The sequence below is a fragment of the Capra hircus genome, chromosome 15, assembly GCF_001704415.2.
Source record: "Capra hircus breed San Clemente chromosome 15, ASM170441v1, whole genome shotgun sequence".
NCBI classification, from domain to species: domain Eukaryota; kingdom Metazoa; phylum Chordata; class Mammalia; order Artiodactyla; family Bovidae; genus Capra; species Capra hircus.
The window spans coordinates 74639000-74783178 of NC_030822.1; positions in this window are offsets into that span (position 1 = coordinate 74639000).

Below are 144179 nucleotides of genomic sequence, written 5' to 3' on the forward strand. Positions count from 1 at the left end.
ACCATGAATTTAAAAGATGCTTGCTCCTTGGAAGAAAAGCTATGACCAACCTAGACAGCATATTAAAAAGCAGAGACATTACTTAGCCAACAAAGGTCTGTCTTTTCAAGGCTATGGTTTTTCCAGTGGTCATGTATAGATGACCACTTTGGAGTACAAAGAAAGTCAAGCACCAAAGAATTGATGCTTTTGAACTGGGGTGTTGGAGGAGACTCCTGAGAGTCCCTTGGACTGCAAGGAGACCGAACCAGTCCATCCTAAAGGAGATCAGTCCTTTGTTGGGTGTTCATTGGAAGGACTGAAGCTGAAGCTCCAAACTTGGGCCACCTGATTCAAAGAACTGATTCACTGGAAAAGACTTTTATGCTGGCAAGATTGAAGGGAGGAGGAGAAGGGGATGACAGAGGATGAGATGGTTGGACAGCATCACCAACTTGGAGATGAGTTTGAGCAAACTCCGGGAATTGGTGATGAACAGGGAAGCCTCACATGCTGCAACCCATGAAGTTTCAAAGAGTTGTACACAACTGAACAACTGAACTGAATGAACTGAACAGAACCCTAGAAGATGATGAGGAATTGCCTTTACAGTGACTTCCGGAAGCATGGAGAAAGCAATTGTTCATGCTAAGTGAGGTTGAAATGCCAGGTGACGTAATAAGGGATTTAAAGAATCAGGGAAGTAGGCATGTAGAGTGGATAGACTGTTTATGGCTGGAAAACTCACCAGATTAGGTTTTATTCTTTAAACCTATTATTTTATCATTATGACTGGGTTTTATTAGTTTTTTAAATTCTTGAATTTTTCATTCCCATTATTTTTTCTTGTTTATTTTTGAAATATTCAACTCATTTTTTATAGTTTCTCCTAAATTTTCAACTTCATCATTCATTTCCTTAAACATAATAGGATGCCTGTTTTATACTTCACATTTGGTAATTTCCAATGTCTAAAATCTTACTGAGTGGGAGGGGGGTTCATGTTTGGGAACACATGTATACCCGTGGAGGATTCATGTCAATGTATGGGAAAACCAATACAGTATTGTAAAGTAAAATAAAGTAAAAATAAAAATTTTAAAAAATAATAGTAAAAAAAAGAAAACAAAAAAAAACTTACTGAATGTTTTTCTATTTCTGCTGGTTCTTGCTCATGATGCCTTATTTCTTATGGTTATAATTCCTATAATCATTCATTTTCATTATTTGTGAAAATTATTTTAAGCTTAAAAGAAGGTGGATTCTTCCAAGGTGGAGCGACAGAGGATATACCATTTATTAAGGTTATATGGAATACACTTGTGGGAGGGGCACTAAGATTACTAAAAATCTGGGAGTAGATTTTCCTCTGTAGAGCAGGGCTGATGGTAGGAGAGACCATTGTACAACTAGGCTCATCAACAGCAATGGGAATGATAGGGGCCAAAACAATTGAGGCCAAATGGTAACACTTAACTTTAAGAAGCTGGTTCAATATAACTGGGGTCTTCCTTGATGGCTCAGCACAATGGGAAAGAATTCACCTGCCAACACAGGAAACCCAAGAGATGCAGTTTCAATCCCTGGGTCGGGAAGATCCCCTGGAGCAGGAAATGGGAATCTGCTCCAATATTCCTGCCTGGAAAATTACATGGACTAAGGAGCCTGGAGTGCTACAGTCCATAGGGTCACAAATAGTGGGACACAAATAAGTGACAGCTTGCACTATATGTAATATCTTTGTTCATCAGATTTCATGCTACATGGTATATAACCAATGATTTGGCAAATGTATTATCTTCTCTATATATCAGAAAAGAAAATCAGAAATAGTTTTTATTTATGAAAAGTACAAGAATATGTATTTAACAATTTTGCCTCACTTTGTCAAAATATAGTCTGAAGCTATGTGAGCTATTATCTTGACAATGTCAGTTAGTTATGCCAAGTAAACAAGAAGTACATACCACGTTGAAAGTCTGTGTAAGACACGTTCTTGAGAGGGCAGGAGACAAGCTCTATGAAGATTCAGGAGCTCACTATATCATAGAAATTCTTTGGTCTCCAGTTGTCAGAGGTGTATCAGGGCATCCATCCAAAGTAAAGGACAAATCATTTCATCTTTCAACTCCCAATACAAAGAAGAAAGACAATCTTGGTAGCCTTTTCAGGTTCTAGAAGTAGCATATTTCACAATGAGTATCTTTCTGATCCATATACTAGAAAATAAGAAAGGCTACCACTTTAATAGGGCCCGCATGGGAAAAGGGCTTTGTAACAGGTATGGGCTACAGTGTAAACAGCCCTTTTTCTGAGGGCATGACACATGAAGAATCTTATAATGTTTGAGATATCAGGATGCTATTTTGTATATGGAAAGTTGCAGTGGAAAACGGCACAGAGACTTGGGGTATATGGACAAAGGCGTATCATCATGCCTTTTGAAGAACAACTGCTAGCATGCTACCAGACCCTGGTAGATGGGGCATCTGACCCCAGTGCACTACGGCATTCAGGACTACTCATCATGACCTTGGTTTTGTCAAACCCACCAAGTCATAAGGTTGGGCCAGAAACCCCATCACACCCTGTGTAAATGAAGCTATGAGCTGTGCTGTGCAGGGCCACCAAAGATGGACAGGTCATGGTGGAGAGTTCTGACAAAAAAAAAAAAATTTCTAACAACACATGGTCCACTGGAAAAGGGAATGGCAAACCAGTATTCCTCCCTCGAGAACCCTATGAACAGTATAAAAAGGCAAAAAGATATGACACCTGAAGATGAGCCCCCCAGGTCTGTAGGTGTCCCATATGCTACTGGGGGAAAGTGGAGAAATAGCTCCAGAAGGAATGAAGAGCCTGGGCCAAAGTGGATATGATGCTCAGATTTGGATGTGTCTGAAAGTGGTGAAAGTAAAGTCCGATGCAGTAAAGAACAATATTTCATAGGAACCTGGAATGTTAGGTCCATGAATCAAGGTAAATTGGATGTAGTCAGGCAGGAAATGGCAAGAGTAAACATCAACATTTTAAGAATCAGTGAACTAAAATGAATGAGAATGGGCAAATTTAATTCAGATGACCATTATATCTACTATTGTGGGCAAGAACCCTTAGAAGAAATGGAGTAGCCATCATAGTCAACAGAGTAGGAAATGCAGCACCTGGGTGCTATCTCAAAAACAAAAGAATGATCTCAGTTCATTTTCAAGGCAAATCATTCAACGTCACAGTATTCCAAGTCAGTGACCGAACCATTGATACCAAAGAAGCTGAAGCTGACAGGTTCTATGAAGACCTACATGAATTTCTGGAAGTAATACAAAAAAAAAAAAAAAAGATGTCTTTTTCATCATAGAGGATTGGAATGCAAAAGTAGGAAGTCGAGATACCTGGAGTACAGGTAAGTTTGGCCTTGGAATACAAAACGAAGCAGGGCAAAGGCTAACAGAGTTTTGCCAAGAGAACACACTGGTCATAGCAAACACCCTCTTCCAACAACACAAGAGACAACTCTACACATGGACATCACCAGATGGTCATTACTGAAATCAGATTAGTTATATTCTTTTCAGCCAAAGATGGAGAAGCTCTATACAGTCAGCAAAAACAAGATCAGGAGCTGGCTGTGGCTTATATCATGAGCTCCTCATTGCACAATTCAGCCTTAAATTGACGACAGTTGGGAAAACCATTAGACCATTTAGATATGACCTAAATCAAATCCCTTATGATTAAACATGGAGGTGACAAATAAATTCAAGGGATTAGATTTGATAGACAGAGTGCCTGAAGAAATATGGTTGGAGGCTCATAATACTATACGAGATGCCATGACCAGAACTATCCCAAAGAAAAAGAAATGAAGGAAGGCATAGAGGTTATCTGCTGCTAAGTTGCATCAGTCATGTCCGACTCTGTGCGACCCCATAGACGTCAGCCCTCCAGGCTCCTCCGTCCCTGGGATTCTCCAGGCAAGAACACTGGAGTGGGTTGCCATTTCCTTCTCCAATGCATGAAAGTGAAAAGTGAAAGTGAAGTCGCTCAGTCATGCCTGACTCTTAGCTTAGTTACAGCCCAAGTAGAAGCACCAGAAGTACATGTATCAAATACATACACACTAAAGGCATGTAGCTAAGAGCTGATCAACACGCAGAAGTGCAAAGCCCAGGTTCCATCACATTTTGAATTGTATATCGGTGGTTGTGGAAAAGCAGCTGATCCTGTTTTTCAGGAGGTATCTAAGAAGGCATTACAAAGAACTGAGAAAGAATAGAAGTAAAAGGAAAATGAGAAAGGGAAAGATATTCCCAACTGAATGCAGAGTTCCAGAGAATAACAAGAAGAGATAAGAAAGCCTTCTTAAGTAAACAGTGCAAAGAAAGAGAGGAAAAAATAGAATGGAAAAGACTAGAGATCTCTTCAAGAAAACTGGAGATAACAAGGGAACATTTCATCCAAAAATGCGCACAATAAAGGGCAGAAATGGTAACAAACTAAGAGAAGCAGAAGAGATTAAGAAGAGGTGTCAAGAACATACAGAAGAACTAGAGAAAAGAGGTCTTAATGACCCAGATAACCATAATGGTGTGGTCCCTCACCTAGAGCCAGACATCCTGGAGTGTGAAGTCAAGAGGGCCCTAGGAAGCATTACTACAAACAAGCTAGTGGAGGTGTTGGAATTCCAGCTGAGCCTTTTAAAATCCTAAAGGATGATGCTATTAAAGTGCTACACTCAATAAGTCAGCAAATTTGGGAAACTCAGCAGCGGTCACAGGACTGAAAGATACTAGTTTTCATCGCAGTTCTAAAGAAAGAAAATACCAAAGAATGTTCAAACGATAGTGATAACACATTTGGACTCATTTCACATGCTAGCAAGGTAATGCTCACAATCCTTCAAATTAGGCTTCAACAGTACATGAACCGAGAACTTCCAGATGTACAAGCTAGAATTAGGAAAGGCAGAGGAACCAGAGATCAAATTGCCAACATCCATTGGATCATAGAAAAAGCAAGGTGATTCCATAAAAACATTTATTGCTGCTTCATTGAATATGCCAAAGCCTTTGACTGTGTGGATCACAGCAAACTGTGGAAAATTCTTAAAGAGATGGGACTACCAGACCACCTGACCTGCCTTCTGAGAAATCTGTATGTAGGTCAAGAAGCAGCAGTTAGAACTGGACAATGAAAAATGGACTAATTCCAAATTGGGAAAGGAATATATCAAGGCTCTGTATTGTCACACTGCTTTTTAAACTTCTATGCAGAGTACATCATGTGAAATGCCAGGCTGGATGAAGCATAAGCTGGAATCAATATTGTTAGGAGAAATTTCAACCTCAGATATGCAAATGATACCATGCTAATGGCAGAAAAGGAAGAGGAACTAAACAGCCTCTTGATGAGGGTGAGAAAGGAGAGTAAAAAAAACTGGTTTAAAATTCAGCACTCAAAAAACTAAGATCATGGCATCTGGTCCCATCACTTCATGGCAAATAGATGGGGAAACAATGGAAACAGTGACAGATTTTATTTTGGGGAGCTCCAAAATCACTGCAGATGGTGACTACAGCCACAAAATTAAAAGACACTTGCTCCTTGGAAGAAAAGCTATGATAAACCTAGACAGCATATTAAAAAGCAGAGACATCATTTTTCCAAAAAATGTCTGTCTTCTCAAAGCTATACTTTTTCCAGTAGTCATGTATGGATGTGAGAGTTGGACTATAAAGAAAGCTGAGTATTGAAGAATTGCTGCTTTTGAACTGTGGTGTTGGAGAAGGCTCTTGAGAGTTCCTTGGACTACATGGAGATCCAACTAGTCAACCCTAATGGTATTCAGCCCTGAATATTCATTGAAAGGACTGACGTTGAATCTGAAACTCCAATACTTTGGCCACTTGATGCAAAGAGCTGACTCATTTGAAAAAACCCAGATTCTGGGAAAGTTTGAAGGTAGGAGGAGAAGGGGACAACAGAGGATGAGATGGTTTGATGGCATCCACCAAATCAGTGGGCATAATTTTGAGCAAACCCTGGGAGATGATGAAGGACAGGGAAGCCTGCCTGGCATGCTACAATCCATGAAGTCACAAAGTGTTGGACATGCATTAGTGCCTGAACAACAACAGCAAGGTTAAACATGAACAGGATCAGGGTACACAAATAAGCTGCATAAACAAACACTCTATATCCCCTGTGTATCCGCTACTTTCACTAGCTCATCTTTATAAACTCACACCCATGAGTTGATGAAAAAGGACAATGCCTGTTCACAGATGGATCAGGTTAGTATCTGGATACAATACAGCACTATTGCCTAGCTGGGAAGATAGTTACATATAATATAATATAGGATAAATGTATTACAGAGAGAAAATACTTGTTTTGGGCAAAGAAAAACATATATGAGAAGCCCAAACTACTTTGTTGAGGGAAGACTACCAGGAAAAGTGATATCTATGCTCAGCAATGAAATATAAACAGTTCAATTGCTCAGTCATGTCCGACTCTTTGAGACCTCATAGACTGCAACACGCTGGGCCTCTCTGTTCAATGCCAACACCCAGAGCTTGCTCAAATTCAAGTCCATTGAGTCAGTGATGCCAACCAACCATCTCATCCTCTGTCGTCCTCTTCTCCTCAAGCCTTCAATCTTTCCTAGCATCAGGGTCTTTTCAAATGAGTCAGCTCTTTGCATCAGATGGCCAAAGTATTGGAGTTTCAGTGTTAGCATCAGTCCTTCCAATGAATATTCATGACTGATTTCTTTTAGGATGGACTGGTTGATCTCCTTGCAGTCCAACGGACTCTCAAGAGTCTTCTCCAACACCACAGTTCAAAAGCAGCAATTCTTCAATACTCAGCTTTCTTTATAGTCCAACTCTCACGTCCATACATGACTACTGGAAAAACCATAGCCTTGACTAGATGGATATTTGTTGGCAAAGTAATGACTCTGCTTTTGAATATGCTGTCTAGGTTGCTCATAACCTTTCTTCAAAGGAGCAAGCATCTTTGAATTTCATAGCTTCAGTCACCATCTGCAATGACTTTGGAGCCCAAGAAAATAAAGTCTGACACTGTTTCCACTGTTTCCCCTTCTATTTCCCATGAAGTGATGGGACCAGATGCCATGATCTTAGTTTTCTGAATGTTGAGTTTTAAGCCAACATTTTCATTCTCCTCTATCACTTTTATCAAGAGGCTCTTTAGTTCTTCTTAGCTTTCTGCCATAAGGGTAGTATCATCTGCATATGTGAGATTATTGATGTTTCTCCCAGCAATCTTGATTCCAGCTTGTGCTTCATCCAGCGCAGCGTTTCTCATGATGTACTCTGCATATAAGTTAAAAAAGCAGGGTGACAATATACAGCCTTGACATACTCCTTTTCCTATTTGAACTAGTCTGTTGTTCCATGTCCAGTCTAACTGTTGCTTCCTGACCTGCATACAGGTTTCTCAGGAGGCAGATCAGATGGTCTGGTATTCCCATCTCTTTCAGAATTTTCCACAGATTTTTGTGGTCCACACAGTCAAAGGCTTTGGCATAGTCAATAAAGCAGAAGTAGATGTTTTTCTGGAACTCTCTTGCTTTTTCCATGATCCAATGGATGTTGGCAATTTAATCTTCAGTTCTTCTGCTTTTTCCAAATCCAGCTTGAACATCTGGAAATTCATGATTCACATACTGTTGGAGTCTGGCTTGGAGAATATTGAGCATTACTTTACTAACGTGTGAGATGAGTGCAAGATTTGGCTAAAATATTTAAGTCCACTCTTCAACAGGCTAGCACCAGTCTTGTGCCCACTCCTTATCCTACAGCCTTCACAGAAAGCTGTGTGCAAAACTGGCCCAGCTCAGCAGTGGGCATGCAACATCCCCACAGCAGCCATATGGGATGCCTACCCTGGCCTCCAGTCGGGCTGCATCCGCTGCTTGAGGCACAACCTTATACAACTGGGTTAGGCCCAGCCTGCCTACCAGTGTACTCAGAATAGATGACCCCACCACAACAGAATAGGAGGCATAGCCCACATATGGAGAAGCCCTAGAACATATAACGTTGGTGACCAGAGAAAACTGTGCTGCTGAGCCTCACAGGATGTTTCTTACATAAGAGCACTTCTCCAAAATTGAGTAATATAACCAACCTATCACACTGAAATAAACCTATAGAGTTAAACAGAATGAGGAGATTGAGGAGTATGTTCCAAATGAAGGAACAACCCACAACAGAAAAGAACTAAATAAAGTGGAGATAAATGACCATAAAGATTCTCAGTGAATTCATGTGAAGAATAAATGCACACATTGAGAGTTTCAAAAAAAAGTAGAAAATATAAAGAACCAAACAGAGCTGAAAAATAAAATGAGTGAAATAAACAATAAACTAGAAAGAGTACGTTAGAGATACCAACAGATCAGCAATATGAAAGACAGAGCAGTAGAAATCATTGATACTGAACAGAATAAAGAAAAAAGAATTTTTAAAATTGTTAGTTTAAGAGACCTCCACAGCAAAGCAGACCTCTAGTTTCACTGAACTAGAACAAATAATACTAAAATTTAGATGGAAACATATAAAGACAAGGAATTGCCAAAGCAATCCTGAGGAAAAAGAACAAAGCAGAAGGCATAGTCCTCTCAGACTTTAGACAATACTACAAATCTAAGGGAATGGCAAACCACTTCAATATTCTTGCATTGAGAACCCCATGAACAGTATGAAAAGGCAAAATGATAGGATACTGAATAAGGAACTCCCAAGGTCAGTAGGTGCCCAATATGCTACTGGAGATCAGTGGAGAAATAACTCCAGAAAGAATGAAGGGATGGAGCCAAAGCAAAAACAATACCCAGCTGTGGATGTGACTGGTGATAGAAACAAAGTCCGATGCTGTAAAGAGCAATATTGCATAGGAACCTGGAATGTCAGGTCCATGAAACAAGGCAAATTGGAAGCGGTCAAACAAGAGATGGCAAGAGTGAACGTCAACATTCTAGGAATCAGTGAACTAAAATGGACTGGAATGGGTGAATTTAACTCAGATGACCATTATACCTACTATTGTGGGCAGGAATTCCTCAGAAGAAATGAAGTAGCCATCATGGTCAATAAAAGAGTCCAAAATGCAGTACTTGGATGCAATCTCAAAAACAACAGAATGATCTCTGTTCATTTCCAAGGCAAACCATTCAATATCACAGTAATCCAATGTATGCCCCAACAGTAATGCTGAAGAAGCTGAAGTTGAACGAGTCTATGAAGACCTACAAGACCTTGTAGAACTAACACCCCCAAAAGATGTCCTTTTCGCTATAGGGGACTGGAATGCAAAAGTAGGAAGTCAAGAAACACCTGGAGTAACAGGCAAATTTGGCCTTGGAATGCTGAATAAAGAAGAACAAAGACTAATAGAGTTTTGCCAAAAAAATGCATTGGTCATAGCAAACACCCTCTTCCAACAACACAAGAGAAGACTCTACACATGGACATCACCAGATGGTCAACACTGAAATCAGATTGATTATATTCTATGCAGCCAAAGATGGAGAAGCTCTATACAGTCAGCAAAAACAAGACTGGGAGCTTACTGTGGCTCAGATCATGGACTCTTTATTGCCAAATTCAGACTTAAATTGAAGAAAGTAGGGAAAACCGCTAGATCATTCAGGTATGACCTAAATCAAATCCCTTATGATTACACAGTGGAAGTGAGAAATAGATTTAAGGGCCTAGATCTGATAGATAGAGTGCCTGATGAACTATGGAATGAGGTTCATGACATTGTACAGCAGACAGGGACCAAGATCATCCCCGTGGAAAAGAAATGCAAAAAAGCAAAATGGCTGTCTGGGGAGGCCTTACAAATAGCTGTGAAAAGAAGAGAAGTGAAAAGCAAAGGAGAAAAGGAGACATATAACCATCTGAATGCAGAGTTCCAAAGAATAGCAAGGAAAGATAAGAAAGCCTTCCTCAGTGATCAATGCAAAGAAATAGAGGAAAAGAACAGAATGGAAAAGACTAGAGATCTCTTCATGAAAATTAGAGATACCAAGGGAACATTTCATGCAAAGATGGGGTGGATAAAGGACAGAAATGATATGGACCTAACAGAAGCAGAAGAGATTAAAGAGAGATGGCAAGAATACACAGAAGAACTGTACAAAAAAGGTCTTCACGACCTGGATAATCACGATGGTGTGACCACTAATCTAGAGCCAGACATCCTGGAATGTGAAGTCAAGTGGGCCTTAGAAAGCATCACTATATACAAAGCTAGTGGAGGTGATGGAATTCCAGTGAAGCTATTTCAAATCCTGAAAGATGATGCTGTGAAAGTGCTGCACTCAATATGCCAGCAAATTTGGAAAACTCAACAGTGGCCTCAGGACTGGAAAAGGTCAGTTTTCATTCCAATTCCAAAGAAAGGCAATGCCAAAGAATGCTCAAACTACCACACAATTGCACTCATCTCACACGCTAGTAAAATAATGGTCAAAATTCTCCAAGCCAGGCTTCAGCAATATGTGAACCATGAACTTCCTGATTTTCAAGCTGGATTTGGAAAGGCAGAGGAACCAGAGATCAAATTGCCAACATCTGCTGCATCATGGAAAAAGCAAGAGAGTTGCATAAAAACATCTACTTCTGCTTTGTTGACTATGCCAAAGCCTTTGACTTTGTGGATCACAATCAACTGTGGAAAATTCTGAGAGAGATGGGGATACCAAATCACCTGATCTGCCTCTCGAGAAATCTGTATGCAGTTCAGGAAGCAACAGTTAGAACTGGACATGGAACAACAGACTGTTTCCAAATAGGAAAAGGAGTGGTCAAGGCTGTATATTGTCACCCTGCTTATTTAACTTCTATGCAGAGTACATCATGATAAATGCTGGACTGGAAGAAACAAAAGCCGGAATCAAGATTGCCGGGAGAAACATCAATAACCTCAGATATGCAGATGACACCACCCTTATGGCAGAAAGTGAAGAGGAGCTAAAAAGCCTCTTGATGAAAGTGAAAGAATAGAGCGAAAAAGTTGGCTTAAAGCTCAACATTCAGAAAGCGAAGATCATGGCATCTGGTCCCATCACTTCATGGGAAATAGATGGGGAAATAGTGGAAACAGTGTCAGACTTTATTTTTTTGGGCTCCAAAATGACTGCAGATGGTGACTGCAGTCATGAAATGAAAAGATTCCTTGGAAGAAAAGTTATGACCAACCTAGATAGCATATTCAAAAGCAGAGACATTGCCAGCTAAGGTCCGTCTAGTCAAGGCTATGGTTTATTCCAGTAGTCATGTATGGATGTGAGAGTTGGACTGTGAAGAAGGCTGAGCGCCGAAGAATTGCTGCTTTTGAACTGTGGTGTTGGAGAAGACTCTTGAGAGTCCCTTGGACTGCAAGGAGATCCAACCAGTCCATTCTGAAGGAGATCAGCCCAGGGATTTCTTTGGAAGGAATGATGCTAAAGCTGAAACTCCAGTACTTTGCCAACCTCATGTGAAGAGTTGACTCACTGGAAAAGATTCTGATGCTGGGAGGGATTGGGCACAGGAGGAGAAGGGGACGGCAGAGGATGAGATGGCTGGATGGCATCAGTGACTCGATGGACATGAGTCTGAGTGAACTCCGGGAGTTGGTGATGGACAGGGAGGCCTGGCGTGCTGCAATTTATAGGGTCACAAAGAGTCAGACACGACTGAGCGACTGAACGGAACTTAACTGAACAAATCTAAAATAATTAAAACAGGATGATACTGGCACAAAAATAGACACATAGATCAATGAAACAGAATAGTGTCCAGAAATAATCCCATACACTTATGGTCAATTATTATTTGACAAAGAAGGGAATAACATATTGTGTTGGCTAAAAAGTTCATTCAGGTTTTTGTGTGATATGCTGCAGAATGGCCCAAATGAACATTGTGGCTGACTGAATACAATGGGGAAAAGATAGTCTCTTTAACCAGTGGTGCTGGGAAAGTTGGACAGCTGCATGCACACCAGTGAATTTAGAGCACACCCTCACACTGTATACAAAAGTAAACTCGAAATGACTTTAAGACTTAAATATAAGACACGACAACATAAAGCTCCTAGAAAAGAACATATGCAAACTATTCTCTGATATAAATCATAGTAATGTTTTGTAAGGTCACTTTCCCAAGGGAAAATAAATGAAAGTAAAAATAAACAAATAGACCTAATCTAATTTGTTAGCTTTTGCATAGCAAGGGAAACCACAAGTAAAGAGACAACTTATGATTTCCAAAATATACAAATAGCTCATACAATTTAGTAACAACAACAACAACAAAAACCCAGTCAAAAAACAGGCATAAGACCTAAATAGACATTTCTCCAAAGAAGATATACAGATGGCCAATAAGAACATGAAGAAATGCTCATCATTACTAATTGTTAGAGAATTGCAAATCAATATTACTATGTGGTACCACTTCACATGAGTTGGAATGACCATCATTAAAATATCTACCAATAACAAATGCTGTGGAGGGTGTGGAGAAAGGAATCCTTCCTATATTGTTGGTAGGAATTTAAATTGTTGCAGCCACGATGGGAAGAAAACTAAAGTGATCAGAAAGAGAAAAACAAATACCATTTGATATCATTTACATGTGAAATCTAAAATATAACAAAAATGAACATACCTATAAAACAGAAGGAGATACATAGGCTTGTAATTTCCAAAGGGAGGGAGATGGAAGGAAGAACTGGGAGTTTGGCATTAGCAGATGCAAGCTGTTATTTTTAATATAGAATGGATGGACAACAAACTTCTGTATAGCACAAGAAATATATTCTGTATCCTATGATATTTTTATCAATGGAAAAGATAAGAGAAAGAACGTATATCAATATGTATATAATAATCACTTGGCTGTACAGAAGAATTGAACACAGCATCAACTCTACTTCAAAAAGTAAATTTTGTAAAAAATTAGTTGCATAAGAACTTTAGGTAAAGTACTGAAAGGGAAAATTTTGTAATGTGGGACATTCTTCCCAGCAAGGTTATCATTTATAATTGAAGGAGCAATCAAGAACTTCTAAGACAAAACAAAAACTAAAAGAGTTCATCAACACTAAACCAACCATAAGAGTAATGTTAATGGGGCTTATCTAAGGGGAAACAAAGAGGTACAATAAGAAGAATTTATAGGAAAGGAGAATTCCCACTAGTAAAGGCAAATATATATGGAATCTATAACTATAAGAAATCATTAAGGGATAAATATGAAGATATAAAATATGACATCAAAAGCACAAAGTGAGGTGAGGAGAGTAAAAAATATATATCTTTGTACAATGTGTTTGATCTTAAATGTCTATCAGTTTAAAACAATTAGTTATAGGTCAACATGTATGGTATACCTGTTATAATTCCACCATAACCACGAATCAGAAACCTACAACAGATACACAAAAACCTAAAGAAATGAACAGAAACATACCACTAAAGAAAATTATCAAATCACAAGGGAAGAAAATAAAAGAAAAATGTGAGAACAAAGAAAAAATACAAAACAACCAGAAAATAAGGAAATGACAATAAGTACATACATATACACTTTCATTGTCAATGGACTGCGTGCATGAAAAACAGACATGGAATGGCTGATTGGATTTAAAAAATAGCAGAATTCATCTAAACGCTGCTTATAAGAAACTTACTTCAGAACTAGAGACACACACAGACTGAAAGTGAGGAGTTGGAAAAAGTTATCTCATGTAAATGCAAGCAATATTCATATCCGAGAAAGTAGACTTTAAAATAAAGTCTATAAAAAGAGAAAGGCATTAGAAAATGATAAAGATATGCATACAAGAAGAGAGAATACAACATTAATTAACATATATGCATATAATATATGTGTGTATTAGTTGCTCAGTTGTGTCTGATTCTTCACAATCCCATGAACTGTAGCCCACCAGGCGCCTCTGTTCATGGGATTTCCCAAGCAAGAATAATGGAGTGGGTAGCCAATCCCTTCTCCAAGGGATCTTCCTGGACCAAGGATCAAATCCAAGTCTCCTGCATTACAGGTAGATTCTTCAGCATCTGAGCCACCAAGTAAATTCATGCATCTAACATAAGAGTGCCTAAATGTGTAAGGTAAAGAGCAGAAGATGTTAAAGAGAGAAATTGAGAACAATACAATAAGAGTCCAACAACACAAGAGAAGACTCTACACATGGACATCACCAGATGGTCAACACTGAAATCAGACTGATTATATTCTTTGCAGCCAAAGATGGAGAAGCTCTATAGAGTCAGCAAATACAAGACCGGGAGCTGACTTTGGCTCAGATCATGATCTCCTTATTGCCGAATTCAGACTTAAATGGAAGAAAGTAGGGAAAAACACTAGACCACTCAGTTCAGTTCAGTCAGTTCAGTCGCTCAGTCATGTCCGACTCTTTGCGACCCCATGAATTACAGCACGCCAGGCCTCCCTGTCCATCACCAACTCCTGGAGTTCACTCAGACTCACGTCCATTGAGTCAGTGATGCCATCCAGCCATCTCATCATCTGTCATCACCTTCTCCTCCTGCTGCCAATCCCTCCCAACATCAGAATCTTTTCCAGTGAGTCAACTCTTCACATGAGGTGGCCAAAGTACTGGAACTTCAGTTTTAGCATCATTCCTTCCAAAGAAACCCCTGGGCTGATCTCCTTCAGAATGGACTGGTTGGATCTCCTTGCAGTCCAAGGGACTCTCAAGAGTCTTCTCCAACACCACAGTTCAAAAGCAGCATTCTTCGGTGCTCAGCCTTCTTCACAGTCCAACTCTCACATCCATACATGACTACTGGAATAAACCATAGCCTTGACTAGACGGAACTTAGTCAGCAAAGTAATGTCTCTGCTTTTGAATATGCTATCTAGGTTGGTCATAACTTTTCTTCCAAGGAGTAAGCATCTTTTAATTTCATGACTGCAGTCACCATCTGCAGTGATTTTGGAGCCCAAAATAATAAAGTCTGACACTGTTTCCATGGTTTCCACATCTATCTCCCACCAAATGATGGGACCTGATGCCATGATCTTCGTTTTCTGAATGTTGAGCTTTAAGCCAACTTTTTCACTCTCCTCTTTCACTTTCATCAAGAGGCTTTTTAGCTCCTCTTCACTTTCTGCCACAAGGGTGGTGTCATAAGGGTGGTGTCATCTGTATATCTGAGATTATTGATATTTCTCCCAGCAATCTTGATTCCAGCTTGTGTTTCTTCCAGTCCAGCGTTTCTCATGATGTACTCTGCATAGAAGTTAAATAAGCAGGGTGACAATATACAGCCTTTTCCTATTTGGAACCAGTCTGTTGTTCCATGTCCAGTTCTAACTGTTGCTTCCTGACCTGCATACAGATTTCTCAAGAGGCAGGTCAGGTGATCTGATATTCCCATCTCTCTCAGAATTTTCCACAGTTTATTGTGATCCACACAGTCAAAGGCTTTGGCATAGTCAATAAAGCAGAAATAGATGTTTTTCTGGAACTCTCTTGCTTTTTCTATGATCCAGCAAGTATGACCTAAATCAAATCCCTTATGATTATACAGTGGAAGTGAGAAATAGATTTAAGGGACTAGAGCTGATAGACAGAGTGCCTGATGAACTATGGAATGAGGTTCATGACATTGTACAGCAGACAGGGACCAAGATCATCCCCGTGGAAAAGAAATGCAAAAAAGCAAAATGGCTGTCTGGGGAGGCCTTACAAATAGCTGTGAAAAGAAGAGAAGTGAAAAGCAAAGGAGAAAAGGAGACATATAACCATCTGAATGCAGAGTTCCAAAGAATAGCAAGGAAAGATAAGAAAGCCTTCCTCAGTGATCAATGCAAAGAAATAGAAGAAAACAACAGAATGGGAGAGACTAGAGATCTCTTCATGAAAATTAGAGATACCAAGGGAACGTTTCATGCAAAGATGGGCTCAATAAAGGACAGAAATGGTATGGACCTAACAGAAGCACAAGAGATTAAGGAAAGGTGGCAAGAATACACAGAACTGTACAAAAAATATCTTCATGACCCAGATAATCACGATGGTTTGATGACTCACCTAGAGCCAAACATCCTGGAATGTGAAGTCAAGTGGGCCTCTGAAAGCATCACTATGAACAAAGCTAGTGGAGGTGATGGAATTCCAGTAGAGCTATTTCAAATCCTGAAAGATGATGCTGTGAAAGTGTTGCACTCAATATGCCAGCAAATTTGGAAAACTCAGCAGTGGCCTCAGGACTGGAAAAGGTCAGTTTTCATTCCAATCCCAAAGAAAGGCAATGCCAAAGAATTCTCAAACTACTGCACAATTGCACTCTTCTCACACGCTAGTAAAGTGATGCTCAAAATTCTCCAAGTCACGCTTCAGCAATACGTGGACTTTGAACTTCCAGATGTTCAACCTGGATTTGAAAAAGGCAGAGGAACCAGAGATCAAGTTGCCAACATCCACTGCATCATGGAAAAAGCAAGAGAGTTTCAGAAAACCATCTATTTCTGCTTTGTTGACTATGCCAAAGCCTTTGTGTGGATCACAGCAAACTTTGAAAAATTCTTTGAGTTGGAAATACCAGACCACCTGATCTGCCTCTTGAGAAACCTATATGCAGGTCATGAAGCAACAGTTAGAACTGGACATGGAACAACAGACTGGTTCCAAATAGGAAAAGGAGTACACTGAGGCTGTATATTGTCACCCCATTTATTTAACTTATATGCAGAGTCCATCATGACAAACGCTGGGCTGGAAGAAGCATAAGCTGGAATCAAGATTGCCAGGAGAAATATCAGTAACCTCAGATATGCAGGTGACATCACCCTTATGATATCACGCTTATGGCAGTAAGTGAAGAGGAACTACAAATCTTCTTGATGAAAGTTAAAGAAGAGAGTGAAAAAGTTGGCTTAAAGCTCAACATTCAGAAAACGAAGAGCATTGCATCTGGTCCTATCACTTCATGGGAAATAGATGGGGAAACAGTGGAAACAGTGTCAGACTTAATTTTTGGGGGCTCCAAAATCACTGCAGATGGTGATTGCAGCCTTAAAATTAAAAGATGCTTACTTCTTAGAAGGAGAGTTATGACCAACCTAGATAGCATGTTAAAAAACAGAGACATTACTTTGCCAACAAAGGTCCATCTAGTCAAGGCTGTAGTTTTTCCAGTGGTCATGTATGGATGTGAGAGTTGGACTGTGAAGAAAGCTAAACACTGAATAATTGAAGCTTTTGAACTGTGGTGTTGGAGAAGACTCTTGAGAGTCCCTTGGACTACAAGGAGATCCAACCAGTCCATTCTAAAGGAGATCAGTCCTGGGTGTTCTTTGGAAGGACTGATGCTAAAGCTGAAACTCCAATACTTTGGCCACTTCATGTGAAGACTTGACTCATTGGAAAAGACTCTGATGCTGGGAGGGATTGGGGGCAGGAGGAGAAGGTGATGACAGAGAATGAGATGGCTGGATGGCATCACTGACTCGATGGACATGAGTCTGAGTGAACTCCGGGAGTTGGTGATGGACAGGGAGGCCTGGTGTGCTGTGATTCATGGAGTTGCAAAGAGTCGGACACGACTGAGCAACTGAACTGAACTGAGGAGACCCTAACACCACACTTCCATCAATGGATAGATCATCCAGACAGAAAATCAATAATGAAGCAGTGACCTTAAATGACATATTAGATCAGTAGACTTAACAGATAGCTAGAAACATTCCATCCTAAAACAGTAGAATATACATTCCTCTGGAGTGCACATGGAACATTTTCCAGAATAATCACATACTCAGTCACAAAACATGTCTCAATCAATTTTAGAAAACTGAAATCATAGCAAGTGTCATTTTTGACCACACGTATATGAAACTTAAAATCACCTCCAAAAAAAAAAAAAAAAACTAGAAAAAATTTAAAGCACATGGAGTCTAAACAACATGCTAGTAAACAGCTAAAGAAATCAGAGGAAAGAAAATCAGAGATCACTAAATCAGAAATCAGAGGTCACTTAAGCAATCAGAGGAAACAAAAAATATACCTTGACATAAGTGAAAAAGGAAATATCTCTTTCCAAAACCTATGGAATTCACAGAAAACAGTTCTATGAATGACAGTCACAGAAATACAAGTCTACCCCAGGAAACAAGAGGAATCCTAAATAAACAATTTGACCCTACATTTAAAAGGACTAGAAAAGGAAGAACAAATAAAGCCTAAAGTTAGTAGAAGACAGAAAATAATAAATCAGTTTGAAAAGAAGTTGAAAGCAATAGGGAAAAAAAAAAACAATGAAACTAAAAGCAGTTTTTTGAAAGATAAAACTGAGAAAACTTTAGCCAGACTCATCCAGGAAAAAAAAAAAAAAAAAAGAAAGGCCTAAATACATAAAATCATAAAGGAAAGAAAAGTTACAACCAACACCACAGCAATTCTAAAGATCATAAAAAATTACTATGACCAGTTGAGTTGTTTGTTCTTTTGTTGTTGAATCATATGAGCTGCTAATATATGTTGGCAATCAAGCCCTTGTCAATCACATCATTTGCAAATATTTTCTTTTAGTCCATAGCTGGCTTTTTGTTCTACTTTATTCCATGTAGTATTTCAAGTTCTAACTATAGCATCAAATATGAAAAACCAATAATAGAAATCCAGCTTGGAAAGGGAGAAACAAAACTGTCACTGTTTGAAAGTGACATGATAGTATATACAAAAAATCCTATAACTTCTACCAAAAATCTGTTAAAGTTAATACATTAATTCAGTGAAATTACATAATACAAAACTCATATACAGAAATCTGTTGTGTTTCTGTATACTAATAACAATCTATCAGATAGAGAAATGAAGAAAGCAATCACATTTAAAATTGTACTAAAAAGAATAAAATACCTAGGAAAAACCTAAAGGAGTTAAAGGAGTTGTATTATGAAAACTATAAGACACTGATGAAAAAAACTGAAGAATATACAAACATGGAAAAATGTACTTAGCTCATGTTTGGAAGAATTAATATTGTTAGAGTGACCATAGTAATCAAAGCAATCTATATAATTCCTATCAAGATACCAAATTATTTTTCACACACTAGAATGAGCCCAAAATTTGTATGGAACCACAAAAGACTCAAATTAAGCAAAGAAATATTGAGAAAGAACAAAGCTGGTGACATCATGCTCCCTGCTTGCAAACTATACTACAAAACTACAGAAATGAAAACAGTATTGTACTGGTACAAAATGAGACACAAAGATCAGTAGAAGAGAATAGGGAGCTGAGAAATAAATCGACACTTATATGGTCAATTAATTTGCAGCAAAGGAAGCAAGAATATACAGTGTATAAAAGACAGCCTCTTCAATACATAGTGTTGGAAAAGCTGAGCTACTAAATGCAAAAGAATCAAACTGGGATACTTTCTCACACTATATCCAAAAACAAACTCAAAATGGTTAAAGACTAAATATAAGATGCAAACCCATACTATTCCCAGAAAAAAAAAAACATAGGCATTCTGCTTAGATATTGGTCTCTAGTAATATATATATATTTTAAATCTGTCTTCCTCAGACATGGGAAACTAAAACAAAAATAAGTGGGAATACATCAAACTTAAAAGCTTTTGCACATCAAAGGAAACTGTCAACAAAACTGTCAAGAAATGGCAAACTAATGAATGAGAGAAAATATTTACAAATAAAGGATTAATATCATATATATATATAAAGAACTCATACAACTCACCATCAAAACAAATAATTTGATTAGAAAATGAAAAGAGGACCTAATAGACATTACCCCAAAGGAGACATACAGATGGGCATCTAACACATGAAAAGGTGCTAAAAATGACCAATCACCAAGGAACTGCAAGTCAAAGTCACAATGAGATATCATTTAACACCTGGCAGAATAGCTGTCATAAAATAATAGACATTGGTGATAATGAAAAAGGATGAAGAGGAAACATTTGTGCACTGTTGGTGAGATTGTAAGTTGATGCAGCTGTATGGGTAACAGTATGGAGTTTCCTCAAAAAGTTAAAAGTAGAAATATCATAGGATCCAGCAATTTTACTTCTGGGTGTTTACTCAAGGAAAATGAAACACAATTCAAAAATATATATTTGAATGTACATGCAGCAATATTTTGGGGAAGAAAATGGCAACTCACTCCAGTATTCTTGCCTGGAGAACCACAGGGATGGAGGAGCCTGGTGGGCTGCCATCTATGGGGTTGCACAGAGTTGGACACGACTGAAGCGACTTAGCAGCAGCAGCAGCATTATTTAGAATTGTCAAGATACGGAAGCAACCTACATATCTATCAATAGACAACTGGATAAAGTGTATGTGTGTGTGTATATATGCATATATATACACACACACATATATATATACATATGTATATATATGGCTTCCTGGGTAGCTCAGCTGGTCAAGAATCTGCCTGCAATGCAGGAGACCCTGGTTTGATTCCTGGGTTGGGAAGTTCCCCTGGAATAGGGATAGGCTACTCACTCCATTATTCTTGGGCTCCCCTGGTGGCTCAGATGGTAAAAAATCCACCTGCAATGTGGGATACCTGGGTTCAGTCCCCGGATTGGGAAGATTCACTGGAGAAGGGAAAGGCTACCCACTCCAGTATTACTGGGCTGCCCTGGTGGCTCAGATGATAAAAAAATCCACCTGCAATGTGGGATACCTGGGTTCAATCCCTGGGTTGGGAAGATCCCCTGGAGAAGGGCATGGCTACCCACTCCAGTATTTTTGCCTAGAGAATACTCATGGACAGAGGAGCCTGGCAGGCTAGAGTCCATGGGGTTGCAAAGAATCAGACATGATTGAATGACTAAGCACAGCACAGTAATAGTTATATATAACTATTACTGACATTTTATATATATATATGTATATATATATATATATAACTATTATAGGTATTAAAAATAAGTGAAATCTTGCCATTTGTAATAATATGGATGAATCTAGCAGATATTATGCTAAGTGAAATAAGTCAGACAGTGAAAAACATACTGCATCATCTCATACGTGGAATCTGAAAAACAAACCAAGCAAATGAAAACAGGCTCATAGGCTCATAGATATAGAGTGGTTGCCAGAGAGTGGGAGTGGGCAAAATAGGTGAAGGAGATTAAGGGTTACAAACGTGCAGTTATAAATAAGCCATGGGATATAATATACAGTGTCAGAAATTTAATCAGTAAGATTGTAATAACTTTATATGAGGATGCATAGTTTCTAGACTTATTGTGCTGATCATTTCATTTATGTATGTAAATACCAAACCACTATGTAGTATATCTGAAACTAAAATAATGTTGTGTATCAACTGTATTTCAGTGCATGTTTTTTTAAAAAAGAGGTGATTGAAAGTTCCAGAAAACAAACAATATCCACAAAGAATCAGAGGAATCAGAACAATTTTCATGAAGCACTGCGATTGGTGTGGAGTGAGGATAAAAGAGTCCAGAGAAGTAAGAAGAAAACTAATCACTCATGAAAGACTTTGTATTTCTGTGAAGTGGTACCCAAGAAGTACTCTATATACTTTTTTCTAGGGCAATAGAAAGCCATTGCCAGGACAGGTTTTCAGTAGAGACATTGATAGGTGATTGATATTTGTCTTTGAAAAGTTTAATTTTTGCTGCATGTTAGATTGTGGAGGAAGTTATACCAAATGTAGTGAAGAGGCTGCTAAAAATCATCCGTGTTATAGGGATGAGTAGTTTGAAGAAGAGGAGTTTTGAGGGGTGGCAAGAAGTATACAGGTTCAAAGGACCCTGAGGGATGGGATGAGGAGGGAGGTGGGAGGGGTGTTTAGGATGGGGAACACATGTACACTCATGGTTGATTCATGTCAGTGTATGGCAAAAACCACTACAATATTGTAATTAGTCTCCAATTAAAATAAATAGATTAATTAAAAGAAAAGAAAAACAATAATAGTAGTACTTGGAGGAGTCATGGGATGTGACATTGAGGCAAAGGAAAACAGAAATTCTGTTCTCAGTTCTGCAGGTGTAGCCTTGCACAGAGTAACTGCTCAGGAAATGAGTGGATGCTGAAGACTAATTTGAGCACAGCTCACCTGAGTGTTATCCCTGGCAAGGCCTGTGTCTGCCAGGAGGAAGGAGGAAGCTTTCCTAAATTACACAAAGGTGCCTCGTGGGGTTGGTGGCCCTGGGGGAATAGTCAACAATAAGCAAGGTTTCTGGTTTGAACAATTGGTAGCACCACAAGCTTATTAGACCGGGAACAGAAGTGGCCCTGGAGAGGAAAATAATCAGTGCAGTTTTCACTTAAATTCTAATAAAAAAAATGAGGTAATATTTTTTGAAAAGTAGAAACTGAGTCTTTGAAAGGGCAGATGTTTTTCTCAAGGACATATATTTATTAAATGGTAAATATCAGATTGAGATCCTGATACTATATCTTTCATTCCCTGTATTTTCAAAACATCCATTCCTTGTATTTTCAAAACAATAGGAAAGACAAAAACGGCATTAACATATTCTGGGGACTATTCCATTATGAAAATAGATGTGTATTCATTTGGGAAATGTACTTGAATTATGGTTAAATCATTTGTATCTTTAAAATTTTGAATATTTAGAAACTATTAATTTTAATAAATGTCTTTTCAACTAAGCTTTCTTTTTGATATTCCTCTCCTCATACTTGCTGTTCTATTGTCTTTATCTCTTTTCTCTAAATCCTTCTCTCTGTCATACAAGCTTTAACTGCAGCCTCACTTCTTCCATAAAAGTGATTCTGAGCATCCTCCTTGATATAAATATTTCTTTCATGCGCTCCCTGGCATCTTGTATATACCACATTTAACTGAATTATCACAACTTCCCTCATAGTTGGTTTACTTTTGATTTTGTATTCCTAGTGCCTGGGAAATAGCTACTATTCAGTAAAGGGTGTTTGATAAACTATCGTGTAAGCCAAGGCCCACCTCTTCCAATAAGCCTTTACTCCGTAGGTTCTCTAGTCCTGTGACTCACAGGCATGACTGAACACAAAAATGAAGAGGAGTTTTAAAAATTCCATATTTCCATGCCCCTCTTCAGACCTACTGAATCCAGGACAGGGCCAAGGAATCTGGACTTTTAAAATGTTTCCCACATGACTATGCAGTCAGCCCAGCCTTGGCATTTGGGGGCCACAGCTCTAGTCTACCAGCATCATTTGATCCAACACTTCCACCAATGTGTGATTATAGTTATATATTTTATATTTTGTTTATGTAATGTATTTTTATATCTTTATTAAACAGTCTTAAGATTAGTATCTGTATCAGAACTGTTTGATATAATGCCAGACACCCAACAGGGTGATTATGACATGTTTCTTCATAGTTACAAGAGAATATTTGTCTATATTACATTTTGAATTTATTAATTTACTTGGAATCCTTTCATTTTAAAATCTCTGCATGTCACACTTTGTATACTAAGTGATATCTGTGTAAACATACGCATGAAGCAGGTATTTTTCTACTTATTGCCACAACATATATTTTTATATGATCATATTACTGAAAATAAAAAAAAAACATTTTTATCTTGCCATCTGTTGTACACTTTATAAATCTGGGTAACAGAGAATCTGTCTGGGCTGAGGCCAACAGAACTGTTTTACTTCTGCCTTGTTTGTATCATTAACAACACAGCTAATGTCAACATGGCTTTATTTGCTCTTGTTCTAAAAACGCTAACCAGAATCCATGGAGATACCTTGTAAATCATCCATACTCTCTTGTGTGCCATTAAGGAAGTGTTGACATTTTTAAAAGGAAATTTATCTGACTACAGTAATTTTAACATTGAGCATCCAAATCATATTTAAATTGACTTTATACATATTTTTGAAAAATGTATTTGCTCCAGAACACCATTTATTTTTCAACAAGAATAATTGAACGAAATGAGAAATTTGCTTTCACTTAACCTCATAAACTTCAGTGTCTTGACATTTTGCCATTGAAGTATATATTATCATTTATAGAGCATGTTTTGTGCTTTTGTTCCCATTTCGTTTGTTAGTAATCTGGAAAACCTAGCATTTCTTGATGCAATAAATGACTGAGTCAATAATGTAATCATAATTTTCTGATGATTCCGCAACACGTATGCAGCTAAAGTGACGTCATTCCAACTGCTCTTACTAAGTCTTTTATACTCCCAGTACTTTCAGATCTAAGGTTTATCATTTGTTCCTCCCTCCAAAGTGTGCCGCTTCCTAGAGCTGAGATTACTGAAATTGTTCATGTTAATTGCAACATGCCAAGATTTTCCTATTCATTTCTGAAGTGTGACATTTTCCAAATAACCTCAATAGCAATCCTTCTATAAAAGGAAAGCACTCTTCTGGAAAAAGTTACCTTTTTTTTTTTCCTAGCTGATATTTCCTGTGTGGAATGAGTCACTGAACCTGTCTCTGTTGTACTGTTGGGTCATGTAATTGCTCATATCACAGCCTTGGTGTCCCTGCCTCCACTCTTTCTAATTGTACTCTATCCTCCATAAAATTGCCATGATAATTTCTTTTTTTAAAAAAACATTATGTTTAGGTCATTCTCCCAGGTGGCTTAGATAGTAAAGAATCTGCCTGCAATGCAGGAGACTGGGGTTTGACCTCTGGGTTGGGAAGATCCCCTGGAGGAGGGCATGGCAACCCACTTCAGTTATTCTTGCCTGGAGAATCCCATGAACAGAGGAGCCTGGAGTCCATGGGGTCATAAAGAGTTGGACACAACTAGTGACTAACACTTTCACTTTCATTCTCTTGATAACACCACTTTATGAGAAATACTTCCTTTTATTTAAACCAAGTATGAATTTTTCAGTCTACATTTCAGAGCCCTCTACCAACAGGCCACCTCAGGGTCATTCTGTTTTATTGTTTGTTGTTGCCCATGTGCTCTTGTTTCCTAGCAAATCCATTTTAATTTAAATTTCTGAACTTGTTCCCACTTTCCATACTCAATCATGTTCAGTGCATTCCACCTTAATCACTTCTTTGTTTTGTGCTCCCTCCATGTTCAGAAGCAGCTAAAGAAAATTTTAATTTCTGAAAATATTTGTGAAGCTCTACATCTGGCAAGGCAGATCACAACTTAAATTTACTAGAGGGAGCTCAATATTTAAGATGACTTTCCTAGAAATTATTCTATTTAATAAACTAAGAGTTGTTTTAAAAATAAAAAATTACTTTTTTCTGCTAATTAGAAGCTTTAGTTGCTGATTTTTTTCAACAAATAAAGACCTACTGTATAGCACAGAGAACTCTGCTCAATATTATGTGACAACCTAGTTGGGAAAACTTGAGATTGGATACATGTATGTGTATAATTGCATCACTTTGTTGGGCAGCTGAAACTAACACAAAATTGATAATGTTGTACTTCAATATAAAATAAAAAGTAAAAAAAAAAAACTGAAAAAGAATATAGGATAATAAAAGTTTAGCTTTAGGAGATTATTTAGTCTCAAACACTAATTTTAAAGAAATGAGATTCTGTCATCTTATTAGTAATTTATATTACATTACTTATAAGTTGCCTTGTAATTGATTTCTTCATATTTTATATCTTGCTTTCCTCCCTGCTCCTCCTGTATTTTCTTTTACAGTTAATGGCACTAGCATCTATCCATTCTAAGCCAGGAACTTAGAAGTCATCAAGATCCACTCTCTGGTTCAAATCAACTCTTTCACTAGACTAATCCCCCTGAGGGTATTAGTAGTACCCATTTTTCATCCTGTCTCTCCTACCTAAATACAGTACGTGGAATATAAGATATAGTCAATAAATACTTCAATTAATGAATAAGAATGATCCATATCTCTTCCTTATATGTAAACCAATATCAAGTCCTATTGATTTTATCCTCTAGATAGTTATTCAGTCTGTTTTCTCTCCTCACCCCTGTTCTATTCAGGTGCTTGTCATCTTTTACCTAGCCTCTTGAGATAATCTCTGTATCCAATCTTGTTTCTCACCCTCACCATCACCATTTTCAAAATGATTCATCTTCAATTAAAATATGTCAATGCTACTACTTGATAAATCCTTTCAATGGCTTTATATCACCCACAGGGTGGTCTTTCAGCCCATCAGCACTGGGACCTTCTGAGTTTAATCTTCAGTGTTTGGCTCCCTCCTAAATTTTCAGCTTCAGCTCTTGTCACTCTCTCACTGTTCTTTCTAAATAATACTTTTAATTTCTTGTTACACCATGAGTTATATTCATATAGGAGATCAGCTCTTAGCCTAGCCTAAAGAAAGGGCCAACAAATTCCTGGAGAGGAAGACACATTGAAAGGTCTTGAAAGATTATTAAGAGTCAGTGGGAAAGAAGGAAAGCCTTAGAGAAAAAGTGTTCCTTTTACATTCTTAGTTATAATTTTTCAATCTAGCAAATTTATTGCCTGAAGTATAAGCCAGATGCTTCATGAAGTCTCATTTAGTTAGGTCATTGTAGCTGGCTGAATGAGCCTTCAGTCATTTACTCATCCAATAATCATTTGTTTAGTTCCTTTTTTATGTGTTGCATGCACTGTATTACACACGAGAAGCATAGATGTGAGAAAATAAGGCACATAGCCTGATCTCATGGAACAGAGACATAGTTATGACTCTGCTGCCCTTTAAGGCCTAAAACCTAAAAGCTTGATTGGACTGAGAGATAAAACCAGAAATTCCAAATATAATTCTTTAGCTTCATATCTGTGGGAATGTTGTGCTAATTCAATAAGAATGGATAACGAGTCACCACCTCACTAAATGTGGTAAGAATACCGGATAATTTTAACCCTTTGCTGATGATACTATCATATAAGGAAGCACAATAGATCAGATTAGGGGTTATTGTAATAATGGCTAATGGACAGTTTTGGTTTCAAGCTTGGAAGCAGTTTAAGAAAAGTCATAAAAGCTTTTAAAAAAATGTCAGTATCATCACAGGAGTTCTTTAGATGGAATTGATGTTTACTATACCTTTAAGGAATAAAACAGTCCTCTAAGAGGCTTCACACATCCTTAACAACCTCTCTTACCATCTTAGAAACTCTGCTGGATACATGTATTCAAGGTGATGTGGTTTCAATGCCAAAGGTTTCTTTAAGGTAGATTGAGACACAAAAACTAGTCTTGAAATTTGCTAGTTTTGATTTCTCAAGGAGATAAAGTTTAAAGCTTTCCTGTGTAGCTAAACTCATTCAGTATACACTTCATATTGACCAGGTGTTTTATGAATAGCAAGAAAACATGTAAATAATATATTTGCTGCCATTCTGGAAGTATTTTATTTCAGATCTGATATGATCAGTTAACCATATTGTTTCAAATCCATATTTGCAGTATCTAAAAAGAATTTTTACTAAAATCTTTCTATATTTCAATTCCTATTTAGTACTTCCTGAATTATATTTTATTTCAATATTTTTATGCTTTTAATTTATTCATTAGGAAATATGCCAAATCTTTTAGTACCTTGTGTCCATTTTCTTCATGGTGAAATTATGTACACATAACCATATATGGGGCTTCCCTGGTGGCTCAGAAGTTAAAGCATCTGCCTGCAATGCAGGAGACCTGGGTTTTATCCCTGGGTTGGGAAGATCTCCTGGAGAAGGAAATGGCAACCCAGTCTATTATTCTTGCCTGGAGAATCCCATGGATGGAGAAGCCTGGTGGGCTACAGTCCAAGGGGTCGCAAAGAGTTGGACACAACTGAGCGACTTAACTTTCTAACTTAACTTTAACAACCATATTACTTCATAAATAAATATAGATCATATTTTATTAGGGAGAAACCAAAAGTAAGTAAACATGAGAGAGAAAGATGAAATATAACCTATACAAGTTCTCAGGTAGGGACCAGAAGCCAAATGGAGACAGAGACAAAGTTGAGTCAAGTGTGTAACCATAGTTACTAAGGTTACCAAATGTCACCTTAACCAAGAGAAAGATATCAAAAATTCAGCTACAACTCAGAGTAAATAGTATAAATCAGTAAAAAAAAAAAAAAAAAATAATTACACCTGATTAGAAAGTAATAGGGCTAGGCCTTGGAAAATGAGAGAAAGCTAAAATTACAGGAAAATCAGCATTCTGTCATTAGCACCACCCTTATTATAACCCTTTTGGGGATGTAGTTTATTGGCATATATACATTATAATGCCTAGATTCGATAAAGGTATTCAGTTTGCTTGCTTTACATGTCGAAAGCACTCATCAGGGCTAGGTACCTGACGTTATTAACTAACAAAACTCTTAGTATTTTCTTTGAATTCAATTCTTTGTAGTAGTAGTCTCAGTCTTTTATAATTAGTAGCAAAGAGTCGGACATGACTGAGTGACTGAACTGAATTGAACTGAGGATAAAGTAAAATCTACTTTATCTACTTGTCTACCAGACAAGTTTCAACATACTTAACACAGAAATAGAAAAAAACAGTATAAATGAGTTTTTAAAATTCAGTTTGTTGAAAAAGCTCATGATATGTGTAGTTGGATTTAGCTGAGTGTTATCCAGTCCAATGAAATCTAATAAGGGTTATAAGGTATTCATTGATGTCAATGAGCTATTATGTTTATAGATGCTTTTAATGTCTTAGAACATGGATCTGTTTCATATGTTCACACTGGGGCTCTAGAAAGAATAACATGAGGAAGATTAAAGAAATAAAACCAGGAGAGTGGTTTGAAAAGAATCTCTTGTATACTGTGTACATAACCATTTCACATACTAGCAAGGTAATGCTCAAAATCCTTCAAATGGAAGAAACACAAGCTGGAATCAAGATTGCCAGGAGAAATATCAATAACCTCAAATATGCAGATGACACCACCCTTATGGCAGAAAGTGAAAAGGAACTAAAAAGCCTCTTGATGAAAGTGAAAGAGGAGAGTGAAAAAGTTGGCTTAAAGCTCAACATTCAGAAAACGAAGATCATGGCATCTGGTCCCATCACTTCATGAGAAATAAGTGGGGAAACAGTGGAAACAGTGTCAGAGTTTATTTTATTGGGCTCCAAAATCACTGCAGATGGTGACTGCAGTCATGAAATTAAAAGACTCCTTGGAAGAAAAGTTATGACCAACCTAGATAGCATATTCAAAAGCAGAGGTATTACTTTGCCGACTAAGGTCTGTCTTGTCAAGGCTATGGTTTTTCCAGTAGTCATGTATAGATGTGAGAGTTGGACTGTGAAGGCTGAGCACCAAAGAATTGATGCTTTTGAACTGTGGTGTTGGAGAAGACTCTTGAGAGTCCCTTGGACTGCAAGGAGATCAGCCCTGGGATTCTTTGGAAGGAATGATGCTAAAGCTGAAACTCCAGTACTTTGGCCACCTCATGCAAAGAGTTGACTCATTGGAAAAGACTCTGATGCTGGGAGGGATTAGGGGCAGGAGGAGAAGGGGATGACCGGGGATGAGATGGCTGGATGGCCTCACTGACTCGATGGACATGAGTCTGAGTGAACTCTGGGAGTTGGTGATGGACAGGGAGACCTGGCGTGCTGCGATTCATGGGGTCTCAAAGAGTCGGACACGACTGAGCGACTGAACTGACTGACTGAGGCTTCAACAGTCGTGAACCTCCATCCATAGTTCTTCAGGCAGCGTGTCTATCAGATCTACTGTCTTGTATCAATTTGCCACTGCCACTGTATAATCATAAGGGCTTATGGTCTAGTGGTTTTCCCTACTTTCTTCCATTTAAGTCTGAATTTGGCAATAAGGAGTTCATGATCACAGTCAGCTCCTGGTCTTTCTTTCTTTTTTTTTCTTTTTAGACTGTATAGAGCTTCTCCATCTTTGGCTTCAAAGAATATGATCAATCTGATTTCGGTGTTGACCATCTGGTGATGTCCACATATAGAGTCTTCTCTTGTGTTGTTGAAAGAGGGTGTTTGCTTTGAGTGTGTCCTCTTGGCAAAACTCTACTAGCCTTTGCCTTGCTTCATTTTGCACTCCAAGGCCAAACTTGCCTGTTACTCCAGGTATCTCTTGACTATCTACTTTTGCATTCCAGTCCCTTATGATGAAAAGAACATCTTTTTGTGTGTTAGTTCTAGAATGTCTTGTAGGTCATCAAGAACTGTTAAACTTCAGCTTTTTCGGTGTTAGTGCTTGGAGCATAGACTTGGATTAGTGTGATATTGAATGGTTTGCTTTAGAAACGAATGAATCATTCTGTCTTGTTGACTATACCAAAGCCTTTGACTCTGTGAATCACAACAAATTCTGTAAAATTCTTAGAGATGGGAATTTCAGACCACCTTACCTACCTCCTGAGAAATCTGTATGTAGGTCAAAAAGCAACAGAACCAGACAATTTGGAACAACAAACTGGTTCCAAGCTGGGAAAGGAGTATGTCAAGGCTGCATATTGTCACCCTGCTTACTTAACTTACATGCAGAGTACATCATGAGAAATGTGGGGCTGGATGAAGAACAAGCTGCAATCAAGATTTTCAGGAGAAATATCAATAACCTCAGATATGCAGATGACACCATCTTTATGGTGGAAAGTGAAGAGGAACTAAAGACCCTCTTGATGAAAGCGAAAAAGCTGGATTAATACTCAACATTCAAAAAAGAAAGATCATGACATCCAATCCTATCACTTTATGGCAAATGGAGAAGCAATGGAAACAGTGACAGACTTTCTTTTCTTGGATTCCAAAATCACTGCAGATGGTGACTATAGCCACAAAATTAAAAGACGCTTGTTCCATGAAAGAAAAGCTATGACAAGCCTAGATAATGTACTGAAAAGCAGAAATGTCACCCAACAAAGGCCCATCTACTTGAAGCTGTGGTTTTTCCAGTAGTCATGTATGGATGTGAGAGTTGGACCATAAAGAAAGCTGAATGCTGAAGAATTGATGCTTTTGAACTGTGGTATTGAAAAAGATCTTGAGAGTCCCTTGGACTGCAAGGCGATCAAACCAGTTTTTCCTAAAGGAAATCAGTCATGAATATTCATTGGAAGGACTGATGCTGAAGCTGAATCTCCAATACTTTGAGCAAAATGAGGAGGGGATGGCAGAGGATGAGATGGTTAGATAGCATCACTAACTCAATGGAAATGAGTTTGAGCAAACACTAGGCAATAGTGAAGGACAGGGAAGCCTGGCATGCTTCCTGTGTGTCTGTGGGGTTGCATAGAGTCAGACACAACTTAATGACTGAAGAACAACAACAAATGTGAGTTAAGTGAATCAAATATACCATCCAGTAAGGCTTTTATAAATGAAAAGAAGCAAGTCAGTGACACAGGCTTAGAAAAGCAAAAGTTTAAATCTAAAAATAATAGCCATGGTAGCTTGAGTTTCTTATACACAGATTAAGAGACCCTTAACTCTGCAAAGCTGAGCTAGCACAGAATCTAAAATCTTACTGTAGATAAGAAAAAATAGAGGAAGGAAATTTAAGATAGGAAAAAATAGAGGAAGATTTTCATAGACTCAGACAAAGGTCTAGGCAAGAGTGGAAAATCAATCTTATTACAGTATAAGAAAGTGAACATTAATAGATATGAATTAGAGAGAGAGAAAGTAATGCATGTTGTTTCCATGTAAATAGAGTAAAAAGAAAAAAAAGATTTAAGTGAACTCTTGACTATTGGATACCTAACCAGTGGAGATAGAGGAATCAAAAAACACAAAGGTATTAAACTTTGTGACGGGAAGGATGATTACAGAGAGAGGGGTTAGTGGAGCCAGATTAATTTAGTTCAACAAAGTGACTTAAGAATAGGTTTATGAGAGCCTTACATTTCATATCAAAGTTTGTGTATTTTAATTTGCAAGCAATGAAGAGTGAATGAAGGATGGTGGGCAAGAGAATGATATGTGTAGAGCACTGTTTTGAAAATTTCACCATGCATTCTTATGCAACACAGCTTAGGAAAAAAAAAGTGCCAACAAGTAGAAGGGCTAATTGTGTGTGTGTGTGTGTGTGTGTGTGTGTGTGTATGGTGGTAGTTTAGTCGCTAGGTCATGTCTGACTCTTGCAAGCCCATGGACTGTAGCCCACCAGGCTCCTTTGTCCATGGGATATCCCAGGCAAGAATAGTGGAATCAGTTGTCATTTCCTTCTCCAGGGGATCTTCCTGACCCAGGGATCAAACCCGCATTTCTTATGTCTCTTGCACTGGCAGGTGGGTTCTTTACCACTAGTGCCACCCAGAAAGCCCTCTTTATCAATATGCACTATAAAACTATATGCACACATGTGCTGTAATTCTATAAGTAGTGTATATAAACACTTCTAAACAATTAATCACTAATTTCCTTCTCCATTCTCTGATTTTCACTGTACCTTCTTCCGGAAAGAATTGAAAATGCTTATACTTTGTCATCTACTTTCTGTATTATTCTGTTCTCCCCAGTTGTATGGCTTGTTTAACATTTTATCACAACTAAACAAGTCTGAAAGATAAACTTATATTGTCTTTGAAAATAATGTTATTTGTGTTGATTTGTATGACCATTTTCACTATATTCTTATATTTGAGCTATGATTTTGAAGGACCGTTCATTATATACTTGAGTTTAGAAGTTGATTAAGATTTTTGGACTGTGAGTAGAAACTTGAACAGAAATAGGATCTAGTTTTTAAAATAATTGAAAATTTCCCATGGAGCTTAATGTTTATGCCTATAGATCAGTAGTCACTAAAGAATTTGCTAAGGAAGTGGCAATGAAAATGACGAGAGAATGATCCATTGGAGAGGTAGCTTTGACTATGCTTGTGGACTAAGTGGATTTTAGAAATACAGGAAAAGTAATGGTTACTTTTTAACCTGAAGGATTAGGAGAATGGTTTTAACCTTGTAAAGAAAGGAGGATCAAAAAAAAAGACAAAATTTCAAAGAAGATTTATTTTATGGTTGAATAAATGGAATTTGGTTTGGCAGAGAATTTTTTATACAGAGGCTAGCAAATTTTCTGAGGGCAAAGAGAGTTAAAAGAAGACATATGTTGAAAGAAATGCTGTTGACCATTTCAAAATCGGTAGCAGAATTATTTCCTTGTTGTTTAAACTGCCACAGCAGTCATTCTGATAATGGTAGGATTTGTGTAACAGTTTTTCATGTGAAAGCTGACACTCAGATAAGCAGTTGCATGCACCATGCATCATAGCAGCTTTACTAACACATATCTGTCCAGAAAAACCAGAATTTAGAAACAATAATGAAATTGTTCCATGTGTGTGATATCCTTCCATGGCTGTTTTTTTTTTGTGTGTGTGTGTGTGTGTGTTTTTTAATAAATGAGGTCAATGTAAGTGCAATTAGATAAACTCACTCCAAAATACTTATCTCACTGTAACACAAAATACAGATTCAGGAATATCAGCTACTCTTACTTATTAAACATCAAATCTAGTTGTGTAATTTTTGTAGTTATGCTTCAAAATAATGGAGGAAATAATAGGCAAAATTATTTCTTAATGTACACAAATATGTCAGACTATAAAAGAACCTAGATTTACTACGGCATGGTTTCCAGATTGCTTGATATAATTTTTGTACTTAATTATAACTTAAGTATTAGCATATATTCTCATTATATTCTGTGATTATCCTTTATAATAGTTTAACTTTTAAAGCAAATTTTACTGGTATTATTATGTGCTTATTTAAATAATTTGAGATATGAGAACTTTAATATGAGAATATATTCTTAAACAGAATTATGGCTTGGCTCCTTTTAAAAGGAAAATTTGGAAATTTTCTCATGAGTTCTTATTTTATACATGTGATTGAAATATGCTATTGAACTTTTTTCCATTTTAATAAGTGAATTATCATATAGCTACAGTTAAGTATAACTGAAAAAGTATCACATTATCAATAAGTATACGTTAGAAAGTTAAACTCAGTAGCAGAGATAAAGATCCAGTTTGTTAATATTTGGGAAAGCTAGATAATATATCATGAAGAATGACACCAATCCAAATTTTAGCACTACTGTATGATTTCATAGTGCTCTATCTTGTGCTAGAGAAGTCTTCTTGTCTAACCTTGATATAATTGCACCCTGTGCATAAGCAGTAACCTCATTTGGGTCATGAATGTGAATCAATAGAGTAAAACATACCACATTTGACCTTGCCATAATGACAAAACTTTAGATATTTAATATTGTATTGCTTATTGAATGTAATAAATTCATTTGGAGATAACATAACCATCTTCATCTTTAAAAACAGAAATGAATAATGAATTATATCAAAACAAGTGTTTGAATCATCTTGTAAATTTTCATGGCCTTAAGATTGAGTTAAATAGAGGTGATGTGAATAAATTACACTGACATAAAGGGTAAATTTATGGTGCAGATTTAACTACATTCTGTTACAAATTGTGCCTGGGGAGTTTTATAGTTTTGTTTTCAAGGAGGTGGAATTACTAGGAATTGCATCAGGAATACCAAGCATTATGAGGTTGAGGAATCTCAAATTACTATTATGACTCTTTTCTCTGCTATCTAGCAATGATCAAATATTCAAGTAAAAACCCTATTAAACAGGAAGTAAAAACTAAGAATTGTGGTTAATAGAACTTAACATGAACCAATATTCTCTCAAAATGCTAATGCCCCCTTTGGTTTCATAAAAAGTTTAAAAAATAATAGGTTTACAAAGAAGAAGAGAACGAATAATTTTCTTGAACTATAATGTGACCTAACCCATGTAACTTTTGTTGTGTTTAGTCCTTGGAGCTAGGTTCAGAACAGAACTGAGGAACATGAACAGCTCCACTGAAGGCAAACAGCAATGTAGTGAATCAAAAGGGACTTCAAATATTAACCAAAGAAGGAGAAAAGTGATGGGACCAACTGAAAAGCCATCAGAAAGCAGATGTGCTTAACTCATGGTTGTCCCTGCTTTGAAGACAAGCACAGCCTTTTGTTTGTCACTGGAAAGGTTCAAGAGAAGTTAAATGAACTCATTTCAGGAAAATTGTGTATCAGATGTATTAAGTAGGGGGATCATATATAAATTACATGTAATCCTAAAATTCTTTAATTATTTGAAGATTATATATGTGTTTATATGAAATTTTGCTTTTAAATGTAAATTCAACTAAAAGTCCAATTTCACCTAATTTAAATAAAGATTTCTCTAGTACACCTATTACATCTTAGAAACTTCACCTGGATTATTACTGATCTTCCCAATAATTTGTAAAATGTTATTCTGTTTTGCAAATTAGAGCTTCAGAGACAATAAACAATGTCTCATAGCTACTAATTGACAAACATGAGACTTGAAGCCCGTCCATTTCATTACAAAGGCTGTTTTGGTTCCATTTCATCCCTTATCTCCCTTATAGTATATATATAGAGTAATAAGACAATTTGATTTTTTTTTCTTTCCAGTTTTTTGGCATTATAGAATTGTAATCCTGCTTAAATCCAACATATCAAATTTTATGGTGTATAGAAGAATTAATGATAACAGATTCAAATAACTTCAGAGTCTTCCTGTGACATGGAATTATCACATAAACATTGACCTAGCACTATCAAATACATTGGGTGAGAATTCACAAACTTTCCTGAGTTGAGGAGTTTTGACTGTGACTTCATATGTAACTTAACCATATTGATGCAATTTTTCTGGTGATCCATTTTCATGATCAGACTCCAAACTTCATATTGATTTCCATAGCTCCACCAGGGAAGCCCAAGAATACTGGAATGGGTAGCCTATCCCTTCTGTAGCAGATCCTCCCAACCCAGGAATTGAACTGGGGTCGCCTGCACTGCAGGCGGATTCTTTATCAGCTGACCTACCAGGGAAGCCCAACTCTATTGTTACACCAGAGGAAATAATTATGAATTTGGCTTCATAATTATTTGAACTGTGTATGTCTAATGAACAAGAATATACGGATCTGTGTCCAGGACAGTATTCATCTCCGAAAACCATTGTTAACTTAAAATACAAGCTTCTACTTCTGAAAAACATACCTTACTTAATTTTTAAGATAAAGGCCATTCAGTGTCAGGGAGCTCCCACTCAAGGTGAAAAATCATGTTACAGTTTTTCCCAGTTTACTCTCCTTTGAAAGGATGGGAGTAAAAGCGGAAACCACTGCTTTGCTTTTCTCACAGCGGTATGACAGCAGGGGTTGGAAGAGAAGCATTAGAAAGTGATGGCGTTAAAATCGGATTGCATTTGTCTCAGTCATAAACTCACCCAGAATGTGTATTCACAACTAATGATAACTTTTGGCTTCTTGGACTACTTGCGTTCTTGTGACATCAGAGGGAAGCTCTTTCCTGGTGTGTGAAATGTAACAAATTGCTTGCCAAAGTTGTATCAGACCAGGAGCTCAGATGTAAGTTGTATATTTACTTCCTTAATTTGAAAATGTATTATAAAGTGTAAAACTAATCTTAATAATCAAATTTAATGTAAACCTAAGGCAGATACAGTTGTAGAAATAAATATCATATTTATTACCTTCAATCAATATATCAAATTTGAAATAATAAACAAATATTATGTAACGAACCAGTATTTTTAAATAGATATCTCTAAAGGTAATATCAGAGAAGGCAATGGCACCCCACTCCAGTACTCTTGCCTGGGAAATCCCATGGATGGAGGAGCCTGGTGGGCTGCAGTCCATGGGGTCTCTAAGAGTCAGACACGACTGAGTGACTTCACTTTCCCTTTTCCCTTTCATGCATTGGAGATGGAAATGGCAACCCACTCCAGTGTTCTTGCCTGGAGAATCCCAGGGATGGGGGAGCCTGCTGGGCTACCATCTATGGGGTCGCACAGCGTTGGACACAACTGAAGCAACTTAGCAGCAGCAGCAGCAAAAGTAATATGAGCCTGCTAAATATTTTCTCATGCCTAATGATAAATATATGTGAGTTGTATCCCTCTGACACTTTCTCTCTCTATTACGTATCTATGTGCCTATCTGTTTATCAATATCTATCTACCTATCTATCTATGGAGATGATCTATAGCTATCTATCTAGATAGGTAGATAGATGGTAGCCATATAAGGAGATATATATATGAACATATATAAACACATGTATATACATAGAGTATTTTGAGAGAGAAATATATATGTATATTAGCTTTGTGATGAGAGCTCTTGGGATTTACTCTTTTTAAGATTTATTTTTAATTGGAGAATAATTGCTTTACAATATTATGTTGATTTCTGCCATATGTCAAAATGAGTCATGAAATAGCTTAGACTGTAAACTTAAATTTTGCATTGGCCAACATTACCAATTGGAAGAATTTTTGAGAATGAACAAAAAGTAAATCAAATTAAAAACTTACTCTACCTTGCATTTCAGAAAAGCATGTTTTATATATTCTATCACCGTAAATTTATTTCCCTAGCTGAGTGTCTTCCTGACCCCAACATTGAACACTGATCCTCTTAGGTGCTAGGATGCTTTTGTGTACGTGTGTGTGTGTGTGAATATATATGTGTATGATTAGAGCAGTTAATTATTGCTTTAAATTTATCCTGAACTTCATATTTTGCTTGGATCTTAGTGAATGTGATGAAATACATCCTTAGAAGCCAGAGTTATTTTCAAATCTTGGTTCTTACAAACTATGCAGATCTGGTAGTCAGTTAGTCTCTGCAAGACACAGTGTATTACCTCAACAAAGTAGAGATAGTTTTAATACCTGCTTGAAAGGTTATTGTATGGTTTAGAAATAGTATATGTAAATTGCTTTGTTCGGTGCCTGAATGTTTTGTAATTTCATATGAAGTCAGAGCAAGCAATTTAAAAAATCATATTGTATATATATACAATAGCAAGCAGATCTTTTCCCTGACTTCATTAATCAATTGTTTTGAGATTACTAGATAAACATATAGTAAAAATGTTTAAAGCTCACTTCAAAATTTGTTTTCAGAAATCATTTCAACCCATAATCTCCTGTATGTCATTAAAATCCATTGCTTATGTGATTATAGTGTAATTTATTAAAAAGATGTTAACAAATCTTTTGTCCAGTAACTATGCTGAAATCCTAGCTTATTATCATGTAATGTTATTGTATGAAAGTGAAAAGTGAAAGTGTTAGTCGCTCAGTCATGTCCAGCTCTTTGCAACCCCATGGAATACTGGATTGGATTGACATTCTCTTCTCCAGGGAATCTTCCCAACCCAGGGATCAAACCCAGATCTACTGCACTGCAGGTAGATTCTTTACCATCTGAGCCACCAGGGGAGCCTATTGTTGTTTTATACTGTTAGAAAAAGGCCTTGTATTTCCCACAAGTAACAAGTGATTTCTGATAGAATCTGTAGTTTTCACTTAGTGGATTTTTGGGATAACTTTAAACTTTGATTATTTAAAAAAATGCCTAACTCAAATTCCTTTTATACATCTTTAGATAGAATATTTTGGTGATAAAAATTCTCCCTCCTTTACTCTGATGACTGTTTTTATTGGTGTTGAGTAAAATTCATATTTCTTTCCTTTCTCCTGTATTTGTCATTGTTGCCGCTTATGTTACTTCCTTGTAATATAAGCTTATTTTTCATCTTGCTCTCTTTTGTTTCCATACCAGGATGGGCTTTTTATAAGATCTTTTGTGTTAAATTTATCGACACTGCATTATTTTCCTTTAATATTTAAATTTGAAAAATTATGTCACACAAGTTTACTGTCATTATTCAGACTGTCCTTCTAGACCGAAATCACCAAAGATCAGATGTTTCCGTTTTCAAAATTTGCTTGTATCTCTATAATTAACCTGTGAACTTTGATTTCTCACCTGGGCTACTTGCCCCACTCCACCCACACCAACCACTCAGATTAAACGAAGGCCCAATTTGATGTTCTTATTCATCTTGGTAATTCTCCCTAAAGATTCTCCCCCTCTTTCTGCACAGCCCAAAGATCATGCTTTTCAATAATTTGGGGGTAAATCAGCCCTTCTTCAAAGGTGGCAATATAAAATTTGGTCTATATTTTGTATTCCGTACACTTTTATAATCCAGTGGTGATTATGTACTTCTGAGAACCACCATGTCTTACTACTTCCCACCTCAATCAATTAATTTATTTCTTCTGCATAACATTTGATTTCTGTCTCCACCTAGAGCTAATCTAAATGTGCTTCTAGATCATAGGTGGTTTTAAAACACATCTGCAAATGTTTTGACACTCCTCTCACAAAATTTGGAAGCTAATTGCCCTCTCCTTGAATTTGGGCAATGCTCATTATTCACTTCCGATGATTTGGGTTGGAGAATGACATTTTTTGTTCTGACTCATTTTTATATTGCTATTTTGCTTGTTTCTTTTATTATCATTTTTTTATTTATTTTTAAATTGTATGGTGGTGGTGATTTAGTTGCTAAGTCATGTCTGACTCTTGTGACTCCATGTACTCTAGCATGCCAGACTCCTTTGTTTGTAGGATTCTCCCAGCAAGAATACTGGAGTGGGTTACAATTTCCTTCTCCGTGTTAAATTTGTATAAAATTTAAAACTATGACACTTAATTTAGTTATTACAAAATATTGACTATATCCCCTTTGTTGTATAATACATTCTGGTAGCCTGTATCACACCAGTAGTTTATACCTCCCTCTCCCTCACTTTATATTGCCCTGCACCACTGGCAATCACTAGTTTGCTGTCTATATTACTCAGACTTCTTCTTTTCTATTTTATTCACTCAGTTCATCCACTCAGTAGTTTCTGACTCTTTGTGACCCCATGGACTGCAGCACGCCAGGCTTCCTTGCCCATCACCAACCCCTGGAGCTTGTTCAGACTCATGTCCATCAAGTCAGTGATGCCATCCAACCGCTTCATTCTCTGTGGTCCCCTTCTCCTGCTCCCTTCAATCTTTCACAGCATCTGGGTCTTTTCCAGTGAGTCAATTCTTCACATGAAGTGGCCCAAGTATTGGAGCTTCAGCATCAGTCCTTCTGATGCATATTCAGGGCTGATTTAATTTAGGATTAACTGGCTGGATCTCCTTGCAGTCCAAGGGACTCTCAAGAGTCTTCTCCAACACCACAGTTCAAAACCATCAGTTCTTTGGTGCTCAGCTTTCTTTATGGTCGAACTCTTACATCCTACATGACTACAGGGAAAACCATACCTTTGATTAGACAGACCTTTGTTGGCAAGTAATGTCTCTGGTTTTTAATATGCTGTCTAGATTTGTCATAGCTTTTCTTCCAAGGAGCAAGTATCTTTTAATTTCATGGCTGCAGTCACCATCAGCAGTGATTTTGGAGCCCAAGGAAATAAAGTCTGTCACTGTTTCCATTGTTTCCCCATCTATTTGCCTGAAGTGATGGGGCCAGATTCCATGATCTTCATTTTTTGAAAGTTGAGTTTTAAGCCAACTTTTTCACTTTCCTCTTTCACTTTCGTCAAGAGGTTCTTCAATTTCTCTTGGCTTCCTACCATAAGGGTGGTGTCATCTGCGTATCTGAGGTTATTGGTATTTCTTCCAGCAATCTTGATTCCAGTATGTGATTCACCAGTCCAGCATTTCACATGATGTACTCTGCATAGAAGTTAAATCAGCAGGGTGAAAATATACAGCCTTGATGTACTCTTTCCCAATTTGGAACCAGTCCATTGTTCCATGTCTGGTTCCAACTGTTGCTTCTTGACCTGCATACAGATTTCTCAGAGGCAGGTCAGGTGGTCTGGTATTCCCATCTCTTTAAGAATTTTCCACAGTTTGTTGTAATCCACACAGTCAAAGACTTAGAGTAATCAGTGAAGCAGAAATAGATGTTTCCCTGAAATTCTCTTGCTTTTTCTATGATCCAATGGATGTTGGCAATTTGATCTCTGGTTCCTCTGCCTTTCCAAAATCCAGTTTGATTATCTGGAATTTCTCGGTTCATATATTGAAGCCTAGCTTGGAGAATTTTGAGCATTACTTTGCTAGCATGTGAGATGAGTGCAATTGTGCAGTAGTTTGAAAATTCTTTGGCATTGCCTTTCTTTGGGATTGTAATGAAAACTGTCCTTTTCCAGTCCTGTGACCATTGCAGTTTTCCAAGTTTGCTGGCGTATGGAGTGCAGCATTTTCATAGCATCATCTTTTAGGATATGAAATAGTTCAGCTGGAATTCTATCATCTCCACTAGCTTTGTTCATAGTGATGCTTCCTAAGGCCCACTTGTTTTCACACTCCAGGCTCTCGGTGAATGATCTCTGAGATAACCACCATAGAAGTGATGTCATTGAGATCTTTTTTTTTTTTTTAATAGCTCGTCTGTGTAGTCTTGCCACCTCTTCTTAATATCTTCTGCTTCTCATAGGACCATACCATTTCTGTACTTTATTGTGCCCATCCTTGCATGAAATATTCCCTTGGTATCTCTAATTTTCTTGAAGAGATCTCTAGTCTTTCCCATTTTTATGTTTCTCTATTTCGTTGCATTGATCACTGAGGGAGGCTTTCTTATCTCTCCTTGTTATTCTTTGGAACTCTGCATTCAGATGAGCATATGTTTCCTTTTCTCCTTTGCCTTTCACATCTCTTGTTTTCTCAGCTATTTGTACGGCCTTCTCAGACAACAATTTTGCCTTTTTTCATTTCTTTTTCTTGGTAATGGTCTTTATCACTGCCTCCTGTACAACTTCACCAACCTCCATCCATAGTTATTTAGAAACTCTATCAAATGTAATCCCTTGAATATATTTGTCACTTCCACTGTATAATTGTAAGGGATTTGATTCAGGTCATATCTGGATGGTCTAGTGGTTTTCACTTTCTTTCATTTAAGCCTGAATTTTGCAATAAAGAGTTCATGATCTGAGCCACAGTCAGCTCCTGGTCTTTTTTTGTTGACTGTATAGAGCTTCTCCATCTTTGGCTGCAAAGAATATAATCAATTTGATTTTGGTGTTGACCGTCTGGTGATGTCCATGTGTAGAGTTGTCTGTTATTCTGGAAGAGGGTGTTAGCTATGACCAGTATATTCTTTGGAAAAACTCCACTAGCCTTTGCCCTGCTTCATTTTGTACTCCAAGGTCAAACTTTCCTATTACTCCAGGTATCTCTTGATTCCTACTTTTGCATTCCTGTCCCTTATGATGAAAAGGACATCTTTTATTCATGTTAGTTCTAGAAGGTCTTGTAGGTCTTCATAGAACCATTCAACTTCAGCTTCTTCAGCATTAATGGTTGGGGTATAGGTTGGTTTACTGTGATATTGAACGGTTTGGCTTGGAAATGAACAGAGATCTTTCTGTTAATTTTGAGATTGCACCCAAGTAAGCAAGATGGCAGAGTGGAAGGACGTGCTCTCATCTTCTCCTGCAAGAACTCCAAAATTGCAATTCACTGCTGAAGAACCATTGACAAGAAAATGTTGGATCCCACCAAAAAAAAGATACCCCATGTCCAAGGGCAAGGGAGACACCCCAGCAAGACTATAGGAGGGGCAGAGTCATATTTAGAATCAAATACCATACCTGTCAGAGATGCTTGGAGGGCTCAAACTAAACCTTGTTCACACCAGACCCCAGAGACCACACAGAGACTGAGCCAGACCTGCTTTTGTGTGTTTGAGTGTCTCCGGAGGAGGCACAGGTCAGCAGTGGCCTGCCATGGGGACAAGGGCTCTGACTGCAGCAGACCGGGGTCATGCTGCATGTAGTTAAGCCCTCTTGAGGAGGGCACCGTTAGCCCTACCATAGAGCCACTGAGCAGACGACCCACAAAGAGCAGAACAACTATACCAGTAATTTTATTCACCAGTTTGTTATATTTATTAGATTTCATTTGCATGTGATATTGTAAATTATTTGTCTTTCTATCTCTGACTTACTTAATTTAGCATGATGCCTTCCAAATCCATTCATGCTCTTGCTGTAAATGGCAAAAATTTATTTTTAAAAATGGCTAAGTAGTAGTATATTGTGTGTGTACGTTTTTGTGTACACCAAATCTGTATTGATTCATCTGTTGATAGACACTTAGGTTGCTTCCATGTCTTGGAAATTGTAAATAATGCTGCTATGAACATTTAGGTGCATGTATCTTTTTTAATTAGAATTTTTGTGTTTTGAGGATATATACCCAGGAATGGAAGTGCTGAGTTGTATTCTGGTTTAATTTTTAGTTTTTTGAGAAACCTCCATATCGATTTCCACAATGGCTGCAAAAATTTGCATTCCCAAGAACAGTATACAAGTGTTTCCATTTCTTCCCATCCTTGCCAACATTTTTTATTTGTGTTCTTTTTGATAATGGGTGTGAGGTGATATCTCATTGTGATTTTTATTTGAATTTTCATGATGATTAGTGATGTTGACCATCCTTTCATGTGCTTATTAGCCATCTGCACGTCCTCTTTGGAAAAATTTCTTCTGCCTAAATTCTAATTTTTTTTTAATTGAGTTGTATGAGCTGCTTTTATGTATTGGGTATTTATTCCTTATCATTTCTATCATTTATAAATATTTTTTCCCATTCATTATGTTGTCTTTTCATTTTGTCAATGATTGCTTTTGTTGTGCAAAAGCTTTCAAGTTTAATTAGGTCTTATTTGTTTATTTTTGCTTTTATTTCCTTTACTTTAGGCAGGAATCCTAAAAAGTACTGCTGTGGATTATATCCAAGAGTGTTCTGCCTGTTTTTCTCTAGGAGTGTTATAGTATTCAATATTACATTTAGGTCTCATCCATTTTGAGTCGTTTTTGCATATGATGTTAGAAAATATTCTGATTTCATTCTTTTACATGTAGTGTCTAGTTTTCCCAGGAACTGCTTATGAAGAGACTTTCTTTTCTCCATTGTGTATTCTTACCTCCTTTGCTGTAGATTAATTGACCATCAGTGTGTGGGCTTATTTCTACCCTGTTCCATTGATCTATATGTCTGTTTTAGTGACAGTACCATACTGTTTTTATTACTGTAGCTTTGTAGTATACTCTGAAGTCTGGGTGTGCCATTCTTCCAGCTTCATTTTTCTTTTCTTTTTTTAATGTAAATTTATTTATTTTAATTGTAGGCTAATTACTTTACAATACTGTATTGGTTTTGCCATACATCAAAATGAATCTGCCACGGGTGTACACGTGTTCCCCATCCTGAACCCCCCTCCTACCTCCCTCCCCAAACCATCCCTCTGGGTCATCCCAGTGCACCAGCCCCAAGCATCCTGTATCATGCATTGAATCTGGACTGGCGATTCGTTTCAGCTTCTTTTCTTTCTCAAGATTGTTTTCAAATCAAAACTACAATTGTATCACCTCACACCAATCAGAATGGCCATCATGAAAAAATCTACAAACAAGAAATGCTGGAGATGATATGGAGAAAAGGAAATCCTCCTATACTGTTGGTGGGAATGTAAACTGATACATTCATTATAGAGAATAGTATTGATATTCCTTAAAAACCTAGGAATAAACTTACCATTGGTACAACAATCCCACTACTGAGCATATACCTTGAGAAAGCCACAATTCTAAAAGTTGCATGTGTTTTTGTGTTCATTGCAGCACTATTTACAATAGCCAGGACATGGAAGCAACTTAGAAGTCCATTAACAGATGAATGGATAAAGAAGATATGATACTCAGCCACAAAAAGAACAAATTTGAGTCAGTTGTAGTGAGGTGGATGAACCTAGATCCTGTTATACAGAGTGAAGTAAGCCAGACAGAGAAAAACATATCATATATGAAATCTAGAAAAACTGTATTGATGAAGCTATTTTCAAGGAAGGAATTGAGACAAAAATGTATAGAACAGACTTTTGGACACAATGGGGGAAAGAGAGTGGAATGAATGGAGAAAGTAGCATCAACATATATACATTATCATGTGTAAAATAGATAGTTAGGAAGAAGTTGCTATATAACACAGGGAGCCCAACCTGGTGCTCTGTGATTACCTAAAGGGGTGGTATGGAGGAGGGGAGGGAGGCTCAAGAGGAAAAAGATAAATGTATAATTATGGCTGATTCATGTTGATGTACAGCAGAAACCAACACAATATTATAAGGCATTTTTTCTCCAATTGAAAAATATTTTTTAAAGAAAAATATTTTTTTGGCTATTGGGGCCTTTTGTGTTTCCATGAAAATTAAAACAATTTTGTTCTAGTTCTGTTAAAAGTGCCAGTGATAATTGGATGGACATTGTGTTGAAACTGTAGATTGCCTTGGATAGGATAGTCATTTTGACAGTATTGATTTCTCCAGTCCAAGAACATGGTGTATCTTTCCTGCAACTTTACTGAATTAATTTATTATTATTATTAGTTTGAATAGTTTTGGTAGCATCTTTAGAATTGCCTATGTATAATATCCTTATTTAACTTATACGCAGAGTACATCATGAGAAACACTGGGCTGGAAGAAGCACAAGATGGAATCAAGACTGCGGGAGAAATATCAGTAACCTCAGATATACAGATGACACCACCCTTATGGCAGAAAGTGAAGAGGAACTAAAAAGCCCTTTGATGAAAGTGAAAGAGGAGAGTGAAAAAGTTGGCTTAAAGCTCAACATCAGAAAATGAAGATCATGGCATCTGGTCCCATCACTTCATGGGAAATAGATGGGGAAACAGTGGAAACAGTGTCAGACTTTATTTTTCTGGGCTCCAAAATCAGATGGTGATTGCAGCCATGAAATTAAAAGACGCTTACTCCTTGGAAGGAAAGTTATGGCCAACCTAGATAGCAGAGACATTGAAAAGCAGAGACATTACTTTGCCAACAAAGGTCCGTCTAGTCAAGGGTATGGTTCTTCTGGTGGTCATGTATGGATGTGAGATTTGGACTGTGAAGAAAGCTGAGTGCTGAAGAATTGATGCTTTTAAACTGTGGTGTTGGAGAAGACTCTTAAGAGTCCCTTGGACTGCAAGGCGATCCAGCCAGTCCATTCTAAATGAGATCAGTCCTGGGTGTTCATTGGAAGGACTGATGCTAAAGCTGAAACTCTAATACTTTGGTCATCTCATGAGAAGATTTGACTCATTGGAAAAGACCCTGATGCTGGGAGGGATTGGGTGCAGGAGGAGAAGGGGATGACAGAGGACGAGATGGTTGGATGGCATCACAGACTCGATGGACATGAGTTTGGGTGAACTCCGGGAGTTGGTAATGGACAGGGAGGCCTGGCGTGCTGCAATTCATGGGGTCGCAAAGAGTCAGACACGGCTGAGCGACTGAACTGAACTGAATATCCTGTACTCTGCAAACAGTGAGTTTTACTTCTTCTGTTCCAATTTGAAAGTGAAAGTGAAAGTTATGTCCGACTCTTCGCAACTTCATGGACTATACAGTCCATGGAATTCTCCCGGCCAGAATACTTGAAGTGAGTAGCCTTTCCCTTCTCCAGGGAATCTTCCCAACCCAGGGATCAAACCCAAGTCTCCCACATTTCTGGCAGATTCTTTACCAGCTGAGCACAAGGGAAGCCCAAGAACACTGGAGTGGGTAGCCTATCCCTTCTGCAGTGGATCTCCCTGACTCAGTGATCAAACTGGGGTCTCCTGCATTGCAGGATTCTTTACCAACTGAGCTATCAGGAAAGCCCCCTTTCCAATTTAGATTTATTTCTTCTTCTTTCTTTTTTTTTTCTCTCTTACAGCTGTGGTTGTGACTTCCAAAACTATGTTGAATAAAACTGATGAAAGTGGATATCTTTGTCTTGTTTTCAATCTTAGAAGAAATGCTTTCAGCTTTTCATCGTTGAGTATGATGACACATTAGACCAAAAGGACTTAACTGTTAGAGAGAGAGAGCATTTCATCAGAAAGTTGCAGATACATATTCTTTTCAAGTGCACATGAAAAATTCTCCAGAATAGATCACATTCTAGGTTAGAAAGCAAAGTTCCACTAAATTTAAGAATATTGAAATCATCTCAAGCATATTTTGCAGCCACAATTCTATGAGATTATAAATCATTTACAAGGAAAAAAAAAACTGAGGAAACCCAGACATGTGGAGGCTAAACCATATGCTACTAAACAACCGATCTATCACTGAACAAATCAAAGAGGAAATTTTAAAAATGCCTGGAGACAAATGAAAATGAAAACATGATGATCCAAAACATTTGAAAGTGAAAGTGTTAGTTGCTCAGTCATGCCCAACTCTTTGTGACCCCATGGACTGTACCCTGCTAGGTTCATTGGCGCATGGACTTATCCTGACAAGAATACTGAAGTGAGTAGCCATTCCCTTCTTCAGGGGATCCAAAACTTTTGGGACTTAGCAAAAGCAGTTCTAAAAGGGATGTTTATAATGATACAAGATTACCTCAAGAAATAAGAAAAATCTCAAATAAATAACCTGACTTTACACCTAAAGGAAATAGAGAAAACCACAAGCCACACTGAGAAAATGGAAAGAAATAATGAAGCTCAGAGTAAAAATAAAATAGAGGCTAAATAAATAATGAAAAAGATCAAGGAAACTAAAAGCTGGCTCTTTGAAAACATAAACAACATTGATGAACTTTTAGCTAGACTCATAAAGAAAAAAGGAAGAGAGCAGGAATTAATGAAATAAGAATGACTTATAAGGCTAGGTTGAAAAAAGACACAATTCAGCTTCTGCCCATTTACCTCTCTTGAGACACATGCCTTGGAAGCTCTTAGTAGACAAATGAGAAATCTGGCTACCATAAAAATTTCTGGCTACATAGAACACACAGAGACCTCTTAGAGATGGAGCTATCCAAGGAGCTCCAGATAGTCTAGCCTCCAACAATTTAAGTCTTTCCAATGTCAAGCACCAGATGTGTGAATGAACAAAAAACTTCAGATGATTCCAGCCCGTATCTTTCAAGCTCCCCCATATAATTGAGTAGGCAGAAATTAGGTGTCCTTCCTAAAAGTCCTGCCAAAATTGCAGATTCATGAGCAAAGTGATACACCCTATAAATTCCAATTGCCTTATTACTATGAATCCAGTTTCTTACCTCTTGGCTCAGAAAGATCACTCTGTTCTGTTTGATTTAACCTCCAACTGCTATAATCCTAATGTGCATCCATGGATAATGCCTAGGTAAATATGATACTCTATGTGCATCTCCTTTCCCACAAATTAAAGTCCTGCACTTTTTTATAGTTGTGTGTGGCAGAAAGGTTAGTTCAAAATCAGTTACTCTATATGACAAGAAGTGGGGTTTTTATTAAGATAAATTTATAATACATTTATTTACTTTGATTATAATAAAATTCAAGGATAAATCCCCTGTTGGGCAGGAAAATGATTGTATTTTGGAGTCTTTTAAATTATAGGAGATTGCAGGTGACTTCTTGGTGATTTTAATCACATAAAAACTTCTTTTCATCTTGTTTCACCCCTGAAAAATAGCAATAAATAGCATGTGAAAATTAATATTTTCCCCTTAAAAAATGAAAAACTATATTTTGAGTTTACTAACATATGAATGTCACCTTCACATTTTGTGAGTACTTTAGCAGTGTAAAATCCTTCCATATGAAATTTTAATATAAAAATTTTTATCTCTGTAGCCAAAAAGTGATTAAGCAAGGTAATTATAGGTAGACTGTCACTTTTCTACAAGATGTTTAGAAACATTATTTTGAAGTTTTCCCATTTTGCATAAAACTCAATTAAAGTTATTACTTAGCATTTTTTTTTGGAATGATTCTCTGGATTTAATTGCTACTAAACTAATTTGCTTCTCTAAACTCTTTTTGCTGTTATAATTGTAACCTATTAGTTATATGCTAAACAACCAAGGTGACACATAGCTATTCCAAATTTTGTACACAATTACAACAGTTAGAAACTGAAGCTCAGGAAAAATGGACTGTTGAAGGAAAATTTAGTAATTACTAAACTCTGGGTAAAATCTAACCTTTTTATTCAAGGTATAAATCAAATTCTCAAATTGATAAGACCAAGTAAAGAGCTTTAAATGGTTTTTAGTTTATCAGAATGAGAATGCAAGCAACTTTGGAGTAGTATCTATTTAGTGATTATTATCAGCACATGGAAGCATTTTGAAAAGTAATACTAAATGCCCTAAAAATGAAACAAAAATAAAAATAACAACCAGAGAGATGACTGATCACATAAAAAATTATATTAGAATATAATTCTAATTAAAGGATGAAATCTGGAAGACTTACATAATAGTCTCCTATACGTACGTGCTCAGTTGCTTCTTTGTGACTGTATGAACCTCCAGAATGTGGTGCCCACCAGGCTCCTCTGTCCATGGGATTTTTGCAGCAAGAATACTGGAGTGGGTTTCTGTGCTTTCCTCCAGGGCATCTTCCAGACCCAGGATTCAAACACATGCCTCCTCCATTGAAGGTGGATTCTTTACCACTGAGCCATAGGGGAAGCCCAAGGGGTTTCCTTGTTGCTCAGTTGCTCAGTTGTGTCTGACTTTTTGTGACCCCATATACTTGCAGCACATCAGGCTTCCCTGTCCTTCACCATGTCTTGAGATTGCTCAATCTCATGTCCATTGAGTTGGTGATGCCGTCCGACCATCTTGTCCTCTGTCGTTCCCTTCTCCTCCTGCCTGCAGTCTTTCCCAGCATCAAAGTCTTTTCCAACTGAATCAGCTCTTCACATCAGGTGACCAAAGTGTTGGAGCTTCAGCTTCAGCATCAGTCCTTCCAATGAATATTCAGGACTGATTTCCTTTAGGATTGACTGGTTTGATCTCCTTGCAGTCCAAGGGACTCTCATGAATCTTCTTCAACACCACAGTACAAAAGCATCAATTCTTCAGTGGTCCAACTCTTGCATCTGTACTTGACTACTTGAAAAACCATAGCTTTGACTATATGGGCCTTTGTCAGCAAAATAATGCCTTTGCTTTTTAATATGATGTCTAGTTTTGTCATCGGAGAAGGCAATGGCAACCCACTCCAGTACTCTTGCCTGGAGAATCCCAAGGACGGCAGAGCCTGGTGGGCTACCGTCTATGGGGTCACGCAGAGTTGGAGATGACTGAAGTGACTTAGCAGCAGCAGCTTTGTCATAGCTTTCCTTCCAAGGAGCAAACATCTTTTAATTTCATGGCTGCAATCACCATCTGCAGTGATTTTGGAGCCCAAGAAAAGAAAGTTTGTCACTGTTTCCTTTGTTTCCCCATCTATTTGCCATGAAGTGATGGAACCAGATGCCCTGATCTTCTTTTTTTTGAATGTTGAGTTTTAAGCCAGGTTTTTCACTTTCCTCTTTCACTTTCATCAAGAGTTTGTTTAGTTCCTCTCCCGTTTCTGCTTAAATGTAAGAGAAGGACTGTCCCTGTTGGTGGCAGGTTGAGGACGCTCTGGGCTGTGAGTTGAGGCACATCTTTGAGCTGTGAGTTGAGGCACATCTTATCTTTGTATCTAAATATCTCTCCAGTTTGAAGGGTTCATATTCTAATCATTAAAATAAACTTCTGCTTCTAGAAGTAAGATGTAGCAGATTCTGCTACAAATCAACTAGATCCTAAATAAAACATTGTTTTATTATATTGCTAGATCCAAGAATGTTAAGGAATATCTACAAGATTAATTTCCTAAGTAAACAAATATTCAAATAAACTTATGAGTTTAGGATGGAGTAGATCAGTGAGGAGTAACTGGAAAGCAAACTGGAAAAGTGAAGTTGCCCCCCAAAATATGCAAATGTTAGTGGAGTAATAAGAGGCTAAATTCTCTGTCAACTGCAAGATGGAAAATCTGATATTTACTCAGTAGTATCTCTAATATGAGCCTAAGTGAGTCCAGGTCAACAACAATCCCTTGGCTCTTAGCAGAAACCAATCTAAATCCTCTCTAGAAGATGGAAAATTCTATTTAGGCTGCAGAATTTTCACAGATTAATCACAAGCAAATTTATTCTCACAATCAGGATAAACAAAATGACTGAAAAGGAAGACTTTGTGACTAATAGTAAACAAAAACAACAAATTTTAGCTATTTAAATTATCAGAAATTACAAAGTAACTATGAAGGAATTGGTTAAATATATATTTTTAAAAAAGAATAAAAATGCAAATATAAATATTTTTTAAAATTAAATATACATTTTAAGCATAGAAACACAATTGTTAATATTTTTTAAAAAGAAATAGGTAAGTTAAATAGCAGATCAGATATAGCTGAAAGAAGAATGAGTGTACTGAAATAAATCATTCAGAATATAGTACAGAAAAAGACAAAAGTATGGAAATAGAAATTTTTAGAAATATGGAGGAAAGAGTAAAGTGTAGTATAAGTTGACGGCTTTGAAGAAATTGCCAGAAAATCAGAACAGAGAAAGTGGAAAAGAGACAATATTTGCAGAAATAATGGGTGAAAATAATATCATGAAAAGCATCAATCTATACATAAGTGGTGCAAAGAAAAAAATTTTAAACCTCACTCTTTGTGATGAAACAGCACAAAACTGAAGAGGAACTTTTAAAAATTTATTTTTTGAATCAGGGTGTAATTACAATGTTATGTTAGTTTTTGCTGTGCAAGAGTGTGAATCAGCTGTATGTATATCCCTTTCCTCTTGAGCCTCCCTTCCCCACCCACCCTTCTAGGTCATCACAGAGCACCAAGCTGAGCAACCTGTGCTATACAGCAGCTTCCCACTAGCTAGGTGTATATGCAAGTGCTATGCTCTCAATTAGTCCCCCTCTCCCCTTCTTTGCCCCCATCTCCACAAGTCCATGCTCTGTCTGCTTCTCTATTCCTGTCCTGCAAATAGGTTCTTCAGTACCATTGTTTTCTAGATTCCATATATATGCATTAATATACAATATTTGTTTTTCTCCTTCTGGCATACTTCACTCTGTATGACAGATTCTAGGTTCATCCAAAGGGGAACTTGTAAAAGCAGCCAAAGAGGCAAGGTGGATCATCTACAAAGAATGTCAACACTGGGATCTGTTAAGATAAAAATACTTCTAAAAGAAAGAAAGGAAGAAGAATGACCTCAGATAGGAGGTAGGAGGTTAAAGAAGAAATGATACTCAAGTTGGTCAATATCACATAAACATTGTGTGAAGCAATAAAAATAGTACTATCTTATTTATAAGTTAAAAAAGGAAAAGAGGTGGAGAAAAATAAGATGTTAGTTGGGAGGAGACAGCGGTACTAAAGTGTTCTGGAGAAGTACTGAATATCTTAGTCACTTGAGAATAGTTTTTTAAAAAGTTAATTGTCATTTAGCAGATGTTGTAGCCACCCTGAAGAAACTGGAAATATGTTCACAAAAAAATTTGGTTCAGATGTCAGAATTAATGATGACACCCACGCACATACATCCCAAGAGCAGTTGTAAAGGTTTATCACTCCTATAATGAGGCTTGCTGGAAAGAAGAGGTTAGCTGCCAAGCCTTCCAAAATTGACTTGACAGAGCCAGAAGAGGAAGCTCGCCTGGAGATTTTATGGTGGGTAGTGGTGGGCTGGCTGAGGGTTCTTACGAGTGGCTTTGAACTTCTCACAAGTGGCCAAGGAATGAGTACTTGGCTTTCTTATTCAGCTTGTTCAGATGCGTGGCACAAGGAGAAGAGTGAGGGATGAGGCTTAAAAACTTCAGTAGCTCAGCGTGAAAGAAAAAATGGAGTTGGGCGCTATTACATTTCACCCCAGTCATCATGTGCCTGATGTCACATGTGTCTCCTTTAACTGATTTTAAACTTAATAAGCCATTGTAGTGCTCCATGAAGCCAGTAAGGAAGATGAAAGTTCCATTAAAAGCCTTATTCAGGAGTTCAACATTGTTGCCTCTGAGAAGTAAAATGAGTGCCTTGGTCACTATCAATGGAATCTGGAACTCTGAAGTGTATCAGGAGTGTTTTTCATTAGTATGTGCAGAGATACGTATAACTTATAATATGATTTATATTTTGTGCATTTATGAAGCAAGAAATTCCAAAGATTCTGTGAAGAATCCTTGCAACCTGTACAAAGAACAGTAGTTTCTGCCATTGGTTTTTGTCCACACAGCTAGACCGTCGACAATGGCACAAGATTCTGTAAGATACGCAGATGGAGCTGACTTTTCACAAGGTCATCTGTAAACCAGATGAGTGCCTGAAGTTTGGCCAATTGTGCTGACATCCTGGTTAAAGGGTAAGAAGCTGTCACTCCATTAAACTCCATATTGTTATGTATACAGTGGTTGGACTCTGCTCGCTCATTGCGTTATATCAAGGGACCCCCTAAGTATCTAGGAGACCTGTGAGAGGACCTCCTCTTACAGCCTGGCATCTGGCGAGAACCTAAAGTTAGGGGTAGCTACCCCTTCCTGCATGTAGACATGCGGGGACCTAGGTTTGATTCCATCCTGTAGTAAGGTAGGCTTGGTGGCCAAGTAGAGATTTCAGGGTATTGCTTTCATAACCCAGGAAAATGGGTATTAAGGGGTTCATGGGTTAGGGCCTGTGAGAGCCTCTATTTCCAAGAAAGCCCAGTATGTGGCCAGTAGTCATCACTCTAATAATAATAATATATGAGATGGAACTGAGGAGAGCAGTTTCTTACATCAGAAGCTCATGGTCAGCTTAAGACCATCATGAATGGCCAGTCTCCAGGAGGCATGAGAAAAAGGTTGTTAAAACCTCTGCAGTGAAGGAATTTCTAGGAAACACTACTGGGGGTATCTGTTGTATTGCAGTCTGAACAAATTCTATAGCCTTTTGCTAGAGGGGGCCCCATTCAAAGTGGGTAACTTTGGAACCTAAGTAAAAAATTTTAAATAAAGAATATGCTGCCTTTAAAACCCCCAAAAGCCTAAAAGATATTGGGCTAGTTTAATGGGGTTGCTGACAGAGTCAGTAACTATTTATTAACACTGTCAGGGTTGGAGCTACTCTCAGTTTACCAAATAATTTTCAGGGATTTAAATGAGATGGCATCTCACGCTGGTCAGAATGGCTGCTGTCAAAAAGTCTACAAACAATAAATGCTGGAGAGGGTGGGGAGAAAAGGGAACTCTCTTACACTGTTTGTGGGAATGCAAACTAGTACAGCCACTATGGAGAACAGTGTGGAGAGTCCTTAAAAAACTGGAAATAGAACTGCCATACAACCCAGCAATCCCACTGCTGGGCATACACACCAAGGAAATCAGAATTGAAAGAGACACATGTATCCCAATGTTCATCACAGCACTGTTTATAATAGCTAGGACATGGAAGCAACCTAGATGTCCATTGGCAGACAAATGGATAAGAAAGCTGTGTGGTACATATACACAGTGGAATATTACTCAGCTGTTAAAAATAATGCATTTGAATCAGTCCTAATGAGGTTAACGAAACTTGAGCCTATTATACAGAGTGAAGTAAGTCAGAAAGAAAAACACCAATGCAGTATATTAATGCATATATATGGAATTTAGAAAGATGGTAATGATGACCCTATATGCAAGACAGCAAAATAGACAAAGATGTAAAGAACAGACTTTTGAACTCTGTGGGAGAAGGCGAGGGTGGGATGATTTGAGAGAATAGCATTGAAACATGTATATTACTATGTGAAACAGATCACCAGTCCAGGTTCAATGCATGAGACAGGACTCTCAGGGCTGGTGCACTGGGAAAACCCTGAGGGATGGGATGGGGAGGGAGGTGGGAGGGGGGTTCAGGATGGGGGACACAGGTACACCCATGGCTGATTCATGTCACTGTATGGTAAAAACCACTACAATATTGTAATTAGCCTCCAATTAAAATAAATAGATTAATTAAACAAAAAAAAAATAAAAAAAAACAAATGAGATGACAAGACCTTGAACTATGTGTGGATAATGGCCATCCTTTTTTGTTACTTCCTTTGTAAGAATTTCTATGTCCTTAATGTTTGTGTCAAATATCTTCAGAGGAGGAAGTCATCAGTATGATTTCATATCTGTGCTCCAGAAGAAAATTGGATGTCATTAAGATCTCACCTGTTCAGATCATGTGTGATGGTGAGTGAGTGATGTCGCTCAGTCGTGTCCAACTCTTTGCGACCCCATGGACTATAGCCTACCACGCTCCTCTGTCCATGGGATTTTCCAGGCAAGAGTACTGGAGTGGCTTGCCATTTCCTTCTCCAGAGGATCTTCCCGACCCAGGGATTGTTCCCAGGTCTTCCGCAGTGTAGGCAGACGCTTTACCGTGTGTGATGGTAAGACTGTCAAATTGTTGAATAAAGATGTTGCATTAATCCACTAGGGCTGCCATAACAAAATATCACAGACTAGGTGGCTTCAGTTCAGTTCAATTCAGTTGCTCAGTCGTGTCCGACTCTTTGCGACCCCATGAATCGCAGCACTCCAGGCCTCCCTGTCCATCACCAACTCCCGGAGTTCACTCAGACTCACGTCCATTGAGTCAGTGATGCCATCCAGCCATCTCATCCTCTTTCATCCCCTTCTCCTCCTGCCCCCAATCTCTCCGAGCATCAGGGTCTTTTCCAATGAGTCAAATCTTCACATGAGGTGGCCAAAGTATTGGAGTTTCAGCTTTAGCATCAGTCCTTCCAATGAACATCCAGGACTGATCTCTTTTAGGATGGACTCGCTGGATCTCCTTGCAGTCCAAGGGACTCTCAGGAGTCTTCTCCAACACTACAGTTCAAATACATCAATTCTTCGGCACTCAGCTTTTTTCACAGTCCAACTCTCACATCCATACATGACCACTGGAAAAACCATAGCCTTGACTAGATGGACCTTTGTTGGCAAAGTAATGTCTCTGCTTTCTAATATGCTATCTAGGTTGGTCATAACTTACAAAATATTTTCTTACAGGTATGGACACTAAAAATCCAAGGTCAGAGTGTTAGCAGGTTTGGTTTCTTCTGAGACCTCTCTCCTTGGCTTACAGACGACTGCCTTCTCACTGGTTGCTCTTCCATCTGTGTGTTTTCAAGGCTCTACACACCAGTCATGTTGGATTGGGGCTATTCTTATGACCTAATTTTACTTTAATTACCTCTTTGAAGGCTTAATTTCTAAATACAGTCAAATTCTAAATACTAGGGTCAAGACTTTATCCCCTAAGACAACATCCATTGGATCATCAACAAATCAAGAGAGTTCCAGAAAAACGTTTACTTCTGCTTTATTGACTATGTCAAAGCCTTTGACTGTGTGGATCACAACAAACTGTGGAAAATTCTTAAAGAAATGAGAATACCAGACCATCTGACCTGCCTCCTGAGAAATCTGCACACAGGTGAAAAAGCAACAGTTAGAACTATACATGGAACAACAGACTGGTTCCAAATAAGGAAAGGAGTATATCAAGGCTATTTATTGTCACCTTGCTTATTTAACTTACATGCAGAGTACATTATGAGAAACGCTGGGCTGAAAGAAGCACAAGCTGGAATCAAGATTGCCAGGAGAAATATCAATAACCTCAGATATGCAGATGACACCACCCTTATGGCAGAAAGCAAAGAAGAACTAAAGAGCCTCTTGATGAAAGTGAAAGAGGAGAGTTAAACAATTGGCTTAAAACAACATTCAGAAAACTAAGATCATGGTATCTGGTCCCATCACTTCATGGGAAATAGATGGGGAAACAGTGGAAACAGTGACAGACTTTATTTTGGGGGCTCCAAAATCACTGCAGATGCTGACTGCAGCTATGAAATTAAAAGATGCTTACCTTGGGAAGTATGCTTATTTTAACAATTAAATTCTTCCAGTCCATGAACACAATATATCTTTCCATCTGTTTGTGTCACATTCAGTTATTTAATCAGTTTCCCAAGCATACGCTTTTTTACTTCCTTAGTTAGATTTGTTCCTAGGTATTTTATTCTTTTTGGTGAGATTCTTTCTTCCTTTCTCTTTTGGATAGTTTGTTTTAAATTTATGTTGTATTTAGAAATACAACATGTTTGTCTAAATTTTGTATCCTATAAGGTTACCAAATTTATTGATGAGTTCTTGTAGAATGTTCTATATAAGTGTTATGTCATCATATAGGATGGTTTTAATTCTTTATTTTCAATTTGGATTCCTTTAATTTATTTTCCATGTCTGATTGTTATGACACGTATTTCCAATACTATGTTGAACAAAGTGGAAAGAGTAGGCATCATTCATTGTCTTATTTCTGATCTTAGAGGAAATGCTTTCAGCTTTTCATCATTGAGTATGATGTTAGCTGTGGGCTTGTCATATATAGCTTTATTATGCTGAAGTATGTTTTCTCTATATCCACTTTGTTAAGAGCTTTTAATCATAAATGAATGTTGAATATTTTGGAGTTGTTTTTGTAGTTCTTGTTTGTTCCTTTCTTCTTTTGCTCTCTTTCTTTGTGATTTGATAACTATTTTTACTATTATGCGTGTATATCTATTATAGGTTTTTGGGGTGTGCTTACTATGAGTGTTGTATAGGAATCACTTTACATATATATATGTAATAATCATATATAGTATATATAGTACTTTTAATATATAATATATATACATATATAATATGCATTTTAATAACTATCTTTAGTGTTACGTGTATATCTAATATAGATTTTTGTTTTGCAGTTACCATGAAGTTTGTATAGGAATGTCTTAAGATATATGTACATATATATAATATACAATAATCACATATAATCATTTATTATATATATGCATATATAGCATATATCTGTATATGTATATATAGCATATATATATATAATAATCATATATATATAATTATTATAGTTTGCTGATCTTTTAAGTTCAAATATGTTTCAGTAATCCTGCATTTTACCCCCCCATCCATGTTTACTGTTTCTGACATTATAGTTTACTTCTTTTTGTTTTATGTTTTCTTAAGTATTTATTCCTTAAGTGGATATAGATGATTTAATTCTTTTTGTCTTTCAGTCTTTCTAATAGCTTTATACATGGTTTTTTGCTCTCTTTATTTTACATTTTCCTGTACAAAATGTAATTTTTCCTTTCATAATTTTCAAATTTCTACTTATGGTCTTTTCTTCTTCATATAGAGAATGCCCTTTAACATTACTTGCAGAACTGACTTGGTGGTACAGAACTTTTTAGCTTCTGCTTATTTCTAAAACTTTTGTTCTCTTCATCAAATTGGACTAAAAGTCTTGCTGGGCAGTGGATTCTTGGTTGTAGCTTTTTCCTTTCATCACTTTAAATACTGTATATTGTGTCACTCTTTTCTGGCCTGTAGCATTTCTACTAAAAAGTCAGCTGATAGCTTTATGGGAGTTCCTTTATAAATGACATTGTTTTTCTCTCACAGCTTTTAATATTCTTTTCTTATTTTTAATTTTTGCGATCTAATTACAATGCATCTGGGTGTATTCCTCATTGGGTTTGTCCTACTTGGGATTTTGTATGATTTTTGTACCTGGATGTATTTTAATTTTCTAAATTTCAGGAAATTGTCAGCTCTTATGTTTTCCAGTATGACTTTTGTCCCTTTCTCTCTCTATTCTCCATCTAGGATCCCTATAATGCAAATGTTAGTACAGTTGATGCTGTCCCAAAGGTCTCTTAAACAGTCCTCATTTCTTTTTATTCCTTTTTTTTTTTTTCCTGTTCAGCTTCAGTGATGTCTACTTTTACCTCCAGCTTGCTGATCCATTCCTCTGTATTACCTCCCCTACTGTTGATTCCTTCTAGTGTGTTTTAAATAGAGAGGGAAATGGCAACCCACTCCAGTATTCTTGCCTGGAGAATCCTGTGGACACAGGAGCCTGGTAGACTGCTGTCCATGGGGTCGCACAGAGTCAGGCACGACTGAGGTGACTTAGCATGCATGCATGCATTGGAGAAGGAAATGGCAACCCACTCTAGTATTCTTGCCTGGAGAATCCCGTGGACAAAGGAGCTTGGTGGACTGCTGTGCATGGGGTCGCACAGAGTCGGACACGATGGAAGTGACTTAGCATGCATGCATGCATTGGAGAAGGAAATGGCAGCCCACTCCAGTATTCTTGCCTGGAGAATCCCAGGGACAGAGGAGCCTGGTGGGCTGTGGTCTATGGGGTTGCATAGAGTTAGACATGACTGAAGCGACTTAGCAGCAGCAGCAGCATGTTTTAAAAGTTTCAATTATTGGATTATTCATTTCTATTTCGTTCTTCTTTACATTTTTAAATTCTGTACTGAAAACTTCTTATGCTGTTTATTGAATTTTCTCCCAAGTTCTTTGAACATCTTTATCATCATTACCTTTACCATTCAATGAAGCCTTTATTGGATAAATTATTTTTTCTTTCTTCACTTATTTTTCTTTGGTGGATTTTCTCTTGTTCCTTTGTTTGGAACATAGTGCTCTGCTGCTTCATTTTGCCTGATTTGCTGCTTTTACTTCAATATATTTGGTACATTGATTACCTTTCTTAACCTTGGAGAAGTAGTCCTTTGTAAAAGACATCCTGTACATCCAGCATCACACTCCTCTTTGGTTACCATAGCAATATGCTCTAGGGATTCCCCCTATGAGACCTGCATGGGTCCTTCTTTCATGACAGGCTTACTACTACAAGTGCTCTGTGGGTATGGCTGGCCCCTGCCTGACGGGTCTCTGAGTCCTCCCATGTGAAGAGGATATTGACTGCTGATGGGCCGGGCTGAGTCATGAGACAGCTGGATGCAGAGTTCTGGGGTGGGGGATAATCCAGGAGTGCTGTCCCACTGGTAGGCAGAGCCCTGTTCTGGGGTGGGTAGTTGTGGGGCTGGAGGTCCTAGATTTAGTGTTTGCCTACTGCTGGACGGGACTAATTCTTGATATTGTTGTAGCCGAGTGAGGCTAGATCTTGGGATGGCTGGCTGTGGGATTCAGGTTGTCTCAGAGGTGATGTTGGCCTGCTCATGAGGTGGAGCAGGGGTATCCCTCGGGGGTTGTATCATCCTGCTTGTGGGTGGAACTAGTCCCAAGGTCTCTGGCTATGGGGCTCCGGTGGTCCCAGGGCTAGTGTGCTGTTGCACTGGTATGTGTGTCCAAGTTCTGGGTCTTCTCATAAACAGGGCAACTTCATGGGGTAGCTGTGGGATAAGGAGGTTTTAAGTTAGTTGACCTACTGGTAGGTGGGAGTGCGTCCCTGTCTGGTTAGTTGCTTGGCATAAGGCATCCCAACACTGGTGTTGACAGGTTAGTGGGTGGGGCCGGGTCCCAGGAATAATAAACTACAGGGAGGTTTCTGAAACATTGTTTTTGGGCACCAGTGTTCACATGGTAGAACAAACTTCCCCAAATGGCTGCTGCCAGTGTCTGTCCCAAGGAATAATTCCAGTTGCCTCCTCTCTTAACGTCTCTCCAAGATCAGCAGGTGGGCTTGACATAGGCTCCTTTCAAATTATTGCTTCTTCTCTGAGTCCCACAGCGTTTGAAGTTTTTGTATGCACCCTTTAAGAACAGAATCTCTAGGGGCTTCCCTGGTGGCTCACTGGTATAGAATTTGCCTGTCAATGCAGGAGACATAGGTTTGATCCCTGACCTGGGAGGATCCCATATGCTGCAGAGCAACTAAGCCTGTGTGCCACAACTACTAAAGCCCATGCACTAGAGGCTGTGCTCCTCAAAAAGAAAAGCCACCGCAACGAGAAGCTCACGTGCTGCAACTACAGAAGGGCCCATGCAGCAATGGAGACCCCACACAGCCAAACATAAATACACACATTCAATTGTTTTACAAGAAAAAGAATGGAATTTCCATTTCCTGTAGCCCTCTGTCTCTTCCAAAAGTGAACTCCACTGACCTTCAAAGCCAAATGTTTTGTGGGCTCATCTTCCTGGGGCTGGGCACCGCCTACCACAGAGGGGAGCCCAGTGTGGAGCTTAGACCTCTTGCCTCTTGGATAAACATCCTAAACTGTAATATTTCTCCCATTTCTGGGTCACCAACCCAGGTGAGTGGGTCTTGACTATATAACATTTCTACCCCTCCTGCCTGTCTCGTTGTGGTTCCCTCTTCATAGCTTCAGCTCTAGGAGATCTTTTCTGCTGGCTTTCTTATCTTTCTCATCAATAGTAGCTCTTTAAGTCGTTGTAATTTTAGTGTGCCAGTGAGAGGAGGTGAGCTCAAGTTCTTCCTACTCTATCATCTTGGTCACACCCCCATAAGCTAATTATAACTTCTGAGTTAAATTGATTAAGTCTGTAACAGAGTCTTCACTGGACTCAGTAAGCAGGGCAGAATGGCACAGGTCAACGTGAAAGCTCGCCTGCAGGACACAGATCCAGTTAATAAGCAAAGCAAAAGGAGAAACAAACCTAGTAGTTGCGGTTCTAGTCTAGATATTCAGCTCACAGTGCCAACTGTGGCCACCCCAACCCTAAACCTCTGCAAAAGTTTCCTTTCTTGTCTCTTTGATGCCATTTTCAGGTCTGCTTAAGACATACTCTGCTCAGCCCAGCAAGCCTCATTCTTTAAGTAATAAGCATTTTTTTTTAAGTTTTTTTGACTCTTTAAAACTTGAGAAAAAAATAGCATTTATAGACATATCTCATTGTGTGTGTGTTTATGTATGTATGATGTCATCATACTTGACATATGAACCAGATTTTGGATAGGCCATCATTTTCCTGTAGAATAGCTACAGCAGTTGTTCTAGGGTGGGGCATGAGAGTGGGCATTTCTGACAAGCTCCCAGGTAAGGCCCATGGTAATAATGATCCATAGACTTTAGGTACCAAGATTCTAGAGTTCTTTTGTTACTTGAGTGCTTAAAATACTGAGTAACACTTTTAAAGATAAATATAAATCATATAATTTTTAGGATAGCCACAGAAGAAACATGTATAACAGTGAAAATCATTCAATAGAAATAAAATAGAGGAATAATGCAAGTACAATATATAAATATAAGACATACAAATATAGCAAATCCAAATATATCAGTGATCATAGTAAGCATACATAGAATAAACTTGACAAGCAATAGAAGTATTTTGTATATCATTTTTGAAGATGTAGAAATATAAAGCTAAAACGTGAGACTGGAAAAGATATACCAGGTATATTAACCAAAAAAAGGAAGAAAGTAAGGATATATATGTTAATATCAGAAAAATGCATCTCTGATAAAAGTAATATTTTGCTATAGAGAGGGTCAATATACAATGATCATAGGTTTAATTCACTAGAATTTATAACAATTCTAGACTTGTATCCACCTAATAAAATAACTTCATTATAGATGAGTACAAACAATAACTCTAATACATATTGTTAGTGGGGATATAAATTTGTACAATCACTTTGTGATTCACTTTGGTAAGCAACATGACTTTATATTTAAAGATGGACAGTCTCATATGTCATATAATATGACTCATTATAGCCACTTGAATTGCTGCTGCTGCTGCTAAATCACTTCAGTCGTGTCCAACTCTGTGCTACCCCATGGACAGAAGCCCACCAGGCTCCTTTGTCCACGGGGCTCTCCAGGCAAGAATACTAGAGTGGGTTGCCATTTCCTTCTCCCATGTGAATTAATGAGTTTATTTATAAACCTTAGTGAAAAATTTGTAAATGTTCAAGAATATTCATAGTACTATTCTCTGTAATAACAAAAAAATAAAGACATCTGAAATATTCATAAATAGGAAAATAGGTAAATTGCAGTATATTCATACAATGGAATATTAAGTAGCAGGAAAGCAAGAATGAATTCCTACCACACAACATATGGCTGAATCTTAGAAAATATTTAGTGAAACATTCAATTCATTGAAGATTTCATGTAGCATAATTCTACTTTTATATATCTCAATGACAAGCAAAAACAGATTATTTAAGGATAGATATAGATCTGAAAAACTCTTAACAATTTTAAAATCAAGAGAAAATACATTCAAAAAATCATGTAGTGAATGCCTCTGGTAGCATGAGTTATTGAAGAAGTGAAGAACACTTAGGTAGTGCCAAATTGTTTATTACGCTATTTTTCTTAGTTTGTGTGGTGGATTAATGGACATTATTTTATTATGTTTGACATATATACCATTCTTATATTTCTTATAATCACATATTATACTACAAAAATTTTAATTTAAAAATATATGGGTCATATCCCTTCACTGCTGCTGCTAAGTCACTTCAGTCGTGTCCGACTCTGTGCGACCCTATAGACGGCAGCCTACTAGGCTCCCCCATCCCTGGGATTCTCCAGGCAAGAACACTGGAGTGGGTTGCCATTTCCTTCTCCAGTGCATGAAAGTGAAAAATGAAAGTGAAGTCGTTCAGTCGTGTCCAACCCTCAGCAACCCCCTGGACTGCAGCCTTCCAGGCTCCTCCGTCCATGGGATTTTCCAGGCAAGAGTAGTGGAGTGGGATGACATTGCCTTCTCCGATCCCTTCACTAACATATGGCAAACAACAAAACATTCTAGGTTTTGCTATTATTATAAATAAAGAAAAATCTCCAGAGAAATAAGTAATTGCCAGCATTTGGAAGAAAGTTAGCCTTTAGTAACGGGAGGGTTGAGAGGAGCATGAGCACACAAGGGACATGTTTGGCTTGTGAGAGGAATGATTAGGAATGATGGGGGTGGGGTGGGGGGCTAAAGAGACCTGAAAGGGAAAGAGGGGGGTCCTGAATGCAAAGTGCTTAGCGTTTTCCAGCCACATGTGCCTTGTAATACCATTCCTTTAATCTGAGATGTTCAAATAACTTGGGAAAATGCTGTATACCACATTTAGCATCGACTCTTCACCCATTTCCCAATTCACAACGTACATTAACATTTTGTGAACAATGCTCATTAACATTTGTGAGAAACCTTACCTATTATTAATAGCAAGTGAAAAATGAAAACCTATTTAGTTTTATTTAACTGAACATTGCCCACTTTGACCAGGAGGCTATTTTTCTCTCTATGTGAAAATTCACATCTTATAGAAATGAATTTTCTTTAGAAACTGCATTGAGAAAGGCTGGCCTATGTCATTTTGTCTAAAGCCAGTAGGGCCACATGTCAGAGGGAGACAGGAGAACTGAGACAATTTGGCATCACATGGGAGAGACTGTAAATAATTTAAACTTGGAAAGATAAATCAGGGTTTGACATAGTTGCCATATGCTGGTTTACAATTAAAATGCACTTTATATTTGCTTTTGTGATAATAGACTTACTCTAAGCTTCTGAAGTAATTGTGCATATACAAGATTGGCGTGTGTGTTTGTGTGTACAGGCACGTATGTATGTACAGCATTGTTTTTTTCTGAGTGAATTGACAATAAAACATAACCAGCCATATCCCTTCTCAATCTAAACTTGGGAATTTAAATTATTAAGGAGGTTGATGACCTGGAACAAACAGTTTAACTGGTCAAGGATTTGGAGAAATGTAGCTGAAAAGAACCCCCCCTCCAAAAAAAAAGGACTCTTACTTCCTGTGATATGTGGTAAATGGAACATTTTAAGATATTAATTTAAATCCTTTGTGTTTTGGGCACATAATATTCCAATAAAAGTCATTTGAGGCTTCTTCCTATCTTCTTTGCAACCTTCAGTTTTTCTGTGCTATTTTTTTGTATAAAGTTGGAGGAGCAACTGCTTCAAATCAAACAGGCTGGTGATTTTTTTAAAACAGAAATCGCCTAAAATATTTCTGTATTTCAATGCCCTGGGTCACAGTGTTCTAGAGTGAGTTCAGGCACACTGCAGGCAACTTTCAAATTGTTTTCTTTCTGTAGATTTTAGCAGAAGCATCTGCTAGAGTTTCAGTCTTTAGCCAATTATATATAGTCTATTAGAAAAACTTAGTGCTTGAACATTTTTTAATCTCACCCTAAGGAATTTGAGAATTGGGGCAAAATACATGATTTACAACAGTAGAAGAATAGAAGAATGTGAATAAATGATCCTAATTAATATTCCCTGGTAATTTAAATTTTTCCTCAAATTGCCTTAAAGATTTTCACAGATGTGCTGAGTGAAATCTCTTTCCCAAACTATATTCTCTAACTATGTACATTGCTTAGATGGTATGCCTGTTTTGGACATAAGAAACATTACCGTAATGGACAAGCAGTGAACCTTTAGTCCAGAAAGCAATATATAGCAATAATTGGAGATATTTTATGCTTTGAATTTTGTGCAAAAAAGGGGGCAAAAAAAGATTGAGAAGGACTATACCAACACTAGTGAGACAGACAACAAAACCAGACAACTGAAGAACAAACTATATATAAGAAACTGTCCCAATGTTGATTTCAAGTTCCCTGACATCACCACGAGGCAAACTCTGCCTTACTGAAGTGGTTGTATTAGTTTATATTAAGAAGATATACTTTATCCAGTCTGGTTTATGTTTTTCTATTTTTATTTTGCTCTTGATATTCAGGTTATACCAGTCATTTGCTTGGTATCCTGGGCAGATTTCTGCCACTAGCACTTTCTCACTATATAGCACAGTATTATACCTATGGGACTTCAGTATGTGAGGGCTGAACAACTGTTGACTGCATATACTGGGATAGTTATGTTTTAAGACTTATTTACCAAAAAAAAAAAAAAAAAAAAAGAAAACATCTCAGTCTTAGCTTCTGTCTTTCCTCAAAGTTCATTTTAGAAATTTTATTCATTTTATCAGCATAAAAATTTGTTTTCTTCCTCCTGATCTGTGTAAGTCTCTGGCATTAATTATTCAGAAATGGCCTTTTTCTTCTTGTTCCACTATCTGACATGAGTGCTCTGTGGATTCCACTTGATGAAGATTCTGTATTCTGCCGTTCCTTTGGATGTTGCTTTTTTGGTGGGAAAAGTAACTTCATTATTGACGTCTGAGCTGAAAATAGACTGCCCGTAATTCAAGAAAAGTCTGGATGAAACTTCCTGGTCAATATCATTAACTGTATCCCAGTGGCTATTTCTTACCATTTGCACCCAGTATGACATAGGCTACTCCTTCAAATTTATTGTTATTTTAATGTTCTGACCACATCAAGTCAGTTCATATTAATTCTACTTCTGATTTAAAGAAACAAAAACAGAGATATATTACATATCCTTGAGTCCTCACAATAAAGCCAGATTTAGTTTCTGGCTTTATAGATTGTCTGGTTCCAAAGTCTGGCTCCCACCATAGCATTATTGAACTTGCGACTGTACCATCCAGTCCGGCTACTATGTTGTCATTTCTATGACACTGTATTTCCTTTTCAACAAAATATATGTCAGCATAGTAAAAGGCCATTGATCTCGGCATTTAAGATCTTAAACTTTAGAATCTCTCTCTTTCACTCACTCTCTCCTCACTGCCTCCCTCCTCTCGTTTGCTTTTGTTTTGTTTAATAATAGCAGTGAGCCAATGGCCCACATATTTAAAAACATAATTGCTGACATGGGCTTGAAGGATGCCTGAAATGTTGTCAGATGAAGAGAGAAGGGATGGCCTGGTCAGGTAAAGGAATAACACATATAAACCATTGACATGTAGAAGTACCTGTTTTGTTACCATTTCAAAAGGTACCCCAATACATGAAGCTTTTAAAAGCATTTACCGGGTTTTAAGTTATAAATTCTGGGTAGTACTTTGTTTAACCATTTAAACTAAGTATAGAGGAAAACACCATCGGGAGAAATGGACTTGAAACCTAGAAGATCAATTGATTTTTAGTTAATGTTTAAACAGATTCTCATATTACCATCATTTAGAAACAAAAAACTATTACAATATTTCAAGTTCTAGGGTTCCAATGAAATTGCATTTTAGCAGGTTTTATTAAGCAAACGATCACATATACTTATTTCTTGGAATTAATATTCAATTTTATACTGGAAGCTAGAATGTGTAAGGAAATCATTTTTAACCCTATCTTCAAGGAGCTGTTTTAAAATAACCTCAAATGATGACTGTTTAGTAATTTAAAAATATCTCCACACCTTGCTTTGGTATACTATTAGAGGTTAATCTCTGATATTATGAATAAATTCCTCTTTGTTTCTAATTAGATTCAGTAGCCTCTGAGGGTGAGCTTCCAGATGACAGAGCAGCAAAGAATCTGCCTGCGAATACTGGAGACATGGGGTCAGTCCCTGGGTTGGGAAGATCCCTTGGAGAAGGAAATGGCAGCCCATTCCAGTGTTCTAGCCTGGAAAATCCCAAGGACAAAGGAACCTGGCGAGCTACAGTCCATGGGGTTGTGAAAGAATCAGACACTACTTAGTGACTAAACAACAACAATATCCTCTGAGAAGGGCCACATTAGTGTCCACAGTGTTTTATTGTATCTTAGAAGCTGTGCCCTTTTTGCCTGGAGCAGGGGTCCCCATCCCCTGGGCCAGGATGGGTACTGGTCTTCAACCTATTAGGAATGGGGCTGCACAGCAGGAGGTGAATGGTGGGCAACTGAGCAAAGCTTCATCTGCCACTCCCCATCACTTGCATTGCTGCTTGAACAATCCCTCCTCAACCCCTGTCCGTGGAAAAATTGTCTTCCATGAAACCGATCCCTGGTGCCAAAAAAGTTGCTCTATGATGACCTAGAGGGGTGGAAGGGAGGTTTGGGAGGAAAGGGATGTATGTGTACATATGGCTGACTCACATTGTTATATAGCAGAAGCCAACACAACATTATAAAACAATTATATTCCTAGAAAAAGAAAAAAGTTGGAGACCATTGTCCTAGATCACACAAAATTGGCTTACAGAAAGAAGCCTGGTATAGATTTCAGCTCCCATCCCATTAGCTGGACATATCTGTGTAGGGAAAAAGGTACACAAGCAGTCTTACCTGTGGGGCTTGTTAAAATAAAGACTACTGGGCTATACAAGATACCTATTGATTCAGAATCTCTGATGGTTAGAACCTTTAATTCACTTATCGATTGATTCTTTTGGAATCAGCATCATACTTATCCATAAACGGATTTGGTAACCAATGGCTTCCCTGATGGCTCAGTGGTAAAGAATTTGCCTGCAATGTGGCAGACCTGGGTTCAGTCCCTGGGCTGGGAAGATCCCCTGCAGAAAGGGAATGGCAATCTACTCCAGTATTGTGGCCTGGAAAATTCCATGGACTGAATAGTTGGGGTCGCAAAGAGTTGGACATGACTGAGCAACTAAAATTTTCACCTTTCATTTTCTCTATATAGAAACAAAATGGAAAAAGTCAATGCTTTCATTCAAGATTCATTTGTTCATTCAATAAATCAGCAATGGAGAACGCTCTGTGTATCAGGAGGTGTTACGTAGAGGGAAAGAAAAAAAATTCTTTGAAAAGTCTATATTTAAGGTAATATAAAAAAACATCACAGTAGAGAAAATATTTGAGCTGAGATTTAGAGTGTTAGTTGTATAGTCATGTCAGATTCTTTGTGACCCCATGGACTGTAGCCTGCCAGGCTCCTCTGTCCATGGAGTTCTCCAGGCGAGAATACTGGAGTGGATTGCCATTCCCTTCTCCAGGGGATCTTCCCGACTCAGGGATCGGACCCAGATTTCCCACATTATAGGTAGATGCTTTGCCATCTGAACCACCAGGGAAGCCCAAGATTTATAGGGTAATGAGTAAAAGTTTGCCAGACAAACAAGAGGCTGAACCATCCAGGGAAAGTGAATAGAAGTGAGCGGTGGAAGTTTCTGATTGTTTTAAGGAATGGCAAGAAATTTAGGATTCAAAGAAGGGCAATGCCAAAGAATGCTCAAACCACTGCACAACTGTACTCATTTCACATGCTAGCAAAATTATATCCAAAATTCTCCAAGCTAGACTTCAACAGTACATGAACCGAGAACTGCCAGATGTTCAAGCTAGATTTAGAAAAGGCAGAGGAATCAGAGATCAAACTGCCAACATACGTTGGATCATAGAAAAAGCAAGACAACTCCAGAAAAACATCTAATTCTGCTTCATTGACTATGCTAAAGCCTTTGGCTGTGTGGATTACAACAAACTGGAAAATTCTTAAAGAGATGGGAATGCCAGGCCACATTACCTGCCTCCTGAGAAATCTGTATGCAGGACAAGAAGCAACAGTTAGAACCAGACAGAGGCAATGGACTGGTTCCGAACTGGGAAAGGAATACATCAAGGCTGCATGTTGTCACACTGCTTATTTAACTTATATGCAGAGTACACCATGTGAAATGCCAGGCTGGATGAAGCACAAGCTGGAATCAAGATTGCTGTGACAAATATCAATAACCTCAGATATGCAGAGGACACCACCCTTATGGCAGAAAGCTAAAGGGAACTAAAGAGCCTCTTGATAAAGGTGAAATAGGAGAGTGGAAAAGCTGGCTTAAAACTCAATATTAAAAAAACTAAGATCATGACATCTGGTCTCATCACTTCAAGGCAAATAAATGGGCAGACAATGGAAACAGTGACAGATTTTATTTTCTTGGGTTCGGAAATCATTGCAGACGGTGGCTGTAGCCATGAAGTTAAAAGAGGCTTGCTCCTTGGAAGAAAAGATATGACAAATCAAGACAGCATATAAAAAAGCAGAGACATTACTTTGCTGACAAAGGTCTGTATAGTCAAAGCTTTGGTTTTTCTTGTAGTTATGTATGGGTGAGAGTTGGACCATAAGGAAGGCTGAGCGATGAAGAATTGATGCTTTTGAACTGTGGTGTGGAGAAGACTCTTGAGAGTCCCTTGGATTGCAAGGAGATCCAACCAGTCAATCCTAAGGGAAATCAGTCCTGAATATTCATTGGAAGGACTGATGCTCAAGCTGAAACTCCAATACTCTGACCACATGATGCAAAGAACTGACTCATTAGAAAAGACCCTGATGCTGAGAAAAACTGAAGGCAGGAGGAGAAGGGGACGACAGAGCACAAGATGGTTGGATGGCATCACCAACTCGATGGACATGAGCTTGAGCAAGATCCAGGAGATGGTGAAGGACAGGGAAGCCTGGCATGCTGCAGTCCATGGGGTTGCAAAGAGTCGGACATGACTGAGCAACTGAACAGCAATAAATTTAGGACAGCTAGAGAATGGGATACATGGGTAAGGATGTGATAGTAGAAGTTGAATTTGGACAGATAGTTATAAAACAGAAGTTCCATGCTCTGAATTTGTCCTTTATCCTATTGAGGAATCAAGTTTCTTAATGCATGCTTTAACTTGAACATTTTGCTTTCAGATGTTAACTCTTCTAGCAGTATGGAAAGTAGATTCAAGAGTTAAAAACTGTTGAAAAGAAACTGAGCTCATGTTTCTTCTTTCCCCTCTCACATTTTCACTTTCTTTCCTTCCCCCTTACTTCCATCTACTTTGTTCTTTCCTCCTCCTCCTCCATTCTTTCCTCTTTCCATTTTCTCTTTCTCTTTTCTTTTTTCCTCACCCCCCTTTTTTCCTCTCTTCTTCATTCCTTTCAGTAAATATCTGGGTAGACACCTTTCAGTAAATATGTAAATATCTATTGAGTAGACATCATGAACTAGTCCTTGTACTAGGCTTTGAGAATATGAAAATTAGTAAAACCTCCTATCCTCAGTGCTCATTGTCCAGAGGGGAAGCAGGCAAGTTGATCCATCTTTATGTTATGATCCATCACTAAGCATGAAAAGGATAGGACAAGTGCATTTAAGTAAGAGATGATGAAACCTTGGAGTAAGGTTCTGATAATGGGAGAAGAGGATAAAGTTAGAACCCATGGATCATCCTAAGGGAGAACCTATTTGGTTTAATAATAATAATACTCATAACAGAAAACAATCACGTTGTACCCAGTTTACAACTGTCCTATGATATGTGTGGGATGTGGCTGTGTGTTTAACACTCATATGCACCCTGTGGAGTAGAAAATTTAATACTCAATTTATAAATAAAAAACTGAAGTACCAAGAGGTTAAATGTTCCCCCCCCTCCACCCACTGAGGTCTCACTGCTTAGCAGAACCAAGACTAAATCAAGCCATTAAGCACTACTTCTAGAGTCAATCTAGAATCCATCTCAAATGATGGAGGATCTGAGAGATAAGGATAGATGGCATTTTTATTCACCGAGGGAGGGACTATGTGGAAAGAAGGAAGGAGAAAGATAGTAGACTTAGCTTGGTCAATATTAATTTGGAAGTTACATACTTGTGGATATATTCAATAAGCTCCTGGAAATATGGGTCTAGATTTCAGGGTAAATATGTAGGCTGAGTAAGAGTAGAGGAGAACAAAACTAGAAGAAATTATAGATGGGATTCTGGGCAACCTCCTCATTTATCAAAAGGCAGGAAAAGCCCTCTAGAGTTAACAGCTTCAATTTAATTTATATATGTAAATCCCATTTCTTGTTATTTGAGTATTTCTAAATTGTATCATTACTACTATTTGTAATGATTTGTTCTATACACTTAATATATAAAATGATTTGTAGTGCTTACATGCACACATACATACTCAGAGCCTCATTTGGTTTTCATGATGCCCTTTGGAGGTAGACAAAACAGAAGGAACTGGAATTCAGAAAAATTCTGTGATTTGTTCAGAATCACATTTACATCTGAATCTGGGCTCAAGCCATATCATTTGATTTCAGTTCTAGTACTCTTCCCTGGTGGCTAAGATGGTAAAGAATTTGCCTGTGATGCAGGAGACCCAGGTTTGATTCTGGGTCAGGAAGATCCCCTGGAGAAGGGAATGGCAACCCACTCCAGTATTCTTGCCTGGAAGATCCCATGGACAGAGGAGCCTGGTGGGCTACAGCCCATAGGGTCACAAAGAGTCAGACATGACTGAGTGACTAACACTTTCATTTTTCAAAAAATACAGATATTTCACCTAGATCTCAGTGAATTCATTCTATTTATTGCTTCCCACAGTGTGTGATTCATCTTGGTTACTGGGCATGTGATCATTTTTTAAAGGATAAAAACTGAAAATTTGCTTTATTTTACAATTCACAGTTACTAAACTACCACATTTAGAGCCATTACTAAATTATAACTCAGCATTTATTTGTGGTTATATTTACAATGTCTTGTCCATCTTTCCCATTTAAAGTGGAAGAATAGAATATTAGAGTTTGGAACCAATACTAAGTATATGTCTAACTAACCAGTGATTGGAAATATATCTTTTTTCCCCTCTGATGTTCTCTGTTTAGAATAAATGTCAAAGTTCTTAAAATAATCCATGGTGCACTGTTAAATCTGGTCCCCCACTATTGCTATGATTTTTGTTTCTTATTGTGCTAGGGTTTTGGGACCCTTCTCTGTACATTCTTGGCTTGGAGTCTTGGACTTTCCGTTTTCTTTGCTTTGAACTTCATTCACAAGTTATCTTTAAGGCTCTTACCTCCATTGTTTACACTTCTCCCAACTTCCCACCTTCCTGGTACTCCATACTTCCCTTCTGTGCTTTTAATTTTCCTTCCTCAACAGAATTTCCAACTTTTTAACTTACTACATCTCAGTACTTTAACTTTTATTGTATATATATGTTTCCATACTAAAATGAGGCTGAGATTGCCATATATTTTGATTACTGCTTTTGTTTTCTTCAGTTGTTAGGAAGGCAGTTACTTATTATAGGAAGTAATTCTTCCTTCCTTACTTACTACAGGAAGGAACTACTTACTAGGCAGGTAGTAGGCAAGCATTGAGATGGTGCTGAATGGATGAATATATACATACATAGGAATCTGAGAACCAGAATGCTTTCCATTGAGTGCTTTTTTTCATTATGCTGAAACACTAGAATATTCTCATCAGGGCGTCCTCAGCTAATGAGGGGTACTAAAGATGAGAGAGATGAGGCAGTGAGAATATGGGAACCAGAGACAGGTTACCACCACTGATCTCCATCTCCTGCCCCATAGAAACATTTACAGTTTTGGTCAAATCACTTAACAGCAGGATTCTCAATTTCCAAGTGCATAAAATGAGATATCCTTCACACAATATCACAAGGATATTGTTATGAATAAGTAAGGGAGAGAGTTAAGAGGAAGTATTTTCTAAATATGAAGACACTATAAAAATCTTAACAGTAGGATTTTGCTAATATTACTTAGCAAACGCACAAGTTATTGGATATTAGAAAATATATATTATAACCAGCCCAGTTGAGTGTGCCCAACTACTTTCTAAACTGTATCAGGTAGTCAGGATTAAATGTGGTTGTCATTTGATTTAAAGAATCAAGGTCTGATAAACTCCCATAATTTGAATGTGGTTTGTCTTACTAATATTTTAATTGTTATATTTTTCTTTTCCCCAATATTCTCTAATTAATTTTACAAGTCAGTATAAAAAAGGGTTGAACTTGGGGTTGGAAAATTAGTGCAGTGTGTTCTGAATTTTGTAGTCTCAGTTCAGTTCAGTCGCTCAGTCGTGTCCGACGCTCTGTGACCCCATGGACTGCAGCACGTGAGTACCCTGTCCATCACCAACTCCTGGAGCTTACTCAAACTCATGTTCATTGAGTTGGTGATGCCATCCGACCATTTCATCCTCTGCCATTCCCTTCTCCTCCCACCTTCAATCTTTCCCAGCATCAGGGAAATAGTCAGTTCTTCACATCAGGTAGCCAAAGCATTGGAGTTTCAGCTTCAGCATCAGTCCTTCCAATGAATATTCAGGGTTGATTTCCTTTAGGATGGACTGATTGGATCTCCTTGCTGTCCAAGGGACTCTCAAATTGCATACTTTATATTCTTCCAGTTAAAAATCCACTCTTAATGTGATCTCTGAATTTTTTATAATTTTTTAAAGTATAAAACAAATCTCTGGAAACCTTGTTAAATTTTCTTTTCATACTGTAAAATAATTCTTAAGATATACTCCATATATTTTTTTTAATAAACTTTTCCAAAAATTTCCATTCCTAGATAGATATTTTTAGTAAGACTGACTTATTCATTCTGTGAAAGTCACTTAATAAAATCTTCTTTTGGTCTCTTGAAGATCCAGTGTTCTTATCTTAGATTAATGGAATTGCATTAACTAAAACAACTTATAAACAGGAGAAAAGAAATCAGAAGTCATTCAGAGGTATGGTAAATATGTGGTCAACGTTCAAATGATAATAAATAAGAGTAGTAACATTTTCATCTCAGTAGCTGTAATTGATGTTCTTGGTTCAGCAGTCTCAAAATAAATAGTTACTACTCCTAAATAAGGCAAGGCATAGTAAGCTTAAACAATGCTGAGTTTTGCAATAGCAAAAATATTCAGTTTAATTTTAGAATATTCATCTTTTAATTCCAGCTATCTATCTATTTCTAGATCTCACAGTAGAACTGCCAGTCAATTCCATATTTTCATGGTGTAACTACCCATATGCATTGCTTGTTAGCATTTGGATGTATACTCACTGTCTATTATAGCATCAGTAGAACTAATAAATTCAATGAGTATCAGAGAAGCCCAGTGAGAAACTTTGTGGTATTTAATATCAAGATCTTAGATCTAATTAAGCATTGTTATAATATGCAATATAATATAATATAATAGCAATACAATAACCTATATTATATTTTCACTATCAAGACATATACTTAAATGGGCAATTAAAGTTGCTTTAATAATGATTCATCACCTATTATCCACATAGTATACAATGATATTTGATAGTATTATAGCTCTCACATTTATTGAGTCACTGTAATTACAATTACAATGCATAGAGAAAAAAATGTGAGAGCCTTTTAAATATCTCAGATGGCAAATATGCAGTGTGAGTGCTCTCCTGCATCCTACGCATTGGTCATTGACAATTGTCAAAGAACTCTTTGCTGCTCACCCTGGATAGCAAGGTCAAACAAATAATCTTTGTCCAAATCTATTTGCATTTGATATTCTTTTGTCAGCAATCGGGAAATTACTGTCTTTATGAGTCTGTAATCTTTAACAGTTTCTTTTTTTTCAAACTTTAAGCTTTTTATTCTGTGCTAGGGTATAGTGGTTAACAATATTGTGGGTTTCAGGTGAACAGCAAAGGGACTCAGCCATACATATAAATGCATCTATTCTCTCCCAAACACCCCTCCCATCTTTAATATTTTCTTTTACCTGTTATTCAATGGGCTTCCCTGTAGCTCAGCTGGTAAAGAATCCGCCTGCAATGTGGGAGACCTGGGTTTGATCCCTGGATTGGGAAGATCCCCTGGATAAGGGAAAGGCTACTCACTCCAGTATTCTGGCCTGGAGAACCCCATGGATTGTGTAGTCCATGGGCTTGCAAAGAGTTGGACATGACTGAATGACTTTCACTTTCACTTTCAATGTTTTAATAGTAGAAAGTAGAAACTCACTCAACATTTTAAAAACAGCTGGCTAATAATGCCTAGTTTCTGATTCACTTGGTAGTAATAGTAGACATATATCTTGGCATATTTGATTGCCCTGATGAATGAACCAGCATCATAAGCTCATGATGGTATGATTGACCTCAGTAGATTGGGTACTATCCTACGTCATTCCCTGTTTATCACCTGTAGAGTGAAACAAAGTGGCATAACAACCACAGGAGTTTAATCTTTGGAGTCGTTCTCATAGATGAGTCAAAGAAGTTGGGGTTCTCTTTCAATGTATCTGTGAGCCTCTGCCATCTCAGTAGAATACAAGGGTGTCTCTCAGTGGGGCATGCTGAAAGTTGTAGGTGACAGTTCCTCACTGAGCAAGACTGTCCCTCACACTGCACTATGTTTAGGTTCTCCCAGATCTTACACTCTAAATCCAAGAGTCCCTCAGTCTTTGTAAAAATCCAAAAGTTCACCAACTTGCATTTCTGCTTCATAAGCCTAATAGAAAGGAAATATTATTTCAATAACCATGTTCTTAAAGACGTGTGCAAGATGCTTCTTGAGGTCCTGAGACCCAGATGAGATTACAGCCCCAGCGAATCCCTTGACTTCCTCTGGGGATACACTGAGCAGAGCTCCTCCTTCATCTGAGTCCAGACTACTGCCGCAAAGGACCCAAGAGATGATAAATTCTCATTAAGCCACAAAAAGTAGCTTCATGCTGCTGATATATCTAGTCAAAGATTTTTATTAGGCATACTGAGGTAAAAGCAAGCACCAACTCTGAATGCATGGGGATAAACCTAGATATTCTGTGAAAAGCAGTGAATGATAAAAAATGGACTGAAATATATTCATAAATAAAATTTCAAGAGCCTTCATAGATGAGTTTTTTACATGCTTATGTAGTTGTTTATTTTAAACTGACTCCATAGATTCATGATGTTTTTTCTTATTAAAGAAAGATGTTTACTGCTATGGTGTGTTGGGATGTATAACTAATTACAGTGAGGAGAGGGAGTGGTTTATATAAGGTTAATTCTAAGTTATAGGTGAGATATATTTTGGTAAAGAGAAGATTTGGAGGAACAATAAAGTTTAATGATGGAAATAGAGCTCACTGAATGCATCCCCCACCCATGGAGATTTAAAGAGCTAAACTGTTGTTGTAACTATGGTGAGGAGTTGAAAGACCACAGATTATAACACAGTCACTCCTCCTTTCTCTGGGATACTAAGTTGTTTGTTTTCTGTCAGACTCACTAGTTGGCTGGTTATAACAATAAAGTAATTAATCATATTTATGGACTTCTGAGTTCATCTTTTTATTTCTGCTAATCCCCATGTAGCTCTTATCTGGCTGCCCTCCCGGGGTCAGTCTCTGGTTTAGTCCTGCCTCAGCCTTGAAGTAGAATTGAGGGCTTTGCAGCATTTTCCCCCCTCACCTCTCACCACCACCAACTACCCCCCTCCCCTGCCCACCCCACCATCACCCCCCGCCCATGCAAGCCTCCTTCCTGAAACACTGAGCCAGAGAGAGATTGTAATAAAGATGACCTAGAGGGATGGGGTGCGGGGAGGGGAGGGAGGGAAAAGACCCTGACCCTGGGAAAGACTGAGGGCAGAAAGAGAAGGGGGCAATAGAGGATGAGATGGTTGGGTGGCATCACCGACTCAATGGACATCAGTTTGAGGAAACTCCGGGAGATAGTGAAGAACAAGGAAGCCTGGCTGCGCTGCAGTCCATGGGGTCTCAAAGAGCTGGACATGACTTAGTGACTGAACAACAACAAATGACGGATTCGCACTGTTGTACAGTGGAAACCAATACAAAATTGTAAAGCAGTTTTCCATTAATTAAAAAATAAATTAAAATTTTTTTTAAAGTAAGAAAAAGACTTCACATGGGACTAAGAAAAAAGTTCACATCTCACACCACAGAGCAGAGCAAACAATTTAATACAATTTCCCATTTAATTTTTTTTTCATCCATGTCCCTTATTTATTGACCAAACATTAGGGTTTCTTTCTCTCCTTCTCCCTGCCTTTTATGTTTCTGCTGTTGTGTCAAACAACCCAACTGTGGCCTCAAATTTGTAAACAATGCTTTGCAAAAAAGCAATAAATGCTTTTGCAATAAATGCTTTTGCAATTAATGCTTTGCAATAAAGCCCTGTGATTATTAGGGACCTCCCTTTTTATAAAGTGGTTCAGCAATCATCTAAACTTAATCCAGCTGGTCCCTTGGGGTGCAGGCAGTATCTCATATTCCACTCTCTCACACACACACCCTCTGAGCAGTTTATACAAGTGCTCATCACCAAAGAAGCTAATTTGTTTAAGCAATAGTTTCTTCATTTAAAATTTGAGCCAACTTTGACAAAAATCCTTTGAATACTTTCCCCCATTAGATCCTTGCAGCAGCCTTATCAGATAGACACAGAAAGTATTGTCTTCAGTTGGTAAATCAGAGAATCAGAGAAATATACGGACTTGCTCCAAGATACACAAGTGATATCAGGTGTAGGATTTGATCCCAGATACTCTGATTTACTTCTAGTGCCATTTTCACTCTATCTTACAACTGTTTTTTTTAAATAGATAATGAAGGTAGATTAAAGATAATGTAAGATAATGTCAGAAGTAAATGTCCTGAACTCCAATGGGAAAAAAAGGTGGAAAAGTCATTATTTTACACTTAAAACTGAACTGGAAAATGATGTAGTATAAATAATAATAAATGAATGACAATTTCACTTGATTAAACATTCTTTCCTACTATTAATTTTCATTATTTTATGAAGGCGGACAGGACTTCTGTCTAGTTTTCACCATTCATTATCAAGGCTTTAGGTTTTGTTGTTGCTGTTATTATCTCACTACTTGGAATGACAGTCACCTAGTCATGAGAGTAAATTCCTAGGCATTTAATTTCCTTATCCAGGACACACAAGTGTCACTATTCAGTTTCTTTGTCACTATTTCCATACCACTTGGCCACTGAAAATGGGTCCAGAAGATATCTTAGCTTTATAAACAGCAATTGAGCACATATAGACACAAAGACAAAAAAGTGAAAAAATGGAATTTAGGTTTCTTTTATATAAATTTCCAGAAATAAGAACAGTTATCAGTCAGTTCTTTTTTACTTTAAACCCTACTGAGACAGTCTGGGACAGCTGTGAGCTTATGCCACAATGGAATTAAACTTAATGCTGGTGTCACTTTTTCTACCATCTGCAGTGAGCTCCATTGCCACTAGCTGATAGATTATGGAAAAATATGATTAGGTGAAAAGAAAAAAAAAGTCATAATAATAATTAATCTTTCCAGGTATTTTAAAGCTGGAATCTATCAGAGGATATATAACACTCTGAAATGTGCTTCTATTTTGCTTTAGGGATGGATTAACAGATTCCGTGAAATTTTCAGAGTTCATAATCTAAAGAAAGGAAAAGCTGCACAATCTAAAGATTGCCCAGGGACCTGAGTCAGCTGACTCAGAGCTCCATATCTCATTAACAGATACCAGTTCAACACTTTGCTTTATTCAACCACATTCCCTTTAGTTTGGCATAGTAAAAACTCATGATGAACAGTCTCACCCAGTCTTCATTGCAGACATGACATTTAGTGATCAGACTTTGAATCTTTTCTGCTCAAGACCTTTTATTAATAGTTTAGTTGTTTTGTTTGTTTTTATTTTGGCTTCTAGAGTTGCACTCAGTATGGCACCCCACTCCAGTACTCTTACCTGGAAAATTCCATGGACGGAGGAGCCTGGTAGGCTGCAGTCCATGGGGTCGCGAAGAGTCGGACACGACTGAGCGACTTCCCTTTCAGTTTTCACTTTCATGCATTGGAGAAGGAAATGGCAACCCACTCCAGTGTTCTTGCCTGAAGAATTCCAGGGACAGGGGAATCTTGTGGGCTTCCGTCTATGGGGTCGCACAGAATCGGACACGACTAACGCGACTTAGCAGCAGTAGCAGCAGCAGCATAGCTCCTAAAGCTATATTCCTTTGGAGAGCACCCAACTTCCAACCTGATACCCTCACTTGGGTTTCCACAGATATTTCAAATTTAACATATCTAAAACAAAATTCATCATTATACGATATTGAGTATTACTGCATCATGATTCCTACATTTGGGGTTCTCTTATCTTTGCCAACATCCAGCGTTACACAAAATTTTAACTTTTGCCAAGTTGATGAGTTTAAATCTTGGTTAATTAGCATTGTCCTAATTACTACTGAGTTTGAGTTGTTTGCCTATCTGTCTTCCAATTAGACTGTAAATACCCTTCAGGTAGGGACCATGGGTTCTTTGTTATCTCCCTAGTTTCTTAAAAATCAGTGATTTTTTAGTTCCATAAATAAATGAACAGAGGAATGATTTAGTAAGAATCCAGAGACTGCTGAAAAAGTGACCTCTAGGTAAACAGGTGTACTATAAATATTCAATTGAAGTTTAACCAAAGTTAAATATGAATAATTGACACAATTTACTCTTAAAAAGCTATAAGGGAAGTTGCTTTTGACACCCCTTTACCAGCAGGTTGACAATACACAACCTTGATGAACTCCTTTCCTGATTTTGAACCAGTCCATTGTTCCAGTCTGGTTCTAACTGTTGCTTCTTGACCTGCATACAGGTTTTTTTCTGGAGGCAGAAAAGATGGTCTGGCATTCCCATCTCTTTAAGAATTTCCCAGTTTGTAAAAACAGTAACAGTAATAATTTTGTTTGGTGACAGATATTTACTCTTCTTGCCTTGATCTTCATTTTGTAATATATTTGATAGATCACTATGTTATACACTTGAAGCTAATATAACTTTATACACCAATTATACTTCAATTAAGAAAAACAGTACCATAACACAGCCATTCAGTATCAATGTCAGTCATCCTAAACATGGCAAAAACTAATGAATGACATTGCAGGGTATATATAGTATAATTCTCTTTTAATACGACTCATATGGAATAATGTGAGGATTCAATTTTAACTGCAGTTTGAAGTTTTATGAAGTTCTCACAACAAAATAATAATGGTATTTTTTTATTCACCTCCTTGTATACCACATACCAGATGCAATTATACATACTAGAGTTGGAATGTGAAGAAGGCTGAGGGCCGAAGAATTGATGCTTTTGAACTGTGGTATTGGAGAAGACTCTTGAGAGTCCCTTGGACTGCAAGGAGATCAGCCCTGGGATTCTTTGGAAGGAATGATGCTAAAGCTGAAACTTCAGTACTTTGGCCACCTCATGAGAAGAGTTGACTCATTGGAAAAAAAACTCTGATTCTGGGAGGGATTGGGGGCAGGAGGAGAAGGGGACGACCGAGGATGAGATGGCTGGATGGCATCACGGACTCGATGGACGTGAGTCTGAGTGAACTCTGGGAGATGGTGATGGACAGGGAGGCCTGGCGTGTTGTGATTCATGGGGTCACAAAGAGTCGGACACGACTGAGCAACTGAACTGAACTGAACATACTTTCATATTTAAATTCAAATTATAAATTAGTCCATGGAATATGGATTATTTTCTCCATAGAGTTTAAATAACCCTCCCTAGGTAACACATTTACTATACAGGTAAGAGCTGGGTTGCAAACACAGATATGTCTAACTTTAAAAAACATCCTTTTCCACTGAGGAAAAAAAAAAGGAATTATTTGGACCTAGGTAAAGGAGTATAGGAAATCAAACCAGTCAGTCCTAAAGGGAATCAACCCTGAATATTCATTGAAAGGACTGATGCTCAAGCTGAAGCTCCAGTTCTTTGGCCACCTGATGCAAAGAGCCAGCTCATTAGAAAACACCTTGATGCTGGGGAAGACTGAGTGAGGGCAGGAGGAGAAGGAGGTGACAGAGGATGAGATGGACATCATCATTGACTCAATGGACATGAGTTGGAACAAACTTCAGGAGATGGTGGAAGGGCAGGGAAGCCTGGTGTGCTGCAGTTCATGGGGTCACAAAGAGTTGGACATGACTTAAGGACTGAACAAACTGTTTTTTAGTCACTGAGAAATGCTGAGCTGGAGGAAGCACAAGCTGGAATCAAGATTGCTGGGAGAAATATCAATAACCTCAGATATGCAGATGACACCACCCTTATGGCAGAAAGTGAAGAGGAACTAAAAAGCCTCTTGATGAAAGTGAAAGAGGAGAGTGAAAACATTGGCTTAAAGCTCAACATTCAGAAAACTAAGATGGCAAATAGATGGAGAAACAGTGGAAACAGTGGCTGACTTTATTTTTTGGGGGGGGGCTCTAAAATCACTGCAGATGGTGATTTCACCCACGAAATTAAAAGATGCTTACTCCTTGGAAGGAAAATTTTGACCAACCTAGATAGCATATTAAAAAGCAGAGACATCACTTTGTCCACAAAGGTCCATCTAGTCATGGCTATGGTTTTTCTAGTAGTCATGTATGGATGTGAGAGTTGGACTATAAAGAAAGCTGAGTGCCGAAGAATTGATGCTTTTGAACTGTGGTGTTGGAGAAGACTCTTGAGAGTCCCTTGGACTGCAAGGAGATCAGCCCTGGGATTCTTTGGAAGGAATGATGCTAAAGCTGAAACTTCAGTACTTTGGCCACCTCATGCGAAGAGTTGACTCATTGGAAAAGACTCTGATGCTGGCAGGGATTGGGGGCAGGAGGAGAAGGGGATGACAGAGGATGAGATGGCTGGATGGCATTACCAACTCAATGGACGTGAGTCTGAGTGAACTCCGGGAGTTGGTGATGGACAGGGAGGCCTGGCGTGCTGTGATTCATGGGGTCGCAAAGAGTCGGACATGACTGAGCAAATGAACTGAACTGAACTGAACTGAACTGAAAAGCAAAGTTTTTAGTTTCAGGTAGCCCCATTTGATTATTTTTTGCTTTTGTTTCCCTTATGAAAGGTGATAGATCCCTATCCCACCAGCCCCCAAGTTACTAAGGCTGAATTAAAAAAGCATACTGGCTGTTTTCTTCTTGCAGTTTTAAGATTTCCAGTCATATTTAATCTTAAATCCATTTTTGGTTTATTTTATATATGTTGTAAGAAAATGATCCAATTTGATTCTTATACATGTAGCTGTCCAGTTTTACCAACATCATTTATTGAAGAGGATTTCTTTTCACTCCTGTATATTCTTGCTTCCTATACCATAGATTAATTACCCATATACCAAAAAAAAAAAAAAAAAACCCATATACGTGTGAGTTCATTTCTGTGATCCATTGATTGATGTGCCTGTTTTTGTGTCAGTACTAGTCTGTTTTGATAACTATAGCTTTGTAGGTAGTTTGAATGCAAAGAGCATGATACCTCCAACTTTGTTCTTTTTTTCTCAAGATTTCTTTGGCTGAGTCTTCTGTTGTTCCACACAAATTTTAGAATTATTTATTTTAGTTCTCTGAAAATACTATTGGTATTTTGATATGGCTTTCATTGAATCTGTAGGTTTCCTTGGGTAGTATGATAATTTAAACAGTATTTATTTTTCCAATAAATGAACAAGGTATATTTTTCCATCTGTGTGTGTCTTTAATTTCTTTCATCATTGAAATATAATTTTCCAAGCATAGGTCTTTGCCTCAGTTAGTTTTATTCTTGGTATTATTCTTTTTGTTGTGATTGTCAATGGGATTATTTTCTTAACTTCTATTTCTGAAAATTTCTTGATAGTGTATAAAAATTCAACAAATTTCCATATTAGGATTATTCCATGAAACTTTCCTGAATTCAGTGATAAATTTTAATAGTTTTTTTAGTGGTATCTTTAAGATTTTCTACACATAGCATCATATTACCTGCAAACAGTGAGTTTTACAATTTCTATTGTAGTTTGGATAAATCTTATTGCTTTTTCTTGTCTCACTGCTATGGATAGGAATTGCAATGCTATGTTAAATAGAAGTACTGAAAGTGAGCATCCTTGTCTTGTTTCTGATCTTAGAGATCTTGCAACTTTTCACCATTGACTATGATGTTGGCTGTGAGTATGTGGCCTTTATCATATTGAGAATGTTCCCTCTATACTCATTTTGTGGAGAGGTTTCTAATCATAAAATGATGTTGAATTTTGTCAAAACCTTTTTCTGCATCTACCAAGATGATAATATGATTTTTATCCTTCAGTTTGTTAATGTGGTGTGTCATGTTGATTGACTTTGGATAAATTCCTAGAAACATACATTCTACCAAGACTGAATCAGAAAGAAATAGAAAATATGAACATATCATTGCTACTACTCAAAATGAATCAGTAAGTTTAAAACTCCCAACAAAGAAAAGTCCAGGACCAGACAGTTTCACAGGTGAATTCTACAAAAAATTTAAGTCATCCTTGTATCCCTGTAATACATCCTACTTGATTATGGTGTATGACCCTTTTAATGTATCATTGAATTCAGTTTGGTAATATTTTGTAGAGGATGATTTTTGCGTCTATGTCCACCAGTGATATTGGCCTGTTATTTTGTGTGTGTGCATGTGGTGTTTTTCTCTAGGTGGCATGATGCCACCCTTGCAAAATGAGTTCTAAAGCATTCCATTCTCTTTAATACTTTGGACAACCTTGCAAAGGATAAGTAGTAAATATTCTTTAAATTTTTTGTAGAATTCACCTGTGAAACTGTCTGGTTCTGGACTTTTCTTTGTTGAGAGTTTTAAAATTACTGATTCATTTTGAGTAGTAGCAACGATATGTTCATATTGTCTATTTCTTTCTGATTCAGTCTTGGTAGATTGTATGTTTCTGGGAATTTATCCATTTCTTCTAGGTTTTCCAGTTTGTCAGCATAAAGCTTTTGTAGTAATCTCTTACAATATTTTTTATTTCATAGTGTTGGTTGTAACTTCTCATTCATTTCTGATTTTATTTAATCGAGCCTTCTCTCTTTATTTCTTAAATGCATCTTTCTAAATATTTATCAATTTTGTTTATCTTTTCAAAGAACTAGCTCAGATTTATTGATTTTTTTTCTACCTTTTAAACTATTTCATTTATGTCCAAGCTGATTTAATTATTTTCTACCTTCTTCTAACTTTGGGCCTTGTTTGTTCTTCTTTTTATAGCTTTTTTTTAAAAAAGTATAAGATTAGATTACTTACTTGAGATTTTTCTCAAATAAGATAGGCTTTTATTGCTGTAGATTTCCCTCTTAGAACTGCCTTTGCTCCAACACATTGATTTCGAAATGTTATGATTCCACTTTTGTCTCCAGGCATTTTTGGTCCTCTGATCTTTTTTCAGTGAACCATTGGTTGTTTAGCAACATGCTGTTTAGACTCTACATTTTTTAAGCTTTTTTCTTGAAGTTGATTTTTAGGCTTATACAGTTGTAGTGAGAGATGCATGACATAATTTCAGTCTTAAATTTATTGAGACTCTTTTGTTGCTTAATGTGTGATCTGTCTTGGAGAATGTGTGCTATGCACTTACAAGAATGTGTATTCTGTTGTTTCTGAGTGAATGTCTAATATATTAGGTCCATCTGGAAAAAGGTGTCATTTAATGCCAATGTTTCCTTATTGATTTTCTGTCTAAATGATCTAACCATTGATGTAAGCAGGCTATTGAAGTCCTCTATTATTCTATTACTGGCAATATCTCCATTTATGTTTGTTAATATTTTCTTATCCATTTGGTATTCCTATGTTGCATATATATACATCTGTGTGAATGTTATATGTTCTTCTTGGATTGATCCCTGTATCACTGTTTTGTCCTTATTTGTCTCTTAATTCAGTCTTTACTTTAAAGTTTACTTTTTTCTGATGTAAGTATTGCTACCCATGAATTCTTTTTGGTTTCATTTGCATAGAATACCATTTTTTTAATTCCCTCAGTTCCAGTCTATTGTGTCACTAGCTCTGAAGTGATTCTCTTGTAAGCAATATATAATGTGTCTTTTTAATATATACATTAAGCCATCCTCTGTATTTTGATTGGAGCATTCAGTTCATTTACATTTAAAATAATCATTGATAACTTTTTACTGGACCACAGCCTTGTCTAACTCAATGAAACTAACCCATGCAGGGTAGGGCCACCCAAGAAGGATGGGCCATGGTGGAGAGTTCTGACAAAATGTGGTCCACTGGAGAAGGGAATGGCAAATCACTTCAATATTCCTACCTTGGGAACCCCATGGACACTATGAAAAGGCAAGAAGATAGGACATTGAAAGATGAACTCCTCAGGTAGGTAGGTGCCCAGTATACTACTGGAGATCAGTGGAGAAATAACTCCAGAAAGAAGGAAGAGATAACACCAAAGCAAAAACAACACCCAGTTGTGGAGGTGACAGGTGATGGGAACAAAGTCCAATGCTATAAAGACCAATATTGCATAGGAACCTGGAATGTCAGGTCCATGAATCAAGGAAATTGGAAGTGATTAAACAGGAGATGGCAAGAGTGAACATCGACAGTGAACTAAAATGGACTGGAATGGGTGAATTTAACTCAGATGACCATTATATCTACTATTGTGGGCAAGAATCCCTTAGAAAAAATGGAGTAGCCATCATGATCAACAGAAGAGTCTGAAATACAGTACTTGGATGCAATCTCAAAAACGACAGAATTTTGGTTCCCTTCCAAGGCAAACTATTCAATATCACAGTGATCCAAGTCTATGCCCCAACCAGTAATACTGAAGAAGCTGAAGTTGAACATTTCTGTGAAGACCTACAAGACCTTTTAGAACTAACACCAAAAAAAAAAAAAAAAAAAAAGATGTCCTTTTCATTATATGGGACCAGAAGGCAAAAGTAGAAAGTCAAGAAACACCTGGAGTAACAGGCAAATATGGCCTTGGAATACAGAATGAAGCAGGGCAAAGGCTAATAGAGTTCTGTCAAGAGAATGCATTAGTCATAAAAAACCCTTTTTCCAATAACACAAGAGAAGACTCTACACATGGATGTCACCAGATGGTCAACACCAAAATCAGATTGATTATATTCTTTGCAGCCAAAGATGGAGAAGCTCTATACAATCAGTAAAAGCAAGATTGGGAGCTGACTGTGGGTCAGATCATAAACTCCTTATTGCCAAATTCAGACTTAAATTGAAGAAAGTAGGGAAAATCGCTAGACCATTCAGGTATGACCTATACCAAATCCCTAACAATTATACAGTGGAAGTGAGAAATAGATTTAAGGGACTAGATCTGATAGACATAGTGCCTGATGAACTATGGGTGGAGGTTCATGACATTGCGCAGGAAACAGGGAACAAGATCATCCCTGAGAGAAAAAAATGCAGAAAAACAAAATGGCTATCTGAGGAGGCCTTACAAATAAGCTGTGAAAAGAGAAGCCAAAAGCAAAGGAGAAAAGGAAAGATAAACCAATTTGAATGCAGAGTTCCAAAGAATATCAAGGAGAGATAAGAAAACCTTTCTCAGATAAAGGAAAACAATAGAGTGGGAAAGACTAGAGATCTCTTCAAAAACCATTAGAGATACCAAGGAAACATTTCATGCAAAATGGGCTCAATAAAGGACAGAAATGATATGGACCTAACAGAAGACAAAGATATTAGGAAGAGGTGGCAAGAATACACAGAAGAACTATACAAAAAAGATCCTCATGACCCAGATAATCACAATGGTGTCATCACTCTCCTAGAACCAGACATCCTGGAGTGTGAAGTCAAGTGGGCCTTAGGAAGCATCACTACGAACAAAGCTAGTGGAGGTGATGGAATTCTAGTTGAGCTATTTCAAATGTTAAAAGATGATGCGGTGGATGTGCTGCACTCAATATGCAGCAAATTTGGAAAACACAGCAGTGGCCACAGGACTGGCAAAGGTCAGTTTTCATTGCAAACCCAAAGAAAGGCAATGCCAAAGAATGCTCAAACTACCACACAATTGCACTCGTCTCACACGCTAGTAAAGTAATGCTCAAAATTATCCAAACCAGGCTTGAGCAGTGCATGAACCGTGAACTTCCAGATGTTCAAGCTGGTTTTAGAAAAGGCAGAGGAACCAGAGATCAAATTGCCAACATCGGCTGAATCATGGAAAAAGCAAGAGAGTTCCAGAAAAACATCTCTTTCTGCTTTCTTGACTATGCCAAAGCCTTTGACTGTGTGGATCACAATAAACTGTGGAAAATTCTTCAAGACTTGGGAATATTAGACCACCTGACCTGCCTCTCGAGAAATTTGAATGCAGGTCAGAAGGCAACAGTTAGAACTATACATGGAACAACAGATAGGTTCCAAATAAGAAAAGGAGTACGTCAAGGCTGTATATTTTCACCCTGCTTATTTAACTTATATGCAGAGTACATAATGAGAAACTCTGGGCTGGTTGAAGCACAAGCTGAAATCAAGATTGCCGGGAGAAATATCAATAACCTCAGATATGCAGTTGACATCACACTTATGGCAGAAAGTGAAGGAGAACTAAAGAGCCTCTTGATGAAAGTGAAAGAAGAGAGTGAAAACGTTGGCTTAAAGCTCCACATTCAGAAGACAAAGATCATGGCATCTGGTCCCATCACTTCATGGCAAATAGATGAAGAAACAGTGGAAACAGTGGCAGACTTTATTTTGGGGGGCTCCAAAATCACTGCCAATGGTGATTGCAGCCATGAAATTAAAAGATGCTTACTCCTTGGAAGGAAAGTTATGACCAACCCAGGCAACATGTTAAAAAACAGAGACCTTACTTTGCCAAAAAAGGTCCATCTAGTCAAGGCTATGGTTTTTCTAGTAGTCATGTATGGATGTGAGAGTTGGACTATAAAGAAAGTTAAGTGCCAAAGAGTTGATGCATTTCAACTGTGGTGTTGGGGAAGACTCTTGTGAGTCCCTTGGACTACAAGGAGATACAACCAGTCCTTCCTAAAGGAAATCAGTCTTGAATATTCATTGGAAGGACTGATGTTGAAGCTGAAACTCCAATATGTTGGCCACCTGATGTGAAGAACTTACTCACTGGAAAATACCCTGATGCTGGGAAAGATTGAAGGCAGGAGGTGAAGGGGATGACAGAGGATGAGATGGTTGGATGGCATCACCGACTCGGTGGACATGAGTATGAGCAAACTCCGGGAGTTGGTGATGGACAGGGGAGCCTGGCGTGTTGCGTTCCTGAGGTCACACAGAGTCGGACATGACTGAGTGACTGAACTGAACTGAACCGAACTTTTTGCTTATTACCATTTTGTTAATTGTATTCTGGTATTTTTGTTGTTCTTCTTTTATCCTTTCTTCTTCTCTTGCTCTCTTCCCTTATGATTTGATGATTTTCTCTAGCATTATTTTTACATTTCTTTATCTTTATTTTTTATGTATCTACTATTTGTTTTGGGGCTTCCCAGGTGGCTCAGTGGTAAAGAATTCACCTGCCTGTTCAGGAGATGCTATGTAACACAATTTCGATCCCTAAGTCAGGAAGATCCTCTGAGGTAGGACATGACAACCCATTCCATTATTCTTGCCTAGAAAATTCCATGCACAGAAGAACCTGGTGGGCTACGTTCCATGGGGTTGCAAAGAGTCAGAGATGACTGAACGACTGAGCATGCACACATTATTTATTTTTGGTTTGGGGTTACTATGAAGTTCCTATATAACAAACTATGTACGTAGTTGTCAATTAAATTTGATGGTTGCTCAAGTTTAAGCATGTTCTAAAAATACTACATTTTTATTCCTAACCACCAGCATTTTATGTTTTTGATGTCATCTTTTGCATCTTTATATTTTGTGTATTCCTTAACTAATCATTGTTGATATATAAGATTTTACCAGCTTTGTCTTTTAACCTGTATAACATATTTATATAGGTTGTTGATCCACTACTTTTACTCTTATTTTTGCCTTTGCTAAGGATATATATGGACAGTAAAGAATCCTCTTGCCAATGCAGGAGGCGTAAGTTTGATTCTTGGGTTAGGAAGATCCGCTGGAGGAGGAAATAGCAACCCACTTCAGTATTCTTGCCTGGGAAATTCCATGGACAGAGAAGACTGGATAGCTATAGTCCATGGAGTTGCAAAAGGAGTTAGACATGACTTAGTGACTAAACAACAATAACAACAAAGGAAACATTTGCTTTTGTAATTTTTATATTTCTAGTGTGGTCTTTTATTCTGTTTAAAACATGCACTTTGACTTTTTTTGTGTGAGCTCAATTTAATGGTTGTGAAATCCTCTAGCTTTTGCTTGTCTGGGAAACTTTATTTCTCCTTCAATTCCTAATAACTTTGTCAGACAGAGTATTTTGGTTGCAAGGTTTTTTTTTTTTTTTTTCCCATTCAATAATTTAAATATGTCATGCCATTCTCTCTGGTCTATAAAGTTTTCCTGGAATTTTTTGGAGGGATGCTAATTCTGTTGGGTCTGCAGGTGAACCTGGGATGAGGCATAGGGTACTAATAGGTTAGATGAAGAGATTCAGAAATGGTACCTCTTATACCAGGCCATCTAGGTAGAGGAGGAGCTACCCCCCACAACTCGTCAACATACATGTATACACAAACTGAGGCCCACCAGCTTCTCTTTTCTCAGAGAAAGTTCCAACAGCTCCATGCTTGTCTCGAACACACCCTAAACTTAGTCAATGGGTCTCCAGCATGTATGACCTTCATTTTTCAGACTGTTGCCTCTCTTCTGGGACTAGAAGGAAGTCAGTTTTTGCATGCATCCTTCAAGAGTAGAGTCTTGGTTTCCTATAGCCCTCTGACTCACCCACAGGTAGGAGTCTTTCATTTTCAAAGCTAGTTGCTCAGAGGCTCATCTTCCCAGGGCAAGTCATCTGAGCTCGGGAGCCCAATGCAGGATTTAGAGCCTTTGGTTTTTAGGGAGAACCTCCAAGGCTGTGATATCCCTCCAGATGATGGATTGCAGCACTGTGGGTATGGGGCCTGGCCATAATATGTCTGTGGCTTTTCTGTTCCATCTTTAGTTGTGGACAATCTCTTCTATTTGTCTTCATGTTATTCTCAGAGGAAGTTTCTCTGTATGTAGTTGTAATTATGGCTTATGGCCATGGTAAGAGGCAAGCCCCAAAACTCCCTACTCCACCATCTTGTCTCATCCAAGTTGCTGGTTTTGTATCAGCAGTTTCTGAAAATGAAAAACCCGAGGATCTTATAAAATTACTTTTTTCTAATATAATTTTCATTTGAGGGTACACAGTTACCAGTATTGTGATTACAGTTGTTGTTTACTTAAATTTTGTACAGTTTATTGCATATTTGTTGAGTGTACTATGTTAAATGTTAAAATGTAAGGCTGTAAGTTTTGTTACAACAATTCTTCATAGAAAACCACTCCAAACTCAGTGACCTAAGATGACAAATCTTTTATTATCCTACCCTCATTTACCAGTTGATTAGGATTTAGTTAGACCCAGGTCTTGGTTGAATTTATTTCAAGCTACTGATTTTATTTAGATCTATTCTGTATGTTTCTTATTCATGCTGGACCATTGGAAGACCCAGGATGTTATCTTGTGGCAATAGCAGAGGTGTAACAGAGAGAATCCAACTATACAAGCAGGCTGATATTTGGGAATTTATCTGTGACAAGACTAACAATAATGTAATTAGTCCAATAGACTTAATGGAGGAGGTAATAATGAAAATAGGCAAAATTTCAATAGAGAAAATGAAATTTACCTTAATTGAATGCATATTATCTATAGGCACTTTATTTTTTAAATTAACTTTTAATTGAAGAATAATTGCCTTACACTATTGTGTTGATGTCTACCAAATATCAACATAAATCAGCCATAAGTTTACCCATGTCCTCTCCCACTTAAACATTCTCCCTTTTCCCTAGCCATTACACCACTCTAGGTTGTTACAGAGCCCCTGTTTGAATTCCCTGAGTCAGGCAGCAAATTCCCATTGGCTATCTATTTCACATATGGTAATGAATTTTTGAGATGCTTAAGTATGTAATTTATTGAGATATTATTATCAGCCTGGCATGTGTAATTTGCTTTACATAATTATTCCTTTTGTGCTGAGTCATTCAGTCATGTCTGACTCTTTGTGAACCCATGGAGTGTAGCCTGCCGGCCTCCTCTGTCCATGGGATTCTCCAGGCAAGAATACTGGTGTGAGTTGCCATTCTTCCAGGGAAGCTTCCCAACCCAAGGATCAAACCTGGGTATCCTGTATTGCAGGAAGATTCTTTACTATTTGAACCACCAGGGATTCCCCATTTGTCTCCTTAGGTAGTTGTATTCCTAGGTATTTTATTCTTTTTGTTGCAATGCAAATGGGATTGATTCCCTAACTTCTTTTGCTGATATTTCATTGTTAGTGTATAGCAATAAAATTGATTTCTGTGTATTGATTTCATATCCTGCCACTTCACTAAATTCACTGATTAGCTCTAGTAATTGTTTGATGATATCTTTAGGGTTTTCTATGTATAGTATCATGTCATCTGCAAACAATGAGAGTTTTACTTCTATTCCAATCTGGATTCCTTTTATTTCTTTTTCTTCTCTGATTGCCATGCCTGGGACTTCCAAAACTATGTTGAATAGTAGTGGTGAGAGTGGGCACTCTTGTCTTGTTCCTGATCTTAGAGGGAATGCTTTCAATTATTCACTATTGAGAATAATGTTTGCTGTGGGTTTATCATATATGGCCTTAATATGTTGAGGTATGTCCCTTCTATGTTCATTTTTTGAAGAGTTTTTTTTTATATATAATAAGTGGGTTTTGAAATTTGTCAAAAGCTTTTCCTGCATCTGTTGAGATTATCATATAGTTTTGTATTTCAATCTGTTAATATAGTGTTTCACATCGATTGATTTGTGTATATTATAGAATCCTTTTATCCCTGGGATAAACCTGGCTTTATCATAGTGTATTATCTTTTTTGAAAAAAATTTATTTAATTGGAGGTTAATTACTTTACAATATTGTATTGGTTTTGCCATACATCAACATGATCCCCCACAGGTATACACGTGTTCCTCATCCTGAACCCCCCTCCTTCCTCCCTCCCCGTATCATCCCTCTGGGTCATCCCAGTGCACCAGCCCCAAGCATCCAGTATCATGCATCGAACCTGGACTGGCAATTTGTTTCATGTATGATATTATACATGTTTCAATGCCGTTCTCCCAAATCATCCCACCCTTTCCCTCTCCCACAGAGTCCAAAAGACTGTTCTATACATCTGTGTCTCTTTTGCTGTCTCGCATACAGGGTTATCATTACCATCTTTCTAAATTCCATATATATGCATTAGTATACTGTACTGGTGTTTCTCTTTCTGGCTTATTTCACTCTGTATAATAAGCCTCAGTTTCACCCACCTCATTAGAACTAGAATATTGGAAATAAAAGCAAAAATAAACAAATGGGACCTGTATTATCTTTTTAATGTGTTGTTGGATTCTGTTTGCTAGAATTTTGTTTAGGATTTTTGCATTTATGTTCATCAGTTATGTTGGCTTGCAATTTTCTTTTTTTGTGTTGTCTTTGTCTGGTTTTGGTATTAGGGTGATGGTGGCCTCATAGAATGAGTTTGGAAGTGTTCCTTCCTCTTCAAATTTTTGGAAGAGCTTTTGAAGGCTAGGGATTAGCTCTTCTCTAAATGTTTGATAGAATTCACTATGAAGCCATCTGGTCCTGGGCTTTTGTTTTTGTGGGAGATTTTTGTTTGCAGTTTTGATTTCAGTGCTTGTAGTTGGCTTGTTCATAGCTTCTATTTCTTCCTGGTTCTGTCTTGGAAGATTGAACTTTTCTAAGAATCTGTATGTTTCTCCAGGTTGTCCATTTTATTTGCATATAGTTGCTCATAGTAGTCTCTTATAATCCTTCATATTTCTGCATTGTCTGTTGTAACTTCTTCATTTCTAATTTTGTTGATTTGACTCTTCTCCTTTTTTTTTACTTGGTGAGTTTGACTAATGGTTTGACAATTTTTTATCTTCTCAAAGAACCAGCTTATTTTATTAATTTTTGCTATTGTTTCATTCATTTCTTATTTTTTTTTAGAATGTATCACCTTCTTTATTTAAAAAAAAGGCAAAAACACTTACAAATATTGCAAAAAAGGTAAATGAAGTGGCTGATCTGTTTGTCAGCAAGCACACTTTTTTATTTTTAAAAATTTTTTAAAATTGCATTTTTACTTTATTTTACTTTACAATACTGTATTGGTTTTGCCATACATTGACATGACTCCACCACGGATGTTTACGAGCTCCCAATCCTGAATCCCCCTCCCACCTCCCACTCCGTATCATCTCTCTGGATCATCTCCATGCACCAGCCCCAAGCATCCTGTATCTTGTATTGAACATAGACTGGCGCTTCGTTTCTTACATGATAGTATACATGTTTCAATGCCATTCTCCCAAATCATCCCACCCTCTCCCTCTCCCTCTCCCTCACAGTACAAAAGTCCATTCTATACATCTGTGTCTCTTTTGCTGTCTCATAAACAGGGTCATCATTACCATCTTTCTAAATTCCATATATATGTGTTAGTATACTGTATTGGTGTTTTTCTTTCTGGCTTACTTCACTCTGTATAATTGGCTCCAGTTTCATCCATCTCATTAGAACTGATTCAAATGTATTCTTTTTAATGGCTGAGTAATATGCCATTGTGTATATGTACCACAGCTTTCTTATCCATTCATCTGCTGATGGACATCTAGGTTGTTTCCATGTCCTGGCTATTATAAACAGTGCTGCAAATCAACACTCAGAAATCCCTTGCATTCCTATACACTAATAATGAGAAAGTAGAAAAAGAAATTAAGGAAATAATTCCATTCACCGCTGCAACGAAAAGAATAAAATACTTAGGAATACACCTACCTAAAAAAACTAAAGACCTATATATCGAAAACTATAAAACACTGATGAAAGAAATCAAAGAGGACACTAATAGATGGAGAAATATACCATGTTCATGGATCGGAAGAATCAATGTAGTGAAAATGAGTATACTACCCAAAGCAATCTGTAGATTCAATGCAATCCCTATCAAGCTACGAGCGGTATTTTTCACAGAACTAGAACAAATAATTTCAAGATTTGTATGGAAATACAATAAACCTTGAATAGCCAAAGCAATCTTGAGAAAGAAGAATGGAACTAGAGGAACCAACCTGCCCGACTTCAGGCTCTACTACAAAGCCACAGTCGTTTATTTCTTTTTCATTTATTTCTGCTCAGATCTTTATTTCTTTCCTTCTACTAACTTTTAGGGTTTTTTTTCCTTCTTCTTTTCCCAGTTGCTTTAGGTGTAAATTTATCTTGTCTATTTGATGTTTTTCTTGTTTCTTGAATTAGGATTGTAATGCCATAAATTTCCCCCTTAGAACTGCTTTTGCTGCATCCCATAGATTTTGCATCGTTGTGTTTTCATTGTCATTTGTTTATAGGAATTTCTTTATTCCTTTTTTATTTTCTTCAGTAATCTGTTGATTATTTAGAAACATATTTAATCTCCATGTGTTTGTGTTTTTTACTTTTTTTTTTTTCCTGTAACTGATATCTAGTCTCATAGCATAGTGGTCAGAAAAGATGTTTGATATGATTTCAATTCTTTGGAATTTACTGATGTTTGATTTGTGACCCAAGATGTGGTCTATCCTGTAGAATTTTCCATGTGCATTTGAGAAGAGAGTATATTCTGAATTTGGGTGGAAAGTTCTGAAGATATCAATTAGGTCCATTTGGTCTAATGTTTCATTTAAGGTTATTACCTTATTAATTTTCTGCTTTGATGATCTTTCCATTGGCGTTAGTGGGCTTTTAAAGTCCCCTACTATTATTGTGTTGCCGTCAATTTCCCCTTATGTCTGTTAGCATTTGCCTTATGTATTGAGAAGCTCCTATTTTTGGTGCACTGTTATTTGCAGTTGTTATATCTTCTTGGATTGGTCCCTTGATCATTATGTAGTGTCCTTTATCTATTGTAATATTATTTATTTTAAAGTCTGTTTTGTCTGACATGAGAATTGACACTCCAGCTTTTTTTTTTTTTTCCATTTGCATGGAGTATCTTTTTCCATCCTTTTAGTTTCAGTTTGTATGTGTCTCTAGGTCTGTAGTGGGTCGCTTGTAGACAGCATATGTATGGGTCTTGTTTTTGTATCCATGCAGCCAATCTGTGTCTTTTGGTTGGAGGGTTTAGTCCATTTCCATTTAAAGTAATTATTGATATATATGTTCCTGTTCAGATTTTCTTAATTGTTTGGGTTTGTTTCTGTAGGTGTTTTCTTTCTCTTGTATTTATTGCCTATATGTGTTGTACTTAGCCACACAGTCATGTCCAACTCTTTGTGACCCAATGGACTGTAGCCTGCCAGATTCCTCTGTCCATGGAAATTCCCAAGGCAAGAATACTGGAGTGGGATGCCATATGCTCCTCCAGGAGATCTTCCCAACCCAGGGATCGAACACAGGTGTTCTGCATTGCAGGTGGATGTCTGAACCACCAGTCCCTATAATAATTGTTTAAAACTGTGTTGGTGGTGCTAGATTCTCTTAACTTTTGCTTGTCTGTAAAGCTTTTGATTTCTCCATTAATTTTGAATGAGATCCTTGTTGGATAGAGTAATCTGCGCTGTATATTTTTTGTTTAACTACTTTAAACGTATCCTGTCATTCCCTTCTGGCTGCAGAGTTTCCACTGAAAGATCAGCTGTTAATCATATGGGTTGCCCTTTGTATGTTACTTGTTGCTTTTCTTTTGATGCTTTTAATATTCTTTCTTTGTGTTTAATCTCTGTTAACTTGATTAATATGTGTCTCAATGTGTTTCTTCTTGGGTTTATCCTGTATGGAACTCTCTTCACTTCTTGGAGCTGATTGTTTCCTTTTCCATGGTGGGTAAGTTTTCAACTATAATCTCTTCAAAAATTCTCTCATTGACTTTCTTTTTCTATTCTTCCTCTGAGACCCCTATAACTGGAATGTTAGCATGTTTAATATTGTTCCAGAGGTCTCTGAAAGCTATCCTCAATTCTTTTCATTCCTTTTCCTTTATTTTGCTCTTCAACAATTATTTCCACCATTCTGTCTTCCAGCTCACTCATCCATTCTTCTGCTTCAGTTAATCTACTATTAGTCCCCATAGGCACTTTATTGAATTTAATTGTATTTATTCTAAAAACAGCCTTAAGAAGTGAGTGTTTTCATTCTCATTTTTAAAAGTGATGAAACAGAAATATTAGATATCTTGTCAAAGTCAATGTACCAGTGATGAGACTGAGATTAGAAATCAGGTCTCCAGAGACTATGCTATCTTTAAAAATAGGGGAGAAGTGAATTTCATAGTATAGGATAGGATTAGCAAAAGCTTGGAAGTGGAAAAAAGCACATGTATGGGGGTGGGCGGGCATTGGCAGCTAATCTTTTTGGAATAAAAACCAAAGACCTAGAATACAAGATTGGATAGCAGATTAAAGGGTATATAATCAGATTGCATAGCAGATTAAAGGGTATATACTTTTGTATAGGCTCTTAAAAACTGTTGGACATAAAACTAATAGTTCAGAGATATGCTTTGGAAAGCTAGTTCATCAGGTTACTTGGAAAATTGGAAAACATATGGAGTTGTGCAGACAACTCAGAAAGTCATCACAATAATTGAGTTAAGTAGTAATGAGGAATGGCATAAATTGGTGGTTTGGAAACAGAAAAAATAGAATGATATGGAAGGCACCAATCAAGAAAAACAAGTAATTTATTGATATTCAGTTGGATATGGATAATAAAAGTGAAGATATAGTCAACCATTACTCCAATATATTTGGAAGGGATAATTAGAAGAATGGTGATGCCATTAACATGTGTACAAAAAGCAGGATGAAGAGCTGAATATGGGAGAAAATAATGAGTTCTGTTATGGACGTGTTGGATTTGAAGAGAAAACATATTGAAATAGCTGAACCTGTTAGAGTGAGCTGCCAGTGGGAATACATTCTTACTTTCTTTCATACTGATAGAATTGTAACTAAGCTATGAGTGTAGCAATACAGTCCCCTAAGCCCCTTGGAATTATCTTACATAAATAAATTCCCCAAATATTACATGAGTAGGAATTATTTATGCCTCTTTTAGACTTCTATACATGTACTTTAGTCTTGAGAAGATGATGATCAGAGCCATCATGTTGAAGATGGTAGAACTAATATCAATTGCTTATCTATGTGAAATACCCTCTCTAGAATGTTTCATAAAAAAGATAGAAACTTGAATAATTCTTAAGTCACTGAATTGTTTTGATTTTTTTTGTTAGTTCACCCTTACTATTATCTAAAATTCATACTTTGAACTCATATTTTGTCCATAAGAGAAACCCAAACTATGTGGTATTATCTTAGCAGTTAAGCTTGAAATCTGTCATCCTTGGATGTTGTGGTAAAATATTTGTTAAGTCAGTTGCCTGTGACAGATTGGAAGGCAGGATGAGAGCTTACTAGGCCTAAAGCTATAAGGGAAGTATTTGGAAAGAGTAAAAATTTCCTGTGTTGGCTGCTACATGATGCTTTTAACAAGGTAAAACAGGGAAGAAAATCTAACTAAGTCAATAATTAATTTGTCAACAGGGGTTAAAAGAAAGCCAAAGTTCTTTCAGAACTTTGCAGTTTAGAAAAGCCTTTGTATATCAGATAGCAAGAAAAGGACTCTTATTGTTCAAATGTCTCTCATGAAGAATTTTCAAGCAAAAGGACCTAGCCCTGCTTCAAAGAGCAGATTGAGATAGGGACTTCTCAGTCAAGCCTGTATTCAGATGACCTCAGTGGAAGCAATTAAGGTAAAGCAGAGGCATGGGAGCAAGGCAGCAAGGAAACATAAACCTGTGTGTTGTATCCAGAAAATAACATATGGGTGGAGCTGTTTGCACGTGAATTTGATAGGAAACAAACCTGGATTCTAAATCTTTGAGGAAATTGTTTTGCCAAAGAAAACATGAGCCTAGTCTGGTAAAGTTTAGGACTATTCAAACCGTAAACTTTGGGCTTCCAAATTTGCCCAAATATCCCTCAGGGGAGACATAGTGCCTAGCAGTCATAACGGATATAACATATAAGGTAATAGTTTAAAACCCTATTCCTATCAGAGAATCAAATCAATACAGAAAACAATGGGTGACGAAGTTCTTCAAGAAAGCAGAACTGAGGTTTAATGGAAGAACTTCCTCTAGCATCAGGGCACCGTCATACCCCTGTATAAGTTTATCATTGTTTTCACTGCCTACTCCCTCTTCTCTTACATCTTTCCTTATTTCTCACAGAAATTTTACCCCAATAAATGTCTTGCATACCTGGTTCCACATTGGCATCTTTTTCCTGGAGAGCTGTATAGTAATACTGGCATGGCCTAAGAAATCAGATTGTATGTGAGATGGGGCTCAAGGACTAGCCCACTCACTGCCTCGCTGTCAAGAGGAACTCCATCCCATGTGGATGTGGGGCATGGAAAGCCTGTTACTAGGTGATAGGCCAATGGCTAAAACTTTTAACCAGTATTGATCTGGTAAAAAGCCCTGGTGGATGGGAATGACCTTAATGGTGAGATGATTCAGGCATTTCAAAACTGTGGCTAGAACACTTTTGCAATGCCTGAGGGATTTCTAGAGGGACAACGAGTTGACTGGTTATTAATCAGTTGTTTGATGCAGAGGTATAATGAAAATAGGGCAGTTAAAAAGATTATGTATAAGAGTCACAGGGCTCTTGGCCCTTAGTTCATATAGTGGAAGAGTGGGCACAATGGAGAAGTAAGATCAGACCTTAATATAAGAGCTCCGTGTGTGCTCAGTTACTCAGTTGTGTCTGACTCTTTGTGACCCCATGGACTACCAGAGAATTTTAAATGCTCAGTCCAGAGATATCTGTTATACTAAGGTCAGGACCTTGGTTAAGAAAACCTCAGTCACTTAAATACAGGATAGGGTTATCTGGGGGCTGCTACCCTGAGAAATTTGGGTTAGGATCCAGAGCTTGATGAGATAGCTAACCCCTCTCTAATAAGAGCTAGAATTTCCCTAATACAGGAATACACTATAGATTCCTCTTCTCTACAAGTCAGAGCTGGAGTTTCAGCTTCAGCATCATTCCCTCCAAAGAAATCCCAGGGCTGATCTCCTTCAGAATGGACTGGGTGAATCTCCTTGCAGTCCAAGGGACTCTCAAGAGTCTTCTCCAACACCACACTTCAAAAGCATCAATTCTTCTGTCTCACCTTTCTTTATAGTCCAACTTTCACATCCATACATGATTACTGGAAAAACCACAGCCTTGAGTACATGGCCCTTTGTGTACAAAGTAATGTCTCTGCTTTTTAATATGCTGTCTAGGTTGGTCATAACTTTCCTTCCAAGGAATAAGCATCTTTTAATTAAATTTTAATCTAAGAAAGACTCAGGGTAGAATTAATGGCAAGCTCTAGTGGGAGAACTATAGTGTGGGTTCTACTTCCAGAGCAGAACCGTGCTACCTGCAGCAGAGAGTTATACACCTTTCTAATAGTTTCTGGAATATCACTGTGCCCTTCTGAAACAGACAGTTTGGCCCTGGAGTGCTACATAACCCTCATTTCAGCCCTCCTGACCATTAACAGAGTTTTGCTGAAATTAAGTCATAAGAATCAATTTGGTCCAACATCAGTCCACCGTAAGAATAAAATAAAGCTGTGGCCATCCCCTCCCCAACCCAAGTCTCACAGCAGGAATTTTTGTTTCTTGTTCTGACAGTTCTAAGCTATGCAGGTTTAGTGATTCTGATGTGTGAAGGGAGCACTCTTGCCAGGGAACACAACAACATTCTTGTCAGGAACGCAACAAAGATGTCACTGAAACATAAGATATGACTGCTTTTTGTGTTCTTTGTGTATAAATGATTGCTTCTAATAAACAGGAGGGAGGAGGGTTGCTCATACATAAAGGAGGTAAGAAATAATACACATGGGGCCTACATGATCCAATTGGACATCTCTTCATTCTCACACACCAATTGTAACTGCACATGCCAGTTATGACTCTCATGCTAGTTATAACTGTATCACATGCAACCTCAGAAGAATATTATCAAAGGTCCAACCACTTAAGAATGAAGGTTTGAGTCATACCATTTGACAAGACCTGTAACAATGACAGTTGAGGGAGGAATCTAGAATGGATAGTGGAGGAAGGGGAAGATGAAAAATCACTACCCATCACTACCCTGAAATCAACTGAACCAATGGGTGTTAGCTCATCCTACTAACTTCCCTCTTCTAAATTTATCCTCAGGTGGAGAGGTTCACAAGAAGCATAAAGGAGCTCCTCCTAACCATGTATACATGTGTGGATCATTGCAGAGCAAGGGGTGGATTATGCAAACCAGTGAAGCTGCATTGCTGAGATCTCTAGGACAGTCTTCAGCAAAGACATTTGTCAGGTAGCAGTCTCCATGTGACACAACTTTGCATCATCTGCAGGGTTAAAACTGAGTAATGTTCTCCCCAAGGATAGTTCTAACCAGTGTCTGAGAATGCTTGGGAGACCACAGCTAGGTCATTTCATAACCTCCTTAGGTAGCGATATATGCTTCTGGTCTTCTGTTATATTAATACCTTCTAGCTTCCTGTTACTATACCCAAAGCAACACTCTAGCAAATATGGGAAAGTCATAGGTATAAAAATAACTACTGTTAGCATTTTAATATGTTTTATCAGTCATTTCATTTTGATGTAATTTTTTCTACTTTTTTTGTCTCCTTATGAATATGTACGCAAATATTCAATGAAAAATTTCAACTGACATCTATGGTTTTGTGGTACCCAGATTTTCACCCCAACCCTAACTGCAGATAGTGAATGTTTAGCTGTTATGTATTCTTTGTCTTTAATTCTTTTTAATTTATTGAAGAACTTGTGATTATTGCTTTTGATAAGAAACAACTAACTTTGAAAGCAATATAAGTTATTAGAAAAGAGAGGGAAAGATATGTTAAGATTATAAAACAAACTGGAAAATTGTACAAATTGGAAAAGAGCAAACAATGTCCTGACATTTAGTGTTGGTGCCTTGAAGAGGAAAGACATGAAAGGCGATAGCCATATAATATACCTCAGTTCAGTTCAGTTGCTCAGTCGTGTCCAACTCTTTGTGACCTCATGGACTGCAGCGCACCAAGCTTCCCTGCCCATTACCAACTCCCGGAGTTTACTCAAATTCATGTCCATCGAGTCTGTGATGCCATCCAACCATCTCATCCTCTGTTGTCCCCATTCTCCTCCCACCTTCAATCTTTCCCTGCATCAAGGTCTTTTCCAGTGAAGAGAAATCAGTTGGTCAAAGTATTTGAGTTTCAGCTTCACCCTCCAATGAATATTCAGGGCTTATTTCCTTTAGGATGTACTAGTTTGATCTCCTTGCAGTCCAAGGGACTCTCAAGAGTCTTCTCCAACACCCCAGTTCAAAAGTATCAATTCTTCCACACTTTTTTTTTATAGTCCGCCCGCATACATGACTACTAGAGAAACCATAGCTTTGACAAGACTGACATTTATTGGTAAAGTAATGTCTCTGCTTTTTAATATGCCATCTAGGTTGGTCATAGTTTTTCTTCCAAAGAGCAAGCATATTTTAATTTCATGGCTGCACTCACTATATGCAGTGATTTTGGAGCCCCCCAAAATAAAGTCTCTCACTGTTTCATTTGTTTTCCCACCAATTTGCTGTGAAGTGATGGGACTGGATGCCATGATCTTAGTTTTTTAATGTTGAGTTTTAAGCCAACTTTTCCACTCTCCTCTTTGACTTTCATCATGATGCTCTTTAGTTTTTTTTCACGTTCTGCCAAAAGGGTGGTGTCATCTGTTTATCTGAGATTATTGATATTTCTCCTGGCAATCTTGATTCCAGCTTGTGCTTCATCCAGCCCAGCATTTCTCATGATGTACTCTGCATATAAGTCAAATAAGCAGGGTGACAATATGCAGCCTTGACATATTCCTTTCCAAATTTGGAACCAATCTGTTGTCCCATGTCTGGTTCTAACTGTTGCTTCTTGACCTGCGTGCAGATTTCTCAGGAGGCAGGTTAGGTGGTCTGGTATTACCATCTCTTGAAGAGTTTTCCATAGTTTGTTGTGATCCACACATTCAAAGGCTTTGGTGTAGTCAATAAAGCAGAAATAGATGTTTTTCTGGAACTCTCTTGCTTTTTCCATGATTTAGCGGATATTGGCAATTTGATCTCTGGTTCCTCTCCCTTTTCTAAATCCAGCTTGAACATCTGGAAGTTCTCAGTTCACATACTGTTGAAGCCTAGCTTCGAGGAGTTTGAGCATTAATTTGCTAGCATATGAGATGAGTGCAGTCATGTGGTAGTTTGAGCATTCTTTGGCGTTGCCTTTCTTTGGATTTGGAATGAAAACTGACCTTTTCCAGTCCTGTGGGCACTGCTGAGTTTTCCAGGTTTGCTGCATATAGAGTGCAGCACTTTCACAGCATTATCTTTCAGGATTTGAAAGAGCTCACCTGAAATTCTATCACCTCCACTAGCTTTGTTCATAGTGATACTTCCTAAGACCCACTTGACTTCTTATTCCAGGATGTCTGGCTCTAGGTGAGTGATCACACTGTCATGGCTATCTGGGTCATGAAGATCTTTTTTGTATACTTCTTCTGTGTATTTTTGCCATCTCTTCTTAATATCTTCTGCTTCTCATAGGTCCATACCATTTCTGTCCTTTATTGTGCCTATAACATACCTAGGAATGCTCAACTGTATACCTCACCATTCCTGACCTTGGGAAAGATTCTTGGGTCAAACATATCATCCACAGCACTCTGGTCTTTTAGACAGTCTAAGTTTTGAAACTGAGGGTGCCCATGGTGGTCATAATGGACAAGAAGCTAGAAGGCCTCCCTCATTCATACAAGTACCTGGATTTTATACCCACTCTAATCTTTATTCCTAAACCTGTCATGCTACCTCCTAAACCAAGGTCCCTCTTTAGAGACCTCCCCCTACCGCCACTCTGTTCCCATTCCTTCACAATTTTTTACTGTTATTTCTACAGTTCTGTAAGTTACATTTCTGTTAACCACTTCACAACTCTTCACAAGTAAATTGTATGGTGAGGATTTTTACTACTAAACAAAAGATATGATATATAAATTCATATATAAATTCAATATATAAATTAACTTCAGTATATTATTATTTTAAGTCTACTAGATTTCTAGAATTGTGTATATTGGGTGGAGGTAGTGGTGGGATGGAAAGATTAAGCTCATTATTCTCACAGCATAACTCTCAGACTGATGTTCCTTTTAGCTAAAGTAAGAGTCATTGTTCAAAGCAGTGGCTTATTGGAGTTGCATAAAATGATCAAAGAACCAGAGGTGAACAGTGGCCTTCCTCTTGGGACAATACTTGGGCAGCACATGCAGTCCTGGTTCAGTTGGTGTGTTGGCTGAGCACAAAGATGCTCTGATCCCATGCTGGGGGAGAATAGCTCTCTGTCCTCTGGGAACACTGTACACACCATCGCTAAGACTTTACCAAACTAAGGCACACGTGAAATTCAGCCCAATTTCCCAATCACAGAGTCGGCAGATAGAGATGAAAAGAACAAGGGTTGACATTAGGTGAACCTAAGCAGAATAACTGCCAGTGAAGCCTTGAACTTGCTACCTAACCATGCACTCTCAACTTCAATATATTAATTTGTAAATTAAGAGTAGTCACATTTGCATTGAGAGATTGAATACTTGGAAAAGTAAAAGATACAAAGATACTGTGCCACGTGCAATTCATAGTATATAGATAATATTATTCAAAATTAAGTGGCAGCCTTCTTTAAGAATATAATAATAGTGATGATAACATTTTGAAAATTGACTATATGATAGATATTGTGGTGAGTACTTTACAAGTCACATAAATTCCATGAGCTAAGTGCTGTTATTGCATTGATTTCACAGATTAGGAATTTGAAGCACAAAAGGAGTTAAATAATATTCCTGGCATCCCAAAGCTAATAACTTCAAATCCAGGTATTCTGCCTCTAGCACTTATGCTATCAAATATCATGGTAGATAGTAATGACTCCTTTCTTCACAAAAAAAGTAGAAAGGGGTTCATTTATCGAAGGACCTTAAACCCATGGAAAGACCTTATTATTCTTGATCTTAAATTTAACATTCAGTGGAAGCTCTTCCTTTGAAACCCAAAGGGGTTGAAATGCACTTTGAGTTTGGAATTGTAAGACCAATGGGGTTGAAATGCACTTTGAGTTTGGAATTGTAAGACCTATGAACACTTTCTAATTTTGGCACTTACTGTAAGTCACTTTGCATATCTGAGTTTCTTCATATGTGAATAGAAGTAATCACCATTTTGTTGAGACGTATCAGTGAGGAAATAGATGTGAAAGCACCTTATAAATGCAAATGGCTCACAAATGTTAGTTGTCATTAGTCACAGTGCATTATTTTTAAAAGCCTAAAATTGAAATAAGAATTATAATACTTTTCTCTCTGTTCTATTTGAAAAATAAAGCAAATTATTTTATTCCATTTCAATGTAACATACAACCAATTTAAAATACTTTTTAACATCTAAATTTCTAGAATGTTTTAAATATTAAGATATTCATGTGGATGAAAACAAGAATGATACCACACAGTAATGCATTTTTATTTATTTTTATAGGATGTTTCATATGGTAGAATGAAAAACAGTAGGTGTCCAGTATTCTGGAGGATTCCATTATGGGCTTGCCTAGGCAATTCACAAGGATATGTTTCAGGTTATGCTTCACATTCTTTTGGAGTAAGTAGAAATGGGAAAGATGTGAAACAGAGGTTAAGCCTTTTGAAAAGAAACTTGATCATCATGACTATAAACAAGAATGTGAAAATTTTATTTATTCATTTTTTAATTGATTCTTGTCAATGAGGTTAGGCATGTCCTACAGTACTAGGTGTTGAAGATGCATTAAAACACATTCAGTCTGGTTGAAAATGCAAGATATATAAATCTTGTGATATAAATAGCATTATTCAGTTCAGTTCAGTTCAGTCGCTCAGTCGTGTCTGACTCTTTGCGACCCCATGAATTGCAGCATGCCAGGCCTCCCTGTCCCTCACCATCTCCCGAAGTTCACTCAGACTCATGTCCATCGAGTCCGTGATGCCATCCAGCCATCTCATCCTGGGTCGACCCCTTCTCCTCCTGCCCCCAATCTCTCCCAGCATCAGAGTCTTTGCCAATGAGTCAACTCTTCACATGAGGTGGCCAAAGTACTGGAGCTTCAGCTTTAGCATCGTTCCTTCCAAAGATATCCCAGGGTTGATCTCCTTCAGAGTGGACTGGTTGGATGTCCTTGCAGTCCAAGGGACCCTCAAGAGTCTTCTCCAACACCACAGTTCAAACGCATCAATTCTTCGGCACTCAGCCTTCTTCACAGTACAACTCTCACATCCATACATTACCACAGGAAAAACCATAGCCTTAACTAGACGGACCTTAGTCGGCAAAGTAATGTCTCTGCTTTTAAATATACTATCTAGGTTGGTCATAACTTTTCTTCCAAGGAGTAAGCGTCTTTTAATTTCATGGCTGCAGTCACCATCTGCAGTGATTTTGGAGCCCCAAAAAATAAAGTCTGACACTGTTTCTACTGTTTCCCCATCTATTTGCCATGAAGTGATGGGACTGGATGCCATGATCTTCGTTTTCTGAATGTTGAGCTTTAAGCCAACTTTCTACTCTCCTCTTTCACTTTCATTAAGAGGCTTTTTAGTTCCTCTTCATTTTCTGCCATAAGGGTGGTGTCATCTGCATATCTGAGGTTATTGATATTTCTCCCAGCAATCTTAATTCCAGCTTGTGCTTCTTCCAGCCCAGCGTTTCTCATGATGTATTCTGCATAGAAGTTAAATAAGCAGGGTGACAATATACAGCCTTGACGTACTCCTATTTGGAACCAGTCTGTTGTTCCATGTCCAGCTCTAACTGTTGCTTCCTGACCTGCATACAGATTTCTCAAGAGGCAGGTTAGGTGGTCTGGTATTCCCATCACTTGAAGAATTTTCCACAGTTTATTGTGATCCACACAGTCAAAGGCTTTGGCATAGTCAAGAAAGCAGAAATAGATGCTTTTCTGGAACTCTCTTGCTTTTTCAATGATCCAGCAGATGTTGGCAATTTGATCTCTGGTTCCTCTGCCTTCTATAAAACCAGCTTGAACATCAGGGAGTTCACGGTTCATGTATTGCTGAAGTCTGGCTTGGAGAATTTTGAGCATTACTCTACTAGCATATGAGATGAGTGCAATTGTGCGGTAGTTTGAGCCTTCTTTTGCATTGTCTTTCTTTAGCATTGGAATGAAAACTGACCTTTTCCAGTCCTGTGGCCACTGCTGAGTTTTTCAAATTTGCTGGAATATTGAGTTCAGCCTTTCATAGCATCATCTTTCAGGATTTGAAACAGCTCAACTGAAATTCCATCACCTCCACTGGCTTTGTTCATAGTGATGCTTTCTAAGGCCCACTTGACTTCACATTCCAGTATGTTTGGTTCTAGATGAGTGATCACACCATCATGATTATCTGGGTCATGAAGATCTTTTTTGTACAGTTCTTCTGTGTATTCTTGCCACCTCTTCTTAATATCTTCTGCTTCTGTTAGGTCCAGACCATTTCTGACCTTTATCGAGCCCAACTTTGCATGAAATGTTCCCTTGGTATCTCTAATTTTCTTGAAGAGATCTCTAGTCTTTCCCATTCTATTGTTTTCCTCTCTTTCTTTGCATTGATTGCTGAAGAAGGCTTTCTTATCTCTTCTTGCTATTCTTTGGAACTCTGCATTCAGATGCTTATATCTTTCCTTTTCTCCTTTGCTTTTTGCCTCTCTTCTTTTCACAGCTATTTGTAAGGCCTCCCCAGACAGCCATTTTGCTTTTTTTTGCATTTCTTTTCCATGGGGATGGTCTTGATCACTGTCTCCTGTACAATGTCACAAACCTCATTCCATATTTCATCAGGCACTCTATCTATCAGATCTAGACCCCTAAATCTATTTCTCACTTCCGCTGTATAATCATAAGGGATTTGATTTAGGTCATACCTGAATAGTCTAGCAGTTTCCCCTGCTTTCTTCAATTTAAGTCTGAATTTGGTAATAAGGAGTTCATGATCTGAGCCACAGTCAGATCCCAGTCTTGTTTTTGTTGACTGTATACAGCTTCTGCATCTTTGGCTGCAGAGAATATAATCAATCTGATTTCGGTGTTGACAATCTGGTGTTGTCCATGTGTAGAGTCTTCTCTTGTGTTGTTGGAAGAAGGTGTTTGCTATGACCAGTGCATTTTCTTGGCAAAACTCTATTAGTCTTTGCCCTGCTTCATTCCGCATTCCAAGGCCAAATTTGCCTGTTCCTATGCAATATTGCTCTTTACAGCATCGGACCTTGCTTCTATCACCAGTCCCATCCACAACTGGGTATTGTTTTTGCTTTGGCTCCATCCCTACATTCTTTCTGGAGTTATTTCTCCACTGATCTCCAGTAGCATATTGGGCACCTAATGACCTGGGGAGTTCCTCTTTTAGCATCCTATCATTTTGCCTTTTCCTACTGTTCATGGGGTTCTCAAGACAAGAATACTGAAGTGGCTTGCCATTCCCTTCTCCAGTGGACCACATTCTGTCAGGCCTCTCCACCATGACCCGCCCACTTGGGTTGCCCCGCAGGCATGGCTTGGTTTCATTGAGTTAGACAAGGCTGTGGTCCTAGTGTGATTAGATTGACTAGTTTTCTGTGAGTATGGTTTCAGTGTGTCTGCCCTCTGATGGCCTCTTGCAACACCTACCATCTTACTTGGGTTTCTCTTACCTTGGCATGAGGTATCTCTAGAAGGGTATATTATTAACTGACTAAATAGGTGATATAGCTAGCAACTACAAAGAGTTCATAGAAAGGAGAAATTGATGCAAACAAGACAGTCTGGGAAGTCTTATAGGAGTGAGAACAAAGAAAGCAGGTTGGAAATGTCTTTGACCTTGCAGGTTTTTGACAGAAACATGTGGGACTAATGATCAGGAATATCCAGCCAAATGATTGAATAGGTGGAAGAAGTTTGACTATACAGAGCTTTGAACATAGGCTGAGGAGTTTGAAATGTATTTTGAGTAGCTGGAGTGTGGAGGAAAAGAAGTCTTCTATCCACTCAGAAAGCAACCTTCAATAATAGAAGGTAACTCTTTACTGAACTCTAGACCCCAAACATATAAGTTACAAAAAGAGTTCACCTTTAAGTATCAGAAAAACAAGTGACAGTGGCTTTATACATATAGGCAAGTGTTTTTTCTTGCTTGTTTTTCATGTAACAAAACAGACACAAGGAGACATAGGCAGTCAGGGTTGGTATGAAGATACAATGATGCCACCAAGAGTTGGCTGTGTCTTACTATTCCACTATCCTTGCCATGAGGTTTTGTCTTTAGGATGGCAAGATAATAGCCATGATACCAGAAAAAAGGGCAAATAAAATGGCTAAATGCACATGCAATGAGAATCTGCCACTTAAAAAATGCTTTTTTCCTGGAAATTCTACCCACTTAATCATTACTACTGTTTCCATTGTTTCCTCATCTATTTGCCATGAAGTGATGGGACTGGAAACAATGACAGACTTTATTTTCTTGGGCTCCAAAATCACTGCAGATGGTGACTTCAGCCATGATATTAAAAGATGCTTGCTCCTTGGAAGAAAAGCTATGACCAACCTAGATAGCATATTAAAAAGCAGAAACATTTCTTTGCCATCAAAGGTCCATCTAGTCAAAGCTATGGTTTTTCCACCCACAAAGACTGAGCCAGAACTGTGCCTGAGTGTCTCTTGTGGAGGTATGGGTCAGCAGTGGCCTGCCACAGGGGCTCTGGGTGCAACAGACCTGGGTATGGCATAAGCCATCTTGGATGAGGTCGCCATTGACCCCATAAAGAACCACCAGAACTTATACAGGACTGGAAAACAGACTCTTGGAGGGCACAAACAAAACCTTGTATGCATCAGGACCCAGGAGAAAGGAGTAGTGACCCCACAAGAAACTGACCCAGACTTGCCCATGAGTGTCCAGGAGTCTCTAGAGGAGGCGTGGGTATAATGGTGGCCTGCTGAAGGATTGGGGGCTCTCAGCGCAGCACTGTGTGCATGGGACCTTTTGAAGGAGGTCTCTGTTATCTTCATTACCTCCACTACACTTTGTCCTCAGGTCAAGGGGGCCAACAAGGAGGGAACAAAGCCCCACCCTTCAACAGAAAATTGGATTAAAGATTTACTGAACATGGGCCCGCCCATCAGAACCAGTTTGCCCTCAGTCAGTCTCTCCCATCAGGAAGCTGCCATAAGCCTCTTATCCTTCTCCATCAGAGGGCAGATAGAATGAAAACCACAGTCACAGAAAACTAACCAAACTGATCACATGGACCACAGCCTTGTCTAACTCAATGAAACTGTGAGTTATGCTGTGTAGGGTTACCCAAGATGGACAGGTCATGGCATAGAGTTCTGCCAAAACATGGTCCACTGGAGAAGGGAATGGCAAACCACTTCAATCTCCTTACATTGAGACCCCATAAACAGTATGAAAAGGCTAAAAGGTATGATACTGAAAGATGAACTCCCCAGGTCGGTAGGTGCCTGCCATGCTACTGGAAAAGAGTGGAAAAGTAACTCCAGAAAGAATGAAGAGATGGAGCCAAAGTAAAAGCAACACCCAGTTGTGGACGTGACTGGTGATGGAAGTAAAGTCTGATGCCATAAAGAACAATATTGCAAAGGAACCTGGAATGTTAGGTCCATGAATCAAGGCAAATTGGAAGTGGTCAAACAGGAGATGGCAAGAGTGAATGTTGACATTCTAGGAATCAGTGAACTAAAATGGACTGGAATGGGTGAATTTAACTCAGATGACCATTATATCTACTACTACAGGCAGGAATCCCTTAGGAGAAATGGAGTAGCCATCACGGTCAACAAAAGAGTCCGAAATGCAGTACTTGAATGCAATCTCAAAAACGACAGAATGATCTCTGTTCGTCTCCAAGGCAAACCATTCAATATCACAGTAATCCAAGTCTATGCCCCAACCAGTAATGCTGAAGAAGCTGAAGTTGAATGAGTCTATGAACACCTACAAGACCTTTTAGGACTAACACCAAAAAAGGTATGCTTTTCATTATAGGGGACTGGAATGCAAAAGTAGGAAGTCAAGAAACACCTGGAGTAACAGGCAAATTTGACCTTAGAATGCGGAATGAAGCAAGGCAAAAACTAATAGAGTTTTGCCAAGAAAATGCACTGGTCATAGCAAACACCCTCTTCCAACAACACAAGAGAAGACTCTACATATGGACATCACCAGATGGTTGACACCAAAATCAGATTGACTATATTCTTTGCAGCCAAAGATGGAGAAGCTCTACACAGTCAGCAAAAACAAGACTGAGAGCTGACTGTGGCTCACATCATGAACTCCTTATTGCCAAATTCAAACTTAAATTGAAGAAAGTAGGGAAAACCAGGAGACCATTCAAGTATGACCTAAATCAAATCCTTTACTATTATACATTGGAAGTGACAAATAGATTCAAGGGATTAGATCTGATAGACAGAGAGTCTGAATAATTATGGACAGAGGTTCATGACACTGTACAGCAAGCAGTGATCAAGACCTTCCCAAAGAAAATGAAATGCAAAAAGGCAAAATGGTTGTCTGGGGAGGCCTTACAAACAGCTGAGAAAAGAAGAGAAGCTTAAGCCAAAGGAGAGAAGGAAAGATATACTCATTTGAATGCAAAGTTCCAAAGAATATCAAGGAGAGATAAGAAAGCCTTCCTCAGTGATCAATGCAAAGAAATAGAGGAAAACAACAGAATGGGAAAGACTAGAGATCTCTTCAAGAAAATTAGAGATACCAAGAGAACATTTCATGCAAAGATGGGCTCAGTAAAGGACAGAAATGGTATGCACTAACAGAAGCAGAAGAGATTAAGAAGAGGTGGCAAGAATATACAGAAGAACTATACAAGAAATATCTTCATGACCCAGATAATCATGATGATGTGATCACTCACCTGGAGGCAGACATCCTCGAGTACGAAGTCAAGTGAGACTTGGGAAGCACCATTATGAACAAAGCTGGTGGAGGTGATGGAATTCCAATTGAGCTATTTCAAATCCCAAAAGATAATGCTGCAAAAGTGATGTGCTCAATTTGCCAGCAATTGTGGAAAACTCAGCAGTGGCCACAGGGCTGGAAAAGGTCAATTTTCATTCCAAACCCAAAGAAAGGAAATGTCAAAGAATGTTCAAACTACGGCACAGTTGGACTCATCTCACAGACTAGTAAAGTAATGCTCAAAATTCTCCAAGCCAGGCTTCAACAGTACATGAACTGTGAACTTCCAGATGTTCAAGCTGGATTTAGAAAATGCAGATAAACCAGAGATCAAATTGCCAACATCTGCTGGATCATTGAAAAAGCAAGAGAATTGCAGAAAAACAGCTACTTCTTCTTTATTGACTACACCAAAGCCTTTGAATGTGTGGATCACAGCTGTGGAAAATTCCTAAAGTGATGGGAATACCAGAGCACCTGACTCATCTTCTGAGAAATCTGTATGCAGGTCAGGAAGCAATAGTTAGAAATGAACATGGAACAACAAACTGGTTCCAAATCAGGAAAGGAGTACTTCAAGGCTGTATGTTGTCACCCTGCTTATTTAACTTCTATGCAGAGTACATCATGCACAATGCCAGACTGGATGAAGCACCAGCTGAAATCAAGATTGCTAGGGAAAATATCAATAACCTCAGATACGCAGATGACACCACCCTATGGAAGAAAGCAAAGAAGAACTAAAGAATCTCCTGATGAAAGTGAAAGAGGAGAGTGAAAATGTTAGCTTAAAAAAACTCAACATTCAGAAAATTAAGATTATGGCATCCAGTTCCATCACTTTATGGCAAATAGACGGGGAAACAGTGGAAACAGTGGCTGCCTTTATTTTGGGGGGCTCCAAAATCACTGCAGATGGTGACTGCAGCCATGAATCCTTGCTCCTTGCAAGAAAGGCTATGACAAACCTAAATAGCATATTAAAAAGCAGAGACATTACTTTACCAACAAAGGTCCATCTAGTCAAAGCTATAGTTTTTCCATTAGTCATGCATGGGTGTGAGAGCTGGACTACAAAGAAAGCTGAGCACCAAAGAATTGATGCTGTTGAACTGTGGTGTTGGAGAAGAATCCCTTTTGAGACTCTCTTGAGAGTCTCTTGGGCTGAGAGAAGATTCAACCAGTCCATCCTAAAGGAATGCAGTCCTGAATATTCATTGGAAGGACTGAAGCTGAAGGTGAAACTCCTATACTTTGACCACCTGATGTGAAGAACCAACTCATTGGGAAAGACCCTGATGCTGGGAAAGATTGAAGGCCAGAGGAGAAAGGGATCACAGAGGATGAGATGGTTGGGTGACATCACTGACGCAAAGGACTTGAGTTTGAGTAAGCTCTGGGTGTTGGTGATGGACAGGGAGGCCTGGCGTGCTGCAGTCCATGGGGTCACAAAGAGAGACATGACTGAGAGACTGAACTGAACTGAATCATCACTACTCACAGTAATTGGCTAGAATGTTACAATGCCAGCCCTAATTGTAGGTTCAGCTGGAAAGTGACAGTTTTAGCTGTACATATTGCTGTCAAAAGCAAAATTTTAGGCCGTTTGTAAGAAAGAAGAGAAGAATGGTTCTATATACATGTATATATTATATAGCTATCTTTTCATTGGGTCACGGATGTTCAGATCAAAAGGCAGTGATGAAGATATTAAATATTTTCTTAATATCTCTTTTAAAGGTGTGTCTGTTTTATATGGCAACTCTTAGATAAGTAAGCAAAAATAAGCCTAAGTGGAAATTTTTCTAGTTCTATCAGCTGAATAGTTTTTGGATATTCCCTCCCTACAGATTCTGATACTACCATTAGCTGTCTAACCTTTCTTTTTACTTGTCTTTTTCTGACACTTCAAAAGCTGTGTTATGGGAAATGGTGGAATAGCTGCACTAAGAGATGCCTGTCAGATACTGTTTTCAACCAATATTTCATAATTTCTGAGGTTTTAAATTTTTATTTTCTCTTTGATCTGAACAGAGTATTTTAAACCTGGTTTACGGGTATTTGTTTTAATGTGAATTCTTATTTCTAGCTTTATTGCCTCTTGCCTAATTTGTTTTTAGTTTGCTTTTCCCTCCTTGAAGATATTTCCAAGTATGTTTTCTCTACTCTTAAACATAGTAAGACTAATTATTTTATGACTACTAAATTTTGATAGCTCCACTATCTCAAGTCTTTGTGAGTTGGTTTTAGAGGGCTCTTATTTCTGTTGGTTCCTGGTCCTTACATGCTACCCTCTGAGCAATTCTGGTAATACATATGCAGACCACAAATCTACATGAGAACTGTTTTACTTTCAGTTCACTCTGAAGTTGGAACCCTTTGGAAGTTATATCAGACCTCGGCTAGTTTGAAGGGGATTGGTTTTCTTGGGCTAACTTTGACTTTTGTACTCTTCCCTGAAAATACGTCAAAAGTCATGTTGCAAATTCCCTCATGGAAAAAGTGGCCTAGAAAACTAGGCTTCCTCTTTTCAGCCTCCAGATTTGGGCAAAATCATTCCTTCCTGTATCATTAGTGTGTTTATACTTTAAGACAGATTTTTCTTTTATTGTTTTTCCAATTGCCTTCAGTGAAATGGTTGGCTCAAATTGCCTAGACCACATATCTTGTGATCTTAGTCATGGCCAACTCTTTGTGATCCCATGGAGTGCAGCCCATCAGACTCCTTTGTCCATGGAATACTGGGGTGGGTTGCCATTCCTGCTCTAGAGATCTTCTGACCCAGAGACTGAACCCATGTCTCCTGTGTCTTCTTCACTACAGGCAGATTCTTTACCCCTGGGAAGCCCAGACCACCTTTACTAAAAGTTAAAATCCTCCTTCTCTATTACAAATCCTTCCTTTTCTCCCTCTCTTCCTCTATTTGTCTTCTCCTCTAACCTTTCCTTTTTCCTTTTGCCCTTGCTTCTTATTTTTGAAAAATATTCATTTCACACCTTGTTGATTTCAGTTACTTCTTGTGTTACTGTTTATCTGACATAATTTCTTTTGTTTTTAACATCTTTTTGACTTTGTGTTTGCACTTGTAAGTAGCACATGGATTGTTATTCTTTAACCCGATATGGCTATATTTTTCTTTAAGATGTTTATAATTTTATATTTAATCCCATAATACTCTGCTGTGTTTCAAGGCAGAGATAATTCTTCATTCTTAGCTATGTGTTCTTGAACAAATTAATTAACCCTATTCACTCTCATTTTCATCATCTCTTTAGTAATCATTATAAAAGTACTTTCTTCATGGGATTTCTTTGAGAAATGAACAAATAATCTATATAAATATTTTTAAAATCAACATATTTAACCTATTATTGTGGTTATCATTTTTAATAATTATAAGAAAGATTAACTCCTAGAGGAGCCTGGTGGGCTACAGTTCAAGGGGTCACAAAGAGTAGGACACAAGTGAGCAGAGCATAGTAGCATTTCCAACAGTTGTTGTAATTAATATATTGCCTTTATCTCTGTCATATTGTATACCTTTAAAATATTTTCTGATATCTATTTGTTTTCTATCTTTTAATATACACATGAATAGTGATTTATAGGAACACATTCTAAGTTAAGCCTGCAGTGGCTTATATGTAAGATATACATACTTAGTAATGTACTAAAACACACAATTAATGGCTATGTTTTAATTAATTAATTGCATTAGAAATTTAATAATGTGGGTCTAAATTTAAAACGCATAGGAAGATATACAGTGATAAAATTTCCATCCTTATTTCCTGGCCACTTAATTTCTCTTTGCAAAGGCAAGTGATTTTTAAATTTCCTTATGTATTATTCAATATATTATTTTATGCATTTTAATTACACATATTCTATAGTTTTATATTGTATAGATTTCAATTATATATAAATTTTTATTCTTTTCCTCCTTTTACACAAATAATCACATTCAGTTCAGTTCACTTCAGTTGCTCAGTCGTGTCCAACTCTTTGTGACCCCATGAATCGCAGCACACCAGGCCTCCCTGTCCATCACCAACTCCTGGAGTTCACTCAGACTCAAGTGCATTGAGTCGGTAATGACATCCAGCCATCTCATCCTCTGTCGTTCCCTTCTTCTCCTGCCCCCAATCCCTCCCAGCATCAAAGTGTTTTCCAATGAGTCAACTCTTCGCATGAGGTGTCCAAAGTACTGGAGTTTCAGCTTTAGCATCATTCTTTCCAAAGAAATCCCAGGGTTGATCTCCTTCAGAATAGACTGGTTGGATCTCCTTGTAGTCCAAGGTACTCTCAAGAGCCTTCTCCAACACCACTGTTCAAATGCATCAATTCTTCAGCACTCAGCCTTCTTCACAGTCCAACTCTCACATCCATACATGACTACTAGAAAAACCATAGCCTTGACTAGATGGACCTTAGTCGGCAAAGTAATGTCTCTGCTTTTGAATATGCTATCTAAGTTGGTCATAACTTTTCTTCCAAGGAGTAAGCGTCTTTTAATTTCATGGCTGCAGTCACCATCTGCAATGATTTTGGAGCCCCCCAAAATAAAGTCTGACACTGTTTCCACTGTTTCCCCATCTATTTCCCATGATGTGATGGGACTGGATGCCATGATCTTAGTTTTCTGAATGTTGAGTTTTAAGCCAACTTTATCACTCTCCTCTTTCACTTTCATCAAGAGGCTTTTTAGTTCCTCTTCACTTTTTGCCATAAGGGTGGTGTCATCTGCATATTTGAGGTTATTGATATTTCTGCCAGCAATCTTGATTCCAGTACATACTTCTTATTTAACAGTATGTTAGAGTTTGTTACATATTAACATAAAAAGTCAACCTTGAATCATTTTCTGTGATTTTTCTGAATTCTACTGTGTGGATAGATAATAATTTATTTAACTATTTGCCTATTTAAAGATATTCATGCTGATTCCAGCCTTTTCCTTATACAAAGTACATTTCAATAGATAACTTTGTACATCTGGCATTTCTCACATATGCAAACTAATTTTAGATAAAATCCTTACAAATGAAACTGCTTCATCATGGGAATTGCATACTTGAAATTTTGATTAAATTTGTGAAATTGCCCTTCATAAAGATCATATCAATCTACACAATTACTAGCAATGTATTTATAAAAATGCCTATTTCTCCACATTTTTCTTAGGAGAGTATTATCAAATATTTTAATCTCTGCCTGTCTGAGAATAAAAAATTGCATCTGAAACTCCAGTACTTTGGCCACCTCATGTGAAGAGTTGACCCACTGGAAAACACTTTGATGCTGGGAGGGATTGGGGGCAGGAGGAGAAGGGGACGACAGAGGATGAGATAGCTGGATGGCATCACCGACTCAATGGACTTGAGTCTGAGTGAACTCCAGGAGTTGGTGATGGACAGGGAGGCCTGGCGTGCTGTGATTCATAGGGTCACAAAGAGTTGGACACAACTGAGTGACTGAACTGAACTGAACTGAATATAGTTTTATTTAAACTTATGATTCTTGATGTCAAAAAAGTGATTCAAACAGTATCTTTTGATTTTATTTTTATGCAAGGCAAAGTTCAACTCTGCTTGCCCCCTCTACCACTGAGATTGTTACTTAAAATAGCCTACTCTCGCTTATTCGCAGTATATCTGCTCTTTGAATTTATAGGACCTACAGTATTTAGATCATTCCATTTTCTCTTATCCATCAACCCTTTCCTGACCCTACTTTTCTACCTATCTAGCTTAGACTCCTTCAAGTAATTTACTCACTTGCCATGTTGTGCTTCTACTGTATCTACGTCACAAACTGAAAACTTGAGATTAGACAACCGTCCACCTTCATGTGACTTGGGCCCTGTTGTGAAAAATGATGGCAATAGGACAACTAATGCCACATTATTAGACACAGCTGTCCAGTCCAATCGAGGCCCTCAAGGCTAGCAATAGTTTATTCAATTGCCTCATTCTTTTGTTTCAGACTGACTATTTCAAACATTTTCTATTTTTGTCAGACCTAGGACACTCTTCACCAATACTTTTCATTTTACATAAAATATACCACCTTTCATCTTGCAGATCAAGGAGAAACTTTCATTCAGAAAGTCTCTCAACTTTATATCATCAAGTCTATACAGACATCATCCATATCCTCTTCACTTCCATCCTAACAGTCAGGAGGACTATCAATGTCTCATGTAAGATTTGCTTCTTTACCTTTGCTCTTAAACATTTGACTTCTTGCCTTCTCAAGAAAGTTGCACTACTGATTATTTTCTTTGTCAAGTCAACTTCTCTATATTCATCTTTTGCATCAATATTTTCACATGTATCAGTCACTGCTACCCAATAAATAAAGAAACTGCTGCTCTTAACTCCTGCCTTCCCCTCTAGGATTTGAAATCTGAAAAGGGTTTTCAAGGTAAGCTATGATGTTTCTATTTGCTTATTTGTTTTCTTTCCCATCCCCACCCCATTAATCTACTTCAGTTTTACCACCACCCACATCTTCATAGGAATTTCTCTTCTAAGTTTGCAACAACTTATTTGTGCTAATTGAAAGAATACTTTTTGCTTGTTGGTTTTTATCTCACTTGACCTCAACTACATTTGACACTTTTGATTGCTTCCTCCTTTTTGAAAATTCCCTCTAGATCTCTATGACACTCATTCTTCTAGCATTCTTCCCTCCTTCCTGCGTGTTCCTTCTCAGTCCTACTTTTCCTCCCCACTTTCTCTGATCATGCTTTAAGCACATATCTTCTCCTCAGCACTTTTCCTTAGGCCCTTCTATCTTCTCACAGTTTACTCCTGAAATACAAAGGAAGGCCAGGTCAACCTGCCCCAAGTTGGACTCTTGACTCATCTACTCTCCTATTCAGTGTTTCCTTTCTCACTCACTTAGTCGTGTCTGACTCATTTGTGACACTCAGTCGTGTCTGACTCTTCTTTGATCCTATGGACTGTAGCCTGCCAGGCTCCTCAGCCCGTAGGAGACTCCTGGCAAGAATACTGGAGTGGGGTGCCATTTCCTCCTTCAGGGGATCTTCCTGACCAAAGGATTGAACCCAAGTCTCTTAGGCTCCTGCATTGGCAGGCAGATTCTTTACCATTAGCACCACCTGGGAAGCCCTCAGTTCTTCCTATCTCAATTAAAAAAGGAAGAAGAAGAAGAAACTACCATCTATTACTACCTGAAAGTTCAAGCCAGAATGTTGATAAGCACCACCAAATTCTGACAAAGTCTACCTTTAAAATATCTCTTAGATCTAGCTATTATATCCACTAAGTCATGTCTGACTCTTTTGAGACACCATGGACTGTAACCTAATAGGCTCCACTTTCCATGGGATTTCCCAGGCAAGAATACTGGAGTGGATTGCTATTTCCTTCTCCAGAGGATCTTCTTGACCCAGGGATCAAACTCATGTCTCCTACATTGGCAGGTAGATTCTTTACTGCTGAGCCACCATGGAAGTCCTCATTAATATATTGGAGCTTTTCAAAATTCCCTTTTGTAGTCTAGTTCTGATTTTCCCCAGCTGAATTTAAAACCTCAGGCCCTTGGATATGGCCAGCAGTTTACCATTGTTTTTGTAATGCCCTAAGGGAAACCTCATCCCTCCAACTATGAGCTGAGGTTGGAGTCAGCCAAATGTCACAAACCCCACTGTCTTATCAAGGTTTAGTAGATACTTGGATAGACAATTTCGTTTCATTCTGTAGAATAATTGACAGAATTCTAAAGTGGGCTTCCCGGGTGCCTTAGAGTTCTAAAGTGCCTTCCTGGTGCAATGCAGGAGATGTGGGAGACAGGGATTCGGTTCCTGGGTCAGGATGATCCCCTGGAGGAAGAAATGGCAACCACTCCAGTATTCTTGCCAGGAAAATCCCATGGACAGAGAAGCCTGGAAGGCTGCAATCTGCAGGATTGCAAAGAGTTGGACACATCTGAGCAACTGAACACAAAGTGGTTCATTTAAGTTGTTTTGTTTGTATTTTCCTTGTTTTAGAGTTGTGGAGTATTCCACTGAGGTCTTCATTCTGACATTTAAAGGATGATTTGCCTGTATTTGTTTTTAATGCTTGTGTATATGATTAGATTTGAAGTCTCCTTTCTCCCTTACTCTCTTCCCTATTCCTTCCTCCCTTCCTCCCTCCCTACCTGCCTGCCAGAAATACAGTGTTTAGCATATGACAGGTGCTAATTTAGGTGCTAGAAGCATAATAGTTAAAACACACACACACACAGACACACACCTTACCAAGTCCTTGGCCATTGTATTTTTCAATGATTTGTCACCTCTGTGGAGCATAAGGTTTTGGCATACAGTAAATGCTAAATAAATTACTGATAAAGGCCACTTTTCCTCAGGTCCTGTTTTACATTTTTTCCCCCCAACTGACAACAAATCACTTCAGGATGCAATGAACTGCCATGCATGTCCCTCTAATTTCTGGTGTCAAAGAGCTGTGTTGTTGTTATTTAGCTGTTAAGTCATGTGGATTTTGCAACCTCATGGATTATAGCCCACTAGGTTCCTCCGTCCATGGGATTTCCCAGGCAAGAATACTGGAGTGGGTTGCCATTCCTTCTCCAGGGGATCTTCCCAACCCAGCAATCGAACCCATGTCTCCTGCTTGGCAGGCAGATTCTTACTGTTGAAAAAAGATGCAGGGCACATAAAAATCTATTTCTACAAAGTACTTCTCAATCTATCCCCTAAATCTGACAACTAATTTATATTTGCCAAGAAAGAGAATTCTACTAGGTTTATTAGTTTGATATATCTTTGAATATTTTAAAGAGAATCTTCTGTATAGAAATGCCAGAGATTTCTGTAAAGACACTGTGTTTAATAAGTGGTGCTGGGAAAACCGGACAGCTACATGTGAAAGAATGAAATTAGAACACCCCTATCACTATACACAAAAGTAAACTAAAAATGGATTAAAAACCTAAATGTAAGGCTAGATGCTATAAAGCTGTTGTAGGAAAGCACAGGCAGAACACTCTTTAACATAAATCATAGCAGGATCATTTTTGACCCACCTCCTAGAATAATGAAAATAAAAATAATCAAATGGGATCTAATTAAACTTAAAAGCTTTCTCACAACAAAGGAAACTATAAACAAAACAAAAACACAAACTCCAGAATGGGAGAAAATATTTGCAAATGAAGCAACCCACAAGGGATTAATCCCCCAAATATACAAACAGGTCATGCAGCCCAATATCAAAATAACAAACAACCCAATTAAAAAATGGGTGGAAGACCTAAATAAACATTTCTCCGAAGAAGACATACAAATGGTGAAAAAGCACATGAAAAGATGCTCAACATCACTAATTATCTGAGAAATGCAAATAAAATACAATGAAGTATTACTACCTCACAATGGTCAGAATGGCCACTGTAAAAAAGTCTACAAATAATAAGTGCTAGAAAGGGTATGAAGGAAAGGGAAACTTCCTACAATGCTGGTGGAAATGTAAATTGGTGTATCCAGTATGGAGATTGAGGTTTCTTAAAAAACTAAAAATATAACTATCATATGACTCAGCAATCCCACTTATGGGCATATACCCAGAAAAAAATAATAGTTTGAACATGGGCCCCAGTGTTCACTGCAGCACTATTTATAATGTCCAGGACATAGAAGCAAATTAAGTGTCCACTGGTAGATGAATGAATAAAGAAGATGTGGTATATACATACATGAAGGTGAAGGTGAAGTCGCTCAGTCATGTCCAACTCTTTGCGACCCCATGGACTGTAGCCTACCAGCCTTCTCCGTCCATGGGATTCTCCAGGCAAGAATACTGGAGTGGGTTACCATTTCCTTCTCATATATATATATACATAATGAAATATTATGCAGCCATAAAAAAGAAGATAATATCATTTGTAAAAACCAAGGAACAGGCTACCCACTCCAGTATCCTGGCCTGGAAAATTCCATGGACTGTATAGTCCATGGGGTCACAAAGAGTTGGACACAACTGAATGACTTTCACTTTCATGATGGCTGTCATACTGAGTGAAGTAAGTCTAATACAGAAAAATAGCATATGATATCTCTTATTTTATTTCCTCTCTGATATTTATTATTTCCTCCCTACTGCTGACTTTGGGCTCTTTTCCTTTTTTAATTCCTTTAGATAGTAGATTAAGTTGTTTATTTTTCTTGAAGTAGGCCTGTATTATTATAAACTTCCCTCTTAGAACTGCTATTGCTTTGGGAAAGTTATGTTTTTATTTTAATTTATTTTAAAGTATTTTCTGATTTCCATTTGGTTTTTTCATTGACCAATCTTTATTTTTAAGTGTGTGTTAGTTGCTCAAGTATGTCTGACTCTTTGTGACTCCATAGAATGTCACCTGCCAGGCTTCTTTGTCCATAGAATTCTCCAGGCAAGAATACTCAAGTGGGTAGCCTTTCCTCTCTCCAGGTGTTTTGTTTGTTTGTTTGTTTTTTTTGGTAGCATGTTGTTTATTTTTTGTTCTCATAATTGATTTCTTATTTTATGCCATTGTGTTTGGAAAAGAAAAAGCTTAATTTAATTTCCATACTCTTATTTTTTATTGAGATTTATTTTTGTGACCTACTATGTGATCTATCCTGGGGAGTTTTTCATATGCACTTGTTAAGAATATTCATTCTGCTGATTTGGGATGGACTATCCTGTGGATATTTATCATATCCAAGTGGTCTAATGTGTCATTTAAGGACACTATTCCAATGTTTCCTTACTGATTTTCTGTCTGGATGGTCTTTCCAATGATGCAACCCAGATGTTAAAATTTCCTACTATTATTATATTGTCATATTATAATACAGTATTATGTCTGTTAATATCTCCATATATATATATATAGATAGATAGATAGATAGGTATTCCTATCTTAGATGCTTGTATATTCTTTTACTGATCCTTCTAACATTGTATAATGACCTTCTTTGTCTTTTGTTATAGAGTTTGTTTTAAAGTCACTTTGTCTGATATGAATAGTACTGTTCCATTTTTTTGGTCATTTACATTTATATAAAAGATCTTTTTCCATCCTCTTGATTTCAATCTCTGTATGTCTTTAGCACTGAAGTGATTCTCTCACAAGCAGCATACAAACTGATCTTGGTTTTTGTTCCAATCAGCCACCTATGTCTTTTGATTGAAACACTTAGTCCATTGTTATCTAAAGTAAGTATTGATAGATATGACTTGTTTTCCTTTTGTTACTTGTTTCCTCCATGTTTCTGCAGTTCTCTATTCTTTTTTTCTTCTTTTCATTGCTTTCCTTGTGGCTTGATGATTTTATTTAGTGGTATGCTTATGCTTTTATTTTTCTCTAGTTTTTGTTTATAATCTGTAGATTTTTGATTTGTGGTTACCATGGGTTTCAAATACCTATGACTATACCTACTTGTTTTAACCAATAGCCACTTATATTCAAACACATTCTAAAAGATCTACATTTTTCACTCTGCTCCCCCATATTTTGTATTTTTGATGTCATATTTTGCATCTTCATGTTCATCCCTTAAATGTTTACTGTGGTTATAGTTGCTTTTACAATTTTTGTCTTTTAATCTTCATATCTTCATATTTGCTTATTTAAATGATTGATCCACAGCTTTTACCATGTATTTGCTTTTACTGGTGGGGTTTTCTTTTCCTATAATTTCTTAATTCTTAGTCATTTTTTCACCTAGAGAAGACCCTTAGGGTTAGTTTAGTATTGATAGCCCCTTTGATTTGTTGCTTATCTGAGAAGTTCTTTATCTATCTTTCAATTCTAATGATAACCTTTATAGGTAGAGGATTCTAGATTTTAGATTTTTCACTTTGAGCACTTTAAATATATCTTGCCACTCCCTCTGGCTTGCAAAGTTTCTGCTGAAAAATAAGCTGACAGCCTTTGGGGGTATCTCTTGTATACTCTCTTACTGTCTTTAAAATAGTCTCTTTTTCTTCACATTTTGCCATTTTGATTATATGTTTTAGTCTTATTCTGTGTTTGTCTTGTTTGGGGCTCTCTTTGCTTTCCATATGGGTTTCTGTTTCTTCTTCAGGTATGGAAAATTTTCAGCAATAATTTCATCAGTTACTTTCAACAATTTTCTTTTTCTCTGTTCTCCTTCTGAGACCCCATATAATGTGAATATTAGTACACTTCATATTATCTCAGGTCACTTAAATGTCCTCATTTTAAAAATTTCATAGCTCTAAGGAGTGAATTGAGAAAATATCTTGTTGTGATATATGTCGAAGAGTGTTCTGCCTATGTTTTCCTCCAAGAGTTTTACAGTGTCCATCCCTACATTTAGGTCCTCAGCCATTTTGAATTTATTTTTGTGCATGGTGTTAGAGAACGTTTTAAATTCATTCTTTTTCATGTAGCTGTCTAGTTTTCCAAAGATCATTGTTGAAGAGGCCATCTTTTCACTATGGCATATTCTTGCTTCTTCCGTCATAGATTCGGTGACCAGAGATGCATGGATTTATCTCTGGACTTTGTATCCTGATCCACTGATCTACATTTCTGTTTTTGTCCCAGCACCATACTGTCTTAATGACTGTAGCTTTGTAGTGTAGTCTGAGGTCAGGGAGCCTAATTCCTCCAGCTCCATTTTTCTTTATGAAGATTACTTAAGCTATTTGGGGTCTTTTGTATTTCCAAACAAGTTGTAAACATTTTTGTTCTAGTTCTTTGAAAAATACCATTGATAATTTCATAGGGATTGAATTGAATCTCTAGACTGCTTTGTATATTATAGTCATTTTCACAATATTGATTCTTCCAATCCAAGAACATAATATATCTCTTCATCTGTTGGTGTCATCTTTGGTTTCTTTCATCAATATCTTGTAGTATTCTGAGTATAGGACTTTTGCCTCCTTAGGTTTATTCCTAAATATTTTTTGTTTTTGTTTTTGATGCAATGGTAAATGAGATTGTTTCCTTGGTTTCTATTTCTGATTTTTTGTTGTTACTGTATAAGAATGTAAGAGATTTCTCTTTGTTAATTTTGTATCCTGAAACTTTACCAAATTCGTTGATAAGATCTAATAGTTTTCTACTAGCAACTTTAGGGTTTTCTATGTATAGTATCATGTCATCTGCAAAAAGTGATAGTTTTACTTCTTTTCCAGTTTGGATTTCTTTCATTTCTTTTTCTTCTCTGATTGCCATGGCTAGGACTTCCAAAATTATGTTGAACAATAGTGGTGAGAGTGGGTACATTTGTCTTGGTCCTGATCTTAGAGGAAATGCTTTCATGTTTTCACTATTGAGAATGATGTTTGCTGTGGTTTTGTCATATATGACTTTTAGTATATTGAGGTAGATTCCTCTCAGCCCATTTCCTGGAGAGTTTCTATTATAAATGGATGTTGAATTTTTTCAAAAGCATTTTTTTGCATCTTTGCAATGATCATATGTTATTTTTTGTTTCAGTTTGTTAATGTGGTGTATCACATTGTTTGACTTGCATGTATTGAAAAATCCTTGCATCCCTGGGATAAATTCTACTTGATCATGGTTTATTATCCTTTTAATGTGTCATTAGACTTGGTTTGCTAGCACTTGGTTTAAAAAATGGGTGGAAGATCTAAATAAACATTTCTCCAAATAAGACATACAGATAGGTAAAAATCACATGAAATGACCCTCAACATCACTTATCATTAGACAAATGCTAACCCAAACTACAATAAGGTATCATCTCATTCCAGTCAGAATGGCCATCACCAAAAATATACAAACAATAAATGCTGGAGTGGGTGTGCAGGAAAGGGCAATCTCCTACATTGTTGGTGGGAATGTAAACTGGTATAGACACTATAAGAGAACAGTATGGAATTTCCTTAAAAAACAGAACTATCATGTAATCCAGCAACCTCACTCCTGAGAATATATTTGGAGATAATCATAATGTGAAAAAATGCATGGACCCTGATATTCATTGCAGCACTATTTACAATAGCCAAGACATAGATGGTGTGGGCTTCCCAGGTGGTGCTAGTGGTAAAGAACCCACCTGTGCATCAGTGCAGCAGACATGAGAGCTGCTGCTGCTAAGTCACATCAGTCGTGTCCAACTCTGTGCAACCCCATAAATGGCAGCCCACCAGGCTCCCCCGTCCCTGGGATTCTCCAGGCAAGAACACTGGAGTGGGTTGCCATTTCCTTCTCCAATGCATGAAAGTGAAAAGTGAAAGTGAAGTCACTCAGTCATGTCCGACTCATAGCGACCCCATGGACTGAAGCCTACCAGGCTCCTCTGTCCATGGGATTTCCCAGGCAAGAGTATTGGAATGGGGTGCCATTGCCTTCTCCTAGATATAAGAGACCCGGGTTCAGTCCCTGGGTTGGGAAGATTCCCTTGAGGAGGTTATGACAACCCACTCCAGCATGTTTGCCTGAAAAATCCCCTGGACAGAGGAGCCTGATGGGCTACAGTCAATAGGGTCACAAAGAGTCAGACATGACTGAAGCAACTTAGCTCATATACAGCAGTAACCTAAATGTCCATCAACAGAGGAATGGATAAAGAACGTGTGGTACATATACACAATGGAATATTACTCTGCCTTGAAAAAGAAGATAATGCCATTTGTAGCAATATGGATGGACCTAGAGATTGTCATACTGAATGAAGTAAGTCAGACACAGAATGACAAATATATGATTGCTTATATACAGCATCTAAAAAAAGAGTACAAATGAAGTTATCTACAAAACAGAAACAGAGTTACAGATGTAGAAAGCAAATTACAGTTACCAGGGTGTAAGTGGGGCAGAGATAAATTGGGAGACTGGGATTGACACATACACACTACTATATATAAAATAGATAACTGATAAGGATGTATTGTGTAGCATAGAAAACTCTACTCAATACTCTGTAATGACCTATATGGGAAAAGAATCATAAATAGAGTGGATGTATGTACATGTATAAGTATTCACTTTACTGTACACCTGAAACTAACACAACATTGTAAATTAATTATACTCCAATACATTTTAAATGAAAATAAATAAATAAAAATAAAATTTCTTGTTCATTTTGCTGCTCCAATTGGGTTATATCCATTATTCTGTCTTCTAGATCACGTATGCCTTCTTCCTTATCCACTTATTCAGAGAAGGCAATGGCACTCCACTCCAGTACTCTTGCCTGGAAAATCCCATGGATGGAGGAACCTGGTGGGCTGCAGTCGTGGGGTCTCTGAGAGTTGGACACGACTGAGCGACTTCTCTTTCACTTTTCACTTTCATGCATTGGAGAAGGAAATGGCAATCCACTCCAGTATTCTTGCCTGGAGAATCCCAGGGACGGTGGAGCCTGGTGGGCTGCTCAGAGTCAGACACGACTAAAGTGACTTAGCAGGAGCAGCAGCATATCCACTTATTAATGGATTAATGGATTAATGCCTCCTAGTGTATTTTTAATTTTAGTGATTTAGTCTTCTGCTCTGAATCTTAAAAAAAAAATTTTTCTACTTCATTGTTAAAAATCTCATTGTGTTCATCTATCGTTTTGCCAAATTCAGTTAACATTCTTATTACTAATGATTTGAACTCTGGGTCTGATAAATTATTTATCTCTGTTTGATGAGCTGTTTTTCCCTTATTCTTCATTTGAAACAAATTCCTGTTTTCTCATTCTGCTTAATTTTTCTGTCTCTATGGAATAAGGTGACACAGCTGCCTTTCCTGATCTTAACGAGGCGTCCTTGTGTGGGACTATTCTTATGCATTATGTTTGTACCCAGTGGTTTTTGTCTGGGATCTAGATGTGAAATGAGCATGGGCCATGTGTTCCACCAGGGTGTGCTAGAAGCTATGACCTTGGTGGGAAGTGGAGCCAGAAATGGGGACCAGATCCAGTGACAGGTGTGAGCTGGAGCTTCTGCTATGCTCAGTGGCCACTATCACCTTATCAGTGGTGGGCTTGGGTCCCATGGTGCTGGAGAAGAAGCCCTGAGATTTGGGTCTGAGCTGTTTTTTTCCGAGTATCTCTTCTGCCGTTTCAGCAATGGCACGCTGCCCCAAAGGGGAACAGGCCAAAAGCAAGTGTGGGCTGGAACATGTAATAGGACATTCCCCGCGTGCCATCCAGAGCTCCAGATAGCTCCTGATCCACCAACTCCATGAGTGCCAACAATGGTGGCCCTTGCCATATTCAAATGCAATGCCAGATCTGAGCTGCTCTGTCCCCTTCAAGTGTGCACTCTCCTTGGCCAGGGCAGCCTTCACTCTAGTGTGAGCTGCACTGGAGCTAGAGTGGCTAGAGAGGATGCTCAACACAGGCTGATGCACCTTTTGGGATGTCTTGGCATGCCAATCAGAGCTCCAGCAGCTCCCAATACGCCACCTCCACAAGCACCAGCAATAGCTGTCCTCACCCTGGTCAGACGCAGTGCCAGGTCCATATTGGCTCCTTCTCCCCAGTGTGTACACTCTCCTTGTAAACAGAAGCTTGGAGTGTCTGGAGATTAGAGGAGCTGGAGCCAGGACTCACCATGGCCTGGGGTGTGTGCTGGGACGATTGTAAGGGACCAATATCTCTAATGAAAATAGATGCTAAAATCATCAATGAAATATTAATAGGCTGAATTCAACTGTACATTAGAAGGATTATACACCATGATTAACAGGAATTTATCCCAAGATGGAATAAGGTTCATGATCCACAAATTGATCAATGTGATATACTGCATGAACAAACTGAAGAATAAAAATTATATGATGATCTTCATTGGTGCACAAAGGCTTTTGATAAAATTTAATGTCCATTATGATAGAAACTCTCCACAAATATGTATAGAGAAAACTTACCTCTACATAATAAAGACAGTGTATAACAAGCCCATAGCTAATTACATGTTCAATGATAAAATGCTGAAAGCATTTCCTTTAAGGGAACAAGACAAAAAAAAAAAAAAAAAGGGGAACAAGACAGAGTACCTACTTTCATCACTTTATAATATTGGAGTGTTGGTGAAGATGTGGAGAAAATGGAATACTTGTGCCCTGTTGGTGGGAATATAAATTGGTGCAGATATTATGGAAAATTTTATGTAGATTTCTCAAAAAAACAACAAAAAAAGAACTACTACAAGATTCAGCAATTCCACTCCTAGGTGTTTATGTCTTTATCTGAAGAAACCAAAACACAAGTTCAAAAGGATCCATGAACTCCTATGTTTATTGCAGCATATTATATTTTTATAATAGCCAAGATATGGAACCAACAACACAGAGTCTATTGATAGATGAAGAGATAAGAAATATTTGGTATATGTGTGTGTGTGTGTGTGTGTGTGTGTGTACACACAGTGAAATATTTCTCAGCCATAAAAAATGTTATCTTGCCATTTGTGACAACATGGATGAACCTAGAACATATTAAGTTTGCTGACATGTCAGACAGAGAAAGACACATACTGTATGAATTCACTTATATGTGTAATCTAAAAAATAAAACAAACATATATAACTAAAAAGAAGCAGAGTCACAGATATAGAGAATAAACACGTGGTTGCCAGAGGGAAGGGAGTTGGAGGAAGGAGGTAAATACGTGAAGGAGAATAAGAGGTACAAACTTTCAATTACAAAATTAATGTCACGGGTGTGAAATGTTCAGTGTGAGGAACATAGTCAATAATTATTTAATCTCTTTATTTGATAACAGTAGTAAATAGATGTATTATGATGATCATTTTTCAAATGTATGGAGATATCAAATCACTATGTTGTGTTATCAGGAACTGCTGTGGTGCTGTAGATTGATTATCTCTCAAAAAATAACCAAATGATCCAACTCATAGAAAAAGAAATAAGATTTGTATGTACCAGATGGGGGTTTGGGGGAGGAGAGTTAGAACAAGGTAGCGAAAATGTATAAACTTCCAGATGTGAGATAGTTACTCATGATGTAAGGTGCAATATGATAAATTTAACACTGCTGTAAGTTATATATGACAGTTGTTAAAAGGGAAAATATTTCCTAATCAAGGAAAACTTTTCTATTCCTTCAACTTTATATCTGTATGAGATGATAGATATTTAAACTTGTGATAATCATTTCACCATATGCGTAAGTCAGATCATATCACTGTATAACTTAAGCTTATATGGTGCGTATGTCAGTTATATCCCAATAAAATTGGAAGAAAAAAGAGAGTGTTCAAAATGATACATAGTTGATGAAAGACCTTAGAAAAGAGGTTGCATTCAAAGTGAAAGGAAAAATGAGAAACGGCAGATATTTTTAACCAATAGAAACATTCTCAAAATAAACCAATACAATATTGTAAAGTAATTAACCTCCAATTAAAATAAATAAATTTATATTAAAAAAATTTCAATTAAGCTATCATTTCAAGAGTTTGGCAAGAGATTGCATACATTCATTAATGTTAATTTGTAGATCCACTATTCCAAAAGATCTGACTTAGTACAATAGCGTTAGATTTCTGAAAATAGTAAAAACTACTAGCAATTATTAGTAGAGTCCCTAATGTATTTTCTTAGTCTGCTTTGTCTTGGCAAGTTTTAAATCTCAATATGTGCTAATGTGCTACACTAATATATTCCACAGATAAAGGAGCTCTACCCACATCTATAAGAAATTAATTATATTAGGGTTATAAATATAACAAAATAAATGAGATAATAACCTGGAAAGTTTTAGCACTGTTTCAATAGTTCAGGCAAGAAGAGATGATGCTCTTTAGCTGGAAAGAAGAGATATGAACTATTAAGAAAGAAAAAAAAATCACAGGATGTTGGGTGTGCTTTTTCTTTTCCTGGATGACCATTTTTTCTTTAAGCTGGCTTTTCTAAAGTGCACTGATGGCTTTAACTCCATCAACATCAGGAGTGATCGTTGAGCACTTTTGTTGAGATTACGTATGTTATGTCTTAGACTCCCTGGAGATTGTGCAATTAATTAGAAAAATGAAGTTTCTGCTATTATGAAGCTTCAACTCTACTAGAGTGAAACAGACAATTAAAAAAAAATAAACTGGATAAGTTCTTATGCTGTGTGCTAGAGAAATTATTTTATTAGAAATAGTCCATACATTATTTCAGTCACATATATTAGTGTGATTCTTACCTTTCTGATTCTTTCCAGAAGGACAACTGTCTGAGACAAAGTTTGGGTGGTGGGAAGAGGGGCGGGAAAGCGTAACAACACTAAGGTATGGCACTGAGAGAGACAGCTTCAGGGGGAAACAGATGTTAGAGGACCATTAAGCAAAGCTGTGGCTGTTGCAGAGCTTTCGCTGTGCTGGCCTTTCCTACAGTACTGTTGCGTTTACCCGTACCTGACCTGAGCTGCAGGTAATGACTGGGTCATAGTTACATTACCCCGTGAACAGACTTTTTTCCGAGTTGACTAGCCTGACCTGTTGCTTCAGTGTTGTATGAGCAGCCCTCATAATACCTACTTAGGAATTACAGTATTTGGCCACAATAATGACACCTGGCCTGCTCCAAACCCACCTCTTCTTCCCAGAGACTTTCCAAGAAGCCTGTGCATCAGATCAGTGTGAGATGCCTTTTTGCCTCTCTAACCCTGGATACAGATCAAGTGCAATAGAAGCACAACAGTCTGATGGAACAGAAATTCTTACGGAATGCTTTCTTTTTAAATTCACTCTCTCATGTTTGCTTTGGGGAATAGATTGTCAAGGCCTACTTTTGCTACCTCACATCAGGTCCAGTTGTATAAATGAAAGTGAAGAAAAAAGCCAGAATAACCTGAGAAGTATCTGATCAGCTGCCTTGTATGTTGTAGATATCAAAAGTTTATTTTGCCAAGAGTACACTTAACTGATGAAAAAGGAGTGATGTTTGAGCTTTTTCACTCACCTCTTTGAAACACATAAACTATTTGACAGTGTTAAGTGTTTGACATTTAACTTCAAGCTCAGTCCTTCCCTGCTGGCTCAGCTGATAAAGAACCTGCCTGCCAGCGCAGGAGATGTGAGGCGTGGGCTTGATCCCTCAGTTGGGAAGACCCCCTGGGAAAGGAAATGGTAATCTCCTCCAGTGTGCTTGCTTGGAAAATTCCACAGACAGGAGAGCCTGGGGGGCTACAGTCCATGGGGTTGCAAAGAGTTGGAAATGATGGCGCACACATGCACGCACGCACACACGTACAAACACACACTGGGGAACAAAGGGAATGTGTTTTTTCCTGCAGTTTCAGTATGGACTTACGGTTTTGGATAACTATTTCTCAAGTTATGTCTAATTAGTTGAACTATATCTTTAGATAAATGTATATGTTGATTTTTCTAGTATATTATAATATGTATATTATATATATATTAACCTAAATAGGGTTATATCGTGTATATTTTTCTATATTTAGTTATAAAGTCATTCATAATGCTTGTCTATCTATCTAGTTTAATATATATGTTAGCAAAAAAAAGCCTAAAACAAACACATTATGTACCTCAAGAAGTCAAGGATCATCAATTTCTTTTCAGCCTCTGGATTTACCACTCAATACTGTTTTCCTTTTCTAATGCTAAAGGCTCATCACCGCTTTAAATTTTGTCATAATGTTAAAATGTATATGTTTGTATACCTATTATTTATTTATTTATTTAAAAATTTAAAAGTAGTTAGCATCATTTTGTTTGTGTCTTTCTGCAACTTGATTTTTTACTCAACATTATATTTTGGGGTTCAATGTCTATTCCTTTGTACCCCAACCTCACTCAGTCACCAGATGCTGACTGCCCTGGGAAGGTCGTGAGCTTGGGCAAAGGGGTTTTCTGTAGCTGAAACTCACCCTAAAGGAGCCAATAGCCAGGTTTTATTTAAAATTTGACACTTTTATCACAGATTTTTTTCATTACTTTTGATTTTTAAAATATTTTGTTAAAACATGGCATTTTGACTGCTTTGGTTTTTGATGTCCCTTTAAATTCTTTACCTGAGGCAAGTGCCTCATTTGCCTGATTTACCTCAGTCTAATCCTGGCCCTGATGTCTGATGACTCTATTACCTGCAACTGGGCAGAAACTTCTTTCAAGCGGATTCTGGGTAAGGCATTTTGTTTTCTACTCCCTAACTGTGACACTCCTGTGGATTCTGTCTCATCCTGAACCACTAAGTTAGTATGACATGAAACAGAGCCTTTGGCCAACTGCCTGAGTAAGAAATAAATCTTTATTGTTTAAGGCCCTTCAATCTTGGAGTTGTATATTACCTAGATTATCTTAACCTGTACAAAGATCAAAGTAGACTGCCTCGCAGCAACCTAAAATATATAAAAACATAGAAAAACAATTGACATTGGTTTAATAGTCAGAGTATGCACAGTGAGAAAATTGCAACTAGAGACTAAAAAGATACTGCATTTTGTGCAGTGGCAAAACATCAGTGAAACTATCCCTTTTGATTATGGGGACCAAAAATCCTCTGCCTAATAAACTTACTGCTATAGAGGAGGGGGATCAGAAAACAATTTTCTTTTTTTGGGCGGTGTGTTGGTTTCTGTCTGTCTTTGGTAAATTGTTATAGGTAAATTGCTATAAGAAAGACATATGCTTAGAAAGTTTGTCAGTTTATAAGCAGGATATTTTCTTTGTTTGCTTCATTGCCCTGAAACTTGATTTTGGTGTGTCTGAATATGGTTTCGGGGTGTTCCCCCAGTGGCTCAGTAGTAAAGAATCCTCCTGCAATGCAGGAGAAGCAATAGATGCGGGTTCCATCTCTGAGTTAGGAAGATCCCTTGGAGGACAGCATAGCAACCCCCTCTAGCATTCTTGCTTGGAGAATCCCATGGACAGAGGAGCCTCGTGGGTTACCACCCATTGGGTCTCAGAGTCAGACACAACTTAGCATGCAAGTATGGTTTTGTTTTTATTTATCTTTCTTGATAAATTTTGTGCCACTGGATTGATTCTCAGCCACTATCTTTTCCAGTATTACCTTTTTCCCATTCTTTTTATCTGTTCTGAAATTGGAATTGGATATCTGTTAGGCTTATTCTATTTTTTTAGGTTGCTTACTGCATTTTCATATAGTTTTTAATCTTTTTATATCTCTGAGATGCATCTGAGTAATAAATTTTTAAATGTATTATCCAGTTTAGTAATTTTTCCATTAGTTACCATACAAACAAATAAATACAACAATTATATTTTTATTTTTGGAGGATCTTTTGGTACTGTCATTTATGCCTGGTTATTTTTGATAGTGCATTGTTTCTTGCTCATGTTTTTGTATTTTAGACTTTATTTCTTTAAATGTATTAAGCATCAGTTCAGTTATGTCGCTCAGTCAGTTCCAACTATTTGTGACCCCATGAATCGCAGCACGCCAGGCCTCCCTGGCCATCACCATCTCCCGGAGTTCACTCAGACTCACGTCCATCGAGTCCGTGATGCCATCCAGCCATCTCATCCTAGGTCGTCCCCTTCTCTTCCTGCCCCGAATCTCTCCCAGCATCAGAGTCTTTTCCAATGAGTCAACTCTTTGCATGAGGTGTCCAAAGTACTGGAGCTTCAGCTTTAGCATCATTCCTTCCAAAGAAATCCCAGGGCTGATCTCCTTCAGAATGGACTGGTTGGATCTCCTTGCAGTCCAAGGGACTCTCAAGAGTCTTCTCCAACACCACAGCTCAAACGCATCAATTCTTCAGTGCTCAGCCTTCTTCACAGTCCAACTCTGACATCCATACATGACTACTGGAAAAACCATAGCCTTGTCTAGATGGACCTTAGTCGGCAAAGTAATGTCTCTGCTTTTGAATATACTATCTAGGTTGGTCATAACTTTTCTTCCAAGGAGTAAGCGTCTTTTAATTTCATGGCTGCAGTCACCATGTGCAGTGATTTTGGAGCCCCCCAAAAATAAAGTCTGACACTGTTTCCACTGTTTTCCCATCTATTTCCCATGAAGTAATGGGACCAGATGCCATGATCTTCGTTTTCTGAATGTTGAGCTTTAAGCCAACTTTTTCACTCTCCTCTTTCACTTTCATCAAGAGCCTTTTTAGTTCCTCTTCACTTTCTGCCATAAGGGTGGTGTCATCTGCTTATCTGAGGTTATTGATATTTCTCCCGGCAATCTTGATTCCAGCTTGTGCTTCCTCCAGCCCAGCATTTCTCATGATGTACTCTGCATATAAGTTAAATAAGCAGGGTGACAATATACAGCCTTGACGTACTCCTTTTCCTATTTGGAACCAGTCTGTTGTTCCATGTCCAGTTCTAACTGTTGTTTCCTGACCTGCATGCAGATTTCTCAAGAGGCAGGTTAGGTGGTCTGGTATTCCCATCTCTTTCAGAATTTTCCACAGTTGATTGTGATCCACACAGTCAAAGGCTTTGGCAGAAATAGATGTTTTTCTGGAAGTCTCTTGCTTTTTCCATGATCCAGCAGATGTTGGCAATTTGATCTCTGGTTCCTCTGCCTTTTCTAAAACCAGCTTGAACATCAGGGAGCTCACGGTTCATGTATTGCTGAAGCCTGGCTTGGAGAATTCTGAGCATTACTTTACTAGCATGTGAGATGAGTGCAATTGTGCGGTAGTTTGAGCATTCTTTGCCATTGCCTTTCTTTGGAATTGGAATGAAAACTGACCTTGTCCAGTCCTGTGGCCACTGCTGAGTTTTCTAAGCTTTTTTTTTTTTATTAAGCATAGTCATTTTATATTCTTTATCTGAAAATTTCAATACCTAATGTCTTAAGAGGTCTAAATTTATTTTTTGTTGTTTCTCCTCAATCAGTGAATTATTTCTTCATGTATTTGGTAAATTTTAATTCTGAGATCATAATTAGGGTTCATAAGTTCTGTTTAAACATGTTATAACATTCTATAAAACAGGTTTTCCATATTTTCCTTAATATGTCCACATTACTCTGTATATTTAAGAATAGCTTTATAATTTCCTACCATCATGGATCATTTTGAGTGGAGAAAGCCCTTTAGTGAGTTGTTTTTTCTCAATAAAAAATTTCTGAAGACATATTTCCAGAAATGGTGTTATTGAACCAAAATAGAAACATTTTTACGGTTCACATAATTACTTTCATTGAGACTTGGGACCAATTACAATGCAATCTGAAAAGAACAAGAATACAAATTTCACAAGATGTTCACAAAATTAGATTTTTATGCATGTTTTTATTGTATGATTTTCTGGATCTTTTTAAAGAATTATGGTAAACTATCATGGTCCAGGGTTCATTTTCCAAGTAATTGTAGCAATATCAGTTAATTACTCTGTTATCTGATTTTATGATTCAGATGTATGGGTGGTCATAGAAAATCTGTGATAAACTATGGTGGCTAAACATATATGTATTTTTGGCCTTTGCTGTAATAAAAAAAAGTCTCAATAGCTTACAGCCACATTTGTTTTTGATCATTGTAAGTGGGGTGGTTTTTGTGCAACTCAGCCTAGTTTTGCTCTGTTTGGGTACGCATATATTCTCCTTCTAAGATCCAGGAAGAAGGAATTATACCTTTCTAGGACATGTTATTTTTGTGGTAATGATCTTCAAGAGACCAAGTAAAAATGAACAGTTCACGTTAAAGGTTCTGTTTGTGATCAATACAATATCACTTCTGCTAATACTCCATTGGTGCAGGCAAGTCATATAGCCAAATCTGATAATGAAATGGAAAAATATAGTCTACCTATAGATATTTACTCAAGTGACACGGATGTGGATAAAGATAATGCTCATATGAAGTGAAAAGATAGTTGGGAATGGTCTCTAAAACTTTCTTTGCTTGCCTTGGCACTTATTCCTATGTACATGCTCTCATATAATTTAACACATTTTGTTGATGTTATTTCTGCTCTATTTATTTTCTTGTGTAGACCTCAAGTCCCTTAAGGACAGAAATAGTGCTTTACTTATGTTTCATGTAACCCAGTGCCTAGAGCACAACACAGAATACATAGTTTCTCAAATAAGATATGTTGGACTGAATGGTTTTCATGTATGCTTCCCCTGGAATAACGATCCATGTTCTTTGGTCTTAGAACTAGAAAAAGGTAATACAAGCTAATTTTTTCCAAAATTACTGGACTCCCTGATGTGTTTTTTTAAGGTAAGAAAAGATTACTACTCATATTTATTTTTAAATTCATTTCAGGACTGCAGAAGAAAGAGTAGGCTTTTCATTTGTATTAGGTAACAGGATGAGGAGCATATTAACACTGCTGTCATTCAAAAGCCCAGGGCATATTAAATGTACTCTCTCAATTCAATAGAAGCTCTGTGATCAAGTCAGGCTCTGATTGAGAAGAAGATAAATGTATAACAGGATAACTTCTCCACTCTCAGAAAGAGAAATTGAAAGGTTGCCTGCTGAAAAAAGGAATTTTTTTTAGAAAGCTATCAAAAAATTATTATTCAATAGGGAACCCTAACCATCAGGACCAGCTTGTCCACTGGACATAGAAGGAACAGTACCTAGTGTCTATGATACTTACAATGGTCCATGAAAATAAAAAGTTTTCCTATCTTTTAAATTTGAAGAAAAATGAAAATAATAAGTACGTGATAATAAATCCAGTTAGGAGTACATTTGTCTTTATACCAACATGGTCATAAAATATAATTTTAATATTTTTTACGGAGAAAGTGTCCACAAAGGCAAAGAGGCCCTTGGCCCACAGAAGTCATACTATGACCCTGTTTACAGTGAGTGAATCTTTTGAAGTAGGAGGAGAGGAGATAGATCATTGAGCTTAGCGGCACCCTCCAAAATTGTAGGTTTGGCGTTATGCTCATGGCTTTGGGTAGAATGGCTTTTGTCCATTCTGAAATGTGTTGTTTCTGGTAGAACTGACTTGGACAAAATCATGAAGAAAATTATTTGGGGCTCTCCAGTCCCTTTCTTTCCCTCCTTGCCGCTCTCCACCCACCCCTTACCAAAAGATAGATTGAGACATATTACAAATCTTCAGCTCCAGCAAAAAATCAATTTCAATCAGACAGCACCAAAACAGAAGTAGTTAGAGTACTACTAGGAGGCAGGGGAAAGACCTAGAGAAAAAGTGTAGAAGCAAAGAAAGAAATTATATACTCGGCTATGGTTAGAACCTAGTTGGACGTTTTGGCCATTTGTTATGGTTTTCCTTAGTATTTTGATTTTGTAAACTTGAGGCATTTATAGGCTTAGATTTTGGTTTGCTTACATAGGCTGCCACTGCATTCGAGTTTTTTTTTTAATCTTTGGTCTTCTTGTTTAAGTAATTTAACAGTATCCATGTATGTTGTACTGTGCTTAGTCACTCAGTTGTGTCCGACTCTTTGCAACCCCACTGACTGTAGCCCACCAGGCTCCTCTGCCCATGGGGATTCTCCAGGGGAGAATACTGGAGTGGGTGGCCATGACCTCCTCCAGGGGACCTTCCCATTCCATGGACTGAACCCAGGTCTCCATCATTGCAGGCAGAGTCTTTACCATCTAAGCCACCAGGGAAGCCTGTATGCATGAATAAATGCACACATACACACTTATGTGTATTGCTACTCTTGCTGTTTAATAAGTACTTACTTGATACTTCCTTATAATGTGTTGGGCCTTGTTATAGCTACTAGGACCTATCAGTTAAGATGATAAAGAAATTTCAACAGTCTCTGCCATCCAGTTCAGTGGAACTCAAAATGTGTTCTCTGGACTAGCTTGTGACTTAATTTTTTAATTAAAATTAAAGATATATTTTTATGGTTTAGCAATCAGATTGTAGATTTATTAAAAAGAATGGCCATTAATTTGCAATGGTTTTAATTACAATGAAGATACTTTAAAAATCTATTTTTGTGCCACGTCCCCCACCCCCACTTCCAGTTTTGACTTGAGGATATGAGTGGGTAGGGAGTTGAAGAGAGAGAGGCTGGTGTGGTGGTATGGCATAGAGGAGGAAGAATGGTGACAAAGGGTAGGGAGAGAGAGAGAAGAAAGCATGGGAAGGAGGAGGAGAAGAGCAAAAAGGGGAAAAGAATAGAGAAGTGTACAGAAGTGTATACAGGTATAAAGGCAAGTGTTCAAGGAGTAAGTGGCATGGGTTCTCACTTTGTTACAATTCTCTTTTTTTGAGGTAAATATATAGTGAAATGCATACCTTATATAGGTGTATGGATGTATAAATACTTTCTCTCTTGACATTTTCCTCTGGAAACATTCTAATAAACAGAAAATTTGAAAAATATATAGTGAATGCCCATATGCTCACCACACCAGTTATACCATCAATACTATGTGTGCCCATATAGTATTTTCTGCTCATCTCTCCATTCCTCTAACCATCTTATATTTGAATACATTTTGAAATAATTGCCATCAGGAGACTTACTCCTAACACCTAGTACAACATTTGTCTGCAGTTTTCTTTCTTTTGAAGTGATATTTATATCCAATTAAAAGCATAAATCTTAAGTGAAGATAAGCTGAATTTTGTCAATTGCATGCACTTTTAAAGCATACATATCTTTTTAGATGTGGAACGTTACCATCACCCCAGAAATGTCTCTCATGCCCTTTTCTCAGTCTTCCATTCCATGCGGCAACCTCTATGGAATAGTTTCCTTGCTCTAGAACTTTGTATTAGTGGAATCATACACTATGTACATTTTCAGGTAAAGCTTCATTGACTCAGCCAATGTTTTTGAAATTCATTTATAGTGTTACATACATCGATAGTTTCTTGCTTTTTTAAATTGGAGAGTAGTATTCCTTTGTCTGAATATACAAGGGTTTGTTTTCCATCTAATTTAGTTACAAATTTTAGTTATTATTAATAACATGGCTATGGACAATACTGATCATGTCTTTTTTCTTTTTAGACACATTTTTAAAATTTCTCTTTGGTAACTACTTAGGTTACAAGTTAAGTATAGGTTTAGTTGTTTTAAGAATTTAACACCCTTTTCCATGGTACTGTTTTTCAGTCCTACTCATTTGAAAAGTCCGATTCTCTACATGCTCGTCAATATTTGGTGCTATTAGTCTTTTTAACTTTAACCACTCTATGAGTGTGTTGTGATTTCTCATTGTAGTCTAAATTTTAATCTTCCTGATGACTAATTATTTTCAGAATTTTAAATTTCTTTCTTTTTTTTTTTTGCCATTCGTGTATTTCCCTTTCTGAAGAATTTCTTAAAATTTTTGCACATGTAAAAATTGTATTATTTGTGTATTTGTTATTCAGCTGTAGTAGTTCTCTACATGTTCTGGTTACCTATTTTTTGCCACCTTAATCGGATATATATGCATTGTAAATATATATCCTCCCAGTCTGTGGTTTGATTTTTCACTTTCTTATAACACCTTTTGATGAAGAGAAATTTTAAATCTTGATGAAGTTTAGCAATTTTCTAGGAGGTTACTGCTTTCTGTGTTGAGCCTAAGAAATCTTTGTTTACCTCCAAGTCACAAAAATAGCCTCCTGTTTTCTTCTAAGCTTTACAGTTTAAGCATTTTATGTCTGAATTGGTGATCCATCTCAAATTAATCTTTGTGCACTTGAGTTAGGAGGTCAAGATTTATCTTTTTCTATTCTGTCTAGTTGTTCCCACACTATTTGTTGAAAAGACTTTTCTTTCTTCGCATGATGCTTGTGTCAGTAATCCAATGATTATATAGGCACAAGTCTACTTTGAGGTTCTCTGTCCAATTTCACTGATTTATTTGCTGATTTTCATGTCAGCTATCACTTTGTTTTCAGTTCTACAGTAAGTCAGGTAGTGTAAGTCATTCAACTTTTTCAAAATTGCTTGGAATAATCTATATTTTTTGAACTTCCAGTGAAGTTTTAAAGCTAGCTTGTTAATTTCTGCAAAAAAAATATGCCTAGATCTTGATTGGAATTGCATTGAATAAATGATCGACTTGGTTAGAGTTGACACTGACATTATAAAATATTGAGTCTTCCAACCTATAAACAAGCTATATGTCTCCATTTACTTAGGTCCTTTTGAATTTCCCACAGCCATTTTTTGTGGTATTCGCTGTAGACATGTTGCATTTATCTTGTCAAATGTTTTCTGATGGTATGTTGACATTATTGTAAATATAATCATATTATTAAATTCATTTTCAATTGTTTGATTTAATATATAAACATACAAATTAATTTTTGTGCATTAACCTTGCATCCTGTGTTCTTGCCCAAGGTAGGTATTATTTCAGATTATTTCCTTGTATATACATTACAATTTTTTTTATGAAAACAAACATTGAAGTCATCATTCCACAAAAAGTTGTACTAATTCTCCTTTCTCGTTTTGATGTCCTTTGCTTCTTTTTGTTGCAATGATTAAAACTTTCAGAGAAATATTGAATGAAAGTAGTCACTTTTGTGCATTGATTCTGACTTGAAGGAGGTCATATTAAACATTTCACAATTAAGTATGATAATATCTGTAGGATTTTCAAGTCTCTTTGATTAATTTGAGGAATTTATTTTATTTTGTTTTTTGAGTGCCCTTATCATGAATAGTTAAAAAAAATTTTAACTTTGAACATCTTTGAGATAATTATATGGTTATCTCTTTATCTACTAATATTTTTAATTAGATTGATCATTCTTGAATGTTAAAGCAATTCTACTTCCCTGATAACAATATATTATTCTTTCATTTATTATTGAATACTACCTGATATTTTTTTAAGGATTTTTTCCATTTATACTTATGAGAGGTATTGGTCTGCAAGTTTTTTTATCTGTAACATCTTTACCATGATTTAGTGTTAGTTATGTTGGCCTTATAAAATGAATGTTAATGTGTTCTTTCCTCCTCTATTTTAAAAAATATTTGTATTACTTATTTCTTAAATGCTGCTACTGCTGCTGCTAAGTCGCTTCAGTCATGTCTGACTCTGCGACCCCATAGACGGCAGCCCACCAGGCTCCTCCATCCCTGGGATTCTCCAGGCAAGAATACTGGAGTGGGTTGCCATTTCCATCTCCATATTTCTTAAATAATAGATATAATTTATCATAAAACAATCTGGGCCTGCAAATTTATTAGTGAGAGTGTACTTAAAAGAAATTTAATTTTCTACTCTAACAGATATAGGACTATGCAGACTTAGTGTTTCAACCTTTGGTAAGTTTTATATTTAAAGGAATTTGAAACAGATGAATTTGTTGGCTACAACTGTTAATGTTCCTTCATTTTACTTTAATTTCTAGAGAGTTTCTAGTGATAGTCAATTTTTTATACTCAAGACTGGTAATATTTTTTTCTTATATCTCTTGACCAACCCTTCTAATTGTTTGTCAATTTTATTAATTTTTTAGAACCAATTTTTTGCTTTTGTCAGTTTTCTCTTGGAAAAGTAAATGACAACCCACTCCAGTGTTCTTGCCTGGAGAATCCCAGGGATGGGGAGCCTGGTGGGCTGCCATCTATGGGGTCGCACAGTCAGATACAACTGAAGTGACTTAGCAGCAGAAGCAGCAGTTTTCTCCATTTTCTACACCATCAATATCTATGCTAGTCCTACTTCCTAGTTTGCATTTAATTTGCACATATTTTCCAGCTTTTATAGGTGATAAATCAGCCATTGGATATATTTATTTATTTATTTATTTAATAATATAAATATATTTACTATACTTATCCCTTTAGTTAGAACTGCATTCATTTAATACCAAGTATTACTGTGCTATATTTTCATTATTATTTACTTTGACATTATATATGACAGTCTGCTATTAAATCTACCCAGTTAATGCTTACTTTGGATATTGTATTTTTCAGTTTCATAATTCCCACTTAGTTCTTGCATATATTTTCCGTTTATACATTAGATACATCCTTTGTTCATTCCTGTGAGCATATTTCCCTTCATCTCTTGAACATATGCATGACGAAGCTTTTGCTTATTCCAAAAATTTTGTCTCTTTGACTTTAGTTTCTATTATTTTTTGTTCTTGACTGTGGGTCCCCTTTCCCTGTTTCTTAACACATCTAGCAATTTTTCATTGATTTCTAGACGTTGGACATAGTACATTTTAAAGATTCTAGATTCTATACCTTCACCTGAAAATTGTTGGGTTTTGCTCTAGCAGAAAATATACTTGCCTGGACTGAAAACCATATTTCCTCTTCAGTACTTGAAAGTTCTGCTCACTTCTGTCAGCCTTTTATTTTTTTACCTTCTTCCTGGTCATTAGGAATATAAAATCAGCGATCAGCCAAAGTGTTTGGCACAATTTTTGCTCAGATTTTAGTGCTCCCCCATCTATAGCAATCCACTTTCTGTGCTCCCACATTTAAAGTCTTTCTTGAAACCTGAGATATATCTTCTTACTTCCCAACATGTTTAAGGCCACATCTTTCTGCTCAAGTTCCAGATACTCCACACCAAGAAGACTGAGTAGTACTTTTAGATGAAAGGCTTATAAATATGTATTATCTCATCCAGTATAGTTTTTCTCTTTGAAAATTTAACATCTCTTTTCATTTTTTCGTGACACTCCAAAGTCTTTAAATAGTTGTTTATATATATACCATCCACAGTTTAGAATTATTCATTGTGAATGACTTGATCTACTACATGCTACTCTGTCATTACTAGAAATGGAACCCAATGTCTGACTGACTTTTAAATTACAAACTTTAAGAGTAATTTTTCACAAATACCTGAGTACTCTGATCTCAATATTATCACTTGAATTTTGTATGTTGTGTTAGTTTCTGCTGTACAGCAAAGTGAATCATAATGCATATGCTTATGTACACTCTTTTGAAGATTCTTTTCCCATATAGCTCATTACAGACTATTGAGTAGAATTCCCTGTGCTATACAATAGTTTATTATTAATGATCTATTTCCATGTAGTGGTATGTATATGTCTATTCCAAATTTCCAATTTATCCTCCCAAACCCTTCTCCCCTTGGAAACCACAACTTTTTTCCATACATATGTGACTCTAATTTTATTCTGTAAATAAGTTCATTTGTACCTTTTTTTAAAAAATTTCACATTTAAGCAATATCATATGGTATCTGTATTCCTCTGTCTGACTTACTCCACTCAGTATGACAGTATCTAGGTCCATCCATGCACTGCAATTGGCATTATTTCATTCTTTTTTTTTTTTCAAGATTTTATTTATTTATTTTTAATTTAAATTTATTTATTTTAATTGGAGGCTAATTACTTTACAATATTGTATTGGTTCTGCCACACATCAACATGAATCTGCCACAGGCATACACATGTTCCCCATCCTGAACCCCCTCCATTCTTTTTTTAATGGCTGAACAATATTTCATTGTATATATGGACCACATCTTCTACGTCCTAACTTTTTTAAACAATCAGGCTGGGAAATTACTACATGTAAAAGAATGAAATTAGTACATTCTCTAATGCCATGCACAAAACTCAAAATGAATTAAAGACCGAAATGTAAGATCAGATTCTATAAAACTCTTAGGAAAAAACAGAACACACTCTGATATAAATCACAGCAAGATCTTTTTTGATCCACATCCCAGAGTAATAAAAATAAAAATAAACAAATCAGACCTAATTACATTTGAAAGCTTCTGCATAGCAAAGGAAATCATAAACAAAATGAAAAGACAACCAACAGAATGGGAGAAAATACTTGCAAATGAAGTGACAAACAAGGAATTGTTCTCGTTCTGTCACTAAGTGTCCAACTCTTTGCATGGAGTACGGCAATGCTAGGCGCCTCTGTCCTTCACTATCTTTCAGAGTTTGCTCACATTCATGTTCTCCTGAATAAGGAATTAATCTCTAAACTATACAAACAGCTCATGCAGCTCAACATCTAAAAAAC